This window comes from Crinia signifera, chromosome 6, assembly GCF_055691185.1.
Source record: "Crinia signifera chromosome 6, ASM5569118v1, whole genome shotgun sequence".
In the NCBI taxonomy this organism is placed as follows: Eukaryota; Metazoa; Chordata; class Amphibia; order Anura; family Myobatrachidae; genus Crinia; species Crinia signifera.
Window position 1 is genome coordinate 99,838,754 of NC_139222.1, and position 144,179 is coordinate 99,982,932.

Below are 144,179 nucleotides of genomic sequence, written 5' to 3' on the forward strand. Positions count from 1 at the left end.
CTAGTGAGGGGCCATGACCTGCTGTCCAGACGCAGCGAAATCCAAACCCTCTTGCGGGGGTCCCTGGCGAAGACCGCTGGGCAGTTAGATTCCACGCCCTCGCCAAGGAGTTCAGTCAATACTTACTGCCTGAGATTTTATGTGTAGGTCCTACATACTACCTGCCAAGCTTCAAGCACCACCAGCGCAGCCTGCCCCAGGACTGCTGCAAGAGGCGGATCCTCAACCTCCTTCAGCCATGACAGTTTGCACCAGCCGTGACAGTTCCAGCTTGTACACCAGCTCCTGTAGGGCACTCTCCCAGTGCTCCTACACTGGCCAGGAATTCTTCAACCAGTCGCAGTTCCTACACAAGTGCCGATGGTCCATCTCCAAGTTATTATTTCAGTTTACCCAAGTAGGTATCCATCATTTATTCAGTACTCCCAGATCCAACATGCAAAGTTATTCTGGCATTCTCGTACTCTGGCATTCTCGTCTCTAGTAAAATCCCAGTGTCCTCAGATCCAGATTTCCTGTGTCACAGGTATCCAGCACTGGTTCACTGCGATCACAACTGGGTCCCCAAAACCCCTATTGTGACACATTCATTATCGAGTCTCAGATACCATATAATTGACCAGGTTGACAGGCCAATTAGAGGCGGTGACCGATGTCTGGCTTTATTAAAGCGTGAGGCTGAATGGATCCACCCCATAGACATGATAGCGCCCAGAGGATTGAATTAATATTTATCCTTTGCGGCATTCTAAGTAAATTTTATAGTTATACTCCTCTTCATGTTCATTTGGAAAACCTGCTCCAGCAAAATGTAATTTATAGATGTTTGTATTTTGAATGTTTTGTAGTATCCTATTGCGATATCATTCACTTCATTTTTTAATTTTTCAATTTTTCTTTTTTTGTTCTTTTTCTGGTTTTTGTTGCACATTATTTTATGTTTTTTACATTATTTATATCACTGTGTTTTTAAAGTATCTATTGTATAAAAATAGTCATATTTACCTACAGGTTTAATAAAATGTGATCAGCTAGACAGGTGCTGGTGCAATGTAATCACGATTAGTTACATGTCAGTGACATCATCCCCGGCCGCCGAGCGGGGGGAGGCTCCTGAATGTCGCTTACACATGGGTGATGCTATTTAATGTTGGTTTGTTTTATGTCTTTTGTATCCTGATGAAAGTGCCAATTTAAGGACTGAAAGGTTGATATACTGACAGTGTACTGTCGTTTATGGTACAGTAAGGAGCCGAGTGCCATACCCGCCCGTCTTATGAAATGCTTACTTGCAAGCTGTAAGGGCCCGGTGAAGGTTGCATCATGCATTGGGAGTGCCGGTCCTCCATGGATTCCTATATATGTGTGGGTTTTTAGTAGTGGAGATATTGCAGATAGCAACCAATCAGATGTTATTTATCATTTCAGTGGTAGGTGGAACTAGTGTTACCTCCACCATAGCCCTACACAGTAATTCCAACAGAAAAACACCACCTATATCAATAGACGATGCAGCCACATCGGAATTCTACCTTCCTAAGGAAATGGTTCCATCATTATTCTCTTCCACCTGCAGCCCACCCCTCCTTGCACTCACATGAGATCCACCACCTCTTGTACTGCAGGTACGCAGATTTAACATGTGCAGATAGATTTAGATATGGGTGGCTTGTGGTCAATCTGAAATCTAAATGACCATTTATAGGCTGCATTTGCTCCCCTGCAACATGGTTTTTTACTTGTTACAAATATACTTGCTTTTTATGCTTTACTTGAAGCATTGTTCGCATTGGGATGATGCATATGATATTATAATTTTTACTATAACTAGAAAGTACTGTACAATGAATTATTCTCCATCTGTACTGCTCTAGTGCTCAACCTGTAACAGGTGTTCAATGTCCAGGCTTCTCCTGTGGCCGGAAATGAGATCTTTAGCACAGAGTATCGTAAAGTAACCATCTTTACCATCATTAGATGTTCTGGGCACTTATTTTAACTGAAAAACAGATGTTTTCCGTTAAAGCTCCGGAGGCATGGAATGTATTAGTTAAAGCCCTTGATTTTACTGATTGTTTATTAATAATTTCCACTGCCACCCCATTACCGAAATAAAACAGGACTGGCTTAATTAGTGACTTTTAACCTGTCTCCTGCATCTAGGTTATTGTAGAGCAGTGTCATACTCTGACTGACCAAAACATGCAATAAGTGAAATACAGATTAAAAAATAACTTCTAAGCACACCTTTCCCCTCCAAGATTATCCCATTTGCACACTTGCATTTTCATGTTAATATGTTTGTAGAGCACATCATTGCGACCGGGGCAGAGATATGCCAGCCAGATGTTATAGCATCCGAGTTCGGCGGATAGGTGGTCTGCCAGCAGATCTTGGACATTTTTTAAAGGGGCCATCATTTAATAGGCAAAACCATGGTTTGTAAATGATTGTCCTTTTAAAAAAATATATATTTTGGTTTGGTAGCCATGCAGGATGCTGGCCAAATTCGCTATTACATGTGACCCAACATGTATACTTGCAGAAGGCATCTAGATGTTTAATGGGTACACCCTTTATGCATCTCTAAAAGAAAATAAGCTGTATATCCAAGGGGAACAGTTTAATTACATGCCTCTGCAGTACAGCACTTGCTCTCAAATAAAGGGCTATAAATTCAAATAAAGTTTAACTACATGGATATATGTTTTTGATCTCCTATATAATACTGAATATTGTCCTGCCTCTATCATACAGTATGCAGTGAGTGGGCCGCCTCGGTGCACAGACCCTCCCCCTCACTAACCTCAATCCCTGCTTAGACAGTAAGGGCCAGTAAGGGCCATCAAGCTTCAAAAAGTGATACATTGGAGAGTGATAAACAGCCAGCCAATCAGCCCCATGTAACTGCAATGTTACAGGCTGGGTTTAAAAAATGACAGGTAGATTCTAATTAACTGTTGGGTACTTGTGGAGTATCACGGCTCCCATCATATGGCATCGTATGCCATATGTAGTGGTCGTAGGACGCGTACCGCCGGCCCTCGCGGGCTCGCTGCGCTCGCCACGCTTCGGGTTGACGTTGATAGTGGGGGTGGTGCACTATGAAAAATGGCATTTGGGGGCATTTCACAACTTTAATACACATTTCAATGCATTTTTATGCATTTCAGTGCAAAATCGGGTGCGATCGCATCGCATCGCATGCGATTTGATCGTATGCGATGCGATGCGATTTTTTAGCATACGATCAGCATACGATGAAGGTCGTGGGAGCCGTGATACTCCACAAGTACCAACTGTTGTTTATCACTTGCTAGTTTATCACTTTTTGAAGCTTGATACAGCTGGCCCTAGGGGAGTGTACCACATAGGAATGAGGAAAAAAAAAAGAATACTCTTGCAGCCCAATAGTACAGGTGGTGTGTTAGAGCAATATGGGTGAAGCATTCTAGTAATTATATTGTCTATATCCTAAGCCTTGGAGAGACATAACATGAATGGAAATAAAGACCAACCAACCAGCAACTAAATATAATTTTTCAAACAGTCTGTAACATGGCAGTTAGGAGTTGATTGGCTGGTACTTTATCTCCATCTATTTAATCTCTCTTCAAGGCTTGGTAAATAGATCTCAGTATCTTTATGTATAAATAAAGTATATTACCTCTTCCATGTTGTTGTTGTTGTTATTATTATTATTATTATATTGCTAAAGTTTTAATATTAGATGTATGGCAAAATTAGTGGTACAATCCTGGTGGTGAAGGGTAGCATTTAGAGGCTGAGAGATATCCCATCATGCCTTGCTTTAAAACATGTATAATGTTCTAGCTACAGAATGTGTTTATAACATCGGAAAGAAAAAAAAGATTCCTGCACAAGTTTCACACAGCTATCAATCAAGCATCGCCCACTCTAAAGGGTTGTTGACAGAGACCAGCCAATGGTAATGCACATATACACAAGGGAAACTGGGAAACAACAGAACGGTGAAACAAATTAAGCTTTAAAAAGCATTATAAAAATATGCTGCACATGTAATAGATATTTTAAGTATCAAATAGTGTTGAGATTACATGAAGGATAAAAAAGGATGGACTAGATGGGTCAAGTGGTTCTTATCTGCCGTGAATTTTTATTCTAAGCTTTCTTCAGTTACGGCAAGTAAAAAAAAAGATGTGCTATATAGCCAAAGCCATAGGTTTGTATTGAATAGTCATAGACAAATAAAGAAAAAAAAAAACTTACATAAATAAGGTATGTTTGCCATGAAAACACAAGCTCTCATATCTGTAAATTTCCCCTCAGGTGTCTCATGACTGACACTCAATGTTCGCGCCATCCTCATTTTTTAGAGTTATTTGCTTGAACTTTTTATGAAATGAACTAAATTAATGTGACAAGTGTCATTTTTGTTTATTTCATTTAACTAACTAAATATTATTATCCTACCAAAATAACCTTACAGCAAAAACCAGATTATTGTAAAATACATTGTATAGCCCATCCCTGCATTCAGTAGAAGTAAAGTGATCACATCTGCGGCGCATGAGCGAACAGGCAGCAGGGGGGGAGTGAACTTTTAGATCCCTCTCCTGAAATGTTTTGTGATTGTAGCCCATCAGCTACAACGGGCTAATGCCATCAAAATAAGGGTAAGCGATGGGGACTGCTGCTGTTTGAAATGGAGGGACTGCATATATGTATATAATATAAATATATACAATACTGGTTAAAGTCACAAATGTGTATACTTAAATGTAAATGACCACACAGCAATTTATTTAATTAAAAAGCTTTCTTCCTTTTGATAATATATGGTATGTAATTTTCATGTTTTTGATTGGTAGCTTACGGTATTAAAATGTACACTGACGTATGCAGGTTATATAACAAATGACTAAAGAGGTGGAGCATGTCAACATCATAGTATTCAAAATAAATGTTGTTTAATCGCATTGCATTTTACACAAGATTGTAAACAAAACGTCCGATGCTTAGGTCCGCTAGGATATCCAGTAATCATTTCCCTTGAATAAATATATGTAAATATAGGGCACTTTCCAAACCCATTACCAAACTGTCTCCAAATAAAAATGCAGTTGTTGATGGAAAAAAAAGGTAATTAGACATTTCACTTATTTCCTAAGTATTTTCTCTGAGAAGCATCTTGCTGCACAGCTGTATTTAATTTCTCTCTGATTAGCCTGACCTTTCACCCCTTAAGGAAGTTGTTTAGTGAAAAGAGGAAAAAATGGCTCTGTGCGGCCTAAGCATCATTTTATGGTGTCCCCCTCCCCCTGCATGGAGAGTGCAGCGGCCCATAAATATTTACGTACATTATTATGTTGGCTAATATAGTATTTAGAGCATGACAAGAAGACTAGTCCCATTTTCGCTGTATTTAAACGACTATCAATTTGTACCACATTCTTATGGCTTTCAAGGAGAAAACAACAGAATAGCAACAATTAAAAGTACAAGGCACATTTTTATCTAATTTTATTTAGCTAATGGCTGGCAAATACAAAGTAAATTTTGTTGTCAGAACACCTCTTTATTGTCATGCCCGGCAGTTGTGGATCTGCCAATGATGGCCGTTCAGGTACAGATGGGCTGGGTGGAGAAACGATAGCCAGCCAAATGTACTGTCTTCGCGTCAAGGAGTACCCCAGGAATGTTGGCTAGACTCCCTATCGGAGGCTCAGAGTCTAACTGGATAGTGGTGTTCACCAGGGATTCCCGCAAGGGAATTTGGGCTTTGCTGCGTCTACCCAGCAGGTCACGGCCCTCCGACGGAAGTCCCCCCTGGGGTCTCGGAGTGATGAGGATTGCTGGCGGCTGACGCTCGCCGACCTGGTCGGTAGCAGATAGCAGGTAGCGGACACAGAGTTTATGAGGAACGACTGAAACTCAGGAAGGCCCACTCGGCTTGAAATGAAGAACTGTATCTCAGGATGACCACTCGGCTTATAATGGAAGGTAACCGGACGGAGAAAGTCCGCAACTAGTGGACTAGGAGCAGGAGCAACCCGGTCCGGGTACGCCAGACTAAACGCACCCTTAAACAAAGTACTGGAGAAACTAGCAGGGACTCCTAGACATAGCACCTGCAAGAATAAATGGTACTTCTGCCCTTTATCCCCCAGAGCCACTGCTGATTGGCAGCCTGCCTCTCAAGGGAGGATACATATGCTGCCTGTACCCAGGAGTGCCCTAACCAAGATGGCGGTGCCCATACCAGGAGCCGGCGACCGAGATCACCTGACCCGACAGAGGGCAGCTGCAGCAGTCTACTGAGGAGGACTGCGCCGGAGGGAGCCAGCAGACCCCCGCCAGGAGAGGAGCATTCAGGCGGCCGTTATTTTGGATAGGTGTAAAATGACTATGGATGGAGTAACTTCCTATTTGTTGTATTTAATTAGAAACCTACCAAAATGAATCTGCCAACACTTTTTTTTTAAAAGGCAGCCATTTTAATTAGCTTTTTTGTCCTGACTGATAGGGCAAACTGGGCAGAGACCAGTGGCGTAACTACTGTAAGGCAGCCCCAGCTGCCGCTTGGGGGAGCAAGCCACAGTGGGGTCTATGTGGGCGCCAGCACCCGCTGGACGCACTGACATGCTGCTGCCTGCCACTGCCCACTGGCTGAGCATCGGAGGCGAGTCAGCCGCAGCGCGGGTGCGGCCATAGCAGAGACGACAAATCCCCCCACTGATTCAATTGACTGTACACAGAGCTGGCTATTGGATACTGTGTACAGGATGGGCAGGCAGATGGGCGTGCTGGGCCGGCCTGGGATGTGTCGGAGCCAAGGGAATCAGAAGTGTCTGCTGGTTTCTCTTTCTCTATCGTGCTTCATCTTCTCCGTTATGCGTGTGATGTCTTCACCTCACGCTGGGGAAACATGCTGGGGGGGCACAAACTTTTTGGCAGGGGGGAGCAAAATGTATAGTTACGCCACTGGCAGAGACAGTCATAATGCTGGACTTCTGTCCTAAACCTCCACAGACATGTGACACATTTAGTATCCGGGAGGGTAGTTCCACACACCAAGTGCACACTTGTGTATTCTGCTAGTGCAAGCGGGCATTTGAGCAAATTTGAGGTCTAATGAGTGCAGTCTGAAGGCTGTTCAATGGGGTGGAGAGAAGTATGTGTTTTAAAATGGATCCTTTGCAATTATTTCGACATTCCCACAGTTTAGTCATTTTTTCAATCATGTTTAAGGATAAATAAGCAATTTTTAGTCTTGATGACAGAAGTCCAGTAAATGTATTTTCTACTGCTGCTGTCTGTTCTGATCTCAGAGAGGCGCACATATATTAATTTGACAGATAGCTTTCCAGGTGTGAAACCTATACATTGAGGCTAAAGGCATATTTATGGATAAACATAGAGGTGAGTGAGATAACTTTAACTTTGAACACAAAAAATGTGTGTGAATTGTACCAGAAACTCTTACCTTCTTCATTTTGACAGGTGTATCTTGACTGACGCATTAGCCGACAATTTACAACTTTGAAATATGCTTTCATAAAAATGCAGTTGTTTGGTGGAAAATGTTTCTCACTTTAGTTTGTAGTAAAGAACATTCCATATAAAAGAAACTGAAAATGTAACTGCATATTTTGGTTGTCAATTACTTAGTTTTTACCCAAAAACATCTTTAGTTCTTTCATAAAAGTTTTGTTAATTCAGTAATAAATCCACAAACTTTTATCCCAAAATTCCAAATAACATTAATTGTAGGTGATCAGCATTTCTCTCTCTAACCAAAATTAATGACATTTTACATTTTTTATAGATACAGCAGTCGCCATTCCAAACCCCCTTGAACTAAACAGTTGTAGTAAAGAAAATAATGCTTTTGCTATATTCCTACAACATAAACAAATATGAATTGTGTTAACATCTGTATAATCACAGTATACAGGTAAAAGGATGAATATCAAGAATAAATACAAAGTTTCACAGCTGAGTGACCAACAGAATAGGATCATTGATTTGAATGTAATGCAGTGCAAATCTGGTGATCGCATGGGATAACGCAAGGCATAATTTTGCTTTTTAAATGACTTCTCCATTAAAAATACCTCCGAGTTCGGCCGGCATCCTGCATGGCCACTGGACTCACACCGCAATACATCCAGCCCAATGTGTTTTAAACAAGTGTCAAGATATAAAGATCACATGTGAACAAATTGCGAAATTAGAACTGATCAAGTGTCAGTCCCTCCAGATGCTCCCACCAGGAGGAAGCGGCAATATCATCCCAGTACCATAGATAAACTCATTCTAGGGCCACCCAACGCTGATCATATTTCAGTAAACAGTTACAGTACCTTTCGTATGCATACGTCTTTCATAATCTGCCACCTTATCCATTAGGTAAAATACTAATTATAAAGAAGTTAAATGGTGGATTAGTGGCTTTTACAACATGTATAGTGATCAAAACTTTAAGCAGCTGGCTTATATGTCCAATGTTTAATTGCAGTCGCACCATGGCTGTGTCAGCAAATCATAAGGTGTGTACACATGGTGCGATTGCCTTGCAATTTGATCCTGATTCAATTTTATTCCTCAGATGTCATCTGCCAGATTTCAATTTATAAATCCATTGGCATTCTTTAGTCAATAAAGCATTGTGCCTCTCCTAAGCAATGGTACATGGTCGATTGGCATAAATCAAAAATCTTTTATCCCATGTCGCATATCATTGAAGTGTCTTGCCACAAGGGGCGTATTTGCATCCACTCCTGTCAGTGCCTTTTTCATTGATGAGCGATGCATGTTGATCCGCACCTTTACCATCCTGATTGTTTTCCCCAAATAAATCTTATTGCAGGCACATAATATAACATAGACAACAAACTTTGACTTGTAATTTAACCAATGGCAAAGTGTAATGTGTTCCCCACTGCTCGAATGTTTTCCCAGTGATCATATTAGGACAGTTCACACAACCAGAACATTTATAGGTACTCTTTACCTAGAACGGCGCCCGCGATTAGAATCGCGGGCGTCGGGGGTAAAAAATCGCGGTCATCGCGGGCATCGCGGGTAAATCGCGGGTACATAAAAATCGTGTACCCGCGATCACCGCGATTTTTCCATAGGGAACAATGTTAAAAAGCCTGATTGACCGCGATTTTACTTTAAAATGCCTCAATGCCCGCGATTTTCACATAGGAATCAATGTTAAATGGGCTACAGAGCCCAAATAGTCACAATTAACCCTTAAATGTCACCCCAATTTTTGTACGCCACCCCACGATCCACGCCAACCCGAAGCGTGGCGAGCGCAGCGAGCCCGCGAGGGGCGGCGGTACGCGTCCTCCGACCTTTTCATGCCCTACTATCCACGTCGGCGTGGAGTTGAGAATAGAATAGTGTGGCGAGCGCAGCGAGCCACCGAGCCCGAAGCGTGGCGAGCGCAGCAAACCCCGCGAGGGGACGCGGATACCTTCACAGTTATACGCGTCCCCTCGCGGGCTTCACAGGTATCCGTGGCGAAAAGCGGACACCTGTGAAGCCCGCGAGGGGACGCGTTTACCTGTGAAGGTATCCGCGTCCCCTCGCGAGGCTCGCTGCGCTCGCCACGCTTCGGGCTCGGTGGCTCGCTGCGCTCGCCACACTATTCTATTCTCAACTACACGCCGACGTGGATAGTAGGGCATGAAAAGGTCGGAGGACGCGTACCGCTGCGCTCGCCACGCTTCGGGTTCGCGTGGATCGTGGGGTGGCGTACAAAAATTGGGGGGACATTTAAGGGTTAATTCTGCCTATTTGGGCTCTGTAGCCCATTTAACATTGATTCCTATGTGAAAATCGCGGGCATTGAGGCATTGAATGCAAAATCGCGGTCAATCTGGCTTTTTAACATTGTTCCCTATGGGAAAATCGCGGTGATCGCGGGCATCGCGTCGCGGCCGTTTATGTACTGCCAGCGATGTCGCGATCACCGCGATGGGCGCCGTTCTAGGTAAAGAGTACCCATTTATATATTGCAACTTTGTTTTTAACAAGGCATGTGCACCGGCCACTTTTAGTGTTTCGTGTTTCGGATCTGTATCTCTGGCCATGTATTGGATCTGGATCTATATTTTTTTAACATAAAAATCTTTTTTTTCTCCTATGCTATTATTAACCTCAAAAACATTAATTTCCACTCATTTCCAGTCTATCCTCAATACCTCACACCTAACAATGTTGTTTATAGGACAAAAAGGTTGCACCGAGGTAGCTGGATGACTATGCTAAGCGGCACAAATGGGTGGCACAAACACTTAGTAGCACCCCTGGACAGATACGGCACACTTAGCATCACCCCTGGACTGATATAGCACACTTGGTAGTACCCCATGAATAAATCGGCAAACTCACTTCAGGAATTATACGGCAAACTTGGCTCACCCCAGGAATTATACAGCACAGATGGAGGCACCCTTGACCTGATACAGCACACGTGGCGGCACACATGGAATTATACAGCACACATGGCGGCACTCCTGCAATTAAAAAAAAAAAGAAGAGAAAAACTTGTTTATTCTTAGCAGCACCCCATGAATTATATGGTACACTTGGCTCAACCCTGGAATTATACATCATACATGGCGGTACCCCTGGAATTATACAGCAAACATGGCGGAACCGCCAAATTGATATATTACACATAGGGCACCCCTGGAATTATACTGCACACATGCGACACTCCTGCAGTAAAAAAACAAAACCTTTTTATTCTTTTAATTTTAAAAAAGCACAGCTCCCCAGGACTGATATGGTAGACTTAACAGCACCCTATGAATTATATGGTAAACTTGGCTCACCCCTGGAATGATACATGACCATTGGCGTAACTATAGCACCGCAGCCCCGCGGTCGTGGGGGGGGCGCTGTGCATATGGGGGCACCGGGGGCGGGGGGCTGCGGTGCTATAGTAATCCCCCCGCCCCCCATCTCCCGCATGCTTACCTGTCCGCGCGTCCCGGCTCCCCTCCTGGCTTCAATTAATGCTATGGAGACGGACCACGATAAAATGGCCGCCCCATAAAGCAGACTGTTCTCTGAAACTGTCTGCAGTATGGGGGCGGCCATTTTATCGTGGTCCGTCTGCATAGAATTTATTGAAGCCAGGAGGGGAGCCGGGACGCGCAGACAGGTAAGCATGCGGCAATGGGGGGAGGGGGCACAGGGGGCCGGCCAGCCGGACGGGGAGGGGGGGGCGCCCCCCATTAATGGCGGGGGGGCTCCCCAAAAAAGCTACGCCGCTGTACATGACACATGGCTGCACCCATGGAATTATATAGCGCACATGGTGTCACCCATGGACTGATACGGTACACATGGAGATCCGCTGGAATTATACTGCACACATGCGAAACTCCTTCAGTAAAGAAAAACAAAAACCTTTTTTATTCTTTTATTTTAAAAAAGGCAGCTCCTCGTGACTGATATGGCAGACTTATCAGCACCCCATAAATTATACAGCACACTTGGCTCACCCCTGGACTGATACAGCATGTATGTATGTAGCAAGTATGATACGATACACTTAACAGCCCCTTTTTATTTAAAAATGGTGTGCAGCTCCCATAGACTGACACGGGACACTGGGCAGCACAGCTGGACTGATGCGGGGCAGCCCTGTAGTAAAAATATATATATTTTTAGTCCAATATAACAGCCCCCCTTAGTAGTGCCCCATAAAAGTAGCCTTAGTAATGCCCCCTTAGTAGTTGTACCTTCAGTAGTTCCCCTGTCACACGTAGCCGCGACGGAGCGCGGCGGGTACAGTACTCACCCGTCCGCGCCCGCCGCCGGCTAGCGTGTGCAGGCTCCGGTCTGCGGTGTGCGGGTAGCGGCAGCTCTGGGTAGGGATGGCAGCAGTAGTGGTGCCGGGAGGCCGGCGTCGCCATCTTGGTTGAGGGCAGGAGACAGATTGGCCCAGAGTGGAGGTTCCCTCCTCATCCTGTGCTGACAGCCAATGGCAGCCATCCCCTGGGGATATAGGGGATCTGCCTAGGCTGTTCAGTGTCAGTGCAATGAGTCTTTGGAGTCATTCACAACTCCTAGCTGATTCCCGGATCCTGGCTCTTTCTCTCCTGACTCTGGTGCCTTGCTCCCTGCATCTTGCTACAAGGAAGTTTTCTCCTGACACCAATGCTGCAAGTCCTACCTAGTGCTTGTTCCTGCTTGTGTCCCAGAATTACCCTGCACAGCTTTCCGCTGTCCTCCTTCATACAACTCATTCATTCCATCATCTTTCAGTCATCCGGATCCATTTCTTCTGTCATCAAATCAACCTCCTTCCGGATCCTCATCTATGTACTCTGGCTCACCAAGTATACGTTTCCAGATTTCCCTGCCCGTTATTAGTATTGTGCTGGACTCTATTTAATTTATTCCAACTGTCACTTAAAGAAGTATTTGAGTGAAGTTTATCATTTATGAAATCAGTTATTAAACCTGCACGTTTCAATCCTACTCCTCCTGGTCCGTCTCCGGTTCCTGTGCACCGCACGACTCCATCCAGCCCTTTAGCCGTGACAGTTTGCACTGACCCGATGGAATCGGGTGAAGCACAGGCCTCCATGACGGATGTTCTTCAAGGCATCATGGCTCGATTGGAACAAGTAGAGACTACCCAGCGTCAAGTGGCTCAATTTCTCCAGACCTTGTCATCACCTCAGGTGGCTCCCTCAGTTTCAGCAGCACCAACCTCCGGAGCTTCGGCCTCTGCTGCTCCCCCTGGGCCAGCTGCTCCTCACCATCTACACCTGTCAACCCCCAGTAAATATGACGGGTCCCCGAGGGGGTGTCGAGGATTCCTGAATCAATGTGACGTCCATTTTACCCTCCAGCCTTCCAATTTCCCCTCTCCCAAGACTCGGGTGGCTTACATCGTGTCCCTACTGGCGGGTCCAGCCCTGGAGTGGGTGTCCCCCCTTTGGGAGCGTGCGGATCCCATCCTCAATAACTATGAAGAGTTTGTGGCCTCCTTCCGTCGCATCTTCGACGAGCCTGGCAGAGTGTCCTCCGCAGCCACAGAGATCCTAAGGATTCGTCAGGGCAGTCGCCCAGTGGGACAATATGTCGTACAATTTCAAACCCTGGCTTCCGAACTCAGATGGAACGAAGAGGCTCTCGTTTCTGCCTTCTGGAACGGCCTAGCCGGGCGCATCAAGGACGAGTTAGCAACTCGCGATTCTCCTTCCACCCTGGCTGAACTCATTTCATTATGTAACAAAGTCGATCTGCGACTCCAAGAACGCCAACTTGAGAGGAATCGCTCTGATCGCCTTCGCCCTCGATTTCCTTCCAATGTCGCACCAGCCTCCAAACCAACCCCGCCTCCTGCGGTGTCAACAGATGAGCCCATGCAAATCAACCGCTCCCGTCTCTCTCTCGAAGAGAAGTCCCGAAGACGGCGAGAGAATCTATGCATGTACTGTGGCTCCTCAGCTCACTTATTGGCTTCCTGCCCGCTGCGGCCGGGAAACGACCGCTCCTAATCTCCCCGAGGGAGGTCCGATTAGGAGTCTTGCTTCCATCTCCCTCTTCTTCTGATTCCACCATTCCGGTTACCCTTGTGTGTCCCCAAGGGAGAAAAAGAGTTCAGGCCATATTGGACTCTGGAGCAGCGGGAAACTTCCTTTCTTCTTCTTTTGTCACCCAACATGCCCTGCCTGTGCAACCCCTGGATCACTCGCTGGTCCTCACTGCAGTGGATGGGAGTCGAATTCGTAGTGGACAAATCACCCATCAGACCACCCCGGTGACACTGCTCATAGGAGCTCTACATCAAGAGACCCTCGAATTCTTCATTCTTCCACAGTCCTCACACCAAATGGTCCTGGGCCTTCCCTGGCTCTCCAAACATAACCCACACATCGATTGGACCAATATGGAGGTCAAGGCCTGGGGAACAGATTGCCAGTCTACTTGCATTCCTCAGATCCTTCCGGTCTACCAGACCCATCCACAACGTGAGGGTAACTATCCTTCATCCTCTTCAGCTCCACCCTTGTCGATACCCGCACCATATCGTTCATTTACAGATGTATTCAGTAAAGGTGGTGCCGACACCCTGCCTCCTCACCGTCCTTGGGACTGCCCGATAGAGCTGGTGGCCGGGAAATTCCCTCCTCGTGGCCGCATCTATCCCCTGTCGCTACCTGAGACTGAGGCCATGTCCTCGTACATTCAAGAGAACTTAAACAAAGGTTTCATTCGACCATCTACTTCTCCGGCCGGGGCCGGGTTTTTCTTTGTGAAAAAGAAGGATGGCGGTCTTCGGCCATGTATCGACTATAGGGGCCTGAACGACATCACCATTAAAAACCGCTATCCCTTACCCCTTATCGCAGAACTATTCGACAAGATCAGAGGGGCAGCAATCTTTACTAAATTGGACCTGCGAGGGGCCTACAATTTGATCCGGATCCGTCCAGGTGACGAGTGGAAGACGGCTTTTAACACGCGCGACGGCCACTATGAATACCTGGTGATGCCCTTCGGCCTTTGTAACGCCCCCGCCGTCTTCCAACAGTTTGTAAATGATATCTTTCGGGACTTGCTGTACCACTCCATCGTAGTCTATCTAGACGATATACTCATCTTCTCTCCAAATCTTCAACTTCACAGACAGACAGTGTCCGAAGTCCTACGACGTCTTCGCCAAAATCAACTGTTCTGCAAGTTGGAGAAGTGCGTTTTTGAGGTCACGTCCATTCCATTCTTGGGTCACATTCTCTCCGCCACTGGGATAGAAATGGACCCAGAGAAGGTGAGAGCCATCCAAGACTGGGCAGCCCCCACAACACTCAAAGGAATTCAGAGATTCCTAGGGTTCTCAAACTATTACCGGCGATTTATCCGGAACTTCTCTACTATCGCTGCTCCCCTCACTGCTCTCACTTGCAAGGGAGCTGATCCAAGCCGATGGTCGCCAGAAGCATCCTCTGCCTTCCAGCAGTTAAAGAGAGCATTCATAACGGCACCAATCCTCCTCCAACCAGACCTCGACAGGCCCTTCATTCTCGAGGTGGACGCATCCTCGGAAGGGATCGGGGCCATCTTGTCACAAAAAGGTGAGGATCAAGAATTACACCCTTGTGCCTTCCTCTCCAAAAAATTCCTCCCGGCAGAGAAGAATTACCCCATCGGGGAACAGGAGTTGCTTGCAGTCAAAACTGCGTTAGAGGAGTGGCGATACCTTCTGGAGGGGGCACGGCATAAGATCACCGTGTATTCAGACCACAAAAATCTGTCCTTTCTTAAACAGGCTCAGTGCCTTACTGCCCGCCAAGCCCGTTGGGCCATGTTTTTTGAACGCTTTGACTTCCAAATTAAATTCCGACCTGGAACCACGAATACTAAGGCAGACGCTCTATCCCGCTCCTTTGAGACGACCTCTGACCTAGAGACACCTCCTCGTCCAATCCTCGATCCGCTGGTCTTCGCCCAAGTAACCGTACAGCCATCTCCTCCTCCAGGTAAAACGTTCGTTCCCCCCGAACTCCGCAAGAAAATATTGTCATGGGCACATTCTTCCCGCTTCGCAGGGCACGCAGGAGCACAAAAGACCTTGATGTTCCTGTCACGTTCTTATTGGTGGCCAACCATCCGCCACGACGTAACCAACTTCGTCGCTTCTTGTGTAAGATGTGCTCAGCATAAGGTGCCCAGAACAACTCCCGCTGGTCCTCTCCGCCCTCTAACCATTCCCACAGAACCATGGACCCATCTGTCAATGGACTTCATTTGCGAACTACCTCCCTCAAAAGGTCATACCGCAATCTGGGTAGTGGTCGACCGATTCTCGAAAATGGTCCATTTTTTCCCACTAAAAGGTCTCCCCTCTGCTCCAGTACTGGCTCAGCTATTTATCTCAACCATTTTTAAACTTCACGGACTGCCCAAAGAGATTGTATCCGACCGCGGAGTACAGTTCGTTGCAAAGTTCTGGAGAGCTCTCTGTGCCGCGGTACAGGTCAAACTCAAGTTTTCCACTGCCTTTCATCCCCAGACCAATGGCCAGACAGAACGGGTGAATCAAGACTTGGAGGCCTTTATCCGACTGTTTGTCTCGTCGTCCCAAGATGACTGGGTGGATCTTCTCCCGTGGGCAGAATATATGCATAACAACTCCTATCACTCTTCCTCCGGAACCACCCCCTTCTTTACAGTATTCGGCAAACATCCACGATCTCCGGATTTCTCAGAATTATCCTCTTCCGAAGTTCCTGCAGCAACCACTTCATTACAACGCTTTGCTAAAATCTGGTCGGATGTCCACACCGCTCTTCTTAAATCTTCCGCCCGATACAAGAGGATGGCAGACAGGAAAAGAAGGGCAGCGCCCAGATTGAAAGTCGGAGACCGGGTATGGCTGTCTACCCGCCATATACGCCTCCGTCTGCCCTCTATGAAGCTGGCTCCCCGGTTCATTGGGCCATACCCTATCATCCAAGTCATTAATCCTGTCGCTTATAGACTTCAACTTCCTCCTTCCCTAAGGATTTCGAATTCCTTCCATGTGTCCCTCCTCAAGCCTTTAAGGTTGAACTCTTATCAAAAGAAGATTCCCAAACCGCCCAAGATTAACTCCGAAAGTGGGTCTGAATTCGAGGTAAGACGCATTATAGACTCTCGTTGCCGCAATTCTCGTACCCAGTATCTGGTGGAATGGGTTGGGTTTGGTCCCGAAGAGAACTCTTGGGTGGATTCCATTGATTTGTACGCTCCAAAACTGGTAAAGCAATTTCTCCAGAGAAATCCGCACAAGGCCCATAGGCGCCCTGGGGTCACCCTGAAAAGGGGGGGTACTGTCACACGTAGCCGCGACGGAGCGCGGCGGGTACAGTACTCACCCGTCCGCGCCCGCCGCCGGCTAGCGTGTGCAGGCTCCGGTCTGCGGTGTGCGGGTAGCGGCAGCTCTGGGTAGGGATGGCAGCAGTAGTGGTGCCGGGAGGCCGGCGTCACCATCTTGGTTGAGGGCAGGAGACAGATTGGCCCAGAGTGGAGGTTCCCTCCTCATCCTGTGCTGACAGCCAATGGCAGCCATCCCCTGGGGATATAGGGGATCTGCCTAGGCTGTTCAGTGTCAGTGCAATGAGTCTTTGGAGTCATTCACAACTCCTAGCTGATTCCCGGATCCTGGCTCTTTCTCTCCTGACTCTGGTGCCTTGCTCCCTGCATCTTGCTACAAGGAAGTTTTCTCCTGACACCAATGCTGCAAGTCCTACCTAGTGCTTGTTCCTGCTTGTGTCCCAGAATTACCCTGCACAGCTTTCCGCTGTCCTCCTTCATACAACTCATTCATTCCATCATCTTTCAGTCATCCAGATCCATTTCTTCTGTCATCAAATCAACCTCCTTCCGGATCCTCATCTATGTACTCTGGCTCACCAAGTATACGTTTCCAGATTTCCCTGCCCGTTATTAGTATTGTGCTGGACTCTATTTAATTTATTCCAACTGTCACTTAAAGAAGTATTTGAGTGAAGTTTATCATTTATGAAATCAGTTATTAAACCTGCACGTTTCAATCCTACTCCTCCTGGTCCGTCTCCGGTTCCTGTGCACCGCACGACTCCATCCAGCCCTTTAGCCGTGACATCCCCCTTAGTTTAGTTTCCCTCACAGTAGTTCTCCCTTAGTAGTTGTACACATTTCCTCCACCAGTAGTCCCCCCTTAGTAGTTTTACCCTGGCCTTTACTAGTTTCCCACTCAGTAGTTCCCCCTTAGTAGATGTACCCTTTAGTTTCCCTGTCAGTATGCCCCCCTTAAGCAGCCCCCATTAAGTTAGGCAGCCTCTGTTAGTTCCCCCTTTAGTTTGTCCCCCCTTAGTATGTCCCCCATTAGTGTTATTTTGACCCCATAGCAGGCCCCTCTCTGCAAACAGCACGGTCTGAATTTCATATGCTGAATGAAGATGGCGCTGGAAGCCGGGACTTATATAGAGTCCCAGTCTCACGAGAATCTGACTGCAGGAAGATGGCGTTCAGCCTCATTTTCAACTCGATTATTGGCAGAAGGGAAGAGAACCACTCGAAATGCCTCAGATCAGGTAAGTTCTGGGGCATTCGGATCTCTAGGATCCGAATGACTCATCCCTATTTATAACATAAAAATGGCAAATGTTGGCATGCTCCCCCAAATTAGGATTGGTTTGTAAAATATGCCAATATTTATTGATGGATGAGTGTACAGTATTTGATGTTGGAAAACAAGGATCACCCTGGGTGATGAAGGCGCTTATAGGGTGGGCTGTTATGTAAAAAAGGAGTAAAGACCAATACAATCTTGCGCTAATTGAAAAGCAGCTTAGGGTCCACAGACAATGAAGAACCACTTCACATACAATACCAATCGATGTCTATAGATCCCAGAGCGCTTTTGATGAATGGTTTTCCTCTCAATTTAAGTATGTAAACCCAAAAAAGAAAGAAAGGAAACAAATAGTGTGATATTGTTACACTATATGAGACACATACAGAACATAGGGAGGTCAACTCGTACCAAAAGGATTTGTCTACTATATATGTAGACAATCACGCTTTGATAAAGTTGTCTTAGCACAACGAAACGCGTCAGGCATTTTAGCACCACTTGGACACTGGACTATTCTACACTATCCCCTTGAACCAGCTATTCCTCCTGTCCCCCCACGGACCACCCCATACCCTCTCCGGAACCCCCAGACTGGATTATAAATTTGGTTACCACCTGCTTAATCATTGGAGCCGATCCGAGAAGTGAGGTAATTTATTTCATCCTTTTGCCCACCAGTGGATCAAAGAACCAAGGCCTTCAGCAGGAACTATGGACACCCCAGTACCAGCCTAATCCGGATCACCCCTATTTGTCCCATTCCAATTGTGGGGATCACCATTATCCTTTGGGAGGAGAGCATACCTTTGGAACAAGCGGAACTCACTTAAGTATCCAATGTCCTTTCTAAGTGGTGTTTTCTGTTTCCCATTAAGGGCCATATAATATTGCAATATCATTTTTATCTACTATTTTATTAATTGTGTCATCATATATGTGTATAATTAAATTAACTTGTATTTTTATGTGATACCCATCTGATCATCATTTTTTAATTTTTAAAGCACTTTATTCATTGATTAATCAAATATTATCCTGAGTGCTCCACAAACCCTTTTTCTTACAGTATTTGGTGTTGTAGAAAAAGTCGTTGAGAAAATCATGCGTGATGAAGCAGTATCAGTGTCTTTTACTTTAAGTAAGGATTCACAATCTAACTTAAGATACCTTTTAAATAGCATCTTCCACTTCGCTCAGCTCATCAGAATCAGAATCAGAATCAGAATCAACTTTATTGGCCATGTGTGCTTGCGCACACTAGGAATTTTTTGTGGATTTTACAGTGCAGGATCAACCAGGGAGGGGAGGGGGGGGGACATTACATACATTAAATTCAGACATTATATGCAGGAAACACATGCCTGCCGAGCTGCACAGCGCCTAGGCAGCCAACAGCGGCGCCACTGGTCGTTGCAGCAGCCGGTAGGTAGCAATATAAGCAGGGACAGTACAATACCACACAGGGAACATATACCCGCCGAGCTGCACAGCGCCTAGGCAGCCATCAGCGGCGCCACTGGTCGTTGCGGCAGCCGGTAGGTAACAATATGAGCAGGGACAGTACAATATCACACAGGGAACATATACCCGCCGAGCTGCACAACACCTAGGCAGCCATCAGCGGCGCCACTGGTCGTTGCAGCAGCCGGGTAGGTAGCAGTATGAGCAGGGACAGTACAGTTATCACATAAGGAACAAATACCCGCCAAGCTGCACAGCGCCTAGGCAGCCATCAGCGGCGCCACTGGTCGTTGCAGCAGCCAGGTAGGTAGCAGTATGAGCAGGGACAGTACAGTTATCACATAAGGAACAAATACCCGCCAAGCTGCACAGCGCCTAGGCAGCCATCAGCGGCGCCACTGGTCGTTGCAGCAGCCAGGTAGGTAGCAGTATGAGCAGGGACAGTACAGTTATCACATAGGGTAACAAATACCCGCCAAGCTGCACAGCGCCTAGGCAGCCATCAGCGGCGCCACTGGTCGTTGCAGCAGCTAGGTAGGTAACAGTATGAGCAATACATTGCAGTTTAAGGCAGAGATAGCTTAGGCAGTACAGTTATCACATTGCAGTTAAGGCAGAGATAGCTTAGGCAGTACAGTTATCACACAGGGGACACAGGTTATATATGGTTGAGTGCACAGATCCTAGGCAGCCATTTGCGGCGCCATTTGCAGTGGTGGAGATGGTGGTGGGGGGGGGGAGGGGGGAGGGGAGAGTCACTGAGGCCAGGGGAGAGTCAGCGAGGCCTGTGGCTGGAGCCTGACCATTTCCAGTGAGTCCGGGGGCCTTTGTTGGGGGCCGCGGCTGAGCAGCAGGCCAGGGCGTGCCGCAAGCCAGGGGGTGAGACAGGGGGGCCAAGGCTGGGCCCGCAGTAGGCCAGAGAATGGGACAGGAAGCCAAGTCCAGGCCTGCAGGGAAGGGAGGCTACCGCTGGTGAGACTACCAGGGCAGGGGCCCACCTAGGTGAGGCAGCGGGCCAGGGGTGGTCCTTCAGGGAAGAGAGTGATCGGGGGTCCTCCTCACCGTCCTGACCTGCACCGGGCCTGCCAGGATACTCCCATCCATGTAGAGGGGGATCTGGAGATGATCTTCCTCCTTCAGTGGTCCCCCCCGGGCAGATGGCGATGCTGGAGGCTGCGGTGCCGGCCTCCACTGGCCGGGTGTCGCTGCGTCCTCCTCGCGGTTACAGTTTCAGTGCGGCCCAGCCTCTCCGGAAGCCTCTCCTCCATCGAGCGCCGCACTCTTTCTTCCACAGCGCCTCCCCAGCCGGCGAGCAGGCTGTGTCTGTGCCTGTGTTCGCAGGGCTGCTCCGACACGAGCAGCCGATGCCCGTGCCGCCGTGGGGGAGCTCCGTCGCGTCCGGTCCACAGCCGGTCCGCAGCTCTCCTCATCCCCGGCATTCGGGGAAATCCCCAGCGCACACCGTCACCCTCCTTTCTCCGTCCTCCCCACGCCACTCACTCATCTCCGGGGCCGGGGATGGGAGCCCCCGACCTAGGACGGACGGAGCTCACGTTGGTGCGACCATCCCCAGCCCCCACCGGACCGGATATCATAACCACAGTCTGCAAATGGTTTGACCCATCAATTGTAGAACACCTAATAAATGATTATTAGTTGAGAATATGGCAGCCCCCACTTCAACGGTCTTGGGTGAAAGCTTGTAGTCATCAGGAGTGTATTTTTATTGGTACTCTTGTTTTAGACATTAGTCACAAACATGATGTTAACTTTTACATCTAAATATATATTTGTAAAATGTTGACTGGGACATAGCTATACCAGACTATAATCTATTTAGAAAGGCAGAATGGGAAAAATTGGTGTAGGAATAGCAATGTATGTGAATAAATGCTACTTTAATACAACATATTGAAGAAAAAATTAGACGCTTTGGATGATTAGAGAAATAGGACAATTCCATAATTTGCACTGGGGTCATCTATAGAACACCAATACAGGGAGAGGAACTGGACAGGTACTTATTATAGGACATCACTAGAATGGCGTTTAAAGGATAGGACATCATTATGCAAGACTTTAATTTACTGTGGTAAGTTCCACTAGAAGTGGCGACTTCTAACTTCCTTGCTGATAGCATCCCTCTCAGGTGAGAGAGACCACTCACAAAGATGCTATTTTAGACTTGACACTCACAAATTGTGAAGGAACATCAGACATAATTGTGGGAAAGATCCTAGGATCCAATGATCATGAAGCAGTATGGTTTAGTGTAGAAAGGGCCCAGCCCATGCCAGACAAACCCAATAGTGTTTGATTTTTGGAAGGCAGACTTTACAGAGATGTGTAAGCGATTCATTGGCAGATTGGAGGAACATGGAAGGAGTGCAGGAGAGGTAGGAAAAAAATCAGTACTAAAAGCAACAGACCTTTTGTTATACAAGGGTTAAAAAAAACGACAGGAAAAGGAAGCAACTGTGGATTACAAAAGAAATAGTAACTAGTGTGTAAGCAAAAAAGATGGAATTTAGGAAATATAAGGAGACTCAAAACAATGAGAACAAAGAGGCATATTTGGCCAAAAGGAAGGAGGCTAAGGAGGTGATCAGGCGTGCAAAGGCACAAGCTGAGGAGATAATGGCCTAGTCTGTAGGTAAATGGGCAAACCTTTTTTTAAGTATATAAGTGAAAGAAAAAAAAAATGGAGGAATAAAAATTCTTAACACTGTATGCACTACAGTTACGTTGCAAAGACATTCATAAAAATAAGGTCGATTTTACAGTGGATAAAGTCTTAACAGTACTCTCAAAATGGAAAGAGAAAAAAATCACTGGAGCCAAATGGGATACAGTACATCACAAGGATACTAAAATAGCTTCAAGGGGTTTAGGTAAAAACCATTGAAAGAAATATTCAGCCAGTTGCACAACAGAGGACTGAAAAAGAACAAATTTAGCTGCACTGCACAAAAGTTAAGAAGAGGCAAACAACTACTGAATCACTATTAAAAGAAAGAGTTCTAGAAAATCTCAAATTTAGCAATTTACAGGATTCCAAACAGCATAGATTTACTGGGGGGGGGTCATACCAATTTTTTTTTACTTTAACTGGGTGACTAAAGTAATAGATCAAGGGAGGGGGTTCATGTACCTTTATATAGACTTTAGTAAGGATTTTTACATGGCACAACATAGCAAACTGCTAACTAAACTAGAAACCTGGTAATGGATTCTATGATGGTTGAATTAGATCTTGGTTGCAAGATAAGGAACAAAAACTTCTAGCGCATTCACAGGATGGAAAATTTAGCAGTGGAGTACCCCAGGGAGTGCTTTTTGAAATCTTTAAAAAGGACATTGCAAGTCGTATTGAAGAGAAAGATGCGTTTTTTTGCAGATGACACAAAAGTATGCAACAGGATAGCCGCACCAGGAAGAGTAAAATAAATTATTGATCATCTAGGTAATTCTAAAGAATGTGTAAGAATGGGTAAGAACGTGACAACAACACTTTATTGTAAAATGATGCCCTTGGGTATCAGAAAAGCAAAAGGTATCCGATACAGGTTGAGTATCCTTTATCCAAAATGTTCGGGACCGGAAGAATTTTGGATAACGGATTATTGCGTATTTCAGAATATTTTCATATTTGAATGAGGTATCTTGAGGTATCTTGCATTTATGTTGTATAAGCACATCAAACACATGAAATACACAGAAATATATTTTATTTGTGCATAAAACAAGGTTTCAAATCATGAAACAAAGTTTATGTACAATCTCAGATACTGAAATTCAATGCCAAGCAATCATTTTCTTTCACATATTTAGTGCCAGTTACATATCATATCCCCAGTTGTGCTGTTACAGATGTCCCCAGTAGTGCTGCTACAGATGTCCCCAGTAGTGCCAGTTACATATCATGTCCCCAGTAGTGCTGTTACAGATGTCCCCAGAAGTGCTGTTACAGATGTCCCCAGTAGGCTTTTAGCAAGAATTTTTTTTTTCACTTTCAGGAATGTATGGTTTTTGGAATAATTTGGATAACGGGTATTTGGATAAGGGATACTCAACCTGTAGTACCAATGGCACCATAATAACTACTTGGGACAGTGGTTTCCAAACTTTTTTAAAATCAAAGCGCCTCTAAGTACCATTTTTTTTTAACATGGAACCCTTATGTCAAAATTTTCATGAACAACCAACACAGGACACCCCTGAAAGTCTCCGAAGGTACCCCAGGGTGCCACGGCACACAGTTTAGGAAACACTGACTTAGGAGGAAAGGCATTTAGGAGTCACCAATTCAAAAGACCTGAAGGCAGGCAATGTAACAAAGCTATGTGGAAGTCAAGTCAGATTCTTAAGCCAGATACTCACTAGACAATACTATACTATGATTTGCTCAATTCTGTTGGATAGGAATGACAAATTGTTCAAATTGTCCAGTGCGTATACACTCTGTGCTTCCCGTGGTCATCAACAATGTCTTCTGGTTATTGCTGCTGCAAGGCTGAAAGAAGACATCGCTAAAGTTTGCCATACTGCCGAATGCACTCCTTGCATTTGCATTTCTTCTCAGTCACCCACGATGTCGCACTGGTTACACATAATTGAATATGTACACAGCTTTGGTTGTGTATAAAGTGGAATCTACAGCAAGAGAGAAAGAAGTAATAATGACATTGTATACTGTAGGTCAGGGGGGCCAAACAGTGGATCATGGACCTTCCGTCAGTAGATCGCGATAATTTTCTAAGTATTAAGCCCCCGTTGTCACAAAATTCCTTCTGAAACCTCTTCTGGCTTTAGTGTTCTCAGCAGTGCATCGCGTCAGTCTTGTGCCATTATAATGGCACAAGATGAGATGGACTTGATTAAGTCCATTTTACATAGAAAACAATGTGAAATGGGCCAATATGACCCATTTCACATTGTATATGGCCCCGTCATGGTTAAAAAGTTAACCAACCCCATTGTGAGCGTCACCCCACGATTGGCGCCAACCCGAAGCGTGGCGAGCGCAGCGAGCCCGGGAGGGGCGGCGGTGCGCGTCCTCCGACATTTTCATACCCCTACTATCCACGTCGGCGTGGAGTTGAGAATATAAAGTGCGGCAAGCACAGCGAGCCACCGAGCCCGAAGCGTGGCGAGCGGACGCGTATACCTGTGAAGCTATACGCGTCCGCTCGCCACACTTCATATTCTCAACTCCACGCCGACGTGGATAGAAGGGGTATGAAAAGGCCGGAGGACGCGTACCGCCGCCCCTCGCGGGCTCGCCACGCTTCGGGTTGGCGTCAATTGTGGGGTGGCGTTGAGGGTAAAATTGGGGGTCTGGGGACTACTTTACATTAAGTCCAATGTAAAATAGGGTCCCAGGGGCCCTATTCACATTTGATTCAATGTAAAAATCGGGTCGATCGCGTCGGTCGCATCACATGCGATTTGGACGCATCGCATGTGACCGACGCAATTTTTCCGACACTATCACCCCGATACAAATCGGTGTGGCTGTGCTAGGAAACAAGTACCAATGTAACTTTCTCTGCACGTTACATCTGCCCCATCTGTAGTTCACACGGTTTTGCCCATTTAGAGAATAAATTTGTCCTTTCGCAAAGAATGACTTATCTCATCTTTGTTTATATGATTTAGCATTGTCAGATTGTCGACTTTCAGGTGCGTACGCTTTTCTGTATGTATGTTTGCGTGGGTGAATCTCTCCAGCCTGGGCCTAGTCTATTGTTTTAAAAAGCTTGGTAATGATTGGGGTGCGATTTAAAAAAAATTGCACACCTTGAGTCCTGTTGGAGAAAGCGCGCTGTATAAATAAAACTTACTTACTATTACATTTGCGATTTTAATGCTTTCTATGAGAAAACATCTGGATGTGATTTTGAATGTGCCATTTTTTGGCCATGGCAAAATATCCAATTTTTACCACAATTCGCACACTACTTCATGTGCCAATTGTGATAAACATGCGATTTTGCCAATACGAAAAACTAAAAAGCAGCGCTTATCTCCTCCCAAATTATATAATGGTAAGCGATCTCATGTTAGCCACCAGCTTACTACATTTAAAATACAGTACATGAGTGCTCGCTTCTCCGTGATATTGCAGAGAAGCAGGACCTGATAATTACAAAATGTTTATTGTATTTTGATCTTCTCCTATGTACTAAGCCTTGGATTGGATGTAGATAAAGTACCAACTAACCATCTCCTAACTGTCACATTAAACGCTGTGTTTGAAGAATGACTGTTAAGAGCTGGTTGTTGATACTTTATACAGTATCTGTCCATTTTACCTATATCCAAAGCTATGTACTTATACCCTTTAGTTCTGGTCTGAAGTAAAAAAAATCTCGACAGTTCTAATACGTATATCTGAGCTGTAGAAGTGATGCCTACTCCTTCTAAATGAGTCAGGGTTTCTCATTGACAATGAATGGTTTCAATTTAGATGCTAGTTCTACAAATACACATCAGTTAGCCTTTAGGCCTATGGTGCACATTAAGTAGGACTGACTGGTTTCATATAGTCACAGCTGGAAGTCCATGGGATTATAACCATGAGTAAAAATGAACGACAAATTAAAAGCCTTGGTGTTCAATGAAGAAACAAATTGTCGTGTTGTGAGAAGATCCCAATACCAAATAATAATTAAACATTGTCTATATAACAGCCATAGAAGATGAGGCATGTTCCAAAGTTGCCTAAACATGTATGTATTGTTGACAAAACTAGAAGTGTGAACTTCTTCCCTATAATTGTCCCCATAACATAAGTAAAAAGAAAAAATTAATAGCTAAGAGTGAAAGAGTAAAGAAAATATTGTAAAAAAGACCGGTCTCGTGTTGCCTTCATCATAAGATTATTGTTCTACAAAAGATCAAATTCCATGGTGTACCTGTATGTCATTCTGTAAAGACTTAACATTCAATGCAAGGAAGGTATATTAAAGGTATAAGGAAGGTATATTAAAGACTGTCATTTATTGAGAAAATGGTTGATGACTTTGAGACGAGACCTCAATGAGGCAACACAAGGTTGAAGAAAATTGCATAGGTCAAAAGACTAAAGGTCAGAGAATTGATACTGGAAATTAAAGGCTATATTGGAGCTAAATTAAGTGATTTATGGACTTTGGGTAAGTGATAGTTAGTACGAATAGTGGGATGGGGGATTTATAATAATAGCCACTCCTCACTGGAGATGACCCCTTTGGCTTGTACTTGATCAAGAACGAACTTTAGTTCAATATAATAAGGTGATGGGTTTGTGCTGATTACATGATAAAAGGATCAATCATTTAATTGGTTAAAGGCTTCTTTCATGTAAACCACCCAACCTCCTCCATTATCAGCCTCCTTTACACTGATGTAAATGGTTCTTTTTTTCCCTTATTTTTTCAGAAAATGTATGATCTGGTGGTCCGTTTATGTGCTTTTACACACAGATTTCCAAAATCCTCAAAGGAAGCTGTGTAGTAGGATTCAATGTTTATACTTTTAGTCACAATTGGAAAAAAAAATATTTCTCTTTATTAATATCATACATCTTTTTTATGCTGATGACATCATTTCCCATGTTGAAGACATTCCAAAAGTTGGCTCTGGTGTAACTTTTTGGAAGAGAAATTCAATATATTAGTGTTTGTTGTACTTTAAAATAATAAAGGTCTGTACTTTAAAATAATAGTACTTTCTTATTTTAACCCAAATAAACATTTTTTTATTCATCATATTGACCTGTAATGTTTACCTTATATAGAAACTCTAAGGCAGTGGTGGCCAACCCGTGGCTCTTGAGCCTCATGCGGCTCTCCCCCTTGTAAAGTGAGGCTCCTGCTCCCACTGCTGCCCGCCGCCCACCGTCCGTCCCAGTCCCCCTGCTGCCGGTTCCCTGAATACCTTCTCCTTCTGAGGGGAGGAGAGCACGCATCACGCATCTCTCCTACCCCTTACTGTGCATCCTTGTGACTGGGCCGTCCGCCAATCAGAGCTCGGGGCCAGCAGCCAATCAGGAGCAGACCAGCGAGCTTTGATTGGTGGACAGCCCAGTCACAGGGAAGTGAGGGGGAAGGAGACGCGCAGTGTGCTGTGCTCTCCTCCCATCAGTGACATGACAGGAGGACTGCAGGGGGACACCAAACTGTTCTCTCCCCGCCCGGCAGCAGCAGCAACAACGGTGAGTGCTGCTTCTGGGAAATTTGCACTGTGGGGGCATAGCAGTTTGTGGCACTGTGGGGGCATACCAGCTTTCTGGCACCATAGGGGCATACCGGGCACCGTGTGGTGCATACCTGGCACCGTGGGGGGCATATGTGTATCTGGCACTATTGGGGGCATATGTATATATGGCACTGCACTATTGGAGGCATATTTGTATCACACCCACTCAAGGGGTCAAAATAAACTACGCCCCTTTTTTTGGCGCGTGCGCATGATGTCGGCTCTTTAGCTTGACTACCGATATTTTTCGGCTCTTTACCTCTGACCGGTTGGCCACCCCTGCTCTAAGGTATTACACAACATTTTTTATTTGAATTTATATAACATATGTAAGTGACGCAGGCATTTTTAGCGGATATTTTGCACGTCGCTCACAGCGATGTTGGCACTCAAAGGGTTAAAGACAGTATCTATTTGTTTAATTAGAACAGGATATAAGCTATTTTTTATCATAGTAAGTGGAATGCACTGAGATCGCTCCAAAACTTTCCCTCCTTACAGGGTATTCAGCGCTGACAATGGGGAATAAATATATCAGCTATTGCATATGATATTAGACTATCAATAGCAAAACTCAAGCAAACTCTTTAACTTGTTTGAGTATTCCAAATAGGATCACCCTCTTTGGCTTTGTTTTCATGTTTTCAAATAAATGTAGATTAATACACTGAAATGTTTCTTCAAGGCTGTTGCTATCATCCACTACGAATACAGTGGCTCAAGACTGATATTTAGGAATGATCTTACTCAGGCACCAAACTTATACAAATCAAATATGGGTAAGGCCATCAGAGCTCTCACCAAAGATCTGGGAGGTGGGATTGCCTCCTGCTTTCTTCGTAGAGCCAATATGAATTAAAAAGGTCTACTTTCCCTGTTTGGTATACCCCCTACTACTGTAAATCTTCCAATTATTCTTACCAGAGCAGATGCACAGTACACGGTCACTAGTTAGACAAGCATTAGGTCGGCAGTCATTAGGTCGACATGACCGAGGCTCGACATGGAGTTAGGTTGACAGGGTCATTAGGTCGACACAAGCAAAGGGTCAACATGGGGAAGGTCGACATGGGGTTTTTCTCTTTTTTATGAGCCGACATGAGCAGACAGGTGGTATTTCATGACCTACCATCGACTAGGGCATGGAGGGAGAATTAAATAGTGTGCCAAGCGAAGCTAGGCACCATGCCCGAAGCATGGTGAGCCATGCGAGGGGATGCAGTCCTACCATCCATTGTCCATTTCGACTGTGTCGACATTCAAGGGAAAAAGTTAAGAAAAAACCATGTTGAAGTATTGACTGTCTACCTTCCCCATGTCAACCTAATGACCCTGTAAACCTAACCTCATGTAGACCTTCAGTCATGTCGACCTTCATGCATGTTGACTTTCAGTAGTCGATCTAATGCTTGTCTGTCCAATGATCCATACCCAGATGCACAACAGATTCATTTTTGCTAATTTATTTGGACGGATGGTAGATCTGTTACCTCAGCGACCCTGGGGGTTATTCTGGTCCACTCCTTCTGGCAAATTCCTTCTTAGATGGACAAAACCATATGCAGGGGGGGGGGGGGGGGGCAGATGTAAAATGGGCAGTGAGATTTAGATTTGGGTGAGTTATTTTGATTCTGTGCAGGGAAAATACTGACTGCTTTATTTTTACACTGCAATATAGATCTCAGTTTGAAGTACAAACCCCACCCAAATCTAACTCTCTCTGCACAAGTTCCACCTGCAGTGCACATGGGGGTTTATTCTAGTTCATTCTTTCTGACAAAATCCTTCTTAGATGGACAAAACCATGTGCACTGCAGGGGGGCAGATGTAACATGTGCAGAGAGAATTAGATTTGGGTGAGTTTTTTTGTTTCTGTGCAGGGAAAATACTGACTGCTTTATTTTTACACTGCAATATAGATCTCAGTTTGAAGTACAAACCCCACCCAAATCTAACTCTCTCTGCACAAGTTCCACCTGCAGTGCACATGGTTTTGTCCATCTAAGAAGGAATTTGCCAGAAGGAGTGAATCAGAATAACCCCCCTGCTATATACATCCTGCATGCAGTCACCTGCACTACATGTTACCTGTTTCCTGATGTGCTATTATTGATTGTTACAAGTTCTACAGCTGCTATTACAGACCCACATGTGCTAGTGTGTTACAGACTAAATCATCTTGTACCCATAGCACTCACATGCTCTAGGTTATTTATGGTTTACCTGCCGTTCACTTGGGCTCACAAATATGCTATCTTCCTGTGAGCCATTATGGTGATTCTGAATGGGGAGAAGCATCACTCACTCTCCTAGTTTCATTCAGATTGCATACAAAATCATTATTTTGCTCCAGTTAAGAACCCCCAGCAGCCACCTGCAGTATATATGGAGAGGACTTCTTGTTAATGGACTGATTAGCTTTATCTGTTCATAAAGTTTAACTGGTACTACATTAAAAAAAAATAGCAAACTGGGCTGTTTGTTTATATTTATTCTCTGCCATACCTCACCTCATGCCGCTACTTATTATTTATATCTGTATTCAGCGCTGTGTTTATCTTTCCCTATGTAAACCATTACAGTCTCCTAGGGCAGTACAGAGCGAGGAAAGGACACATATGCTTAAAAAACTTGTTTTAGAGCATCTGACATACAGTATAGAGATATTGAGAAATTATTGGATTCATTTCCTATCCTACACTGCTACTAGCTAAGGGTAGGATGGGTTATTAAATAAAATACACATCTCAACTAGAAGACAATACATAGTGATATGACTTAGGATGACTTTTTTTATTCTCCGTCTTTCATTCTTATAAGCACTGTAGACCTATTGACTTTAAAACTCTGTGTACACGGTGCAGTCATTTGTGTCTTATGGGAGAGGGACAGTGACAGATGCCACAGTCACTTACCATCAACGCACCACAAATTGCCTCCAGTTATCTGCCGCTCTCTGAGAGCATCTTGTGATGCCCTGCAGTAAAATTAAGTGACAAGGACTTTGTCTATGTATAGTTTTGACATTGTATGTTCTCCTATTTTCTTTTTTTCTGATATAAAGAGGATTTATTGTATTTTTCATATATCTATGGATAAGAGCAGAGGATGAATTGATGAAAGGTGAGTTTTGAGATACTCCTGCTGCATTTCCGTTTACAGATACAGAGTGTAACAATATATTCTGTGAAACAAAACTTTTAATGCTGATTATGAATTAAATACTACACATTTCTATTTAAAAAAATAATCAGAAGCAAAATTCCAGTGTATAGAAAAAAAAAATATTGTAATTTGGGAGAATTGAATCCACCCATATTTGCCGCTACCGTGCAGTATCTTTCTCCAAGTGTCAGATTTTTTGCGTCTTCCATTCAATAAAAGAACCTCTGACAGTGATTTGGGTGCCTTTTTAAACAGGACGCCAGAGGATTGGGGTGTGTGGCTGTGACTGTGTCATTAATGGGCTGTGGAATGCAGCGCTGCTGTGACTTTGTCAGACTGAGGGCTGTAGGTTGCAGCACTGCTGTGACTGTCAGTGAAGTGCAGTACAGTGCAACACTGCGGTGACTATGTCAAATTGTCAATAAAGGGCTTTGAGCTGCATGAAAACCGGGCCATAGGATAACAGTGTTAACCTGCAGGCTGCAGGGGAACGCCCACCATTTTATAGGCGTCCCCATGAAAGTACTGGCCGTTCCCCTGGGAACACCGCTGTGGCGTTCCCTGCTTGGGACCGGCAGCTGATGTCACATGATGTCGGCGCCTGGCCGCTTTCTGCGGATAACGGCGGAAATAAAAGGAGTTTTCACTGACTTTTATTTCGAAAGGGGAGAGAAATTATTCCATGGTCGGCAACCATCGAATGTTTTCTCTTCCCTTAAGCCGCATACGAGGGAATCTGTTCTCAGACACCGAGGGGATGCAGGTTGCGCTGGTGGTGTGACCCCCCCCTACATTTACAAGAGTGTCAGTCCCTGGTGCTGAAGTTCTTGGCTTGTTAAACTGTGCATATTCTTTTTAATATCCAACATTAGGATGGGTGGTAATGGGAGAAAAGTTCCATCTTGCAACACTTTTCTTTTCATTTTGGGCTGTATTTTTCAGGGGCACTGTTGATGGTCTTTTTTGCAAATAATTTTTTTTATTGTTTTTTTTTTATTGGTTAACACATTACTAATACTATGGAAACATAATGTAACCTTGCGAGCAGGGCCCTCATACCTTTTGACTGTTTGGAAATACCCAGTTTGTTGTATCACTGTCTCCTTTTGTAAAGCACAACGGAAAATGCTGCGCTATATAAGAATATGTTAATAAATAAATACATACCGTAAACAGGCCCAAAATATATCATCTGCAATTAAAAACAATCCTGGTCCAAATCCAAAATCAAAACACATCAGGTTGGTTTTGCCAAAACTGGAAAACAATACCAAAAGACCAAAATACCAACATTGTCTGAAACACCTAAAAAGAGAGACTGTTTAATGTTGAGAAAAGGGGTGACATTTAATAGAGATCGATGTTGTGTTTTTTGCGAGTTTTATCGCAAAAACGGCCGTTATCGCATTTTTTCCTAATCGACTACTTAATGGGTTGCGATTTGCGGCACAAATCGCACTTTTTGCCGCTAATTCGCACTTTCTGAAGTGCCGATTTACAACATCGCATCCAGATGTTTTCCCATTGAAAAAGATACAAATCGCTAATTTAATGGCTGCCGCAATTGGGGAGGTGACATGGATCATTGAGCTGAGGTGGTTGAAATTTACCAAAACAAGTGGCGCCTACATACAGTATGCAATTCCCAATGCTTATCCCCCTCAAATTTCTCTATTTCCTGACAAATCCATGTCAAATAAGCACACACAACCCAAAGTCCCGTGTCTGCTAAAATGTCACTATTTGACACTACATAAAAGAACAGTGTGGGTAATCATTTGTAAAGAATGACAACAAGTTTGCTGGATGCAAATAATTTTTACTTGCTGAAACATTTAGGCATAGCCCATACCATATAAAAATTTCACATGAACATTCACTGCATGAGTGTTGGAAAAAAAACAGCACATGATACACATGTAAATGCACACAACATTAATCATTTTTGGCTAGCGCCCGGGTATTAGCACCCTTACCACTAGCGGCACCACCACCCCTAGTACGGATACTACGCCGTGGGGGAGTAGTGGGGGACCCACTCATGGGTGTGGAGGACACACTACTACTTTGCGTAGATGTGGTTTCGTGCTGACCTAACAAAATAGTTGCACTGAGGCTGAGTTGCGTTTGTAGGGACATCAACACAGTTGTTTGGTCATTAATAGCTTGGGTCTGTTTAACCATATTGGCATTTAGTGCTCTAAAATTAGTAGTTTTGCCCTGAATGGCTTGGCCAATTTCTGATAAGCGTGTGTCTAATGTGGAGACAAGACAAATTTGTGTCCCTACATTAGCACGCACACTTTGGGAAGTTCGTCTCATTTGCAGAGCTATGTTACGCACATACCCCTTAATGCTTTCTAGTTGGGTGGTCTGCACCTCCATAAAAGATATTTGTTTCCCCTTGAAAAGATGGATGGATTGCGCCAACTCCTCCGCACTAGTGGGAGTGTTGGTGGCTGCAATGATTGGCGGCTGCTGCCTATGTGACTGCGTATAGGGGGCCTCATTGACTGGGTGTGATTGGTTTTGTGCAGGTTCCAACGATGGCACCGTCTCTAGGATGATTTCACTCATGTCGTCCATATTTGTTTTATTATTTTTAGAAAGTATTTTTTTTTTAACACACTGGCTGGTGTATATTATAAATTGTATTATGTATGAACGTATGTATATTAATGATTAATAATTAAACACCTTCCAATTAGCGCTGATTTTGTGTTTTTGTTTTATTGCAAAGTAAAACTGTGGGGATTATTCAGACCTGATTGCTTCTCTTACCGATGCGATCAGATAACAGCCGCCCTGCCAGAGTGAAATCCTGACTTGTGCAAGGTTGCAAAAGGTTTGCAAAAATAATGCAGTTGTGCAAATAGCTGCAAAAAAAAATTGCAACTCACTCACCATCTAATTATGTTTCCAATGTGTGCAGTCTGTACATAACCCAGGACCTACTCGGTCAGTGCCATAGAAACAGGGTCATCGGGGCCAGAGCTGACTGTCACATGCCCTCTTTAAAAACGCCTGGGCACGCCTGCGTTTTTCCTGACACTCCCACAAAATAAGCTTTAACCACCCCCAAAAAGCTAAATTCCTGCCAGTCAACTTGCAAATGGAAACACTGGATTTTGTTCTCAGAATGGCCTTGCAGATGCCAACTACAATCTGTATGCAAGCGCGGTAGATCACAATTCTGTCGGCCTGCAAATTTGCAGCCCAGGGATCAAGTCTGAATAACCCCCTGTGTTTTATGAGGGATTAAACTCTTCATGATGATAAATAAAATGCATATTAGAAATCATGGGGGGGGGGGGGGGGATTTAATAGGATGAGAGATTCAGAAAGTGAGAGATTTGGTAAGAAATCTCCATTTTTTTTAAAGCGGCAATCATGTACACTGCAAAACCATTTTCATGTTGAATGTAAATGATTGCCGCTTTAAAAAAAAAACATGGAGATTTCTTACCAATTCTCTCACTTTCTGAATCTCTCATCCTATTACATTTCACCCAAGATTTCACAAATGTAATATCCGTCTTACTTTCAACCAAGGCCTATAACAAAGGTAAGCAGTGTAAGTTATAAAAGGCAGTTAAGTTAAGATTTAAGGGGAATGTAAAGTTGGACATTATGAATTGACCATTAAACTCACCCTCATACCTGTTCAGACTGCTAGCATAGGCACGCCGCTATGAATACGTTAAATATCACTCTTTTATGGTTGCCACGTCAATTCCTAGAGGAAATTGAGAAAGGAAGTCATTAGAAGAGAGCAAAGGGAACTGAAATTGGTGCATGCGAACCCCAGATGAGGGGGATAACTAAGTCATTTACTGTGTTCTGTTCTTGTCTGTTTTACGTTTCCTCTGTACCATAACTTGTTGACCTTGTATCCATGCACATAAGATAGGTCTCTACTTTCTCGTAAGGATTAGCAGAATGGCTTTTGGATTGCTTGTACTAATTGTGTTATATTTTTTCGTTAAGCTGCCCACTCCCATACCCCCTGCTCAGGAGGCAAGCCTCTCCCCACACATACTCCAAACATAAATAGAGTGGCAGAGGCGTGCTGATGATGACATATGCCACATGCATTTATAGAGATCCATTGTTCAAGCGTATGTCTCCTGTAACATAAGAGAACAGAATAAAGGGTTTTCCTCTTGCATTATTGCCTGCTGACTAAACACATCCGTATCCAATAGCACATTCACGGATTATCTGCTGCTGGAATTCTTGGAAAATACAAAAATTTGACTATGTCCAAGCTAAAACTATGTTTAGCTTAAATGATGGAGAAAATAAATAGACACTTTTGGAGGCACAAAATTACATATACTTGATGATTTTTTTTTCAATAACTTGTATTATTTTTCTTACATTTTATGTGGCTCCTTCTTTCTATATTTGATGCAAAATACTGTACAATTTAATTAATAAACTAGTTAAAAGCCCGTCTGCTCAGCGGCGTAACTAGTTTTTCTGCCCCCCCTGCCGACAATGCAGGAGGCGCCCCCCCCCCCCCCGGGTAAAAAAAAACACGGAGCGGAGGGGAGCCGGGTTACGGCGGGGGGGAGGGGGGGGGTTGTGTTTGTGTGTGTGTTTGTGTGTGTGACGTGTGTGTGTGTGTGTGTGTGTTACCTCTGGCCGCATCCGTCTGCGCCGGGTCCCGGCTCTCCCGTTTACTGCTGCTAATGAAAAAGTGACACTTGGAAAATGGCTGCCCCCATACTGCAGACGAAAAACTGTCTGCGGTATGGGGGCAGCCATTTTCCAAGTGTCACCTTTTTGTATTAGAAGCGCTGCGGCTGCAGCAGTAGCCGGGACTCGGGAGAGCTGGGACCCGGTACAAATAAAACCACCGGCGGCAGAAGGCAACCAGTGAGTAACAATAGTCCCGCAGCCCCCCCGGCGCCCACATACCCTCATCGCCTCCCCGCCACCGCGGGGGCTGCGGGACGATAGTTACGCCACTGCGTCTGCTCCTACCTCCAATCTGTCTTTAAACTCCCTCCCTCCATGTCCAGCAAGCTTGAAACAGTTAATTTTGCTTTTACTTTCTGGTATAGAGTAATTTGGTCTGTTGAGTGGCATCTAGTGGTCACTGGGGGTAGGTGAATTCACCATGCACGTTGACACAGGGGCGAATAAGCCCCAAAATGTTGGTTGATTTATTTTGAATATACACTTCTTTGAAAATCCTCTGAGTGCCATTGACTACTTCCTACCTACCGGTCTATTACAAGGAGGCAACGGGAAAATTTTATCGTGAAGGAGAGTGCCAGACCGCAATCAATCTCTGTCTCTCGTAATTTTGAATATTGCGCTTTTATATTTGTTGATATTGTTATTGTTTTATGTATCCTCTAAGTGGATGGAGATTTATCTCGTTGCAGAATTATCACAGTTCAGTCGCTCAGTCTATTTAATGTTTGTCTATGATTGGATGGCAGTGTCACAGACAGCCTGATTCATATTTGTAAGTAATGCAAAAAAAATACAAGTAACTTTGTGTCTAGGACAAACCTTGTTGCAATTGTAGGAGAGGAAATACATTTATATGTTTTCTGTGCAGGGAAAATACTAGCTGCTTTTGCATGCAGCCAAAAGTGTTAGCTTTATTTTTACACTATAATTTCAATTTCAGTTTGAACATGCCCCAATTACATATAACTCTCTCTGCACATGTTACTTCTGTGTCACCTGCAGTTCAACATAGTTTTGCCCAGTTGCTTGCCTTTTTCTATTTACTAGTGTAATCACACTTAATTTATATTTCTGCATCCCAGGTCCATGCACCAGGACCTGGCGCATGTGCACAAGCACAGGCTCGAATGCCTATACATAAACCCGCAGCTTCAATGGGCTGCATCTACTGCAGCACATAGAAGCTGGTTAGGGCTGACGACCAGACAGGGAGTGGCTTCCTACAGAAAGTCAGACATCTGCCTAATGCATCCTGATCTGGCAGTCTGGGATAGAAGAAACACCTCCCAATGGGACTGCTTGTTATGCAAGTGACTGGCAGGTAGGACTTCCAATAAAAAGTCACTGCCAGTCACAGTAAAGCCACTGAGCCAGTGATGTGACACAGACTACAACTGACTCACCTCAGCTCACTACAGTGGCAACTTTTACTGGGGAAGGGGGGGGGGGGGGGGGGGGAGAGCTACAGTCCTGGTTATTCCACATCTGGTTAGTCTGTTGTTGGACGGTGATGTCAGGGAATGAGCACAACACAATCACCCAGCCCACATAGGAGGTCAGTCTGTGATTGCATGGGAAGTGCAGTCATATGATGAAGTGTGTATTTAAATATTGATGTTATAGTGTGAACTCAGTCATGGAGTTTTGTAGTATGTTAATCTGAGTGTATGGTAATGACATAGAATAAGCTGAGTGTAGTCACACCGGCTGTGTAGCAGGTTAGTCTGTGATTACATGGTTAGTCACTGCATGTTTTAGTGAATTTGGTTCAGTTACACAGCCTATGTAACATGTTAGTCTGCAACTGGATATAATTGGGTTGGAAGGATGGGAGAAATAATTTGTCTTTATTGTGCTGTTTTAAATGATTTTGATTACATTTATTGAAAGTTTGTGATCTATGATGTTGCACTTATATCAGTTTGATATGATTCAGAGGCTGATTCAGACTACATGCAAGTTGGCTGCAAGTGCACAGAAATCAGTGTACACATTATATGCAACATTGCAAACATTGGGTTGTTCCTGCCCAATCCATCTACTTGTGAAAGAAGTCGCCATCACTATGAAAGCGTATTTGTGCATGAACCTGGTGAAGGAACAGAAAACACTTCATAGCTTACAATGCCACATCCACATTAATCCTACACATGAATGAACTTTTGCCACCTAGTTTTCTACATTCAGCTGCAAGCAGATATGTGACTGGGACGTGTATGACTCCAATCGCCCATAATTGCTCATGTCCACCGCCAGAGGCAGAACTCTGGGAGGCAATGGCGTCATCTGCCGCCGGGCTCCTGCTCCCAAGGGGGCACCTGTCCTCCCCTGTGAGTTTGAATAAGTTAATTGAAAGCCGTTGATATCACTTCTGTGGCTGTCTCCTCCTCCTAGCAGGATCATAAATGTCACACTCTCTTTAATATCCATTACATACATACATGCATACATATATTTATATAAGATGCTGTGTGTGTGTTGGGGGGGGCCGCCAATTTTTATCTAGCCTCTGGGCAACTGTGATGAACTTACGCCACTGTCCACCGCTGTATATATTTATTAACAGTTTCTTATATAGCGCAGCATATTACGTTACTGTAGTATTAGACAGAATACAGACTATAGACCAAAAATAAAAGATCTGTGGAAACATCAGTTCAATGTTGCATTTATACATTACTCCGTATAGTAGTGTAGCACCGTATGATAATGTAATAGGATAGTTCCAGGAGAACGAGCAGGATGTCATTGTAAGTTGTACCACGTGTTTTTTTACTTCAGATTCGGTCAGATGATGTGTCCATATACCAATAATAACCCCCAGGTAATGTAAACAGACAGGATAGAGTGTATCAGTTTTGTTTGTGATTCCCAAGTGAGCGCAGTATTTGTTCAGTTCTTCCTTCAAGTCACAAGTGTGTAACTGAGTTATGTGGTTTGTGTTAGCTGGAAACTTCAAATAATATAATTTCTGATAAATGTGAGGCCAGATGTCACTTCAAATGACACAATTCTAAGCAGCAAAAAAGGAGCAGCGCAGTGTAGTAGGGTCTGAGCACTAGAGCACCTCACTGTACATGCGCAGATCACCAGAAAATGGCCTGGGCACCATTTTTCCGCCCATTTCAGCAGCGCTCCTGCTGTCGCTGTTGGACTCTGAAGGGTACACATTAGAAAAATGGGTGCATCATGCACGGGTGCACAGGACTCAGGGTCCTATGTGTACCATGCACACTGCACCCATTCTAAATATGCCACTGGATGATTCCTTGATGGAAAGGAATAGCATCAGTGCTGCGTCTTTAAGTGCAACCGCAATCCTAAACTATGCTTCTGCTACTAGCTTAAAAGCCACCCAGAGTGTATGTCTCAGCGATGAGCGGTGAGTGCTGATGCGCACTCCCTCATCATCGCCGGCTGCCGCTCATCTGCTGGTATTATACACAGATTATGCACAAATGGCCCAAGTACCTTTGCATGATAGGGTCTACCTCTATAGCGCCCTGAGAGCGGTGGTGAAGCAAACACAAGTAGATAAATGTCTTACTGTCAGGACATCTCAGGAGCCCCCCGGGATGTTTACCGCTAGTCAAGTCAAAGGTATGGGGCTGGATCTCACCGTCCAAATGTTGCAGTGTGGAGGGAGGGTGCCAGGCAGGAAGGGAAGTGTACATTCATGCCAATCGGTAAGGATTTCCAGGTTTAGGAGTCTCCTTAAAGCATTTCTCTACAAAATATTTGTGGTGTATACCCTACACCCATGTGGTATAATTACCTCTTGTGACCTGTGTCAGCATCACACAAATCCCTGAAGAAAAGGCGGAGACTAGCTCTAGCTCGGTGCCAAAGTCTAATTGCAGCTTCTCCGCTCAATGAGGAGGGGGCCTTGTGCAGTGTCTCATGCATCCCAGTGCGATGACTCAACTTTTGGGTCTCTGGAATATGGCACTACATCTAAAACTATGCTTGGTGTCCAAATGTTTCCATGCCCTGATATCTGTCTGGCATTTGCTTTCCCTTGAGGCATTACAATTACAATTTCCCTCGGGCACGCTGGATGGAGCATGTACACAAGGCAACAGGACATTACAGCACCGGAACACTACAACTTCATTACTGTATGTCTGATGGGATGCGGTCATTCGTCAGACTGCATTTAGGTCTACAGTCATTAGGTCGACCCCACTAGGTCGACTGGCAGGAAGGTCGACCTGACTTAAGGTCGACATGGGCCAAGGTCGACATGACTTTAGGTTGAATTTGCATAAAGGTCGACATGAGGAAGGTCGACTGGTCATAAGGTCGACATGGGTTTTTCACTGTTTTTTGAGTCGACATGTGCCGACAGGCGGTATTTCATGCCCTACCATCCACTAGGGCGTGGTGGGAGAATAAAATAGTGTGCCGAGCGCAGCGAGGCACCGTGCCCGAAGCATTGCGAGCGAAGCGAGCGATGCGAGGGTCCGATTCTCATTGCCAACTGTGTCCATGTCGACTGTGTCGACATTCGGATAAAAAAACAGTGAAAAACCCATGTCGACCTTATGACCAGTCGACCTTCCTCATGTCGACCTTTATGCAAATTCGACCTTAAGTCATGTCGACCTTGGCCCATGTCGACCTTAAGTCAGGTCGACCTTCCTGCCAGTCGACCTAGTGGGGTCGACCTAATGACTGTAGACCTAAATGCAGTCTGACGAATGATCCCATTCCAGTCTGATAACCTTAGACTCTCACTGCCAGTATTAGAACACTGCAGTAACTTGATGAGAATATTATAATTTTGTATAAAACCAATTCAATTGCATTGCTTAGATTTTTGCCACACAAAGTCCATTAATACATCTGTGCTAATCTCCGGGCCCTGTCCCTTTAATACACACGGAAAGCATTTAATTATATATTTGAAGATTTCTTCGCTCTCAGGCATAAGCCTGCATCAGAAATGTCATAAAACATTTGCCCTATTGAGATTGTTTAGCAGACATAGTATAACTTTACCACAAGTTTTGTAGCTCCAAAAAAATATGCCCTAAGAGATAATGAGATGCAGAAAGCATAATATTGCACAATACAAAACTGCGATTCATTCACTCTTGCAAATGGCACTTAAAGAAAGACTCATAAAACTTTATATTTTGTATTGTATAAGTAATGTGTGTGTTTTTTGAATTTGAACATATTGGGCCGGATGTAATGAGAGCCGATTTTTGAGACTCTTCAAAAGTCACTCCAACTCGGACGGTAGAATGCCCAACAATTTCTGCAACTTGGCCAATGTAAGGGTGTGCTATTTTTACTTTCAATATGCAAATCAGAAGCGACTTCTGTCAAATTTTTAGAACAGGAAGTGTCCGATTTATTCGGACCAACTGGAATGCAACCTACTGTATATAGTAATTGCCAGGAAGTAATGGGGCAGACTAGTAAGCAAGTCTCACACAACACTGCTTTATAAAGTAAGACATTATTAGAGCTGGTTTGTTTTCTGTGTTATAACCAGCAATGGTTAAATTTAATAGATGTATTTAAAACATCATGTTCTGTACGTGTGCAGTTTTCTATGTACAGTATAAGCAGCAATGTCTCACTGGTCGCTGCCAGAAATAAAACAGCGTTTTCCTTGCAACCATGGGGCTTAATTAATATTCACAAAAAACTACTACTACTGGCTGTAGCATGCGGGGTGCAGCACAGGGCAAGGCCAGCATCAATTTAGGGTCCCACCCCGCATTGCAATCCAAAATTTTGCAATTGAATCACCAACATGCGAGTACATCACTATATTTATTAACAGTTTCTTATATAGCGCACACATATTCCACGGCGCTTTACAGAGAATATTTGAACATTCACATCAGTCCCTGCCCCAGTGGAGCTTACAATCTATATTCCCTACTACATGTACACCCACACACACTCAGACATTCTAGGGTTAATTTTTGTTAGGAGCGAAATAACCTACCCGTATATTTTTGGAATGTTGGAGGAAACCAGAGTACCCAGAGGATACTCACGCAAGTACGGGGAGAATATACAAACTCCACACAGTTAGGGCCATGGTGGGTATAGAACCCATGACCTCAGTGCTGTGAAGCAGTAATGCTAACCATTACACCACCATTTGTACTGCCCCAATATATATAGCGAAGTGCTCACATGATACTGGAAGCCCCTTGGCCCTGCAGCCACCACGTCCCTCCAAAATGGTCTGGGCACACCTGCTTTGTCTGGACCATACCCCGCAACGTGAAGTTGATGCTCCCCCAATGCTGAGTTGATGCCGCATTTCTGAAAAGACTGGGCAGCTGTTTATTGGCTGAAAGAATCCTCAGCCAATAAACAGCTGCCAGCTTCCCAGGAGATTTTTATATGCAATAAATCGCATGCATGCCAAATCGTAAATTAACACCCCAGGGTGCTGCCTGGGGGAGCCCAAGGGCAAACTGGTCTGACTTGCCCCTAGGACAAGTCGGACTAGTGTATGGGGGCCTTGAGAGAGGTAAGCTGCTTGTAGCACAAATGAAAGACAATTGGCCACTCAAAAAATGTAAGGGAAAGCATTTTGTACATATGAATTAATAAATCCTATTTACAGTGTTAGCTAAGCTACATGCCCGAGAGGTGAAGGTACCTGTATGCACTAAGCTTAAGACTGACATTTAATAACTGCCAGCACAACCTTGCTTCACAACCTTGTCGTGATCCACACAAGATCAGGACTTTAGGTATGAAATAGTAGCATACATTTAAGTGGGTTGTCATTGTAGTTACAGAAAATACACAATTATTGTGCAGTTGCTGACTGAAAATTATTTATCCAGATGCAATTGAATATTGAGGTAAAATACAGGCTTTGCAATATTGTAACACAATGTAACACAGTGGGTATTGAGTAGTTGAAAAAAACACACACTGGTAATGTTTTTGATTTTCTCTTTTTATGCAACAGTTGCAGTGGCTGCATTTTCTAAGCAGCTGGAAATTTGAAGGGATTGACGCAGATTTCTTAGCTAAATTCACAGTATTTACTAAAGGTGGTTTTGACCTTCTAAACAGAACACACCATTACATTGGTCCCTATTGGTTTCTAAACCATAATCTCGCTGTGTGTTCTCCAGCAGACAGTATTCATTACCTTAGTTCTCAATGTGAAATCTGGCAGTGATATACAAAGTATTAATACCAATTGTGCGCTGTGCTCTTACCTGAAACTCTCCCGGGTCTTCTTGCAAGACTCACAAAACCGATAATGAATGCAAATATTGTATTTGTTTTAATAATAAGTATATATTTTTAAATAATAAGTGTATGTGTAATATATATATATATATATATATATATATATATATATATATATATATATATATATATATATACGAAGGATGGCGGCCTGGCACTCTCCCAGTAACGTTCTTGGTACCCCGGTGCCCTTGAAGAACAAATTTGTAGGCTTGGAAAGAAATCATGGCACTCCAGGGAAGTTTTTTTCTAAGCATATAATGAAGAAAAACCACACCAACGTTTCGGAGCTTGCAGCTACTTTATCAAGGTGAAAACTTCCCTGGAGTGCCGTGATTTCTTTCCAAGCCTATATATATATATATATATATATATACACACACACACACACACACACACACACACACACACACATACATATAGTCAGGGCTTAAAATGATCCTGGAGAGGGATGGAACTAATTTCTCTTTACCACCTAATTAGCCCCCTCCTCTCCCCCATTAGGCAGAGCCAGGGCCAGTGGTGGGGTATTTGCCACCTACCTGCAAACTATAATGCTTTTCTGTTGGAACTACTGTGCAGGGCCAATGTGGAGGTAGAACTATTGTAATTCCACCTCACCATTACTCAGTAACCTCACACCGTTCCCTCTGACTTTAACCCCTGCATATAGTCATGTGTTTTGTTCACTGGTGTGTATTAAAGTCTGCATGTATTCATTTTCTTGTATCCCTGATGAAGGAATTATATCCGAAACTTTGGATCTTCAGTGAGTGCCTCTATATTCATTTACATTCAGTCTCTTAAGCGCTGCTGATTTTGGACTGTCTATGATAATATAGTTGGTGGTCACTTCATAGGTAAACGCAGAGGGGGTTTCTGGTTGCCTGGAAACCCCCTCCTTTTGACAAGTGGCTCAAATTATGACACCAATGGCAACGATATATAGTATGAATACTATAGCTTCTGCCACACGATAAGGTTCACGGGAAAGAGCGGAGCTGCTGCACATGCCCAGTAGTAGAAGCTTCTTCTGCAAAGTTTGCAGTGTGTGGACCAAAGTTTACTTTAGTGCCTAGGATCGCTACTAGGTTCTTCTAAGGCTCCCCCAGACTCCTGCACTTGCTCCAATGTTTTGCAAAGTGAGAGATTGTGGTCTGCATTTGGAAACCCCCTCTAGAAATCCTGCGTTTGACACTGCGACCAGAACTGTTCTATGAATAGTAGAGTGCCATTCCAAAAGCAGTTTTATAGCAGTTGGGGTGGACATGCAGTGCGCAGTGACTGTTTGGGTGGAAAAGAGTGAAAGATCCCAATCTGGTAAGATTACCAAATCAGAGCCTATGAGCTCTGGGGACACTAACACAAGCAGGATGAATGCTGATCACATTTGTTGCCAAGGGTGCCTGTAATAGTCACTGCTGTGACCGGTCCTGACAAGTGACTGCCAATGATTAATTCATGTCCCACTACCAGGCACAGAGTATATTCTCTACATTGGTGGTCAGGCTTCCCCCAGTGGGCCACATGCAATGAAGCCTGTAAGTTTATGAGTTGTAAAAATATACTGGGGAAAGTGGTGTCAATCATCCCCATCACTTTAAAAGTCTTTTACAGTATATATACTCCAGCTGCCAGCACATCAGCCCACAATAATTTACCCACTATACACACACAAAATTATATATATATATATATATATATATATATATACATGCAAATTAGCACAAACCATGTGATTCTCTCTTAAGCAAATAACAATTCACAAAAATATCTTCATCATTTAGATTCCACAAAACTAATGATCTGCTGAAGTACATGTGGCTTTTTTATACCGTCAGATCCATAGAATTTGTTCTGTATTACACATGTAATTTCATATAAAGAGCATGTATTAACTTGTTACCCAAACTATGAATATCTTGGACAGCAATGCTGTACGTAAGATGTAAAACCCTCTTTTCTTCTGACACCATTATATTCCATGAATATACTGTTTGCTGAAACTTAAGTAACACTTTTACTTGTCACCATATACTTAATACAGTTAAAAGAATATAATTATATGTTATTTGATAGCAGCCTGTATTTGCAGAGACCTTTAGAGCTGACCTTGTCGTTTGTGTTGTCAATACTGGCTAATATTGCATTCAGGAAACATTTGTATAGGTATTACTGACCTCTAGTGGTCAAATGGGATATTTCAGGCATTTTACAATCTGTGAAGCGCTTGAATGCTATTTTAATGTAATTGCTTAACTCTTTGCTGTGTTACTTGGTCAACCACTGATGGTCGGCAATGACTAGGTAGACACCTGAAAATAGTCAAAATACCATAGGTCAACATTTACAGAAGGTCAACACAAGCTTACAGGTCAACATGGTCAACACGAGGTTTTCACAATTTTTTGGTGTCTATGTCAACATGGACACCATATAACGTCCCCTCGAATAGAAAAGCTTGTAAACAAATAAAATTATCTAGATCAATACTCTATTCACTCTTTAATAATATAATTGATAACTCCATAATATAACTTTATTTATACTTTAATGAATTGTGTAAATCCCTATTGCACCTATGTGTAAATCCGTATTGCACCTATGTGTAAATCCCTATTGCACGCCCCCTTCTCCTTCCACCTGTCTACCACTCGCCCACCCTGTCTGCTGCCTATCCCAGCCTGGCACCCACTAAGCAGTCAGGAGGCCAATCCCAGGATCACGGGAATCCCAGGATTGACGATTTTTCAATTGAAAATGGATTGAAAAAGTGGCCCGGGACTGGCCTCCCTACATCAGCCCCACCTGCAGTGCACATGGTTTTGTCCATTAAAGAAGGAGTTTGCTTTTCCAAACTAACCTCAATCACCCCAGAAGGAGATGCAGGCTGCATTGAGTGTTCACCCTTTTTTACGCCCAGTGGCCCTGTGAACAGTCAGTCCTTATAGGGATCAGTGATCCATTTTCAAGAGTCTGTGTGCATTGCATAACCATTATTTGACGCCTGTTTCTTTAGAATGCAACTCAAGTGAATGGGCAACAGTGACTGATCACCTGTGTATATGCAACCAATGTCAGATATCTTTCTGTAGGGTTGTCTCAAAACACAAACATTCAACACTAAATTAAATGTTTGCTTATTATCTTAAGTAGTTTCCTATGGAGTTTCCATTTATGGAGACCAGGAAGTAATCTGTGCATCCTTGAATGATAGTTGGTCATGTTTTATTTCAGTCCATTTGCTGCCAAGTGTTTAAAGCAGCGATCAGGGTGGCTTGACCACTCTACCGCTGCCCACCCCTCCATTATCCGCCCCCACCCGCCGTGCGCCCCTCCATTATCCGCCACCACTGCTTCCATTTTCCTGAGGGGAGGAGAGCGCATTGCGCATCTCTCCTACCCCTCACTATGCATCCCTGTGACTGCGCCGTCCACCAATGAGAGCTCGCAGGGGAGCAGCCAATCAGGAGCCAGCCCGCGAGCTTTGATTGGTGGACGGTGCAGTTACAGGGATGCACAGTGAGGGGTAGGAGAGACGGGGCGTGATGTGCTCTTCTTTCCTGAAAAGGAAAGCAGCAGCACCGATCCCGGACACAGGACACCGGCAGTAGCACAACAGGGGGGATCGGATGACCGAACAGTTCTCTCCCTGGCAGCAGCAGCAGCAACAATGGTGAGTGTGCTGCTGCTGGGAAATACCTGGCACTGTGGGGGCATACTTGTTGGCACTGTGGGGGCATACTTGTGGCACTGTGGGGCATAATTATTGCTGGCACTGTGGGGGCATAATTATTGCTGACACTGTGGGGGCATACTTATTGCTGGCACTGTGGGGGCATTGCTGGCACTGTGGGGGCATACCCGGCACCATGGGGTTATACCTGGCACCATGGGGGTATTCCTGTTTCTGGCACAGTGGGGGCATACCTGGCACCGTGGAAGCATATGTGTATCTGGCACTATTTGGGCTTATGTATATCTGGCACTACACTATTGGGGGCATATGTGTATCACACCCCTATTTTCATTGGACACACCCTATGTGGCTACACCCAATTTTTGGCGTGCATCTACGGCGTTCGCACGCAGTTATGAATATGGCATAGTGTGTCAGGGGCATTACAGTGTGTGGCATAATGTGTAAAGGGCATTATTTCATTATTAGGCAGATTTTTTTTTATTTTTTTTATTTTAGTAGCTCTTCAGTTGGTTTATTTTGCCGCGACTAGCTCACACCCCAAAAAAGGTTGGAGACCACTGGTTTAAAGTAAGTGAATATGTCCAATCATTTCAGCTTAAACATGTATAGGATGCATGCATGGTGATAACAGGAAGCCTACCTCTGCAAAATCACATTTTCTGTACTCACAGTAATTGAACCCAACATACAGATAATATGCGACAAAAACAAACTTCTAAATCAAAATACATTCTGCAATGCAGTTCATCAGTATTTACTTTTTCTCATTACAATCCTTTGGTACTTGGTGTTTAAGTAAAGCACATTGTCTACATTTTCTTTATGCTAAATGTCACACATTACATCAATCTCTTAAAGATTGCAACTCCAATTTACTTGTGGGTTCAAAATATAAAAAAAAAAAACTTGTGGTGGTTTCAAGATTTCATTCTCTGAAGGTAAAAATACTTAATTAAAAAATACTTATGTCATGTAGGTGTAAAGTGTCAGCCAAAAATTCAGCAAATATTTTCAGAGTACATAGCAATGATTGCTACTCATGACAGGGACATACTAGGCTGGGTTATGGGGATAAGTCACATGAAAAATTCTAGACTGGAGAAAATTGCAAAGTAATGCAAGGGAAAGAACATATACTTTCCCAAGTGATCAGTCTTCGGAGATTGAACAGATAAAGGTATTATCTGCTTACGGTACCCTGTTGTGGCTTAATTTGCCCAGATGTAAAATAACATGATAAGGATTCCTCCTATGTCATAGCTCTCCAACGATGCAACCTGGAAACAGGTGACAAGTTCTCCAGCCAGTGCAAGCTATTAACAAATAGGCGAAGAAGGCACAACCTGTGGGCCCCATGTTTTTTTAGGGACCCTGTAACAATCTATCAAAACAATATTGATTTGATCTTGAAAAAAAAATCAATCAAGTTTTCTTACATTGTTTCAAAAAGAAAAAGAAAAATCAGATGAACTCAAAGAAACTAAAACTGTACATTAAAGACTCTTTAGGGAAAATACTGTAATAATGCAATATAATGTACACATCAACAACTTAACCTGTAGACAACAAATTCATATTACAGTTTCCAGATCATAGACTGTTGGTTGGTTATATGAAAAACATATTGGGCCTTATTTTGGTTCATTCTTTCTGACAAAATCCTTCTTAGATGGGCAAAACCATGTGCACTGCAGGGGGGCAGGTGTTACTTGTGCAGAGAGAATTAGATTTGGGTGGGGTTTTACTTCAAAGTGAGATCTATATTGCAGTGTAAAAATAAAGCAGTCAGTATTTTCCCTGCACAGAAACAAAATTACTCACCCAAATCTAATTCTCTCTGCACATGTTACATCTGCCCCCCCTGCAGTGCACATGGTTTTGTCCATCTAAGAAGGATTTTGTCAGAAAAAATGAACCAAAATAAGGCCCATTAAGAGATAGTTCATGAGGGGAGATAACTGGTGCTTGTGCCAGTTTATGCTCTGTTGGCATTATGTCTACCATGGGTCACCTGCCATCTTAGGTGTAAATTTACTAAAGGTTCTAAAAATTAAGAACTGATGTTGCCCATAGAAACCAATTAGAATCTGTCTTTCATTTCTATATTGCATCCTAGAAAGGGGGTTGCCTTTTTTAAGGAACAAGACCAATGGTAGAAAGCAACAAGCCTAGTGTTTTTTTTTATGTTTAGTGATCTACAACCCTTAGTGGTCCATTACCAAACTATTTTTTATTCCATATAACTGTTTGCTGGAAATGTTGCCACAAAATATATCACTGTTAATATTTGACAGTTATTATTATTCACAGATGCCCACATTCAGTTTGACCAATGAACATCAAAGTGCTAAAACAGCCTCTTCTGACATGTGAGCATACAAACGGCAGATGCCGAAAAACAATTGACTCAACTTCCCTACCCGGCGGAGACAATTAATACACAAAGTGGATGGCAGCAGATGTTGGGATGGATTGGCTGCATCTACCAAAGTTTCAGCATTGCAATAAAAATACTTATTAGAATATATATATATAATCCCAGAAAGATGGCGAGACTGTGGAAAAGTTTATCTTTTTTATATAAGCATAACAAGGGTGTAACAAGTAACTGATGTTTTGGGGACAAGCCCCATTTTTTTGTCACTTCTGCACCTTGAAAACGGGGCTTGTCCCTGAAACGTTGGTGCCGCCATCTTTTCTGGGAATATTACTTTGTATTGGAGGGCACCTCAGCAAATGTCGTTGTAAGGATTGAGTGCCGGTCCTCCCCCGCAGATATAGATTTATATATAAAAATAAAGTAATAGCCATTTGAGGTCATAGCATGGCCTTCTTGAGGTAGTAGAAATGTTTATAAGAGTTAGGTTAGCTTCTGCAATCTAGGTGTGACTTAGTGGAAAGTAGTTCCGGCCCCTCAAGTTGGAGTTGACGTGTGAAAAGGAGCCCTTCATCGCATGGTTGATTCCCCCCTGATACATGCAGAAAGACCTTTATCAAGTTGTCACTTTATCAGTTAATATAATAGTTATTTCATTATTAAGTGTATTATTACATTTCAAGGTTCCAAGTGCCATTATTATTATTATATAAGAACTGTTGGCAACATTTTACTGAGGTAATCTTTTTTGGATCCAGTATGCTTGACCAGCAAACGGGATGCCAGCAGTCAGAAGACCAATATCGGCATTCTGGTGAACAGAATCCCAACAGAGGCTGGGTAAGTATACTCCCCCTCTCCCCCTAACCCTCCCTATCTTCATCCTAACCCTAATTCTCTCTTCCCAGCCTAACCCTAATCCCTTGTTAGTGCCTAACTAAACCCATCTCCTCCGCAGCATAACCCTAACCTTCCCCCTCCAGCCTAATGTTACAACACCCCGGCATACTTACTGTCAAGAGGCCAGCTGGCAATGACCGCTCCACTGGCGTGGAGATTCTGGAACCAGTATTATGGCCACTGTTTCTATTCCAGCGCTGTTATTTTGACTGCCAGCATCCTGATCACCAGCATCGTAACTGCATCTCACCTATGCATACCATTGGGTCCCCATTGCAATGGGGACTGATAATGTGAGGCATATTTATCAATTATTACCAATTATTATTAACTTATCCCTCCAAAACCCCAGATTTCATGGGTGAACCCATTACAAATTAGTAAGATACAGAGATGCTGAGATACAGTTTTGACCACAGTTTAGTAAAAGAACACAATGTAATTTAGCTGGTTGATGTAGATATAAGCAAGGCAGGCTAACAATAACATTCTAGTTGTTCAAAAACCATATTTTTAGGGCAGGAAATGGTAAGGGGACAGCACGCTAGTACAATGGAACTTGTACACAGTATCTAGGGGCTAGTGTACATTTACTTAGAAAAAATTAGTGAAACACAGTCTCACGGCTACAGGGCAAATGATAAATTAGCAGGTAGTATTCTGCAACTAAAGTGTTATATGCCAGGGGGAAAAAGTCATCGAGCAATCATAGTCTTTCAGCCTCTATGTAGCATGCTAAAGGAAGACATTTTTATGTGCAGTGTAACATTAAATATAATTGCTATTGTTTCTGTAATCATATTTATTTAATCTGCACGTGATAATACTAAAAGTTACCAGTGGAGTAGTACAAAAACAATCAAAATAAAAACAACTTTATATACTGTAATTAATACGATAAAACCAATGTATCGTTATATCTAATTTTCAAATAAAAAAAAATATCTTGAGGCTTTCTCTTAGGTAGTTCATGACTAATGCTCCTAAATTTTGTTGTCACTGTTCATTTCTCAAAAGAAAGCTGCCAAAAACGGTCATTTAATTACTGATTTACTTTTTTTGGTTGTGACATTCTTTTTGTTACTTTTGTATGTTTTGAATTTTTGAGAAATATTTTCTGTGGTTATAAATAGATGAAACATTTCTTGAGATTTCAAGTTTCTACAAATACATGTGTTTTACAGACGCCAGGTACGTTAGTAACAAGCTGAAACATGAATTTGAAAGGGTTTTTTTTTCATTAAAATGTTTTTGTAACTAAATCTAGTTTCTAAAAATTACCAAAAATAAAATAACACTGTGAAAAAAAAATCGGTTTCTTTAAACAGCTTTTTGAAGTTGGTGTGGGTGGAAATGCTTGCACAAAATTAATTAGTATTCTAACAGTATCACCAAATATGTGTGCATATTAGAGGTATGGGTCATTTCTGGAATGTTTAGAGGCCCATCAGATACATATGTTTCAAGTCAATGTACAGGTATATCCCTTATCCGGATATCTTTTATCCAAATTATTCCAAAAACCAGTTTCCGGAATGTACTTTTTTTTCTGCTAAAAACAATACTGGAGACATCTGTAACTGGCGCTACTGGGGACATGAGATGTAACTGCCACTACTGGGGACATGTTATTTAACTGCCATTACTGGGGACATCTGTAACTGGCACTACTTGGGACAGGATATGTAACTAGCACTACTGGTGGCACTACTGGGAAGATATGTAACTAGCATTACTGGGGACATGATATATAACTGTCACTACTGGGAAGATGATATGTAAGTGGCATTACTGGGGACATGATATGTAACTGGCACTACTGGTGACATTTGTAACTGGCACTACTGGGGCTATGATATGTAACTGGCACTATTGGGGACATCTGTAACTGGCATTACTGGGGATATGATATGTAACTGGCACTAAATATGTGCAAGAAAATTATTGTTTAGCATTCAAATTCAGTGCCTGAGATAGTACACAAACTTTCTTTTATGTTTTGAAACCTTGTTTCATGCACAAATAAAATATATATGTATTTCATGTGTTTGATGTGTTTGTACAACATAAATGATTTTTGTGTTCACACGTGGGTCCCGTCCTCAAGATACCTCATTGAAATAAAAATATTCAGAAATTTTGAATAATCCATTATCCAAAATTCTTCTGATCCTGAGCATTTTGTATGAAAGATACTCAACCTATATTGTACTTTTCCTACAATCCCATATGTTAGTGCTTTTTTTAAATAAAGGATGGTGATAATAATCTATAAGATATATAAGGTCAAAGATGAATTAATTACATTATATAGCACTACAGTACAGCTCTAGGACTGTTAGCCTCTGGCTGCTATAGTTTGTGCATACCTGACATACAATGCTACAGATAAATTATGTTTGAGGGTTTAAAGTGGTGGCATCATCAAAGTATCACTTACAGTATGTAAACTTGTCTGCATCACTTGTAGTTTTGGCCTGTAATACAAAGACATTCCTGACAACAATCTCAATTTTAAAAGGAAAAACTCCTTTTACTAACAAACAACATATGCTCTGCAGTTCTGCCTTCTTAAACAGGCACTGTGTTTAGAATTGATGTAGTAAGGATCCACCGGAATTTCGGCCCTCATTAGGAGTAGAGTAGTGTTATGCTGCAGGGGTGGTTAAGGGAGTGGTTAGGGTTAGGCTCCCAGAGGGAATGATAGGGTTAGGCCGCGGGAGAGGTCGGTTAGGGTTAAATACTCTGCTGTCGGGGTTCTGACTGCCAGTATTTCGGTTCTAAACCATTTGGAACCTGGTGTCAGGTAATAGATACTTGGGGCCAAATTTGTTATGAATTCCTAACTCGGAATATTGGCTGCTAGGATCGGTCATCTACACGATCACAGCTCATGAAGCACCATACAATAGAAATCGACCACAGTAAGCTGTAGTTGACCCCGCCCCTGGCGTCTGACATCAGACACAGCCAGGAGGGGCAGAATAGTCATCAGCAAGCAACAAAGAGCTCCGAAAAAGAGGAAGAAGACTGTGGAGGCCTGAAGAATTCTGACAGGCGCAGAACAGAGAGGCCAGAAGATGGCAACATCAAGAAAGAGGATGCCTGGCACTGGCTGGAGGAAGACAAGAGGCCAGCAGCTGAAGACAGAAGCTGAGGACCGGAGAGGTTAACAGGAGGAATGCAAAAGAGCTAATGAAGCTCCCCTGTAGCCTCTCCCAATGGTCAGATAGGTCCTCAGTGAAGGAACCTGTCCCCTGCACCATCCCTAGGCCACTGGGGATTGGGCATTAGGTACATGGGACAAATTTAGGCTGGGCCAGAAGTCGGGCATAGGCCCATAGCCGTGTAAAGGCATTAAACCTGAGGACAGTAGGAGGCAAGCCACCCCCTCCCCCTTCTGCATATCTGCAGGTGACTTTGGACACTAAGCACGAGTCATCTAATCATGGTACTGTTAGGCAGGTAATAGGCCTGTGTCTGCAAGACAGGCCTGAGCACTACTTGGGTGTGCTAGGCCCATTATTGCATCCCCTGTACATGAATCAGAGTGTAGCCTTGATAGTGGGTCTGAGCATTAGAATTAATTGAGATTGGTGTGGGAAGGTCTGCTGTTCCCATTCCCCTGTAAATTAGGAGATTTCCTGGGTGCATTTGCTTTAGGGTGAACAGGTCTGCCACTTAAAGTAGTAGTGGAATTATCCTGGGGCTGATAACAGGATGGCCATTTCTAGCTGGGTAGACCGACAGGGACTACCCAGTGGAATAATTAGACTGAAGACAGAGAGTGGAAGTTTTCTTGAGGGGGACAATGTAATAGCAGATAATATTAATAATTATTTCTGCTCAGTATTCACTGCTGAAAGAGAGGGGAAGGGGCCACAGTTAAGTTGCAAGTATAGTCAGAAAACTGAGGGAGAGACAAGTACATTTACAGAGGAGAAAGTCCTCACAGAACTCTCAAAACTGAAAGTGGATAAATCAATGGGGCCAGATGGGATACATCCAAGGATACTAAAAGAGCTTAAAGGGGAGCTGGTAAAACCAATAACAAAATTATTCAACCAGTCACTAGCTACTGGAGTAATCCCAGAGGACTGGAAAACAGCGAATGTAGTCCCACTGCACAAAAGTGGAAGCAAGGAAGAGGTAAGCAACTATCGACCAGTGAGCCTTACATCAGTAGTAGGGAAATTGATGGAAACACTCTTAAAACAAAGAGTTGTAGAATATCTCAAAACCAGCAATTTACAGGATCCAAAACAGCATGGGTTTACAGGGGGAAGATCATGTCAAACAAATCTAATTGACTTTTTTGACTGGGTGACTAAAGTAATAGATCAAGGTGGGGCTGTAGATGTAGCTTATCTAGACTTTAGTAAAGCTTTTGAGACTGTCCCACATCGCAGACTGTTAAATAAACTTGAAAGCTTGGGATTGGATTCTAAGATAGTTGAATGGATAAGAGCGTGGATGCAGGACAGAAAACAGAGAGTTGTAGTAAACGGAGTACAGTCAAAAGAGGGAAAGGTTACAAGTGGAGTACCCCAGGGATCTGTACTTGGACCGGTGCTTTTTAATATCTTTATTGGTGATATTGCAAATGGAATTGAGGGTAAAATGTGCCTTTTTGCAGATGACAATAAGGTATGCAACAGGGTAGACACACCAGGAGGGGTAAAACAAATGATTGAGGATCTAGGCAGATTAGAAAAATGGTCAAGAGAATGGCAACTACAGTTTAATGCCAAAAAATGCAAAATCATGCACTTGGGTCTCAGAAATCCAAAGACTCAATATAGTATAAATGGCACTATAATGGAAACTACTGAGGAAGAGAGGGATCTAGGTGTCACTATTTCAGGGGATTTAAAAGCAGGTAGGCAATGTAACAAAGCAATGTAGAAGGCAAGTCAGATGCTTGGTTGCATAGGGAGAGGTATCAGCAGTAGAAAGAAAGAAGTAATAATGCCACTGTATAGGTCATTGGTACGACCTCACCTAGAGTATTGTGTTCAGTTCTGGAGGCCATATCTCCAGAAGGATATAAATACATTAGACACTGTACAAAGAAGAGCAACTAAAATGGTGCATGGCCTACATCACAAAACGTACCAGGAAAGACTAAAAGATCTTAATATGTATACTTTAGAGCAGAGAAGGGAAAGGGGGGACATGATAGAAACTTTCAAATATATCAAGGGCTTTAACAAGGTACAGGTGGGAGACATTCTTCACAGGAAGAGAAGCAACAGAACATGAGGACATGCACTGAAACTAGAGGGAGGAAGATTCAGGGGAAATGTGAGGAAGAATTTTTTCACAGAAAGAGTAGTAGATAAGTGGAATAGCCTCCAAACAGAGGTGGTAGACGCAAATACAGTAGTACAATTTAAACATGCTTGGGATAAGCATATTGATATCATTACAAAAAAATAAGGATCAAATATGGTTTGAGGTAACGTTTAAAAAAAGGGGCAGACTAGATGGGCCAAGTGGTTCTTATCTGCCCTCAAATTCTATGTTTCTATGTTTCTATGACTTAAAGGAACAGCACCATTTCCTATTCTTGTACTGTGGTGTTATGGTGGTTGATGTTTCCATGCAGGGCAAAGTTTGTTCAAAAATGTCAGAGTATGTGTCGCACTACACACACATTGTCAGTTATAGGGCTTTTTGTTACAGTTCATGTAGTTGTGTGTCACACTTAATTAACATTAGGCCCTGCTCAGTGGTGATGTCTTTGTCTCTTTTCAGGTACCAGTAAGTGGAGAAGCAGATGAAGTACAAGACTGGGGATGGTGCGAATCATCTTTGTTTGTTAGTCCCTTGGTTGTGTGTTTGCGTGTTCCTATCTATCCACCTTTCCTCTGGGCACTGGTGCAAGGTTGAGTTTTCACCTGGTGCGCAATTAGCAATTAGTGACAACCAATAAGGGTTCTGTGGCCAAGAGTGCATTTACTTTAGCACAAAGCTCCTATTTGGAGTCATGTTGTGGGAAAGTGGGTACATAAGTCTACTTTCGAGGAGGATGGTATTCACCTGATCTCCTTCCTCTCCTAGGTCATCTTGTCCAGGTCCAGGCAGGGTACCAGGACTTTATTTCACTGCCTGAAGGTGAGATGGTGGTGTGCCAGGTAAGAGGTCAAGCTACACCTGCACAGCAGCAAGCACTACACCGTACCACCCTCTCACATATAGTAGTAGTGACTATGAGATTAAGATAGAGAAGTTGCCTTTAATAACTTTAATTCAGTGACGTGCGGTGAGGTCATTGCCTGGGGAGGCACTGACCTCACCGCACGTCACTGTCAGGGACTGTTCAGCACCCCCCCGCCGGTACATGCGCGCCCCACCTGCCCTCCCTCCACCCGGCGAACTTACCTGTCCTCTTCTCGGCGGTGATGGCGGCCGGTCCTCTCCACGGCGGTGACGGCGGCCGGTCCTCTCCACGGCAGTGAGTGTCAACGGCAGTCCGTCTACCAGCAGGCACCGGACTCCCCGCTGCCCGCGCCCCGCGCTGCTGCATCCTCTCACGGGTCCTGCATGTGTGATTGGACAGCGGATCCAGCACTGGATCTGCTGGCCCAATCACATCTGGGGGCGTGCGTTTATACTGGTGACCCTGTCATTGCGGCACCAGTATAAGTGCCGCTTCCCCATTCATTTTCAATGGGCTTTTACAGCCTATTGCTGCACCCTGCCCCCCTGCCCACCCCTTCCCGCCCCACGCTGCCCGGAGTTTCAATGTAAACAGCGGGAGGCACCTCTCCCGCTGCCTCCCACCCTCACATGCAGCAGTGTAAGAGGGTGGGAGGCAGCCGGAGAGGGAGAAATGATGAAAATAATAAAAGAAGATATATAAATATCTTCTTTTTATAATTTTCATCATTATAACAGGGGAGGCTCTGCCTCCCCTGCCTCCCCTGACTGCACGTCCCTGCTTTAATTTTATAGGCTATAACATGATTTGTTAAATCTCCCTCCAAATTATAAATGTTTAAAGTCATTTTTGGCATTTACACTTCGACTTTAAAAGGATAGTAAAGCGTATTTTCATGCAATCATTAATTGCATTGTGTGAAAACTATGAGGGGCTTTTTCCCAAATCTCCAAATTTATAAAGTGATTTAGGCCCATTGCTTGCTGCCATCCAGTCCACACTTTGCTATGACTAGAAGCTTTATACAGTAGTACTGAGTTAGGTTCTGCACTGCGCCTAAGCCGCCCCAGGCTCTCACTCTGAAACGTTACCTATATTTTTAGCTATTTGTTCTTTCCTACTAATAAATCATATAAACTGTCAAAGGTAAACCTGAGGGGAAAAGTGATTTTTCTCTACAAAAAAACAAACAAACCTCAAACAGACAGCAGATTAAAAACGGGTTGCGACAAAGGACCCTTCACATGTAAACACTGACTAGTCATAAATCTTCTCAGACCAATATAGACATAGCTATAAGGTTTATGCCACCTTCTCTTATACTTCAGTGCAACATTCAATTAATTCAATGGGGTAAATTTACTGAGGTGGGATTTCTATTGAAGATCGGATGTTGGCCATAGCAACCAATCAGATTATATTTATTATCTTCTTGAAGGTGCTAAATAAATAAGACGTAGAATCTGACTGGTTGCTATGCGCAACATCCAATCTTAGTAAATATACCCCTATGCTTTTATATTTCTGTCATAAACAGTGCACACTTGTGATTGTTAAGATCATGGCTTAATACCTTGTCTTCAGTGACTCTCCTCTGCTAGCATGGAAGCTGCAGGCTGTGTATGCCTGACTGTGAATCCCCCTGGGTGAGTTCCCTATGTAATCAATCTGCAGCTGATAGGTAAATCCAGCATATGGAGCGCTCTGTTTATAGCAGGGGTGGGGAACCTTTTTTCTACCAAGGGCCAGTTGGATATTTATAAAATCCTTTGGGGGCCATATAAAAATTCTCAACGGTACTCTTTACTTAGAAGGGCGCCCACGATTTTGATCGTGGGCATCGTTAGTAAAAAATCTCGGGCATCTCGGGCATTGAATGCACTAAAAAATCGGGTGCGATCAGCCCGAGATTTCCCATAGGGAACAATGTTAAATGTCTCAATTGACCCAATTTTCCTGTTCAATGCCTCAATTGACCCGATTTTTCCATAGGAAACAATGTTAAATGGGCCACAGAGGCCAAATAGGCACCCTGAAGTGTATAATGGCCACCCGAATTGTTAACGCCACCCCACGATCAACGTCAACCCGATGCGTGGCGAGCGCAGCGAGCCCGCGAGGGGCGGCGGTACGCGTCCTACGACCTTTTCATACCCCCACTATCCACGTCGGCGTGGAGTTGAGAATAGAAAGTGTGGCGAGCGCAGCGAGGGTACGCGGACAGCTGTGAAGCCCGCGAGGGGACGCGGATACCTGTGAAGGTATCCGCGTCCCCTCGCGGGGCTCGCTGCGCTCGCCACGCTCGCCACACTTTCGGGCTCGGGCTCGGCCACACTTTCGGGCTCGGGCTCGGTGGCTCGCTGCGCTCGCCACACTTTCTATTCTCAACTCCACGCTCGCCACGCTCGCCACACTTTCGGGCTCGGCCACACTTTCGGGCTCGGGCTCGGTGGCTCGCTGCGCTCGCCACACTTTCTATTCTCAACTCCACGCCGACGTGGATAGTGGGGGTATGAAAAGGTCGTAGGACGCGTACCGCCGCCCCTCGCGGGCTCGCTGCGCTCGCCACGCTTCGGGTTGACGTTGATCGTGGGGTGGCGTTAACAATTCGGGTGGCCATTATTCACTTCAGGGTGCCTATTTGGCCTCTGTGGCCCATTTAACATTGTTTCCTATGGAAAAATTGGGTCAATTGAGGCATTGAACAGGAAAATCGGGTCAATTGAGACATTTAACATTGTTCCCTATGGGAAATCTCGGGCATCTCGTCTGTCGCATCGCACCTGATTTTTTAGTGCATTCAATGCCCGAGATGGCCGAGATGGGCGCCCTTCTAAGTAAAGAGTACCTTATCAACTTAAAAATTACAATATACACACGGGCAGCGGCATATACATGCGGGCATTATACACACAGGCAGCGGCATATACATGCGGGCATTATACACACGGACACATGGCAGTGGCATATACATGCAGGCATTATACACACAGGCAGCGGCATATACATGCGGGCATTATACACACAGGCAGCGGCATATACATGTGGGCATTATACACACGGGCAGCGGCATATACATGCGGGCATTATACAAACAGGCAGCGGCATATACATGCGGGCATTATACACACAGGCAGCGGCATATACATGTGGGCATTATACACACGGGCAGCGGCATATACATGTGGGCATTATACACATGTACACACGGCAGTGGCATATACATGCGGGCATTATACACATGGGCAGTGGCATATACCTGTGGGCATTATATACACGGGCAGCAACATATACATGTGGGCATTATACACACGGGCAGTGGCATATACATGTGGGCAGAGACACCAGGGCTGTCTAATTAATGTGCAGCAGTGTGAGGGTGATATGGATGACTGACAGATCCAGGGGTTGTCATTTATTCATAAAAAGTGACAGTGTGGAGAAAGTGACAGTGTCACCCCCAAACAGGTTTATGTGATTATGTCTGATTATGATAATCAGACATAATCACATAAACCTGTTTGGGGGTGAATCCAGGGGTAAATGACAACCCCTGGATCTGTCAGTCACAGCGACATTTACCTTTATTTTCAAAATACACTGATTTAGCTGCGGCAGCACAGTGTCATGTCTGCTGCTGCTGTGGCTGTTGGACTCTGATCTCCAATGCTCCCGCCCATGCAGTGCATGACGGGCGCATCCCAAACCTCACGAGTCCCCCTCCCTACCGCCTGCATCATGCCCGCCAATCACTGCGGGTGCATCACCTCCACAGCCCCTGTGATTGGCAGGCGCGTCTTCTGCAAGAACTCTCCTGCGGCAGCAGCCATCCCCGTTATCTGTGCGGGTGGGCAGCAGCCATGCACATTATCTGGGCGGGCGGCTAATTAAGCAGTAATATAGGCGGACGGCGGGCGGGCCGGACAAAGTGGGTGCGGGGGTTCCCCACCCCTGGTTTATAGCATGGTTGCCTACCTGACCCTCTCCTTCAGGGAGAAAATGCTCTTTTCCTTCACTTCCCTGGTAATGAAGGATTACCATCACCTGTGGTAAAACACCTTTCTTATCAATTACCTAGCTCCCCACAGATGATGGTAATCATACATTACCAGGGAAGCCCAGGAAAATAGCATTTTCTCCCTGAAGGAGAGGGTCAGGTAGGCAACCATGGTTTAAAGACACAGTCTTAAGGTGCATACACACTGTACAATTTTTTTGACCAATTTCGTTGAAAGACATTTCCCTTGATCCCAGTGTCCTGCACGAAAGATATTGACGAAAGACGAAAGATCTAGCTACAGTATAGGCTCTTTTTGAAAGGTATCCAAATTGAGCTGCATACACAATTGACAAACAATCTTGATGAACAACTGGCGGGTATGAGCATCATCATTCGTCTTTTGTCACAAGCGCAATGAAAGATATTTTGACCAATTTTGTTTAGAATGCCTGAAATGAACGAAATTGTTCAAAAAAATTCTACAGTGTGTATGCACCTTTATTGCTTACAGATCACATGACACTAGTGGCCAGTCTGCATGCAGTTCTCTTGCAGCCACTCCCCTGCCTGCCAAAACTCTGTGCTATAAAAGGAGGCCCATTTGCCCAGGACAGGTGCCTGAACAGCAGCACACTTTCAGTGGTGTGCAGTTCTATTAAGACCTCACTTGCTGCAGTTTTGCCTTTCCAAGTCCGGTACCCAGGCTGTTAACCTCCTCAGTCCAGTACCCAGCCTGGTTTACTCCTAAGTGCAGTAGCCTGGTATTCCTGTGAGACCGTCCGTTATACAGTGCACTACACTGTCACTTTAAAACAACTACTGACTCCACACAGTCTGTGACACCAACCATGACAGTAATAGCGATATAACAGTTGCAAAAGATGCGGCTGAAAACGTGTATTTGTCAAACTTATATTGTTCCATCATCTTCCATCATCAAATCTTGGGGCCCCCTTGCAAAATATATCCTAAAAGTTTTTTTTTTATTTTACCAACTAACAGTGAAAACTGTAATATGAATCTGATATCTATGGTTTATGTAATTTAAGTTGTTTTTGGGTACATTTCATTACTAAAGAAGTGTGATGATGGAACAATGTATCTAGAAAAAGATCCAAGATGGTGGCGCGAGCAGATCGCGAGGCCCAGCGTCTCCGGATATATGGCATAATGATATTATACCTGGTGGTCCAGGGGCTGTTTGGGGAGGTGGATGCCGCCCGAATCGTATATCTGCCCGGCGAATTGGTCCGCCTTGGGATGCGGAGCCTAGACGGCGGCTGGAGCGGCGCTATGGATGCGGCGGATGTTGTCAGAAGTGACCCGGCGGTTGCTATGGAGCCGGAGGTCACACATCCTGACTGGCCGGGTGGTGCAAGGAGGAGGCGGCGGGACAGGAAGCAGAGGAGGGGGAGGCGAGGGGGCCTGCGTGAGAGGCTGAGACGGTCACCTACTCGGCTCTCACTACCCACCATATACCTGGCCAATGTAAGATCCCTTTGTAACAAAATGGATGAACTACAACTAAACATCAGACACAGTAAGAGATTTTATGACTGTAATTTTACTATCCTTACAGAAACTTGGCTGAATGACAATATACCAGATGATGTTATTGAGCTACCTGGTCGCAGTGTTTTTAGAGCTGACAGAATATCTGCTGAGACCGGTAAATCTAGAGGAGTAGGGTTATGCATTTATATCAACAAGGCATGGTGCAAGGACTTTGTAGTAACAGATAGACATTGCTCAGCTGATCTGGAATTTCTCTTGATTAAATGCAGGCCCTTTTATCTACCCCGGGAGTTCACTTCCATTTTTGTTATAGCAGTTTATGTTCCCCCGGATGCTACGAGAAAAGTAGCTATGGAAGGTCTATATACGACCATTAATAGACATCTGACTGCTAATCCAAAAGCGGTTTTTATAGCGGCTGGGGATTTCAATCATACAAATCTAAAATCTGTTCTCCCAAAATTTTATCATGTTTCCTGTAAAACGAGAGGCGATAACACCCTGGATCATGTGTATACCAATATCCAAGAGGCATATGCAGTATCTGTTCTTCCTCATTTGGGGCAGTAGGATCACTTATCTTTATTCCTTTCTCCTAAATACATCTCACTAAGACAACGTGTGAAACCTATCATCAAAGACATTAAAGTCTGGCCGGCGGGGGCCGATGCATTATTGCAAGAGAAGTTTGGACTGACGAATTGGAGTCGGATTAGACCGCATGTTCTGAGTGATTCAGATGTAGTTGCTGATATTAATCTGAATGCTTCTTCTGTCCTGGATTATGTCAATGTTACCACTGACAGTGTCACCACCTGGAAACAGATCACTGTATACCCGAATGAGAAGCCGTGGATGATTGGGGAGGTTCGGCTTCTGCTTAGGGCCTGTAATATTGCCTTTAAAGAGGGTGATTCAGTGGCCTATAATACAGCTAGGGCAAATCTGAAGAAGGGTATTGTCAGGGCTAAACATTGCTATAGATTGAGGATTGAGGAGCATTTAGTAAAATCTGATCCGCGCCGTTTATGGCAGGGTATCCGTGGTATCTGTAATTACAAGGCGTGGAAAACTGGTTCAGTCCCTGATATGGATGTCCCATCATTAAATGAGTTGAACCACTTCTATGCTCGGTTTGATAGGGACAATGGTGGAAGGGTGACTAGACTGCCTTCCTCTGGCCAACCTCTTGTATTGACATCTGCTGAGGTCCTAGCTGGTCTTAATATAATCAATGTAAATAAGTCGGCTGGACCTGATGGCATACCGGAACGGGTGCTGAGGGCATGTGCTGCAGTTGGATGGGGTATTTGCGGATATTTTTAATCTGTCTTTATCTGCGTCAATAGTTCCAGAGTGCTTTAAAAGCACTATTATTGTTCCGGTGACAAAAAACTCCAGGCCGGCGAACTTGAATGATTATCGACCTGTGGTGCTCACACCGATAGTGATGAAGTGCTTTGAAAGGTTGGTGTTAGTACATCTGAAGGCTGGTCTTTCACCAGCTTTGGATCCATTTCAGTTTGCTTACTGTAGCAACAGAAGCATTGATGACGCAGTCTCCTTGCTGATGTATTCTGTACTCTCCCATCTGGACAATAGTAATACGTATGCCCGTCTGTTGTTCATTGACTTCAGTTCGGTGTTTAATACGGTGATACCATCTAGGTTAATCTCAAAACTTTTTGATTTGGGGATTGACAGCTCCTTATGTAATTGGATAGGGGATTTTTTGACTGATAGGCCTCAGGTGGTCAGAGCAGGGACAGTCAGTTCAGATTCAGTCATTTTGAATACTGGGGTACCTCAGGGTTGTGTATTAAGCATGTTTCTTTATTCAATTTTTACATCTGACTGCAAGCCAGTTTATAATTCCAATACCATTATTAAATTTGCCGATGACACAACATTAGTAGGCCTTATTGATAATAATGACGAAACGGCATACAGAGATGAAATTCAGCATTTGGCTGAGTGGTGTAGTGCCAATAATCTCTTTCTAAATGTAAACAAAACGAAGGAGATTGTAGTAGATTTTCGCAGGAGGAAATCTAGACCGGTTATGCCGGTACAAATTAATGGGAGGAATGTGGATCGTGTCTCTAGTTTTAAATTTCTGGGCACCCATAATTCAGAGGACCTAAGATGGTCCACTAACATCAACTGTTTGGTTAAAAAGGCCCATCAACGCCTTTTTTTCCTCAGGATGCTTAAAAGACAACAACTACCACTGCGCATACTAACACATTTTTATAGGTGTGCAGTGGAGAGCATCCTGACCAGTTGTATTTCTGTCTGGTATGGAAATTGTACTGTTGCAGAACGGAAGCAAATCCAGAGAGTAATTAAACTGGCTCAACGGGTAGTGGGGGCTTCTCTCCCTTCTGCTGATGACATTCAGAGGAAGCGGTGCTTGCGCAGGGCACATAACTTCGTAAAGGATGGAACTCATCCGGCTAATGGGTTGTTTGTCTTACTACCTTCGGGTAGATGTTATAGTTGTCTGAAGAGTAGGACAAGTAGGATGAGGAGTAGTTTTTTTCCTAGGGCGATTTTAGAATTAATTGCTGAATTGGGCTAGGGGAGGGTTTATGGGTGTTAGTTTTATTGTAAAGTCTGTGGATCATTTTGTATTTTATTAATGTCTGTATTTGGATGGATGCTAAACTGAATTTTGTCACCCTACCTGGGGTGATGACAATAAAGATGTATCTAATCTAATCTAAAGTAACATTTTCATTTATTTGAGTTGACTTTTTTTCTATTTTTGTGAAACTATTTAGGAAAGCTAGATTGTAATTTTATTTTAAGATCAAACCAATATTCGTTTGAACCATTGTCACTATTTGGTAATCCAGCACTCAGTACACCCTCCAAGAATTGTGTCTACATGAGAATCTCCAATTTCAGCGCTGTTACTAGTAATTTGAAGTGCATCTGAAATGCATATGACTTCAGTATGGGGCATGTGTAATGTATAGTGCTGGATTAAAATGGAATATTATATAATTTAACTGTAGCCAAATTATATAAAAATACAGAGAGCATCTCAGTGACTACAGTACTCTGCAATACAGACAGCATCCTAATGACTCCCATACAATACAGAGAGTACTGTATAATAACACACTGAGCACTATCATACAATATCTTCAATAAATCATAAATGAACAATAAAGCTTAGCATAGGCATGGGTAAAAGAAGCAGGCACACACAGGTAGAATGGCTGGTACGGATAGGAGCAGGGGCTGAAATGTGTGCTTGTCCACCTGTAACACTCATGCTGTCATTCTCTGCCCCCAACTGCCATCTAGGGAAGCAAGGATGGTGTAATGGTCAATTGGCTTCCAATAAAATTAACCCTAGAATGAATGTGCGTGCATGTGGTAGGGAAAATACTGTAGATTGTAAGCTCCACTGGGGCAGAGACTGATGTGAATGTTCAAATATTCTCTTTAAAAGCACTGCGGAATATATGTGGCTATATAAATAACTGGTAATAATCTGAGTCACCCACTGCCTCCTCAGTTTCCTACTGCCTCTTGCATTCACTTTCTGCCCTCACTGTCACTCTCTGCCTCCTGCTATCATTGTCTGCCTTCTGATGGCACTCTATAAGCTCCTTTGTTACCTACTGCTTCCCCAGTCACCCTCAGCCTCTTCCTGCCACCCTCTAATTACTCAGCTAGAATCTGCCTCTATCTGCCTTCCGGTCTCTCCTTGCCGCCCCCTGCTTCTACTTGCCACTCCCTTCCTCTCCCTGTCACCTTATGCCTTTCTAGTCAGCCACTGCCTCCCTCTACAGTATAACCATATGCTTCCCAATGCCTCCAAAGTAATCCAATTTACTCCCTTTCACTGTGAACTGTGAACCTCTGCTTTTTCCCTGTCATTCACTACCTCTCCCTGTCACTTTATTCCTCCCAAGTCACCCACTGCCTCCCCCCTATGACTCACTGCCACCCAATTCACCCAGTTTTCTTCCCTGCTTCCTACTGTCTCACTGTCACACTCTGCCTCTCCCTGCCACACTTTGTCCCCACCACCACAGCCTCTGCTTGTCTCCTACTGTCTCTTCTTATCACTCACTGTCTCTCCCATCACCCTCTACCTGCCCCTGTCAATCTTTGTATGCTACTATCTTCCAATTCACCCACTTCCTCCCTCATCACCTTTTGCCTCTCCAGTCACCCACTGTCTTCAAATTTACCCTCTGTCTCTCCCTGATATTCTGCCTCTCCCTGCCACCCACTGCCAACTCCTAAAACATTTTTGGCTCTCCCTGTCACCCTCTGCCTCTATCCATCACACATTGCCTCTCCTCATGGGGCTAAGGAGGGAAGGCCCAAAGCATATTTTTGTGCCTGGGCCCAATACGTGCATGTTCCAACACTGGACATGAGCTTGGTTTACAATACATTTTGTTGAAAAACATGGCACACTCTTATGAGTCTAGATAACATTTTGAACTTCATATTCATCTAATTTGAAGTGTCTTTGACAAGTTTCTGCCCTCTTATATTTTTCACTTCTGTCCTCAGCTTTCCTTTACCCCTTTACTTCTGAGCTTAAACTCCTCTTCCATTCTTTCCTCACTACTTTCTCTATCTCGCATACAGGACACTGTTGCTCACCCCTATTTCTATCTCTCGCTCTTCAGTCTCCATGTACCACCTGGTGGCTTGTACTTTTATTACCATATATACTCGAGTATAAGCCTACTTTTTCAGAACATTTTTTATGCTGAAAAAGCCCCCCTCGGCTTATACTCGAGTGAGGGTCCCGCTTGAGTCAATAAGTTTTTCCCCAGTTTTTTGTTGTAAAATTAGGTGCCTCGGCTTATATTCGGATCGACTTATACTCAAGTATATACGGTATCTCTTCAAGAAAGAGTTGTGCAAGTTCGATTTTTTTGTATCCCTGCCAGCAAGTAACACCAGCACTGAAGTTGTGAAGGGGATGGAGCTGGGGGGAACCAGGTGGACAGTAACATGTGCAGTCAGAGAGCTGCCTGTGCAACATGGCTTGCCCTGACATGCCTACCAGGTTCAGCTAACCCCAACTTTATCCAGCTCTGGCAGGGTGAAAACACACCAAATAAATTCAGATACACATCAAGTCTGGTAGTTTCAAGTATAGAAAAAATGTAACAAATTAACAAGAATCATATTCCATGCTGGATCAGGTGTTAAGCATCTCCTATATATTTGGCTACATCTGTCACTCAAAGTGGGTGTCTGTGTCTATAACGCTCTGTTCCTGGACTTTCCTCTTAATGTGTGATTGCCTTCATCTGTGCTGAACACCTTTCTGAGAAATTAACCTGTTTAAAACAGGTGATGGCAATCATACATTAAGGGGAAGTCTAGAAACAGAGCATTGTGTCCCTCCTGGAGAGGGTCATGTTGGGAGGTATGTGACAGAGAACCAGCCCAGTGAGCCCACAGACAGTGCCAGACACCCACTGCCTTCCCATGTTGCCCAGCACTGCTACTCCACAGCCACCAGGTGAGCGCCCCCCTCCCGCGATTTGCGGCAAAACCTCCCCCCCCCGCGCGCCCCCCCCCCCTCCCGCGATTCGCGGCAAAAACACCCGCTCCCCCGCGACCCCCCCTACCGCGATTCGCAGCAAAAACACCCCCCGCGACCCCCCCTCCCGCGATTCGCTGCAAAAAGAACCCCCCCACGACCCCTCCCGCAATTCGGGGCGGCACCCCCCCTGCGACCCCCCTCCCGCGATTCGCGGCACCCCCCCCCCCCGCAATTCGCAGCAGCCCCAGGATTAAATGGCACATGCAAAACACTGACATGGCTATGGTCGACAATGAAAAAGGTTGACATGAGTTTTTGAAGATTTATTTTTAATTTTTTTAATTTTTTCATATTCATTGTCATGTGTCGACATGGACACCAATGAAGTGGCACACTTATGTCAACATTTACATGTGTTGACCTTTCTGTGTTGATTTTTTTCTTGTGGCGATTCGCGTCACCCCCCCCCGCAACCCCCCCTCCCGCGATTCGCGGCAACCCCCGTGACCCCACACCTCCCGCAATTCGCGGCAACCCCCCACCAGAACCCCTGTGAACCCTGCGCCCTCCCGCGATTCGCGGCACTCACCCCCGCGACCCCCCCTCCCGCAATTCGCGGCACCCCCCCGTGATTCGCGGCAGCTCCAGAATTAAATTGCACATGGAAAACACTGACATGGCTATGGTCGACAATGAAAAAGGTTGACATGAGTTTTTGAAGTTTTTTTGTGTCGACATGGATACCAATGAAGTGCCACACTTATGTCAACATTTACATGTGTTGACCTTTCTGTGTTGATTTTTTCTTGTGGCGATTTGCGTCACACCCCCCCCCCCCCACCCCCCCCCCCCACAACCCCCACTCCCGCGATTCACGGCACACACACACACACCTCCCCCGCGATTCTCGGCACCCCACCCCGTGACCCCCCCTCCCGTGATTCACGGCACACCCCCGCGACCCCCCCTCCCATGATTCACCGCAACCCCCGCCCCGTAACCCCCCTCCCGCGATTCGCGGCACCCACCCCCGCGACCCCCCCTCCCGCAATTCGCGGCACCCCCCCCCGCGCGATTCGCGGCAGCTCCAGAATTAAATTGCACATGGAAAACACTGACATGGCTATGGTCGACAATGAAAAAGGTTGACATGAGTTTTTGAAGTTTTTTTTAATTTTTTGAATGTTTTCATATTCATTCTCATGTGTCGACATGGACACCAATGAAGTGCCACACTTATGTCAACATTTACATGTGTTGACCTTTCTGTGTTGATTTTTTCTTGTGGCGATTCGCGTCACACCCCCCCCCGGAACCCCCACTCCCGCGATTCACGGCACACACACACACCCCCCCGCGATTCTCGGCACCCCACCCCGTGACCCCCCCTCCCGTGATTCACGGCACACCCCCCGCGACCCCCCCTACCATGATTCGCCGCAACCCCCGCCCCCGTAACCCCCCTCCCGCGATTCTCTGCAATCCCTCCCCTCCCGCGATTCGCAGCATCCACCCCCCCACAACCCCCCCTCCTGCAATTCGCGGCACCCCCCGCGACCCCCCCTCCTGCAATTCGCGGCACCCTCCGCGACCCCCCCTCCCGCGATTCGCGGACACCTAAGTTGCAATACAGGGCATCTTTCATACTATTCTAACCATATTTCTCATATACAAACGTTCACAAATTAAGGGGGCGCAGCCCCTTACGACGGTGTGAAGAGCGCCCGTAGGGCGCGATGAATCACCTAGTAGTATAAATAATCAAGGAATTATGCAAAAAAATTATAAGTAGCTGATAAAGGGACAGATGTATCAAGCCTTAACAAGAGATAAAGAGGAGGGCGATAAAGAGTGATAACGGACCATCCAATCAGCTCCTAACTGCCATGTTACCATCTGTGCTTGAGAAATGACAGTTAAGAGTTGATTGGCTGGTCCTTTATCACTGTTTATCACCCTCCACGTTTTCTCTTGTTAAGGCTTAATATACATATGCCCCAAAAACTGCAGACATAAAAATGCATGGCCCACATGATTGATGAACCATCCCACTATCCCATCTGAGATTTGGTATACAATGCAGTAGGCACAAGGCATGCTGCATTTAAACAGAAATCTAGGCCTGGGACTAAGGAGGTGGATGCTTATGGTTTTTTGCACTGGACTCTAGTTCCAGTGTACCACTATAAATCAGTGAATGATTCCAGGCCTCTAGAGACCCTAAAACAAGTGTTATACCAAATGCATGTTCATAGATTAGAAAATATAAACTTTTGGTGTTTTTGCAATCCCCAAAAAAAGTACCAGGTCAGGAAGTCATCATTTCTAATCTAGACATTTCTGTAGAAATAAGATGTAAAACATCCTTTTTTTTCCTTAAGGCTTGCTGTACATTTCTCAATCCTTGCACTTTTGTGTATCTACATTGTTTATTTGTCAGTGATTTCAATTGAATATGCTCAAAGACTCAACATAATGTAAACCCGAAGTTGTTACATTTGGACCCTCATGGTGTAATGGTTAGCATTACTGCCTCACAGCGCTGAGGTCATGGGTTTGATTCCCACCATGGGTTTAACTGTGCGGAGTTTGTATATCCTCCCCGTACTTGCGTGGGTTTCCTCCGGGTACTCCGGTTTCCTCCTACAATCCAAATATATACTGGTAGGCTAATTGGCTCCCAACAAAATTAACCCTAGAATGTCTATGTGTGCGTGTACATGTGGTAGGGAATATAGATTGTAAGCTTCACTGGGACAGGGACTGATGTGAATGTTCAAATATTATCTGTAAAGTGCTGCGGAATATGTGTGCGCTATATAAGAAACTGATAATAAATAAATATAATAACTGCGGTCAGGGCTCTACTTTCCAGTCCCCCATTAAAGGTAGGTTAATTGGATACTTGTGTATTATCACGGCGCCCACAATTTCCATCATAGGGCATTGTACGACCAAAAATCGCGTCGCATCGCATGCGATGCGACACGATTCGACCCGATATTTAATTGTACAGGCACCCAGATGCCTGATTCCTATGTTAAATGCCCCCCCAGACCCGATTTTTGATTGTACACCCACCCTGATGGGTAAGGACTATGTTAAATGCCCCGTTTTTAAAGAAAAAGTGCTTCACAGCACGAAACGCGTAGAAGGCAGCTCCGTGGTCCCTCAAGCGTGCCTCACTCCTCTGGACTACAGCCGGAATAACATCTTTTCTGAAACGGCACCCGCCGCCAGAGTGACACCGCGCTGACGGGAGAAGAGGAGAAGACGTGCGGCAATTCCAACAGCCGCAGCAAGCTGATCTCTCACCCCGCAAGCACTCGGTGCCGGTACCAGAGGTAGGGAGAGTTAGTTACACGCAATCCACGGACATCCACATTGGCTCAAAGGAGCTGTAAGCATTCATATTTAACCTATTTTATTTTCAGGTGTTTTTCTTTCTTATTTCTCTATCCTTATTTATCTATCCTTCAATTAGCGCTCATCTCTCTAAACTTTATAAACGTAATTTTAAATTGAGCTGCTTCCTATATCTCCATAGTCCAGCGCAGTGAGCAAACATATTTTTAACATGGGAATAAGCCCAAATCGGGTTGCATTGCATGCCATTATAATGGCATGCGATGCGACGCGATATTAAAATTGTATACTCAGCCCGGGGAAAGGCTCAAATCGGGTACCATCGCATGCCATCGCATACCTTAATTAGTGGTATGCAATGCGATGCGATGGGCGCCGTGATAATGCACAAGTACCGTTAATTGTGTTCCTCTTTATTGCTGAATTATATTTAATTATTGATTACATGTGATATTGTAGGTACCTCCCGTTATGTTACTGTAGAATCTGTGTCACTATATGTTGTAGTACTTAGGTAGCTGCGGTCACGTACTACACCACACTTGTTGTACAGAGATCAAGTTAGTTTGTTGTAAGTGTCAGCTACCTGTACTGTTGCAGTTAGCTGGGCTTGCAAGGGTGGTACACTAAAGGCCCCCATACACTAGGGCGACTTGTCCTAAGGACAAGTCAGCCCCGATTTACCCTGAGCTTCCCCGGCAGCTCCCCGGGGGAGCTTGATAACATTTGGCACTTGATGTGCCATATTTTACATGTGATAAATCCGGGGAGCTGCAGGCGGGGGGGGGGGGGGGGGGGGGGGGGGGGGGAGCGGCAGGATGGGAGCGGGGACCGGCCGGGGGAGTGACAGGAGCAGGCTGGGGGCAGGGTCCGGTCCTGGGTACCTGTAGGTGCAGGCTGTAATCTGTATTGTGCACTGGGAGAGCCTCAGCCTCTTCAGATGTAGCGGTGCTGCAGCAGGCAGGGTCAGGAGCGGGGACCGCAGATGCAGAGAGACCGGGTGCGCGGCGCGAGAATAGAAAGAAATCCCATTCAAAGGACTGGGCGGCCGCTGATTGGCTGAGAACTCAGCTCACCGTGGGGACCGCAGAGCAGCGGGAGAATAGAAACCATCCTATTCAAAAGACTGGGCGGCCACTGATTGGCTGAGTTCTCAGCCAATCAGCGGCCGCCCAGTCCTTTGAATGGTATTTCTTTCTATTCTCGCGCCGCGCACCCGGTCTCTCTGCATCTGCGGTCCCCGCTCCTGACCCTGCCTGCCACAGCGCTGCTACATCTGAAGTGGCTGAGGCTCTCCCAGTGCACAATACAGATTACAGCCTGCACCTACAGGTACCCAGGACAGGACCCCGCCCCCAGCCTGCTCCTGTCACTCCCCCGGACGGCTGCACATGATTAATCTTATGTGCAGACCGTCCCACATCCGGATCTGATCCGATGTACACGGGACCGCGCATCGGATCAGATCGGATGTCATACACTACGCAATTTGCCCAGTTTCACCCGATTTCTCGGCCCAATCCTCCAGAATCGGGTGAAATCGGGGCCAAATCGCGTAGTGTATGGGGGCCTTAATACCTCCCATCTGTTCCAATATTTGTGGGACATTCCCCCTTTTGGGCACTGTCTGTCTGTCCGACAAGTTTGACTACAGTGTCCCATGGTAATGTGAAAGGTTGGGAGGTCCTCTCACACACGCCCCTGCTTAGCAAAGCAAGGGGTGAATTGATGCCATGTGCATGAGTGTGCCTAGCAGGTCCAGAGCACTGGGCATGAACGCATTGTGACAAAAAATGGGAGGTGTGGCTCAGGATGGCATGAAGGCCACTCACCTTTATGTGAGGCCATGCCTCCTTTTTGGGAAAAGGTCCTGATCTACACTGTCCAAGTAGGAAGATATGCACTACTTAACAGTTCATGAGATGGATGTTTCTAGGATTCTTGGTGAGTCATTTTTACTTCACTGTAGACTGAGCATGGTTGGATTATGGGCTGATGTACATAGACGTTACAGGCAACCATCTAACCCCTTTGTGAATTGGGAGAAGTGTGACGTTTAGCCCTGTTGTCCTGAGATATTGGGCGAGATGTACCAAGCCTGAAAAATGATAAAATGGAGAGTGATAAACCCCCAACCAATCAGCTCCTACCTGTACAGCTTGTGACATGGCAGTTATGAGCTGATTGGCTGGTGGTTTATCACTCTCCTTTTGATCACTTTTCAAGCTTAGTACATATTGCCCACTTTGCCGCTTCATCTTACAACACCTGGCTAAAAACAGAGCTAATAGTCATCATCACACTTGAATCTTTCAGTTGACATGACATGAGCGAAGTTCTGTAGGGTTAATAGATGACTTTTAAGAGATTACATTGGAAACCTAATAGCTAGGGTATGTTTAGAAGTGTATAGTGATTGGTTTATTACTTTAAAAATAAATGGTAAAAGTGAAATGAAGTTTGATATAAATGCATTATCCTTAAAACTTAGTACAATCTGCAAAGTGGTCAATAGGGAAATTTGTTCCAAGAGCAACCACATCTACAAATGGATATATAATATAATAAGTAAAATATATGTATAATATACTCTTGCTACAAATGGGTTTAAAATATCCTGTAATTAGAAAATTTGCATTTCACATTTCAGCGCTGCTCACTGGAGCTCACAATCTAATGAGGAGCAAATAATTGCCTGTGCGGGAAGAAAGCATGGCAAAGGCTCTTTTATTTGCATTCAAACAGCACAACAAAATAAATGAGCTAAAAATAAAAGGATTTTTGGGTGACATTTGGGAAATCCAGCTCATTGTTTTTATCAGGTTAGAAAATTCAGAACTTTGCCAAGCAACTGAAGCGTGCAATAATCCATGTGTATTATTTTATATGAAAAGAAGTGTTTTCACCAACTGGTGCATTGGCATTTTACACACTCTCCTAACGAGTTATGCAGATTTTAAGGCTTTTAAATAGCCAGTTAAATCCCCATTATATTTAAATTCTCACATTCTAGAAACGACATACTTGACCCTTGAGTATAATCGGAGTGGTATGTTGAAAGGCAAATCATTTACCTAACGCTCCCATGAGAACACAGAACCATTGAGGACAGGCAGTAGACGACGCGCCTTACCGATATGGGATGCTTTGCTTGTTCACAATTTTCATGGTAGAAATGATATTGGTAGATTATATTATTTTTTATTAGTATAATGTGACTGTAAAAATTGATCTTTTAAATATATGTTTAATTTGCTATTGGTGATCTCACATGTACAGTTACAGAATTATAGGCAAGATACTTTTTGAAAATAAAATGAAAATATACCCAGCACAAGGGTGGCAAACATTTATGTAGCTTAAACCAGGCATGTCCAAACTATGGCCCTCCAGCTGTTGTGAAACTACACATCCCAGCATGCCTTGCCATAGTTTTGCTATTAGGGAATGCTAAAACTATGGAAAGGCATGCTGGAATGTGTAGTTTCACAACAGCTGGAGTGCCACAGTTTGGAAATGCCAATCAGTCTACCATAACCTGTACTCAAAATCCGTGGCACAGAAGAGGTGGGTGGATACTAAGGGGGTTATTATGGTTCACTCGGAAAGGCACAATCACTCTCTAATGGACAAAACCATGTGCACTGCAGGTGGGGCTGATGTAACATGTGCAGAGAGTTAGATTTGGGTGGGGTTTGTACTTCAAACTGATAACTATATTGCAGTGTAAAAATAAAGCAGCCAGTATTTACCCTGCACAGAGACAATAAAACACCCAAATCTAACTCTCTCTGCACATGTTACATCAGCCCCACCTGCAGTGCATATGGTGTTGTCCATTAGAGAGTGATTGTGCCTTTGTGAGTGAATCTGAATAACCCCCTAACTACCTTTGCCTGGGTCAGTTGTTGTGCCTCCTGGATATAGCCACTCCCCCCTCCAGTACCCAAGCTCTCTACAGCCCTGCCCAACACACATCATAATAGTGGATACTGGAGTCTGATTCTATGAGTAACCATCTTTATAGCAAGAAATACCCCCCAATGTCAGCTTTAGAAAGGAAAAGGGTGAAGTGACAATAAACTGTCCTAAAGTTTTATTATATAATCTCATTTTAATATACTTAAAAATTTAAAAGAGCACTGCTTAAAACTGCATTTTTTTATTTAGGGGGGGTTGATATTTTATTATATTATGCTTATTATTTTATAGAACTGGTCCCACAAAATATTTATTTGTTATTTTTATTATTCTTTATCTGAAAACTTAATTCTAAACTGTCACAAATTGAGAAAACATGGCCATGCTGACCAGATGACCTAGTGATTCAAAAAAAGAATATTCTCACCTTTAGTCACCCAGATATCATATAGCAATTTAAGAAGCCATTAGCAATCTAATCCCATTTCTTAATTGTAACTGAGCCGTCCCCAAACAATTACAGTCAGACCCGTGTGAAAATGTGGAGAGATTAAAACGAGAGATACCAGTGGCATGTTAAGACATATTCAAATATATGTTCGTTCTTCTAGATCCTGTTCTTTGCTGTTCCAAAGAAATAATGATTTTCACATAACAGTCAAAAAAATGTTAAAGTCCAAGTAGGACATATTGTAGCAGAATTAATTGCAAATGTCAGTGGGAATCACCTTTGTTCTACACATTTCTTTGACATCTTGTTGCATGCTGCCCCCAGCTATTCCCAGCAGTACAGAGCGAGAAGACATTATTTTTTTTCAGGGCCAGTCACATCAAACAGCCCAGTAGGCCAAACAAGGGCCCATTACCTGGTTGTCATCAGCTTTCTCCTTTTGATCCATCCAGCTGACCACAAGTTACAAAAACTGAAACATGTCGGTCAAATAACAATACACAATACTTAATGGATGGAGGATCTAGCTGTTTCTTGTTATATTGTATGGTGAGAGTTCCACTATTTTTCTATTAGATTTTGCTTATAGAAGCAAAATCAAATTGAAATTGAGTGGGCATTGAATGGTTTTTCCACAATTGATGCAGATTCAATCCTGATGCGTGTTCACATTCAGTAGAAATCGAAAATAAATTAGTCTTGCCTGGCAAGACTATTAGATATATTCTATGCCGCTGGTCAAACGGTGGCAAGGGGGTTTATATGGCAAGGATGACTTTTTCTAGTGAGGAAAAGCCATCCTCACCATCCAGCCCCCTCGCCAGCCGCTTTCCGTATTCTAAGTTCCAGGGAAATCCTTGCTGTCAGAGGATGGCGAGGATTACCTTAAACTCCAAGCCCGCTGCATTTTGAAGCGAGCCTTGCAGTTCTGATGGCCACACTTGCTGTTTCCATCTCCACTCAGGATACAGGTGAGGTGGAAATAGCGAATGCAGGGGGCGAGTTAAATACTGACATCAAGCTATCGGTGCTTCTTGCTATATAGCTTGCCATCAGCCCCCCCCCCCCCCCCGCATTGAATATACCCCTATATAGTAGAAATCTAATTAAAATTGAGTCGAATGCCAGGTCAAATTGAATGGCATATAGAGCATTAGACTGTAATATGCCTTACAGAGTGGTCTTGCTAAAGCCTTGGCCTCTTGGACATGCAGAACCACCAGTATGACCTGTCCAGAGCCCCTGTTAAAGTTACTGTGTTGGCAGTTACAGCAACAAGTACATATTGTTCATATTGTTTTCAGGTGTCAGGAGGATCCCAGGATCATTTGGGAACTCTGCAGTTTGCATTACTTCTGCCTCTGTTACTATGCTACTGCAGTGTGTGTACATTATTCAACAGCAGATCTACAATATATGTAAGGTTTCAAATTATACCAAGAAAGATAATCCATGGTTGCTTCTTGGTCCACTAATACCCTTTTCACACAGCGCCATGGACCCGGGTATTTGCCAGGTTGCTGACGTGTCGACCCCGGTCGAGGTGCGGTGTGAAAATGCTTATAACCCGGGTCAACCAACCCGGCAGTTTGACTTGGATTAAAAGAAGGGTTGACCCCAGGTCATTCTCTGTATAAAGGGGCGAGCCAGGATTAATGTGAAAATATCAGACCGGGCCATACCCGGGATCAACATACCGGATCCAACCCATCATTGCGATCTGAACTGGGTATTAGTCAATGTTCAGTATCCCTTAACTGTATGCCCAGTTTCCAACATGTATATAAAGGCAATGGTACAGATTATTTAGTAAAATGGGAATTATGTTGAAAATGGGATGTAGCTATGGGCAGCAAATCAGATTATAAAGTGCAAAATAAATAAAAAGTAGTATTTGATTGGTTGCTATGGGCAATATCCTATCTTCGATAGAACTCCCATCTTAGTATAAGAAAAACCCTATGCATAAAGGCTTGATCTAAGGATGAAGGAGTGATTCATCCTCAAAAAAACATAATACACCCTATATTTACTGCATATCTCATATAATTATGTAGTGGATACATATGGATCACTGGCAGTTGGGATGCTGGAGTTCAGAATACCGTCCCGCATCCCAAAGGAGGTAATCCCGACCAGGGTCAGGTAAGTACACTTCGACGTGGTGTACTTTTTTTAGTTGACATTCAGGACAAAAAAGTAAAAAACTCCATGTCGACCTTTTTGACTTTCGACCTTCCCCATGTTGACCTAATGACCCTGACCACCTAACCCCATGTCGACCTTCAGTCATGTCGACCTAGTGGTGTCGACCTAATGCTTGTCCACCTAGTTGCTGTCTATCCAATGATCCATACCCGCTAGGTCGACACTATGAAGGTCAACATACATTAGGTTGACCACTGAAAGTTCACAGGGCTTAGGTTGAAACATGAAATAGGTCGACATGGCTAAGGTCGATAGGGTTGGAAGGTCATCGCAAGCATTAAGTCGACAATGGGAAGGTCGACAGTCAAAAGGTCACTATGAGTTGATCACTTTTCTGAGCCCTCTTATGGCAACAGGTGGTATTTCATTCTCTGCCATCCACTAGGGCGTGGAGTGACAATATAATAGTGTGCAACTTGCCTTGCATTTCTGGACAAAGAATGTGAAAAACTCATGCCGACATTTTGACTGACGACCTTCCGATTTTCGACCAAATGCATATGTCGACCTTCAGACCCTGATGACCTTGGCCATGTCGACCTATTTCATGTGTTTAGTGGTCAACCTTCATACAGTTGGCCCTATGACCCATACCCTGCAGACAATAGAAGGCAACCCACTACATAAATACAAAAAGAAATCAGTATATGAACAGTCATTTAATGAAATCTACAATTATATAATAATGTTTGCTGCGGATGTTCACCAAACTGACCGGACAGACCACACTGGGACTAGGGAATAGTTAGATAAGTGGGAAAGGTCAGGACTGGTGAGGGAGCTGGGTGGACATGAGTTTAGATTAGAGGAAAAAAGATTTTGTTCCTAAGAAGGAAACATTTTTTTACGGTCAGGGCAGCCAAACTATGGAACTTCCTCCTGGAGAGGTGGTGTCGGCTAACACAATAAATACGTTTAAAATAAGGTTGGACAAACATCTATTGGTTAAAAACATTCAGGGGTACAAACAGTAATCATAATCTGTCTTTAAAGATATCAGAATACAGTACACTATGTATAACAAGGGATGACGCTAATAGATCATACTCGCTAAAGGTTGAACTCGATGGACGCAAGTCTTTATTCAGCCTTAACTACTTTGTAACTATGTAACCTTCACTAGTGTAATTATCTATATTATTATAATTATTATAATTTTATTTATAAGGCGCCACAAGTGTTTCGCAGCGCCGTACAAAGGAACAATACAGGGAGACAAAGCTTGGCATAACATTGAATATATATATATATCTCTGTGTATGTATGGATAAATACAGTAGATAGGCAGATATAGGGCAAAATGTACTAAGCCATGAAAAGTGATAAAATGGAGAGTGATAAACAACCAACCACTCAGCTCCTACCTGTCATTTTTCAAACCCAGCGTGTGGCATGGCAGGTAGGATCTGTTTGGTGGTTTATCACTCTCCATTTTATCACTTTTCTAGCTTAGTACATCTCCCCCATAGTGCCCGCAATTTGCTGTACAGTTTCTAAAAACTATATAAACATTAAGTAGGTTGGCATCTAGGTTGTGTGCCACCTTACACAACAATGTGTATTAGGAGAGGACTTACTAAATGTCCATCACTAACCCACTGAGAATCATGTTGGGTCTCTCATCACATCACATATTTATGTCTCTCTTTTACATCTTATCAATCAGTCTAATTAGTCGTTTGCTGACAAGATCTAATAACCGTTTTAAAGTAATTTAAAAAAAGGTGGAGGGAACAATATGATTTGAATAAAGAGTGACCGGTCTTATTCTACACATCCATTATTACACTCCAGACTGAACGGCCACTTCCTGGTTAGGGAACAGCATGATCACCCCCATGGACCATCAGGGGGTAGTGCTCATGATGTCTCACTCTTAATTGCAATTCCCTGAAGGAGTGGGCTTTACCTATTGTTATGAAGAACTAGTTAATCAGTTCTAAATACCTCGAGTGTGTCATACAGTGAGGTCTCCTGGCTCTTTATTATTTATACACACGAGCGTGCAAATGTCTTTGGCCAAGGCTTATAGTTTATATGTTTACTTACAGTATATTGATTGCACTGTCTTAATTAATATCAACTTTAACTGCTCACTTATGATTATAAACAAGATTTTATGCTTCTTATGTACTATATTTATCATCATATTTGTAAACACAAACATATTTAATTTTCTGCACAGTCCCAAGAGTTTATTGATATGCTATTGTACATAATTTTGAGATAGTCTTTAATAAATCTTGTACGTATATTGATTTATTTTATTTAATAATATTTTAATATAAAATGTATTTTTAATAATTATATTTTTGTATCTTATTTTTTATTTGAATTTCCTTTTAAGGGCGGGATGTATTAATATACATCGCCGCCCTTCACCGGCTGTCCGCCGCGATGCCAGCGCATATGTACTAACATATGCAGCTGGCATCGCGGTGCGGTAACGGAGCCCCCCCACAATACCTGTACTGTGGCCTGCGGGGGGTCTCCGTCACCTCCCAGCCGGCTCCTGATGCCTACACGCCGGGGACAGCTAAGCAGGATGCCCCCGGTGCCTCCTCCTCCCCCCTGCAGCCGGAAGGACGTCCGGCTGCGTTGATAGGGGGGGGAAGGGCTTAACTTCCGGGGTCCAGGAGGTCCTGCAAGATGGTAAGTCCAAGGGAGGGGGAGAGGGGGGTCGGCGAGGCGGCGGGGTTGCGCGGCGGGCGGCGAAAAGAAGCCCATAGGCTTCTAAAGGGTATCGCCACCCAAAGGTGGCGATACCCTGCCCTGCGATAACGATGCGGCCGGGTAATAGTACATAGGAAAATGCGGTAAAACGGGGGTTTTAATGCATTTTCCCCATCAGCCCTTCGCCGGCTGTCCGCCGCAATGCCAGTGCATATGTACTAACATATGCGGCTGGCATCGCGGTGCGGTAACGGAGCCCCCCCGTGATACCTGTACTCTGGTCTGCGGGGGGTCTCCGTCACCTCCCAGCCAGCTCCTGATGCCTACACGCCGGGGACAGCTAAGCAGGCTGCCCCCGGCGCCTCCTCCTCCCCCCTGCAGCCGGAAGGACGTCCGGCTGCGTTGATAGGGGGAGGAAGGGCTTAACTTCCGGGGTCCAGGAGGTCCTGCAAGATGGTAAGTCCAAGGGAGGGGGAGAGGAGGGTCGTCGAGGCGGCGGGGTTGCGGCGGCGGGCGGCGAAAAGAAGCCCATAGGCTTCTATAGGGTATCGCCACCCAAAGGTGGCGATACCCTGCCCTGCGATAACGATGCGGCCGGGTAATAGTACATAGGAAAATGCGGTAAAACGGGGGTTTTACTGCATTTTCCCTTTAGTACATCCCGCCCTTAGAGTGTTAAAATCAATAATAATAACCATAACTTTTTTTAAATAAAGAAGAGATGTATATTTTCACCTAAATTGTGTGGCTAAATTTAAACTCTTCCTGAAGAAGGCTATACTCATAGAAAAATGTCCACGGTAGAGTAACGTATTTATTAGCTCGATACACAGAAACAGGTACAAATGTGACTAAAAAAAGTTCTGGGCAACCCATTGCCTGTAAATAAAGTAAAATATTTTAATGAGCAAATAAACACTAGTATTGGACACTGCATTAGTGGAAAAAAGTATTTTGACTTTGCAATCCATTCATTTACAGCCATAGTGCGCATGTGTGAGATGAAATGGCAACAGAAATAGCAAACAAATCTAATCATACTCCCATCATAATTGGATAGACAGGAAGTCAGCATGTGGGGGTGGTGACTTGCCGTTTTCTGGGAGTGTCAGAAAAAATACATGCATACCCAGGTGTTTTAAGGGAGAGTGTGTGATGTCAGCGCCGGCTCGATCAGCCTGTCTTTGTCGAAGATTTGTGGAAGGCCCAGACTTAGGGCCTTATTTTGGTTGGTGCGGTCCGTTCCGAATTCTTTCGGAGGGCGCTTTTTAGCCGTCTGCGCATGCGTAGGCAACGCTATGCGCATGTGCCACGCATGGTCTCCGTACTCGTTCTCAGTAATACCGTCCACAAATGTGCACTGCATTGACTCGTGAAATATGGGCGTAGGTACTTCGCTCGCCCACGCTGCGGACTCGGTGGCTTGCTACGCTTGCCACGCTATCTAAAATCAACTCCATGCCAACGTGGATAGTGGGGGTATGAACTATCCATGTTGGCATGGAGTTAAGTTACTTTATTTTAGATAGTTTGGCAAGCGTACCCAACCCAGAAGTAGCACGGCACCATGCTGGCACTGTGAAACTACACAAGAACCTGGGCGTAATATGGGCGTCATTCGGACCTACACAAGGGCGTGGTTTCAAAGTGGGAAAAACTGGGTGTAAATATGGGGGTACGCGAGGGAGTGCACTAACTCTGGTAGGCGTGCATTCGGACAGCACACCGACTGCAAACGAAGCAACACGCATGAAATATGCGGACTTCATAAGCAAGTTTCACTTTGCGGAGACCACTTGTTCATGTGCTAGGCATTCGGTTCGCCCAATTAGTACGCCCGCACCTGAAGCACTGTCAGCTAAACACAATACAATCCACTCCTCTACTCATTAGTCATTAATTACACTCTTTTCATTGCTTCAATTGGAAGCATTGCTGCCTAAATGGACCATTAGTAAATACACAAATATAAGCTGAAAATACCACTGCATGTTTGCTATTTTACCCACATTTATACTGCAAGCAAGGGTCAGAAATTGGTACCAATAATATAATTTTACATGTCACTTTTACATTCAGGAAAACATATGAATTTTCTAGCATGTAATTTTTATGAGGTAGCCTAATTGCATAAGTGTGTCATGTGTCTGATGTATGAGTTACAATTATAGTAGTAAGTTTTGCGTAAGTACACCGCATCGGTGCGTACGGGCAGCTTCCCGTGTGTTCTGACGCTGTAAGACCGTGCAGAATCTTTGTGTGGCCACCGCACATGCACGGTTTGGATGTTGTCCGAAAACACACCCTCTTCTTTGAGAGTGAGTCCGTCCGAATGCGGAGGACCTGTGGGTCAGCTCCGAAAGAATTCGGAACGGACCCCACCAACCAGAATAACCTCCTTAGTCACATTTGTACAGACTGGGAAAATCATTTGATAGTGAGTGAATTGCATATGGATGTGCGGCAGGATCCTGAATAGCGATATTTTCATAATTTACTCGCAGATTTACACCGGGCAGGAATTCACCTGCAAATTCTGCAAATTTGCATATGAGCTATAATGGTACCCACACATGGGGCCTTATTTTGGTTCACTCTTAGAGGCAAAATCCTTCTTAGATGGGTAAAACCATGTGCACTGCAGGTGGGGCAGATATAACATGTGCAGATAGAATTAGATTTGGGTGGGGTTTTTCTTCAAAGTGAGATATATATTGCAGTGTAGAAATAAAGCAGCCAGTATTTTCCCTGCACAGAAACAAAATACTCACCCAAATCTAATTCTCTCAGCACATGTTACATTTGCCCCCCTGCAGCGCACATGGTTTTACCCATCTAAGAAGGAATTTGCCTCTAAGAGTGAACCAAAATAAGGCCCATGGTGAGATGTGTGCTAGGTGCAATTTGGACTTCAGTGCTATTCTATTTGAACTTTATACACTGAGCTGTTTGAACTACAAAAGATTTGACCTACTACATAAGATTTAGACTAGACTACAATATGTAATTAAAATATGTAAAGCACATTCCCTACACAGGGGGCGATATGAACTAGAAACGATACAATGTAGTACAAAATGACCTGCCTGCACATACTATTTTGCCTTGTGATACAGACTAAACATGAGTACGCATAACATCACAAGGCAAAAGAAACACGTGCGATTTGATCTAAAAAGTTAAATTTGCATTCGAGAATCGCACCGTGTGTGGGCACCTTTAGGTCTGATATATATATATATATATACAGGAGGTTTTCGTTGCCGCACAGTATTTGTTGAAATAGTCAGTCAGATGCCAACATAGATAAATGAGTGCTGTGAATAGATGTTACTATATGTTGGCAGTCAGGGGCGTAACTAGAGCTTTTTGGGCCCCATAGCAAAATCTTGAAAGCCCCCCCCCCCCCCAATGAAAAAAATACATAGACCGCCAAATAAAAATAGAAAAAAATTTCTATACACAGGAGGCTCACCCCTTTTACCACCATAATGTGGTGCAGTACAAGTTTTCATCTGCTGAAGGGGACAGAGAGATGCTAGGCAATACAGAGGAGATAGATGAAAGGTGATAGGGTGGTGAAAGTGATATGCAGGGCAGTAGGGAGGTGACAGTGAGATGCAGTGCAGTAGGAAGGGGATAGTGAGACGCGGGGCAGTAGGGAGGTAACAGTGAGATGCAGGGTGGTAGGGAGGGGATAGAGTGACGCAGAGCAGTACGGGGGGATAGAGTGACGCATGGCAGTAGAGTGATGCAGGGTAGTAGGGAAGTGACAGTGAGATGCAGCACAGTAGGGAGGGGTAGTGTCACGCAGGGCAGTAGGGAGGGGATAGAGTGATGCAGGGCAGTAGGGAGGGGATAGAGTAATGTAGAGCAGTAGGGAGAGAATAGAGTGACGCATGGCAGTAGAGTGACGCAGGGTAGTAGGGAAGTGACAGTGAGATGCATCTGAGTGATACTGCCGGTATCTGTAAAGGCCCACACACACTGGGCAATTCTGAGCTGAATGCAGTTAACTTTTACAGTTTTAGCTGCTTTCAGCTCAAAAGCCGCCCAGTGTGTATGGTCCGCCGATGAGCGCTAATGTGCGCTCCCGCATCATCACCGCCCGCCGCCACTCATTCTGTACTTGTGTGGATTTCCATTCACAATCCAAAAATATACTGGTGGGTAAATTGGCTCCCAACAAGAATTGTGGTCTGGGCAAAGTGATAAAATCGAGTGTGATAAACCACCAATCGACTTCTTACTGTCATTTTTCAAACCCAGCCTGTAGCATGTACATGCCCTCATTGTTTCTTTGTTTAGGAAAAGCGTCCAGGCCATCAGGAATAAGGAGATTACTGCAGATGCTGCTCTGCTGACATGGCTTCTTCGGCCAGCAGTAATCCATTAAAATTGGTGTCATTGGGCCTAATTAAAACGTGTATGCACTTGCCGAAGCAGCTGCAAATTTTTAGACTACAGAACTGATAAACATCACAAGTAAAGCTGCCATCCAGAAAAGAATACAGACACAAACCAGAGCCATCATTATGTCCTTAGTAACTGCATGTGAGGCATCAACGCAATTCTGAGTGAGACTGTCACGCAGACTGGCAGTGGCAGAAACAACACTGATGTTTTATGCTTTGTTTCGCTATTTACACGAATGCAGCTGAAGGCAAATGCATACCCCGAAAACACCCATGATGCATACCTCACTCCCTTTTACCTCCAACAAACGGTCTCTTCCTGGTCAATCACTCTTGGCTTGAAGTCTCACTGGGAGTGGCATCGCAAATGTATCTTGGCAGCTGTGCAGTGCAGCATATGAGCAGTCTAGCAATAATCGTTCAGTTGAATGAACATCGGCATTGTGTACAAACATGAATTAGGCACACTGAGCCTTATTCTGGTTCACTCCTTCTGGCAAATTCCTAATTAGATGGACAGAACCATGTGCACTGCAGGGGGGCAGATGTAACCTATGCAGAGAGAATTAGATTTGGGTGAGTTATTTGGTTTCTATGCAGGGAAAATACTGACTGCTTTATTTTTACACTGCAATATATTTCCCACTTTGAAGGAAAATCCCACCCAAATCTAACTCTCTCTGCACAATTAACATCTACCCACCTGCAGTGCACATGGTTTTGTCCATCTAAGAAGGAATTTGCCAGAAGGAGTGAACCAGAATAAGGCCCACTGTCTCCACACATATTGGTGGCAGCCATTTTGTGAAATTTGTGATCTTCAGCTTTGAGATTGCAGCCTTTAAGTTGACTTATGATGGCTTAACCCCTTAGAGTGGTGGGTTTTTATGAGGCAGGACAAACCTATCAGGGCATTTGTCCTGCCCCAGAAAAACCCACCACAGAACTTAGGGGCAGCCCCTCCCCTATTGCCTACCCCTCCTCCCCCCTATTCTCACTGCCATCCAGTGCCGACAAACCACCCCAGATCACCGGGGTTCTTCTGCCGCTCCCCCCACAGCCCCAGTCACAGCAGTGACCAGGCAGCAGGCTCAGGCATGTTCGGGGCAGCTCGGAGGTACTCGGGCGGCCAAACTCCCGAGCAGCCCCAAACTTTTCTGAGCGGGGCCTGCCACTGGCACCTGCTGATCACTGCTGTGAATGGTGGTGGGTGCAGCGGCAGGGGAGCCCCGGCGTACGATTGTTGGGGTGGGGAATCGGGACTGGCCGGGGAGGGGGAAGTGACAAGTGGGGAGGGTGGGTTTTTTTTAACTTAAATTTATATGATAACTATATCAATGGTATAAAGAAACAGAAATGATTCCCGCACCAGTCTTTTGTTAAAAGTGGTTCGACTTTCTTCTCCAATATTAATATTTACAGGGAGTAATGTCCCACAATTGCCACAAAGTAATGTCCCTCAAACAGACACTGGAGGTGCTACCTACTACTTGATTATAGACACATGACATGAACAAGAAATAGTAAGTATAATGTAGGTGCACTGAAAGTCTGACAATAACTCATAAAATGTAACTTTTAATAATTTTCAATAAAAATCGGTGAAATATTAAAATATAGTAGAAAGAAATAAAGAACAGAAATTAGATTTAAAATAAAAATGACCACAGCTCAACTTTGTCCTGTATTTGAGGTTTAGATTGTCCCTGTATGTTCTCTTAAGTATTCTATTCAGACACTCTCTCTCTGATTAATGTATCAGAAAGAGTTGTAACTTTTTCTATTTTTGTTACAATAATATAAGTGATTGTATCCTTTTATTCAAGATTATTATCACTTAGGCTGAATAGTTGTCCACTCGTCCCACTGAATTGGTACAATTACATGCACAATATAATTTAAGTCAGTTATATAGTTATAACAAACAGTAACTGAACTGGCAGATAGCTGGTTAATGTTTTATGGGTGCTCCCATTTATTTCAGTTTTTACAGTTTCTTTCACCATTTGTTATATACAGTCCCTTGTTGTTAATAACTACCTATGTAGCTGCATGGGTGCTGTTAGTATTGCAGTAAGTTATATTATACTACTGGTAGCCGCTTGCTGTTTGCCTTCTAAATTATGGCCACTACAGCAAGTACCGCTCTGCTAGTCCGGCAATATCACTGCTGCTAGCCTGGTTCTGTAGTTAATGTCTTAGGGGCAGCCCCTCCCCTATTGCCTACCCCTCCTCCCCCCTGTTCTCACTGCCATCCAGTGCTGACTAACCACCCCGGATCACTGGGGTTCTCGTGCCACTGCCCCCACAGCCCCATTCACAGCAGTGACCAGGCAGCAGGCTCAGGCATGTTCGGGGCAAACGTTTCTGATCGGGGCCTGCCACTGGCGCCTGCTGCTCACTGCTGTGAATGGTGGTGGGTGCAGCGGCAGGGGAGCCCCGGCGTACGATCATCGGGGTGGGGAATCGGGACTGGCCGGGGAAGGGGAAGTGGCAGGTGGGGAGGGTGGGTTTTTTTTTTATTTAAATTTGCATAATAACTATATCAATGGTATGCCTGAAAATTTTCCGGGAGAATTTTCCTGCAGTGCAGCTCAGAATTTCCGGGCATACCACCAAAGTGGTTAAAGTCATTGATTACAGATTGACCTTGGTCTGATTGACCTGCAGTACGGCAAACCAGATGATGTGATAATCAATGTTGACAATTTATTGTTACAAAATGGCAAATCTTCCCGATATCAGTGTAACGTCTACCCAGAATAAGTAAAAAGCTGAATGCCCTACCAATCATCACTTTTGGAAAATACCTTTTATTATAAATTAAGCTTTTCTCTTCCTAATATATTGCACATTACAGTTTAGTTTATAAGTTAGGAGCTATTGGGGTTGTCATTAATTTACTTGCCACATAAATGCTTTTTATTTGTACTGTATGAGATTGTATGTACTGTAATGGCAAGTAATTGTTATCACTTGATTACAGGTACGTCATAACCTGGGCATAAATCATCTGGGCGATCTGCCTGATACATAAGCATGCAGTGTACAGCCAATCCCAAAATATCAGTCTGTATGACATGCCTAATTGTCCAGCATGTCCAATGCCCCCCCCCCCCCCCCCCCCACCACCACCACCACACACACACCTGCTTCCCTCTGGGGGGGATTACCATGCTCCTGAGGGGGGGCTGCCGCACGGCGATTGGCTAGCTGGGGAGGGGGCACTAGATCGCCGCTGATGACCGGGGGATGGGGAAGGGGGGGTGCCGCACGGCAATTGGCTAGCTGGGGGTGAGCAATAGATTGCCGCTGATGACCGGGGGGGGGGGGGGGGCGTTTCACTCACTCACCTGCTCCCTGCTCCGTGACCCTGCACCCTGATGGGATGAGTTTCGGTCCTTGGCAGCTTCTGATTTCTATGGCACCTGGCGGGTCAGTACCGCCCTCCAGTGGCCAGCGCCCTAGGCAAATGCCTAAAGCTGCCTAGTGGTGGTGCCGGCCCTGGGGACCACGCATCTCTGGGGGACATACACACGGAGCTATCCAAACTGATTGCTTAGAAACGGGGCTGTAAGTGTCCAGTGTGCATGGCCCATTACAATACATTTTTTGTGTAATACTTACACATGTAAGCCAACGTTTCGGGGCATGAAGGTTGAGAGTATATTTGAAGTTCCACCTGCATAGCCCAAAACGCTGGCTTCGAGTGCCGCTGCTTGTTATTGAAGTAAATTGGTAAGACATTGGTTCCAGAGGCACCGTACTAACACACACATAGTTCGGGGAGAGTGCCGATCCAATGTATAACATATGTATCTCAAAATGAGTGTTCACAGTAGGCATGGCATGGGCATATTGTGAAGTGGGCACTTGGTGTATTTCCTATCTTGTCCCAATATTTTAACCACTAATATATTTTTATTTACTTACTTTTTCCCTATTTTAATCTTACTCTTAATCTTACTGACACTTCCACCACACCATAAGGGTGGTAGGTAGGAAGGAAATTTCTGTTTATTTAATAGCTGACACTTTTATATGTTTCATTTAATCACTCTATAAATCATAAAAAAAAATTGCAGCACTTGTTCCAGAAAATGTTGATTTCTCTACATGTTGCTATATTAATGATTTTAAAGCCTTTGTCTTGCAGATCATTTCAGGATCAGCTTGCCTAGAAAATCCAAGCAAAGTCTATTATCTTTCCTCGTACACATTAAAAACAAACATTGGAAAGTCAACCTCCTTGTGTGGTCTGCTTGTAAACACATAAACATTATTTTCCATTGCGCCAATTTCAATGATTGTGTAAGATTCTGTGCCACACGTGGGGAACTGTACATAACATCTTTAACTCTTTCATGATACTGGAAAATGTATTGCGATCTTACAAAATTATTGAAAACCTTTAGTAGTATTGTTAGCTAAATGTAATGTGTAAATGTTTGTGATGTCTTCTTGGTCAACCAAGCAAATAGATATTTTCGTGGGCTTGCTGAACACACACATAACATAAAATGTATCTGTTTACGCCAACATGTGGAATGTATTCCTACCATGTTTCTTCAAACTCTATATGCATATGTCTTTTATCATATTTACAACCTTTTTGAGACTACAGGTTGAGTATGTCACACTCGGCCGCGGCGGCAGAGCATTGCGCCGCGTCTCCTACTCACCGAGATGGGCGCTGACGTCATGGCTCATCCGCCGGGTCTCCCTGCAGGTCCCCGCTGCCCCCGCTGGTCCTGGGATTGGTGGCTGTTCCCCGGGGGTCCGGCGATCCCCGTGGCCGACTCCCGGGATAGGCACCGCCATCTAGGATGTGGCATCTCTGCCATCAAGGGGCAGGGCTTGATATAACCTCTGTTGGAGGTTGGGCCCTGTGACATCATAACCTGCAGGGGATATAAGGCAGGTCTGCCTGTCATTCTGAGCTGATGCTTCTGCTGACTTGGGTCAGTGTTCAGCTGATCCTCTGCTCCCTCTGACTACTAGTGGTATACGGCTCTCCAGCAAGCCTGTGTCCTGTGTATCCATATATTCTGCCGAGTGTGCCTTCCTACGTTCCATTATATTTGCCGAGTGTGCCTTCCTAAGTTCCGTTATATTTGCCGAGTGTGCCTTCCTAAGTTCCGTTATATTTGCCGAGTGTGCCTTCCTGAGTTCCGTTATACTGCCGAGAGTGCCTTCCTGAGTTCCGTTATATTTGAGTTCCGTGGTGTTCAAGTGCCAGCAGGCTACCATCCTTTCCCTACAAGTAATGATATCATCCGGCTTCAACCAGCGCTTTAGCTCCCCTAGGAGGCTCCTGTTAGAGGGCCGCGACCTGCTGGGTGGACGCAGCGGAGTCCAAATCCCCTTGCGGGGATCCCTGGTGAAAACCACCACCCAGTTAGACTCCGCGCCTCTGATTGGGAGTTTCGCTAAACTCCAAGGGGACTTCTCGCATGCAAAGACAGTACATCAGGCCGGCAATCCTTTCTCCACCAATCCAGTCGCCACCCTGAGTGGATCCACAACAATCCGTTGTGACAGAGTATCCCTTATCCAAAATGCTGGGACCAGGAGAATTTTGGATAACGGATTCGGAATATTTTATTATTTCAATTATGTATATTGAAGTATCTTGCATTTATGCTGTATAAACACATCAACCACATGAAATACACACAAATATATTTTATTTGTTAAAAAAACAAGGTTTAAAAACATGAAACAAAATTTGTGTCCTATCTCAGGCACTGACTTTGAATCAGGGTTCCCTACCTTTAAAAACCATTTCAGGGAGAAAAGTCAAAGCCAGGGGGCGGGCCTTGCGTCACCAGGGGTAGGCTTTGTGACACAAGGGGGTGCTGGCAGCACCATCGCCGTTATCTAACGCATGCGCAGCAGCTGCGGGAGAAAAGGGTCCTCTTCCGGGAATCCGTGAGATGTCCCAGGATTCAGAGAGAGTCAGCATTTATAAAGAAATAATATGTATTTATAAACTACCAATAATTTTAGGTCATATGCCTGAAACAAGTACAATAAATGGTCTATATGAACTTGAGAACTGACAATCTACATGCAGCAAAGAGTCAAGAAAAACAAGGCGTGGACTAGAACCGTACCCCACTCCCTAACCCCCCCCCCCTCCCCTTGGAAGTGCCAAACCCTAAACCCCCCTTTTCACAGCCTAGCCCTAACCTTCCCCTATCCATGTGTGTGTATAACTACCAATAAAGCAGCCCTGGTGGCTGAGGTTCTGCACAGCATCCAGTGGGGCAGAACCGCTGAAATGAGGAGAGAGGTGGCCAGTAAAGACATAAAACATGAACCAGCCAATGTACAAATGTCATAGGCAGCCATAACTCTTCTTTGCCATTCCCCTTACCTAAGCCTTTTCTTGCGTACCCCGTCAGCACGGTGGCCACCCGCGGCTTCCCCCTATCATGCAGCCGCCCGGCAGCGGTCTCTCCCCGTGCTGCACTCTGCTTGTCTGCCTGGTCCCCGCACCAGCCAGCGACAGCAGCAGCTGCAGTATATAGCCGCAGCGGGGATCGGGCGACGGTGTATGGGGACAGGTGCAGATCGCGCAAGGGAAGCAGTGAGCACCAGCAGCTGCGGGAGAAAGGGGCCCTCTTCCGGGAGTCCGTGATATGTCCCAGGATTCCGGGAGTCTCACGGACATTCCGGGAGAGTCGTCAACCATGCTTTGAACGCCAAGCAATCATTATCTTGCACATATAATGTCATTTATATAACATGTCCTCAATAGTGCTGTTACAGATGTCCCCAGTAAGTTTTTTTCTTCATTTTCTGGAATGTATGGTTTTTGGAATAATTTGGATAACGGATATTCGGATAAGGGATACTCAACCTGTATTCTACACTCGGATCACTGTGAATTTATATTTAGTTTGCAGTCAATGATTTGCAGGTATTTTTGGCAGCGATGGAGGTTTTAGCATTTTGGGCCAATTTATTAACAAACAAGTTACCAGCCCATCAAAATGACAGAAAAGCATAATCCTAATATCAGGGCTGGCAGCAGTGCATAGCCAAACTTGAATACCTTTGTTGGGCACTATATAGTGTCAGCTGGAATTCCCTTCATAGAGGTGAGGAACAGTGTTAGCCTTTTATAATATCGGATATTTGCCGGGTACCGGCATATATTGTGGATACCATGAAAGTAACAAGGAGGGGCTGCAATAACTAATGAACTAATCATACTTACCATTACATGTTGATAAGCTTATATCTGGTCCCATCCAATCAGATGTTGGTCAAAAATCATCCTAGCAAATGTGAATTCATGTGATCCTACCATCCCACCAATATCCTACTGCATGTTTGTGTGGCTCAAAATCTTATTTGCCCTGCCATTCAGGCTTGTTCATTGGCTACTAATGAAAGCAATCTTACCAGTTATAGGTACACTGATAATATTTGTTATTATGATTTGGTTATGTATATTTTACAGATAATACTTTACACCAGTTGTTCTCAAACTGGGTACTGGGTACCAAAAATGGTGTGCCATGGGATATTTTCAAGGATGACATGGGTTTATGGTCCAGGGTCAAATCAAATAATTTATGGTCAATGTAATAGGCAAACTAGTGCAGCTCTGTTTGGCTTGCAAGGCCAAGGAAACTCAAATTGCCCATGGTTGATAGGGTCAAATCACCCCCCATGTAGCCCTATTAAGACTTAAAAAAAAATCATTAAAAAAGCATCTTATAAGTAGGCCAGTCCCTGAAGATTTTACCTAAGCCCAGCAGACCTCTCGGCAGCACTGAACACAGGGTCCCTACTGCACAAGCATAGCACCAGCCTGCACATTACCAGACATGGGTATTTTGTAGAGATGTGCGGAGGCCACTTTTTCAGGTTTTGGTTTTGGTTTTGGATCTGGATCTCCCTTTGTGTTTTGGATCTGGATTGGTTTTGGCAAAACCACCCTTGTGGGTTTTGGTTTTGGATCTAAATCTAAAAATGGCTAAAATAACAGAATTTGGGCCTGTTTTTGCCCCTAAAGTATTATTAACCTCAATAACATTAGTTTCCACTCATTTCTAGTCAATTTTGATCACTTCACAGCTTACAAAATTGTTTTCATTTACTGTAGTTGGGCCAAAAGGGTATACAGAGGTAGCTGGATGACTAAGCTAAGCGACAGCAGTCGGCATCACATACATGTGGACCTTACACTTCCAACCTGGCAGAGCGGCACTGCAGGGGCAGACAGGGTGGCAGTTTAATAAACTATCCCAAAAAAAGAGAAATGCTCCAAAGAGCAAATACAAAGAGGTATCGGCCTTGTCATGACTGGTGGTAGCAGCTTCAGCACTTCTATCAGGTTGCTGATCTCCCACTATTTCCTCCTCCATCATCCTCCAAAAATGTGTTTTTATTTTATTTATTACTTTTATTTATTTTTCTTACTTTACACTGGACACAGCCTGTCACACTGGACACAGCCCCTTGGACACTGGACACTGCCCCTGGACACAGCCCTTGGACACTGCCCCTGGACACTGGACACAGCCCGTCACCCTGGACACAGCCCCTGGACAATGGACACAGCCTCTGGACACAGCTCCTGTACACTGGACACAGCCGTCACACTGGACACAGCCCCTGGACAATGGACACAGCCTCTGGACACAGCTCCTGTACACTGGACACAGCCTTCACACTGGACACAGCCTCTGGATACCGCCCCTGGACACAGCTCCTGTACACTGGACACAGCCTTCACACTGGACACTGCCCCTGGACACAGCCTGTCACCCTGGACACAGCCCCTGGACAATGGACACAGCCCGTTACCCTGGACACAGCCCCTGGACACAGCCCCTGGACAATGGACACAGCCTCTGGACACCGCCCCGGGACACAGCTCCTGTACACTGGACACAGCCGTCACACTGGACACAGCCCCTGGACACTGGACACAGCTCCTGTACACAGCTCCTGTATACTGGACACAACCCCTGTACACTGGACACAACCCCTGGACACAGCCCCTGTACACTGGACACAGCCCCTGTCACACTGGACACTGGATATATGTAGTCACACTGGACAATGGATATATGTCACACTGGATATATGTCATCACACTGGACAATGGATATATGTCACGCTGGACACAGGATATATGCCGTCACACAATGGTTACATGTAACACTGGACACAGGATATATGTCGTCACACTGGACAATGGATATATGTCACACTGGACACAGGATATATGTCGTCACACTGGACAATGGATATATGTCACGCTGGACACTGGATATATGCCGTCACACAATGGTTAGATGTCACACTGGACACTGGATATATGTCGTCACACTGGACACAGGATATATGTCGTCACACTGGACAATGGATATATCTGTCACACTGGACACTGGATATATGTCCTCACACTGGACACAGGATATATGTCGTCACACTGGACACAGGATATATGTCGTGACTCGTGACACTGGACAATGGATATAGGCCGTCACACTGGACACAGACCCTTGTATTACTGCAGCCCCTGTACACAGTGTACTACTCAGCAGCACTACAGCACCTGCGTGTGAGCACTGCAGCACTGAGTTAGTTAAATCACACAACACAGGGCTCAGGGCTAAATAAATCACAACACAGGGCTTAGGGCTAAATAAATCACAACAGGGCACGGGCCACAGGACAGCCCCTGGACAGTGGACACTGCAGCCCCTGCGTGTGAGCACTGCAGCACAAAGGGCGGGATTCTCTAAAATCCACAGCCCAGTATCGCCGGCCACCGCATTTCTAATGACCGCATATTCTCTAAAATATGCGGTCATTAACGCAAGAGCTTTCCCTTGCGATGCTGTGCCGTTGCTGGACTTCCGGGTCTATGACCCGGGAGTCCTTCTACGCATGCGCAGACTGACGCGCCAGCCGCAGGGCATGCTGGGAGGGATCTGTGACGGATCCCTCACACACCGCTGCGGTAAGAAGCCCATAGGCTTCTGCAGGGAACCGCCAGCTTTTGCTGGCGATTCCCTCCGCAGCGGTGACACTGCGGAGGGACATTAGAGAATACAGAAATGTGGTAAAAACCCCGATAACGGGGTTTTTACCGCATTTCTGTAATAGAGAATCTCGCCCCTAGTTAGTTAAATCACACTACAGGGCTCAGGCCTATAAACAGTCACTGACTCTCACTCAATACAAATCTACAACACAGTGCACGGAGCACAGGGCAGGTCATGGAGCACAGCACAGCATGGCACGGAGCACAGCACAGGGCACACGGAGCTTCCCAACCACCCTCTTCCCCAAGATTGGAGTGAGGATGGCCGGGCGCGTGTGCGTCTTTTATAAGATCCCGCTCCCGCGAGAATCCGACAGCGCGATGATGACGTTTTGCCTCATTTTCGGTCCGGAATTGAGGCGGGAACTCCCGAGCCGCCTTGGATCCTGACCCGGATCCCGAGGTTAGGATCTGCCGGATCTCGGGATCCGGACCCGCTCATCTCTAGTATTTTGCATATGATTTCCTATTGTGCAGGGACCTGAATAAGATCCAATGTTTGTACATACTATATGTAATATTTATGTATATTAGATTATGAAAATTATTCAACTCAAAGCTTAGCTACAAAGAGCCCTCCTTATTCATTTCTGGATTTTCAAAAGTTTCTTCCACATCTTAATTACTTTACCCCAATTTCACGTTCCTTTACCCTACAGCATCCTAGTGTACTGTGGACCTTATTCTGGTTCACTAACAGTGTTGCGAATTTCTCAGCGCAGCGTTTGATTTTAACGCCCCCCTCAATTGCCATGTTCCCCGCAAGGCTGGAAATGGATGTGGTTGTTTTGCATAAACGTCCATTGGCAGTCTTGGGTGCGGCGACCAAAACATTCAATGGTCACTGACCATCAAATGATTTGGAGTGTACACGCAAAACTAAGGCACTCTCAGGTGCCTTAGTTTTTCCGTGAGCCCTGTAGTGAACAGGGTGGGCAGCTGACATTCGGTGATATCAGCTGCCTGCCCCCGGCAGCCATGCCGTTGCCGAATTTCCATGGGAACACCAAGCATTTTCATGGGAACACCCATGAAATACTGGGCGCTCCCATGTGCACGTCTATCCGCCGCCTCCCCACGCCCCCCCCCCCCCCCCCCCCTACCATGCAAACGGGAAGGCAAACTTACAGTTTGCTGTGTCAGTTCACACCCAGCACATGCACACACGCAGTAATGCGCATTAAGAAAACATCGGTGCGAACATGCAGGGGACCGAGCAAATTAGAATAAGGTCCTGTAGCTCTTCTTTGCAGCAGTGAGCTTGGCTTAGCTGGCTGGCCTGTGCCATGGTTAGCATGGAGGAGCCATTATCACCTTAATCTAGCTCCTGGGCAATGTCTCTTGGCACGCACTTTATAAAAAAAAACTTGGTTGCACTTTTTTTTTTTTATTCATTTGAGACAAAGATAGAGCGTAATGTACACAGCCTTAATACATTCTGTTATATACTAGTGCAACATCTCCAGGTTACCCATGCAGACATTCTGTGCATTAATGGACCATCTCCCTTTCTTTCATGTTTCTCACTGAACACTTATTAGCCAGAGGGGTAAAAAGCGTCCGGACTCAGTCACCAAGTGTAAAACAGTTTTTCTTCCATAAGGTGGATTAGTGTCATGTTTTCTATAGGGAAGTGTCACATTAAACTACTGAGAGCCAACGCTCCTTTCACGAAAATCACTGGCTATCATCACATGGGAACAAAGGATGGGAGATCACTGTAGCCAGGAGGCGTGTGAGAGGGCAAGATATGGCCGCATAGACTCTCTGTTTCTGGAATCATGACATCAACTTGCTCCAAGGTGAAAATGGAGACTCTGGAATTCGCTGTAATGGGTGAAAACAATTTTCACTGCTTGGCCTAAGATGGAACATTTCTTTCAGATACAAATGTATGAATAGCAGACATTTACCAAAGACATGGAGAATGTAGCTTTCCTCTTTGTTTTACCTTGAATAAAAAGCATTTCTCAACAGAAACAGTGATCATGTAAAGTGAAATATGGCATCATTTGTAAGGCTAGAAACAAAAGCATTCTAGTCTGTCAGATTAAAAAGAATACATTTTTTTTACATACAAAACTTCTAAAACCCTATAGTAGTTGTTCCCAAACTCAGTCCTCATGTTTTCCAACTATCCCAGCAGGTGTACAGGTGTACTCATTACACAATGACACATTTTAAAAAGGAAATTATTTAATTCTGTGAGGAGACATGGAAAATGTAGGGTGTGGTATGGGGTTCCGACAGTCGGGATCCCGACAGTCATTAGCCCAACATCGGGATCCCGACTACCCGGACTCAGACAGCATGGCGAGCACAAAAAAAACCATTGCGGGCTCGTTGCGCTCGCCATGCTGCGGGCATTCTATTCTCCCTCTATGGGGGTCGTGGACCCCCACGAGGGAAAATAGCAGGTGGCCGTCGGGCACCCGGCTGTCGGCGTTTTGAAAGTCGGGATCCCGACGTCGGGTAAATGACTGTCGGGATCCCAACTGTCGGGTATGCGTCCAGCACCCGAAAATGTACGCTGTTGGGGATCCCTGAAGACTGAGCTCAGGAACCACTATAGTCACATAACAATAGTAATACAAACACAATAAAAACAATCCCACATAAAAAAAATATAATACAGAGTAGAAATTCATAGGGGGGTATTCAATTACGTGTCGGATTTGAAAAATCTGCGCTTTTTGCCGTATTTAAGTCAAATTTACATTCAACCTATTCAATTAAAGTGCTGTCAAAATATCCGTTACGGTTGAAAAACATGTGGGTTAGCGCCAGTCCACGTATATTTGATGAAACTGCGGCTGATTTTGTCTATTTTTTTAGTCCTTTTTCGCCAATGCAGTTTCGGCTTAAAAAAAGAGTGATACTACATTTATTTAGCACTATTTATTTTCACTAATATTATACTTGCTAGTACTACACTTTTTAACCTCTAGCTCCTGCTTCTTTCTTATTAACACACTTATAGCTTAGTTTTTCACTTGTGTGCTGCCCTGGGGTGACTGGCTTATGCTGGCCTTTTTGGGGTTCCGCGCCCCAAATTCATACTTAGTATTAGGGACCCACCAGAAATGAGGTCACCGTGAAGCTGGTTGGTGGGCAAATATTTCTTGGCCAATGAATATACCAAGAACCTCTATTATTGATTGTTTTTGATTAATAATATGGAGTGTGCATGTTTTTCTTTGCAGAACTACAAGTCCCAGCATGATAGCACTTCATGTAAATCAGGTGTGCATTCTAAGACACCCCCCCCCCCCCACATAAACTTTCCAGCTGTGGTAACTGGTGATCCTCGTTATCATAGCTCTGCTCAAAAGGCCCCTATACACTAGTGAATTTTGATCCGATTTGAACAGACTCTAAATCGGATCAAATCTCATGTATTTTACATCTCGTCCAACCTGATGCGTGGTCCCATGTGCATCGGATCGATTCAGATGATTTGATAGATCAGGAGATTTGATAGATCTTATGTGCAGCCAGGAGCCGGGGCAGGGGAGGGCAAACCGAGGCGGCAGCCAGGGGTGAATAGAGGCAGCGGGGGGGGGGGGGCATACAGATGTGGTGGCCGGGGGGGGGGGGGGGGGGGGGCGAACAGAGGTGGTGACTGGGGGATGCTGCGAGCCAGCCAGGGGACCTGAGAAAGTTGGAAAGTTGGGCAGTGGGCGCACTTAAAAAAAAAAAAACCATACAAATGAATGAGCAGCCAGTGATTGAGGAAGTATCTAGATGCAAATGTTTGTTATCTACCCTCTCCTAACCTATACCCCTTGAAACCTAGAAAATAATTTACTTTACTATTACTTTACTATCAAAAAAGTCTCTTAAATACCCGTGAGCCTATGGGTGTGGATCAGTTCATCACCAGCAAGTTGTTAGACAGTGATTAGGTCACCACCATTAGTTGACATGCATTTAGGTAGACATGTGTCTAGGTAGACATGCAGGAAGGTCGACATGAGTCTAGGTCGACAGTGTCATAAGGTCGACATGGGTTAGGTCGACAGTTAAAATCGACCCCCCTGATGAATTATGGGAGAGTGTAAGCACTGCTAAAAGTCCTTAATCTATAGATCGCAGTAATCAAGTGAGGCAACAAGGAATCAGAAGCGGCTTTGGGTACCTTGGGCCCTGGTCACATAGGGCTTTGAAAGTCAATAAGCCAATCTTGAAGACTATTCACCAACTATTAGGTGGTGGGAGTAGAGGATGGGTGTTATGTGACTGGAACAGGTTAGTTAAGAGCCTGGTAGCTGTGTTTTTAACCAGCTGTAAGAGGTGCAGATCTTTTGTTGGGAGATCAAGATAGAGGGCATTGTCGTAATCTAATTGAGATGGTACAAATGCATATATGACTTTGATCAGGTCTACAGAGGGAATTAGGGGCCCATTTACCATGATCACATTTACAATGCGATATATGATGTTTAAGTGTCGAGTGTCCATTAAATATATAAAACACACATACATAAACTGGGGTCCTATAGAGCCCATACATTTAGGGATATACTTATCACCAATCAAGTTTGTAATCAGCGGCGGCTCCTACCTTATTGTAAGAGGTGGCCTTCCACTGGCCACAATACCGGCCTCGGTACTGCACATGCGCAAATCACAAGTTCTATGGGCTGCTTCGGCTGCAGCCCATAGATGCCAAAGAGGCAGCCCGAGGGATGGAACATCTTCCAATGGGACTGCGTCGGGTGACTGGCAGGTCGGACTTCCACTAGGAAGTCACAGTGAAGCCAGTATAGTCTCACGGACTACATCTGGCTTCACTACAGATTTTACTTGGGGAGGCTTCAGTCCTGCATCCCATAGGTAAAAACCGCCACTGTTTGTAATGCAGTTGTGACCAGTGGAGTAGCAACCGCTCTGGCAAACTCCTCAGGGGCTTGGAGGCACCGGTGGCTTATGGGTTGATGATTCTTGGTAACAATGCCAGGCACCTGTTCGTTGTTTGGGCCAAAGATTTGGGGGATTCCATCCATGGTCCCGCCTTTGTCCGTCACTGCCACTGGGGTCCCTTTGTGCCTGCCAGCAATGAAAATGTACCTCCCAAAATGGCTGCTGACTCATCTAGAATCCATAATATTTGTATTCTATGAGGTGGTCTCCATTTTCGGAGGAAACACTTTCATAGGTGGCAGGCATGTTGCAACCCCAGCGGCAGGAGGCAATCCCCTGAAATAAGCATGTATGGGAGGGTGACAAAGGTGTGCTACTAGTTGTGGGGTGTTCCACTAGCATGGTCCCAGGACAGGGTTTTAAAAAAAATGATATTGCTGCAATAGGTGGACAGCAAAGTAATAGCTACCGCCGTCACTTTACTTTCACGACTTCAGCATACAGGCTAATAAGGGCTATTGCTTGGTAAATCTGACAATTTATCAGCCCCCCCCCCACCAATAAAATTACTTTTCTTATTATATATAATTTTTATAAATATGCCCTTTAGGAATGAAATACAGATGAACTCAGGAAATACCATCAGCATTGCTGGCTTGGATTACTTGCTGCACAAAGCAGCATTAAATATGTAATATACTGAGAAGACACTGGACAGCTACTATACAGTAATAAAGAACTTTGAAATCGCATCCACGGCAGTCATATAAATCAGCATGTGAAACTCTATAGCGATTGTATCTAATGTATGACTCTGAAAACCCTGCTACAGGCTACATCTATCACAGATGGTTATTAGCTAAATACCTACAGCTTAAAGCTAAAACCTTTTAAGAGCTGCTCTAGTCTTTGAAGGAGAGAATGCAAGTGAGCTCTAGTACTTGAATATCTGATTGGATAAAGACTCCAGGAACTTTGACACTGATTCAGACCTGTTCGCTAGGCTGTGTATACTTGCAGCCTATCGAACAGGTCAGCACCGCCACCCCGCCAAAGGCCCGCCTCCTGGCTGCCGACATCCCCTCAATAGCATCCAAGGGTATGTGTACGAGAACATATCCCCTCTGATGCGACCGAAGGGAAGAGCAATCATTTGATTTTAGCTGACCATTGAATGATTATTTTCCCCTTCGGTAATAAAAGTCAATCTGAACTGACTTGTATTGCCACCGGAGATGGCCAAAAAGGGGACGGGAGCTAACATCATGTGATGTCAGCCGCATGCCCCAAGCAGCCATCGACATGCCTGCATTCCCAGGAAAACGCCCAATGTTTTCATGAGTCCGCACAAAAAATAAAAGTAGGGCGCCAGAGTAATCAGGGTGCTGACAGTGTCTTCTTCAATACTGTCAGCACCCTGATTACTATGGCGCCTTACTGTGGGCTGCTGCTCGCGGTAATGGGGACAGCCGCCACCAGCCAGGCAAAATTGAAAGCAGTGACAGTGGGGCAAAGAGTGGTGGGCTGCCCGGATGTATTCGGACCAGGTCCGCGGCTATTTGAAATCTTGCACCTGCTCGCAAGCCAATCGGAGATTGATGTCCGCAGCCAATCAGGAGCCATCACTGCCGCACCTGATTGTATGCCAGATTGGCTCCGTTTGGCTTGCAACCCACCTTGGCAACGAGCATGAAACCACCTTGACAACAAACATGAAACCCCATTGGTATCAAGCATGAAGCCCCTGGAATTAGGCAAGAACCCCCCAGCAATGAGCATGTGGGTAAGCAGCACTTATGCGGCATAATGTGTAACGGGCATCACGGATTGTGGCATAAAGTGTAATGGGCATCAGGATGTAATGACCATTATGGTGTGTGGCACAATGTGCAATGGTGCAGTGTGTTTAAGGGGCTCTAGCTGGCGCAGTGTATCTAAGGGGCTCTAGATGGCGCAGTGTGTTTTATGGGCTCCAGTACGCACTGTCCCTATTTTTAGGTATCAATAGATAGTACACCCACATTGTAGCTTCACCAACAATATCCACAGTAAGGGGCACTATAATCTATGTTTGCTTCCCAAACAATTTAGGGTTGGGCCACAGCGAGTGATTGTAAATGCTGGTCCCTTGGTTTTGTGTCCTTGGCTGTGGCACCACTGCCGCAGATATTCTTTACTCTGTTCCTAAGTCAAGCATCCAGAAACCCCTGTAGAAAATCCTTAATTTTTCCCTGCAAGCAATTACTAAATCCCTCCACCCATATTGCTGTGAGTACCCGAAAGTAACCTGTTTTTTCTTTGTACCCTACAGCTCGAAAAGTGATAAAAACTACCAGCCAATCAGCTCATATCTATCATGTCACAAGCTGGGTTCCAAAAATGGCAGTTAAGAGCTGATTGGTTGGTGTTTTATCACTCTCCATTTTATCACTTTTTAAGGCTTAGTACATCTCTCCCTAGAAGAGATGGAGTAACTCTCACATAAATAAACCCATAAAACACCACCTCGTCTATGAGAGAGGCACTAGGTCAGAGTACCCACGCAATAAACGCTTTAGTAATTGGTAAATTCATGTAACTACAGGGAGTCCGAAACAAAGCTCAGAAGTAATTATTTCTTATATAGATGGCTCTAAACCTGTCACTTTTTTTTACAGCTGTATGTAATATCATAAGTGTTTAAATATGACATATTGATGAACTCCAGTCCATTTCAGTTGTATTAAGCAATTACTTTTTTGTTTTGTTGTGGTGATTACAACTGTCATTGTCTTAATTTAAGTTACCAAATTAATGTGCTATATCAAAGGAACTCATAATAACAGCTACAGGCAATTCTGAATATTTTTTTTTTTTTAAAAGGTTACTGAATGAGTCATTATAAAGAGTTATCTTGTAAAGGTAAGATTAACCAACCCTTGGATTAAGCTAAAAGGTGCAGTACATTGTTTCCTGGGTGACCAAGTGGTAAGATGCGTTCCAATGCATAGGCTAAACTTTCCTCTTTCTGCAGAGAGGGGTTGTTGGAAAATGTATCTAATTAAGCCAGTTATCTCCAAACTTTTTCTTTAATCACAGCACCCAAAAGAATGAGAATCTTTTACATGTTACCCTTAGGCAGGGCCGCCGACAGGGGGGTGCTGTGGGTACAGCTGTCCTGGGCCCCGGCCTCTGGAGGGGCCCGGGCAGCTGCCCACAGTGACACCTCCCAGCCCCGCACACTGCCTCCCCCACGCGGCGGTCCCCCAGCCAGGCATACACGATACACAGTGCATCCTGCAGAGCGCCGATCCTAGAACACAGAGGGGCTCGGTCAGTCCCGGGCCCCAAAATTACTAGTGGCGGCCCTGCCCTTAGGCCAGAATATTCTTATTGTAAAGTTCAGAAAATCCTATTCAGTTAAGTGAATTGTATTAATATGTAATCTCTGGGTTCAGTTGTGTGGTGAAAGATACAATTCGCTTCTATTTGTCCACATATTTTATGATGTGAAGCCACAAGCTGTTAGGAGCTGCACGGGCAGCGCCTCCGCTCGCCCGGCAATCTCCTCTAATGCCGTCCCGGCGGTTGCCGGGTTACCTCGACGCCGTCGCGTCACCAGCCGGGAGCTTCCGGCGGACGCTGACGGACGTCAGGCTGCCTGCGTACAACCCCTTCCTCCCCTGCCGCAGCGGTTGCCAAGGCGACGGGGGACGCCTGGCGGCCGCAGGGAGGAAGGGGTGTACATGACGCCGCACGCAGCGTCAGGGTAGCGCTTGGTGCGCTATTTAAACTGAATGGCCGGGACACTCAGACGCCGGCTATAGCTCTTGATCTGGTGTCCAGAGTGTTCCCGGTTCCAGGCTCCACTCAGCATTTGGCTCCTGTTTCCAGTGACCTGTTCCTGACTGCCCCCAGGATCATTGTCTGTTTCTGCCTGCTGATCCCTCTGTTGTCAGATAAGTTGGGAGATTCCCACTCTTTGTCTCCTTACTTATCAAGTTCTTTGTGTCAGCATACTGTGTATTGTTACACCCGTCAGCAGTACTTATTGTGTCAGCATATTGTGTATTGTTACACCCGTCAGCAGTACTTATTGTGTCAGCATACTGTGTATTGTTACACCCGTCAGCAGTACGTATTGTGTCAGCATACTGTGTATTGTTACACCTGTTAGCATTATCTTATTGGGTATACCTTGTGTATTGTTACACCTGTCAGTTTGGCTACTGTGTATTGTCTTACCCGTTGCCAGCAGCATTGGCATAGCGGGTTTCAGCTTAGAGTGCTATCCGCTGGCACCCTCCTCCGTAGGGCAGGGTAGTTCTCGCCTCTTGGTTGTTTAGGTAACTTTCCCCTTGTTTACCTCTGGCCTTGGCGGCTGCGTTGTCACTAGTAAGACCAGGTGGCATCGGGGTGGGAGCCTGACTAACGGGCTCCCACGAACGCGGCTATTATTGGTGAAGGTTAGCTTAGCACGCATCCGCCAACTCCAAGAGGTGACAACGGAGTTAGGGTTGGCGAGATCTCCCGTGTCCCTAACATTATAGCCGGCCACATACTTCACCCAGCTTTCAGTCACCTGTCATGGATCCGGCCCAGCAGGCTGTTAGTCACGCTTTGGCGGGGCAGATGCATACCCTGACACAAGAGCTCCAGAAATTGACCCTCCGGGTGAACTCACAAGAGGAACGGGTGCAAGGGGTCTTATCCTCATCCAGAAACCCCGAACCCAAGTTGAGTCTCCCGGACCGGTTTTCCGGGGAGCGTTCCCAGTTTTTTAACTTTAGAGAGTCATGTAAGCTTTACTTAAAACTCCGCTCGGCCTCCTCCGGCTTGGAATCCCAGCGTGTGGGAATGGTTATCTCCCTGTTACAGGGGGACCCACAGACCTGGGCTTTCGGCCTTCCCGCAGGGTCCGAGGCCCTTACCTCTGTGAATGCTTTTTTTTCTGCCTTGGGGTTGCTTTACGACGACCCGGACCGTGCTGCCTCAGCCGAAGCCAACCTGAGGGCACTACGGCAGGGTCAGAGTAATGCAGAGGCTTATTGTACCCAATTTAGGAGGTGGGCCATTGATTCTGGTCGGAATGACCCAGCACTCCGCAGCCAGTTTCGCATTGGTCTATCTGAAACGTTAAAAGATGCATTGGTTCACTACCCTACCCCGACCTCCCTTGATGAAATCATGGAATTAGCCATCAAGGTAGATCGGAGGTTCCGGGAACGCCAGAGGGAGAGGGACTCCGGGATATTTCCCTCATCTTCCCTGGGGGAAACCTCGGAGGTTGCTTGTGACGAACCCATGCAGATTGGGGCTACACGTTTATCAGCCGCAGAAAAAAATCGCAGGAGGCTGAAGGGTCTCTGTCTGTATTGTGGAGGTCAGGGTCACCGTGCAGTTGTCTGCCCGTTGAAGGCGGGAAAAGACAGGGCCTAAGTGTGGTTGGGGAAACTCACTTGGGCCTATCTTGTTTTTCTCCCCTAGACTCGATAATTATTCAGGTTTCTGTCACCTGTAATAACTGCACTGTCGATACCACTGCCTTTGTTGATTGCGGTGCAGCCGGCAATTTTATTGACAGGGGTCTGGTTCGTTCGTTGGGGCTCGAACCCATTCCCTTGGTCAATTCCTTGTCGGTTTGTGGCCTTGATGGTCAGCCACTCTCCAACGGCAGTGTTACCGCATGCACCCCTTCTCTTCAGCTTTCGGTGGGGGCTCTTCATTCTGAAGAGATTTCCTTCTTTTTGTTTCACTGTCCTCTCACGCCACTCGTCCTGGGGTTACCATGGCTTAGGAAGCACAATCCCAGTATTGATTGGGCCACAGGAGAAATCATACGTTGGGGCTCTTCCTGTTCTGACCATTGTCTCTCTCTTCCTCTTCGTCCTGTTCTTCCCGTTTTTTCTTCCATACCCTTACCCTACAGAGACTTTGCCGATGTGTTTTCCAAGAAGGAAGCAGATACGTTGCCCCCTCACCGTCCCTTTGATTGTGCCATAGACTTAGTCCCCAATGCCAGATTGCCCAAAGGACGCCTATATGCCCTCTCAGCACCTGAATCCCAGGCCATGGATTCATACATTAATGAGAGTCTTGAAAAGGGATTCATTCATCCTTCTAAGTCTCCCGTAGGCGCGGGGTTTTTTTTTGTTGAAAAAAAAGATGGATCTTTACGCCCCTGTATAGACTATAGGGCCTTGAACAAGATTACCGTAAAAAATTCCTATCCGTTACCACTCATCTCTGTTTTATTCGACCAGATCCGGGAGGCGATGGTTTTTTCCAAGATCGATCTTAGAGGAGCATATAACCTCATCAGGATTAGAAAAGGAGATGAGTGGAAGACGGCCTTTAACACGCATTCAGGCCACTACGAGTATCTTGTGATGCCGTTTGGCTTGGCCAATGCTCCTGCAGTCTTTCAGGATTTTATCAATGAGGTTCTCCGGCCTTACCTGGGGGTTTTTGCTGTGGTTTACTTAGACGACATTTTGATTTTTTCCAAGTCACTTCCTGAACATCGGCAACACGTCCGCCTGATCCTTCAGAAGTTGCGTGAGAATCAACTATACGCCAAACTCGAAAAATGCGAGTTCGAAATTTCTCAAGTCTCATTTCTGGGTTATGTCATCTCTCCCAAGGGCTTTTCCATGGACCCCAGCAAGGTTCAGGCCATCATGTCTTGGGCTCGTCCAACCAACCTTAAGGCTATCCAAAGATTTTTAGGATTCTCAAATTATTATCGGAGATTCATCTGTTCTTTTTCTGACATTGTTGCCCCCATTGTGGAGTTGACTCGCAAAGGAGCCAATCCGGAAGTTTGGTCTCCACAGGCCATCGAATCCTTTCATAAATTAAAGAAAGCCTTCTGCTCGGCTCCCGTCTTACATCACCCGGATCCCAGAATTCCTTTTCTTGTGGAGGTTGACGCCTCGGATGTAGGGGCTGGAGCTGTCCTTTCTCAGAAGGACATTCATGATCAGAAGATTCATCCTTGCGCCTTCTTCTCCCGCAAGTTCTCCACAGCCGAAAGGAACTATGATGTCGGGAATCGTGAATTGTTGGCCATTAAGTGGGCGTTCGAGGAGTGGCGTCATTGGCTTGAAGGAGCCAAACACATCATCACTGTGATCACTGACCACAAAAACTTAGCTTACATCGAGTCGGCTAAACGACTAAACCCACGACAAGCCCGGTGGGCATTGTTCTTTACCAGGTTTCAGTTCATCATTACATTCAGACCCGGCCCCAAAAATGTCAAAGCTGATGCGTTATCTCGTAGTTTCCAGACTTGTCAGAGTGCTGAACTGGAGGATGCACCCATTGTCCCGTCTTCTGTCATTTTTGTGGGTCTGACTCAGGACTTGGCCTCCCGTGTCCTGGCTTCCCAGCCTTCAGCCCCTCAGGGGACTCCACATAATCGCCTGTTTGTTCCGAAACATGTTAGAGAATTGGTCCTCAAGGACTTTCATTCCAGTAGGGTCGCGGGACACCCTGGCGTTACCAAGAACCTTGAGCACTTGTCCAGAGCGGTTTGGTGGCCCACCATAAAACAAGATGTTACTCTTTTTATCTCTTCTTGTCCTGTCTGTGCTCGACATAAGTCTTCCAGATCATCACCAGTGGGTACACTCCTGCCATTGTCCATTCCAGAAAGACCATAGTCCCATATTTCTATGGACTTCATTGTCGACCTTCCTTCTTCTACTCGTTTTACCACCATTTGGGTCGCGGTCGACCGCTTTAGCAAAATGGCACATTTTATACCCTTGCGTAAACTTCCCACTGCTAAAGAATTGGCACAGCTCTTCATCTCTCATATTTTCAGACTCCATGGCCTTCCCTTGGATATAGTTTCGGACAGGGGGTCTCAGTTTGTGGCCAGGTTCTGGAGAAGTTTTTGTTCTGGGTTAGGAATACAGGTCAGTCTTTCTTCCGGGTATCACCCACAGTCCAACGGACAGACCGAAAGGGTCAATCAGGCCCTGGAGCAATATTTACTCTGCTTTGTCTCCAAATGTCAGAGCAATTGGGCTGAGCTGGTACCTTTGGCTGAGTTTGCTTATAACAACTCTTATCATGTGGCCTCCAAGAGCTCGCCTTTTCTGTGTAATTTCGGGTTCCATCCCAAATGCAACTCCTTCTTTGTTCCGAGGGATTCCTCTCGGTCGCCCTTTTCCACGGTGTCCCTCCTTAGGAAGTCATGGCAAAAGGTTCATTTAGCTCTGAGACAGTCTTCTGCACGTTCTAAAAATTTTTTTGACAAGCATAGGAGACCATGTTTATTCCGAGTGGGGCAAAAGGTGTGGTTGTCAACTCGCCACATCAAGCTTCGCCAGAGATGCCCAAAACTAGGACCCAGGTTCATCGGTCCATTTGTGATCACGGCTCAGGTCAACCCGGTGGCATTTAGGTTGCAGCTTCCCAGGGCACTGCGAATCAATAATGTCTTTCATTGTTCCCTTCTTAAACCAGCCTCGATGGCTCCCCAATCTGGGCCTGCTCTGAACCGTAAACCAGTCCTCGTTCAAGGGCACAAAGAATTCATAGTAGAACAGATATTAGATTCCAAGGTCGTTCGGGGTCAACTTAAATTTTTGGTCCATTGGAAAGGGTTCGGAGAAGAGGAGTGGTCTTGGGTACCTGAGCGATTTTTACATGCACCCAGGCTCAAAGCAGAGTTCTTTAAGACCTTCCCGTTCAAACCTGGGTCTAAGGGTTCGGTGACCCCTCCTCAAGGGGGGGTACTGTTAGGAGCTGCACGGGCAGCGCCTCCGCTCGCCCGGCAGTCTCCTCTAATGCCGTCCCGGCGGTTGCCGGGTTACCTCGACGCCGTCGCGTCACCAGCCGGGAGCTTCCGGCGGACGCTGACGGACGTCAGGCTGCCTGCGTACAACCCCTTCCTCCCCTGCTGCAGGGGTTGCCAAGGCGACGGGGGACGCCTGGCGGCCGCAGGGAGGAAGGGGTGTACATGACGCCGCACGCAGCATCAGGGTAGCGCTTGGCGCGCTATTTAAACTGAATGGCCGGGACACTCAGACGCCGGCTATAGCTCTTGATCTGGTGTCCAGAGTGTTCCCGGTTCCAGGCTCCACTCAGCATTTGGCTCCTGTTTCCAGTGACCTGTTCCTGACTGCCCCCAGGATCCTTGTCTGTTTCTGCCTGCTGATCCCTCTGTTGTCAGATAAGTTGGGAGATTCCCACTCTTTGTCTCCTTACTTATCAAGTTCTTTGTGTCATCATACTGTGTATTGTTACACCCGTCAGCAGTACTTATTGTGTCAGCATATTGTGTATTGTTACACCCGTCAGCAGTACTTATTGTGTCAGCATACTGTGTATTGTTACACCCGTCAGCAGTACGTATTGTGTCATCATACTGTGTATTGTTACACCTGTTAGCATTATCTTATTGGGTATACCTTGTGTATTGTTACACCTGTCAGTTTGGCTACTGTGTATTGTCTTACCCGTTGCCAGCAACATTGGCATAGCGGGATCCAGCTTAGAGTGCTATCCGCTGGCACCCTCCTCCGTAGGGCAGGGTAGTTCTCGCCTCTCGGTTGTTTAGGTAGCTTTCCCCTTGTTTACCTCTGGCCTCGGCGGCTGCGTTGTCACTAGTAAGACCAGGTGGCATCGGGGTGGGAGCCTGACTAACGGGCTCCCACGAACGCGGCTATTATTGGTGAAGGTTAGCTTAGCACGCATCCGCCAACTCCAAGAGGTGACAACGGAGTTAGGGTTGGCGAGATCTCCCGTGTCCCTAACACAAGCATAGTTTTTCCTGTTACATTGACCTTAAATAATTTGAATTGGTCCTGGACCAACAATTCAAGGCACCACTGGAAGTTTCATGAGGCAGCCCAGGGTGCCACAACCAGGGTCGCCATCAGGGCGGGTCTAGGGGTACTTGAGTCCCGGGCCCGGAAAGAAATAGGGCCCGTGTGGCAAATACCGAGCTGCCAGATAGGCAGGCGAACAGCACTGGCGCAGCTGTTGCACATTCCAAAAGCGCAAGGAAGGTGGCGAGGAAGGTACATGGAGGAGGGAAGAATGATCCTCTGCTCTGCCCTTGACCAAGGAGTGAGAGCTGCCGGGTAACTGGTGGCATGAGCGCCCGGTGCCTTGAAAGGAAGGGAGCCCACGATGGGACATGCTGGATGCTGGAGCCAGGGATTTGGATGACTTTATTAGCCAGGTGAGCCAAGGAGAGACGGGCCCAGTATGCCTATACATTAAAATGGCCCTATCTCATTGAAGCCTGGAACATCTTGAATATCCATCTTCAGCTTCCATCCTAAAATATAAATTATTTCTACCTGGGTATTGTAAACCCCTGCTGGCAAGGGCATTACTACTATATGTGCACGGTCTGTAGCTGCAATGGGGCCACTTTTCTTGTGTAAGTTACATATGCTACTGTATACACATTTAACCGTTATTGGTTGGTATGTAGTGTCCCTTACAAACTTTTGCTGTCAGCCTACAAATACCTTGTTAAGCCACTGCCTGGTGACACTGCATTATTCCGCTAGGTCAATACAAATAGTGTGTTTTACTCAAATTAATATCAACTTTTCATTTTAAAAAGAAAAATGGGGAGATGTGTAGAGCCAGAATAAAAATAAGGTACTTGTGTATTATCACGGCGCCCCTGATTTCCATCGCAGGGCATTGTACGATGAAAAATCCTGATGCGATTCGACGCGGTTTTACCCGATTTCTAATTGTACAGGCACCCAGATGCCTTATTGCCATGTTAAATGCCCCCCAGACCCGATTTTTTATTGTATACCCACCCTCATGGGTCATGAGTATGTGAAATGCCCCCCCATTGTTAACGCCACCCCACTATGAACGGCAACCCGAAGCATGGCGAGCGCAGCGAGCCCACGAGGGGCGGTGGTACGCGTCCTCTGACCTTTTCATACCCCCACTATCCACGTTGGCATGAAGTTGATTCTATAAAGTGTGACGAGCGCAGCGAGCCACCGAGCCCGAAGCGTGGACCCCGCGAGGGAACGCGTATACCTGTTAAGTAATGCGTGTCCCCTCGCGGGGCTCGCTGCGCTAGCCACGCTTCGGGCTCGGTGGCTCGCTGCGCTTGTCACACTTTATAACTCCACACCGACGTGGATAGTGGGGGTATGAAAAGGTCGGAGGACGTGTACCGCCACCCCTCGCGGGCTCGCTGCGCTCGCCACACTTCGGGTTCACGTTGATAGTGGGGGACCGTTAACAATGTGGGGGCATTTTACATATTTATTACCGGTACTTGTGTAGTTTCACGGCGCCAGCTCGCCCACGCTGCGGGCTCGGTGGCTCGCTACGCTCGCCACGCTATTTAAAATCAACTCCATGCCAACATGGATAGTGGAGGCATGAACTATCCATGTTGGCATGGAGTTAAGTTACTTTATTTGACATATTTAGTGGCGAGCGTACACCCGGAAGTAGCACGGCGCCATGCTGGCACCGTGAAACTATACAAGTACCTTATTACCCATCAGGGTGGGTATACAATTAAAAATCGGGTCTGGGGGTGCCATTTAACATGGGACTCAATGGGAAATCGTGTTGCATCGCATCGCATGCCAATGTGATACACAAGTACCAAAAAAAATTTTTTTTCTTCAGAACTAGAGACTTCTCTTGTTTATGACAATTGGCTGCTATTGTCAATAACATGATGTTAATAATAGGATACAGCAAATTATAAAGATATATAGGTAAATCTCCTAAAATAATTTTCCTGTATTAAGTGGAACTAATTATCTTGCCTCTAATCTACCACACCTTACCTGTTAAAAAGAAGACACCTATTAAAAATGGTTAAAGCTTTTTTTTTGTAATCCTTTTTTACATTTTCTATCTAATTAGGAGAATAAAATGTGTATTTATGTTCACTATTAATAACTTTTTCACAGAATAAGTTTTATTTGATGTTTTGAATACACTGAACTCATCAGAAGTTGTGGTCATGTGCTCACTCTCTACAGGGTCAGACATGATGAGTCGAAATAGTGGCGTAACAATACCACCGCAACCCAAGCAGGCTGTCTGGCTGAATTGGCTCATCAAAAATGGTCACCACCTTGGAGGAGACTTATGCTAGAGGTAATACTGGACCTTTAGTACCTGTAAGGTAAGCAGGGCATGCACAGCATTACCCATAAGGGACAGATTCTGGGAATGATTGCTCATCTGCAAGCATTTAATCCCTGGCAAAGAGCATGTAACCTCTGCCAATTATTATGTAACCCCTGGCAACAAGCATGTAACCCTTGGCAATGAGCATGCATTGTTAGAGTATTTTAGTTCTCATTGCATACGGCTGTGGCCAGATAAGCTGTGGCCATAGTTTAACTGTGGGCATAAATTGAAGTGGGCTGTTATTAAAGTGGGAAAAAGGAATCATAACTACAGCGTTACACCGAAGTGAAACTGAAGGTGACCACTCTATCAAAACTCAGAAAACTATAGACCAACTTTAACAAATGTGAGTCCACTCCTCACCATTCACCTCATTATACAACCAACTCATGTTTAAATGTTGTTTGTAATGCTATCATTTGTTTGACATGGTAATCCACTGGGTTAGAAAGGTTGGTGTTTGCATCGACAAACACTGTATCACATTTCTACTTTCATCTCAAATAATTGCTTTACTATTGACCAGGGAATTACATTGGTATTATTACCTGCAATTCTGCTGCTCTAGCTCTCATTCTGCCACCACTCCTCTTTTCCATTCTCAAACCCTATTTACCTTATCCACACTACTGTATGTCCTGCCTAACAACACCCCCCAACACTCCTTTTCTACCTAATCCTTTACTTTGCCCCCTGGTACCACCTCTAGTCTTCTTTCCTAGTCTCCTACATCTCCTCTCCCCCTCTCCTCTGTCCCACATCCTCCCCTTTGTTACCCTTCCCCTCCTCTCCTGTTACCCCACTTGCACTCACGGGTCCTCTATACCACCACTCAGCCTTGCTCCCTCATTCATCCCAGTTTCCCTTCCTAGCCCAGGAGTCAGCACAATCACTACACCCTCTACATTTCTGCCTTCTAAATTAATATCACCTCAACGCTATATCAATCCTGATAATCTCATTCACATCCAACCACTAACTCATACCCCCTATCCTGTGCCCTCTGGAATGCCAGATCTGTTTGCAACAAATTGGTTCCCACTCATGACCTTTGCATTTCCAACTCCCAGCATCTCCTAGACATTGCTAAAACCTGGATAACCTACTCTGACACTACTTCTCCTGCTGCTCTCTCTGCTGGGGGCCTCACATTCTCACACACCTTGACCTGGAGGTCACCATGGTGGTGGTGTTGGGGCCCTTTTACCCTCTAGCTACGCCTATCAACTCATTCCTCCAGAACCATCCCTTACATTCTCTACATTTGAGGTCCATGCTATATGCCTCTACTAACCTGCCAATCTTTGAGTTGCTGTCATTTACCGTCCCCCTGGCATGCCCTCCAAATTCCTCAACAACTTTGCTTCCTGGCTTCCTCTCTTCTGACATTCCCTCTATTATCTTAGGTGATTTCAACATCCCTATTGATAACCCCTCAAAATCACCTGCCTCTAAACTCCATAATCTCACATCTTCACTTCCCAGTGGACCACATCACCCTCCCAATGGGAACTCATTGGATCTGGTTTTCTCTCATCGTTGTGATATTTCTGATTTCTGCAACTCCCCTTTTCCCCTCTCTGACCACCACCTGCTCTCCTTTACCTTATTTCTCTCTGCTTCCCCATCTCTACCTCCTAAGCCTACCATCACCAAATGTAACATTTAGGCTATTGACACCTCATCCTTGTCCTTCCTATTTGACTCACTTCTTCTTGACTTCCAGTGGGGCCGGGGATAGTCGCATACAGGACAGCTCCGATGTTCCATCCATGAAGCTCCCATCCCCGGCCCATGGAGAAGGCGCGGGTGGCGTGGGTGGCAGGGGGAGCGGCAGGGGGACGGGGGAGATGGAAAGCGTGGAGGAGCGCTGTGTTCCCCTGGCGCTGGTTCCCCCGGCGCTGGTCACAGCGTCCCCCGGCTGGAGAGTATGGAGGGGGAGATGGACAGCGCCCACAGCCACGGTACCCAGGATGATGACCAGTGATGCGATACCACCGGCATGAGGACCCACTGCTGGTCCCTCATGCCAGCAGGACCCCCGGCCACCACACCGCCAAAGCAGAGAGGGAATCCTGGCCCCAGTGGAGGATCCAGGTCTACAGAGGAGGATCCTGGCCTACAGTGGATGATCCCAGCCCAGCACTGCAGCGGAGACTCCAGGCAAGCAGGCCCTGGCTAAAAGCCCTAAGATGGACTGGGAAGCCCATCCGGCCCCTCAGATCTCTGGGTGATCTCAGCTGCCCGGGAGAAGATATAGCTCCAGAAATTGGGCCAGAGAGGGCCTAACTTCAGCCACAGGCCTCACTGACTCTCCCAGGCCCCTGGCCTCACTGACTCTCTGCCCCCCAGCCTCATTGAGTCTCTCTCTCCCCCCCCCCCCTGGCCGCTGCCTGTGGAGGATGGCCTGTTGAGGTCTTCAAGATGGCGCCAAAAATGGATGCCTAGGAACTGTGCACTCAGCAATATGTATCCTGTGTCTCCTGTGTGATAACTGTACTGTCCCTGCTACAACTGTGCTGTCTTTGCTCATAGTGTTACCTACCTTGCTGCTGCAATGACCAGTGGCGCTGCAGATGGCTGCCTAGGCGCTGTGCAGCTTGGCGGGTATTTGTTCCCTGTGTGATAAGTGTACTGTCTCTGCTTGTATTATTCCCTACCTGGCTGGTGCAACTATCAGTGGCGCCGCTGATGGCTGCCTAGGCGCTGTGCAGCTCGGCGGGTATGTATTCCCAGGGTGATAACTGTACTGTCCCTGCTTATATTGCTACCTACCTGGCTGCTGCAATGACCAGTGGCGCCGCTGATGGCTGCCTAGGCGCTGTGCAGCTCGGCGGGCATGTGATCTCAGAAAGTAATGTCTTAATGCTCTCAATGTAATGTGTATAATGTCTCAATGGAATGTATGTAATGCCCCCCCCCCCCCCCATTTCATCCCTGCTTGATGCTGCACTGTAATCCACAAAATATTCCTAGTTTACGCAAGCATACATGGCCAAAAAGTTGATTCTATTCTCTCTCCTATTCTCTCTCTCTCTCTCATGCCCTGAACAAGCCACTTACCTATACAATTCATCCCTTACCTCTGCACTTGACAATTGTCACCCCACCAACCACAATTCACCCTCGCAAATCAAGACCTCAACTATGGCATACCAAATGCACCAGATATCTTAAAAAATGCTCACGCACTGCTGAGCGACAAAGGAGGAAATCACGACTTCAAACTTATGCTCTCATCCTTTGGTGCTGCCCTTTCCCTCGCTAAAGCATCTTACTTCAAAATTGTCATCTCCTCCCAGTCTTCCAACCACCGACACCTTTTTGCCACTGTCAACTCCCTCCTCTGCCCACCACCACCTCCTCTCCCTTCCTCACTGTCTGCTCTTGACTTTGCCACTTATTTCGCATCCAACATTTACTCCATACGTCAAGACATTTTATCCCACCAGATCGCCAGCAACCAGCCACCTCCTATCCCTTACCACCCCTCCCCTTCCCTCTCACCAACTCTAACATCTTTCTCCCATGTATCGTGTGAGGAAGTTATGGCTCATCCATTCCTCCCCCACCCCCACCTCCCCACTCGATCCTATCCCCTCCCACTTCCACTGTTACCTCTCTCCTTCTGCCTGTTCCCATCTTGCACACCTTCTCAATCTCTCCCTCTCGTCAGGCACTGTCCCCTCTGCCTTCAAGCATTCTATTGTCTCCCCTATTCTTAAAAAAATCTACCCTTGATCCTAACATCGTCTCCAACTACCGACCCATTTCTCTCCTCCATTTTACCTCCAAACTTCTTGAGCATATTGTCTACAACCGCCTCACTGACTTTCTTTCCTCCCACTCTCTGCTTGACCCATTCCAATCTGGCTTCCATTCTCTCCACTCCACTGAAACTGCCCTCACAAAATTCTGCATTTGACACTGTGGACCACCCTCTCCTTCTCCGAATCCTTCACTCCCTTGGTCTGCGTGATACTGCTCTCTCCTGGCTGTTCTCCTACCTCTCTGATCATTCATTCTCTGTATCCTCTCATAACACTACCTCCCCTCCACTTCCACTAACTGTTAGTGTCCCACATGGTTCTGTTCTTGGTCCTCTCCTTTTCTCTCTCTATACATCCTCATTAGGTGAGCTCGTTAGTTCTTTTGACTTCCAATATCATCTCTATGCTGATGATACTTAAATCTACCTTTCATCCCCTGACCTTTCCCCCGCTTTCCTCACTCTCCAATATCCAACTGTCTCTCTGCTTTCTCTTCCTGGATGTCCCAGTGCTTTCTCAAACTTAACATGTTCAAGACTGAGATGATCATCTTCCCACCCTCATCTTCCCATCTTCCCATCATCTTCCCATCCTCCTACAATCTCATTATCTATTGATGGCACGACTATCACCTCTAGCTCCCAAGTAAGCTGTCGGAGTAATCATTGACTCCTCTCTCTCCTTCAAACCACATATTCAGCACCTCTCACAAACCTGCCATTTTCATCTTAAAATTATTTCCAGAATTAGACCTTTTCTCACTCAGGATGCCACTAGGACCATTATCCATTGACTGATCATATCCAGGCTGGACTACTGCAATCTCCTCCTAACTGGCATCCCTGACAAATGCCTGTCTCCACTCCAATGTATGCTGCAGTCCAGCTCATCTTCCTCACGAAATGCACTACCTCCACCTCCCCTCTTCTACAAGCCCTTCACTGGCTTCCCTTTCAGAATTCAATTCAAACTTCTTACACTCGCTTACAAAGCCGTCACCCACTCCCATTTACATCTCTGACCTTATATCCATTTACACTCCCACATGTCCCCTTCGCTCGGCTTAAGGTGCCTATACACGCTCTGATGCGGGCATCCATTTCGTACTTAAATGGCAGGTATCGCATTGCATGCCTTGTGCATGCCTCGTGCATGCAATGCGATGCGATGAAAAGCATGTACAAAAAGTATGTGCAGCACATACTTTTTGTACTGTACGATGCGATCCCGCGGGAGCGTGCATCTCAAAACGGACACTGCCGCATCGGAGCGTGTATGGGCACCTTTACAACCGTCGGCTCTCCTGCCGACTTATTACCTCCTCCCACTCCTACCTCCAAGATTTTTCACGTGCTGCTCCCTTACACTGGAATTCTGTACCTCTCCCTCAGATTCTCCACTTCTATACAGATCGTCAAACGGGCTCTTAAGACCCACTTCTTCACCAAACTCAGCAAACTGTCCTTCTAACCTTCTGTACCTCGCCCTATCTACCCCTCCGGTGTCACCCTTGTCTGTCTGCCCCCCCTCTTTAGAATGTAAGCTCTCACGAACAGGGACCTCTTACCTCATGTGCTTATCCTTTCTTACTTCAGGAGTCTTTGACTGCACCAAAGCATGCTGTTTGCTGTCACCTGGTTACTTATGTTGCAGCAATTGGCTGATGTTCCTATAATCATTTAACCTGTATTTGTCCTGTATTGTCTTCAACTGTAAGTCACTGTTTTCTAGTTTGATTATGTGTACTCTGTAACTGGGCGCTGCAGAACCCTTGTGGCGCCATATAAATAAAGGATAATAATAATAACCCCTTGCAACAAGTATGTAATCCCTGACAATGAGCATAGAAGTGGAAAAATTATAATGTATGTATGTATGTATGTATGTATGTATGTATGTATGTATGTATGGGGGGGGGTTATGGTATTTTAGATCTACAATGTCTAGATCAACAGTTATAAGGTCGAGCACTATAGGTTGACAGTCAAAAGGTCAAAAGGTCAACAGACACAAAAAAAGTCGACAGGGTCAAAAGGTCGATATGGAAAAGGTTGACATGAATTTTTCATATTTTTGGGTGTTTATGTCGACATAGGTCAGTATGGACACCGTCCTAAGTGTACGGCGTCCCTCGCATGGTGCCTTGTTGCGCTCGGTACACTATTATATTCTCCCTCCACACCATAGTAGTTATGTGAAATGCATAAAACAGACATTTCTTTTCAATTTTCCATTAAATTTATGAAGAAAATGAATTAATTTGAGTCTACTGAATACAGTCTGAACAACATTTTCACCTCTCTGTACCAACTGTTAATACATTTAACAAATACAGATGGTAAGCATTTATGGTTTTCCAGCTTTTGAAGAGAGGGGGAAAAAGGGTTTATACTGTACAATCCACCTTCCCCCATTCATTAAGATTCTTCACCTTGGACCTCCACAGTTTGCTCTAAACAGCAAGATTCTATGACTAGTGACCTCTGCTGGATCATTGCAGTAGTGCTGTGTCTGAGATGAAGAATCTGCTAAACTAAGGGTTCCCAAAGTTTTTCAATCAAGGCACCCCGTTGCATCAGAAATGTTTTCTTGGCACCCCTAAGCTAAAGGTTTCTTATTGAGAAAGTCAGAAACAAATATTAAGTTAAATAAATTTTGTTAATAGCTCATCCTTAGGATCAGTTATGTGGTAATGGACAGGATTCACTTCTGTTTGTCCACAATTTTACTATTATAATGGACATAAATAACTTGAATGGTCCTGGACCACCAACCCAGGGCACCCCTACTAGTCTCTCAAGACCCTAACCCCAGAGTGCCACGGCACACAGTTTGGAACCACTGTGCTAAACACATACAAATTCCATCCAGTTGCCGTAATCTATGTCTACAGTTGCCTTATCCAGCTGTTAATTTATGCAAACCAGCTTTTGCAACTGCTACCTAGAGGCCAGTATATCTCCACCCTCTGAAGGAGATCCTGGCCTCTTCCCTGCCGTGTAACAGAGGCTGTAACCGCCTTCTCCCTCCCCTCAAACGGAATCATACAGTACTGTCAATGGCCGACAGTCTGATACCATTTTCTGTTCATCGTCATGGGACCCATTAACGTACGTGCTGAGCAGGTCCTGCACATGTGCAAAGTGCTGACAATAAACATTTTGCTGTGGACGATGCGACTCCAACCACATCTAAATGACTCCCATGGTTATTACATTTTCTAACAGAAATATCTCTAGCGAAAGATAGAGCATAGAAAATAGATAATAAAGACAGGGAAACATTATTAGGTTAATATTTCCCTGCAATATTTCAGACTTTCAGATCAATGTCATTTACGTTCATGTGTTTGATTCAGGCAAATATCAGCTACAAACCTTTTCATCATTGTGTACAATTAGAATGTTTGCATTCCTTAAGGAAGACACATTTTCGCCACCAGGGAGGTTAAGGGAGAATATGGACAACTGCTCATAGTATTGCACAATGCAGTGCTTGCAGACATGACTAGATGTGTAGCTGGCAGGCATGTTTCACATCAAGGAGCCCATCACTGAGAGCCATGTAATCATTAATTTCTAGTGTCTTGTGTTGATGGAGGCTCCAGCAGTGCAGGTGGTGGAGATCCTCCGGCCAATCTGATGCTGACACTGAAATACTTGTGTTCAGCGACCCAGGCATAAAGGGTAGCAGAGCTTCTGTGGATCTAGTTGTAAGGGGATGGCTATTATGGATGCAGTATGGATGGTGTAATGGTTAGCATTACTGCCTCACAACACTGAGGACATGGGTTTGATTCCCACCATGGCCCTAACTGTGCGGAGTTTGTATACCCTGCAGGTGCACAGGTGCATTCATTACATATTTTAAAAGAGTAACAGTTGGAGCTAATTATTTCACTTTTGATTTTGTGAGGAGACCTGCACTCTGTGGGGTCCTGTAATATATTATTAATATTAAACATTCTTAAATGATTTTGTCGCCCCAAATTGAGACAAAGAAATTCAAGAAGTAACACTTAATTGCATGTGAAAAATAGTAGCATACGAACTCAATAGAACTTTAGGTACTTGTTTCCTAGCACGGCGCCCGTCGTAGGTGATTGCATACCTTAAGTTAAGGTTATGCGATGGACGCGACCGACGCGATTTCAGGGATATTTTTAGCCTTTTCCCCGACAATTAAAAAAGCACCAAGTCGGAAGCGTGGTGAGCGTAGCAAGGGGACGCGTAATACTTGTGAAGTTATGCGCATCCCCTCGCCACGCTTCGGGCTCGGTGGCTCGCTGCGCTCGCCACACTACATAATATCAACTCCACGCCGACGTGGATAGTGGGGGTATGAAAAGGTCGGAGGACGTGTACCGACGCCCCTCGCGGGCTCGCTGCGCTCGCCACGCTTCGGGTTGGCGTTGATCGTGGGGTGGCGTTAACAATGGAGGGGCATTTGACCCATCAGGGTAGGGAAACAATAAAAATTGGGGTCTGGGGGCCATTTAACATTGGGGCCAATGTAAGATCGGGTCTCAGGGACCATTTTACATTGATTCCAATGAATCGCGTCGATCGCATCGCATGCGATTTGGTTGCATGCAATGCGATCAATGCAATTTCGGGGGGTCCCGATGGATACAATCTTTATCGCTGGCGCCGTGCTAGGAAACAAGTACCGAACTTTATGTCCCCGCCCTTTATTTTCAGTTAGAGAAATAACATAGAAACCAAAAATAAAATTTTTATAAACTTTATTGTGGTATTACATTTTTTTCCTTGGAACTATTGGTATTATTTTCCCTCCCAGAAAAAAAAATAAAAAAATTCTAATCAATTTCCAAACTTTCTATTCAAATGCTGAAATATTTGTAAAGTATATTTTTGCCTCAAGATATAGCAGATATTAGAGATATTTCTGAAGATAATAATCAGGCTTTTTATCCCCCCCCCCCCTCCTCTCCAGTATTCCGCATCTGACATTGAAACATCTAATTAAATATTATCTACTTTGCTAAAACACTTCTCCCTGTATTATTTTCTGGTTAACGTTTCATAAAAAAACTGTTGCAGTGACATGAATCAACAAGGGGGGGGGAGCCAAGTTGAAAATAGAAACTGTTTCTCATAGCCAGAGGTGATATAGAATTCTCAATTCCCACTGGTGTTTATCTGAACCGTTCCTTATTATATATCACCCCTCTAGTGAAATATGACAAAACACCCTCTCCCAGAAAGCACAGGATATTCATACTATCTAAATAAATGTCAAACTTTATCAAATAACCTGTAAAAGCTGTTTTATTTCTTCTCATCTTCATTTAAATGAGATATTTCTTGTGTGACAGTGGAAAAAAATGACAATATTTAACGCTAATGTGTTGGGCTGTTGTTTAAGTAATTAGTGGAGAGGATGGATAGCACTTGCAAGAATTAATTGAATATTGCATCCTGTGGTGGTAGTACAGGATAAGTGTCAGGGCTTCGCTATATTAATAATGATAACAAAGGTAATTACCGCATCATTATTACATGACAGCTTTCACGTGGATTATTTCTTCAGTTCTAGCAGGAGTATAAACAACTCGTTTCAAAATGTGGAAATGTAATTTTTTTTTCCTGGTTTCAGAAATATGACAGATTCAAGAATGCTGTGAAACAAATTCTGCATACTAAAGTGCATGTTTTTTGGAGTTTGTGCATTTTATTGGCTTGCAGGGTCCCCTAGAAAATCAGAACTATAAAGTGTGAATCTTTAAAGTATTTGATTTAATACTACAAAGAATTGTGGCATGAATGTCGACATGACTAAAGGTCAACATGGGTTAAGTCGACAGGTCATTAGGTCGACACAAGCATTAGGTTGACATGAGGAAAGTCGACAGTCAAAAGATCTACATGGGGGTTTTCACTTTTTTTTTTTTAGCTGACATGTGCCGACAGGCGGCATTTCATGCCCAACAATCCACTAGGACGTGGTGGGAGAATAAAATAGTGTACTGAGCTTAGCGAGGCACCGTGCCCGAAGCACTGCGAGCGAAGCAGTGCTACGTTTCATTTTACATGTCGACTGTGTTGAAATTCGGGACAAAAAAAGTGCAAAACCCCCATGTCGTCCTTTTTACTGTCAACCTTCCCCATGTCAACCTAATGCTTGTGTCGACCTAATGACCTGTTGACCTATCTCATGTCAACCTTCAGTTATTTTGACCTTCAGTCATGTCGACCTTCATGCATGTCGACCTAATGCTTGTCGACCTAGTTACTGTCTATCCAATGATCCCATTCCCTTTCTTTTTACCAGCAGCAGCACTTTAGGAGAGGGGAAGGCCGGGTACAGCCTCCTCTGTTCGGGCCCCTTCCTCTCTTCCAATCGCAGCACCCCAGCGTGCATCGCAGTGGCGTCTGAGTACTAGAGCACTTATCCTCTACTGCTTGCACAAACCTCTGAAAAAATGGGGCAGCGGCCTTTTTTGGGTGAATCTGGCAGTGCTGCTGCCTTCACTGTGGGAATCTGGGCAGGTAAGTTTTAAAAATGGGTGCAATGTGTGTGGTGTGGGCCACAATTCTAGCCAGGCAGCATTCTTTACTTGCAGGGGGTGCAACTTTATCACCTTGAAACGCGTCGGTGAATCCAGCAGTGACCTTGTGACACTAACTCAGCTATCCAGTCACCCTTTTTGTACCTTAGTATCCGGACCAGCCTCCATACTTCATTTGCAGGTTTTCCTAGGGGACGACCCGGTTGAGAACCCCTTTCTATCTCCAAGGGAGTGTGCCATATACCCTCCAGGCTAAATAAGTAAAGGAGGTTGAATTCTACATCAAGCGACAGGACAAACATTGCTCATTGCTCCCAAGGATATCGAAATACATATGAAGCATCATAGGAACGGACACCCATAAACTACAGGTCGGATGACCAAACGGTGACTATACAATTCCCTATAAGAATATCCAAGCTACAGTCACTTTATACAGTACATTTGTTAAACATTTTAGTGTTACATGTCTAAGTCATTGATTTTATATATCTACTTTTTATTAAATATTATGTTTTTAATATAATAATTGTGGCATCACATCGTTATACTACTACTGAGCGCAGTCACACCACCCACCCCATTTTTTTGTTACTATTGTACGGGAGTGACAACCCCGTCCATTGTACTGCAGCTTGGTACAGCGGTCTCACATCTGGCGCCCCATTGGATACTTGTTATCTTCTCCACCTGCATCTGTACTGTGATACCATACACAAGGTCATAGAGTGCCCAGTAACACAATTTCCCAACACACTGTACATAAGACAGAGAGCAATACACCAATATGGAAGAAATCTGTCTGTTTTCAGTCATCCCAAAGTCATGTTTAAACAGAAACCCTTCAGCTTGTATTACAGTTGATAGGTTATGCAATGGGCAGGGTCTGAAGGTCATCTTTTAAAGTTATCTGCCCCAACACAACTCTCTGAGGACTCTCTGCTCTGTCACACAAACTGCCCTCCTTGGCTTTTGCTCTTCATCTGATCTGACGGACAAGGTCCCTCAGTTCTCATATGAGTTAAAATAAAACCACATGTTGCAGAATGGAGCAGCCAGGCTGGATGTAGAGGTATGATAATTCCTCCCATTCTGCCTTGGCCTGAGAATGTTTAGTTGGCTAAAGCTGGACACTTGTCTGGTCTGTGTCAGAGGCTTTGCTTCGTTCCCAGTGGAGGGGAATGTCAATGCCTTAATAAAACAGCGTGTCATTGCAAAGGCAGCCAAGATTAGCTAAACAGTGGGGATATTCGATTTTCAAAGAGCAACTGTGTGGTAACCTTTAGGAACCATTTACCCATATGTTTCAGTCTGCCTTAAGTTGCACCCGATCAAGCAAAGGTAACCAATTGTCCCGCAAGTGCAGATGTGATGTCATTAAACTGTTCACTAGTCATGCAGAACTCACCGTGTATTTCTTCAACACAGGTTGGTGCAAATAAAGTTAACGCAGCATGTTGGGTACACACTTTGGCAGTGCTTGTGGGTTGTGGGCCCAGGTGCAAAAATATAATTGAGGTCCCCGTCTTCCACTAGAACTCAAGTTCACAATATGCAAAATGGCAGTGGATGATAGGGAGAGGAAGAGGGTGACAATGTAAGGCAGAAGGAGGCAGAGTGAGACAGGGAGAAAGAGTGGGCGACAGCTACAAGCACAATGTCCTGCGGGGTGCATATAACAGGGGCATGTACCTTGGTTTAGACAAGAACACAGTGACCCCTGCTCTGTCTTTGACAGGCCCACACCCCTCAGTTTGGCACTCATACTGGGTATGGGTCATTGGGTCGACCCACCAAAAGATGACATGCATTAGGTCAACCACAAAATGTCGACATGGCTTAGGTCGGCACCTCAAATAGGTCGACAGTCAAAAGGTTGACATGGGTTTTTCACTTTTTTTGTCCTGAATGTCCACATTGTCGACATAGACACCCTATCGATGCACGAGTCCCCTGAAATTGCTAAGCTCGACAGGGTTGGTAGGTCAACACACGCATTAGGTCGACAATGACAAGGTCGACATGAGTTTTTCACATTTTTTGATGCATGCCGACAGGCAGTATATCATGCCCTACCATCCACTAGGACATGGAGAGAGAATAGACTAGTGTGCCGAACGCATTGTCGACCTAATGTCTGCGTCAACATTCCAACCCTGTCAACCTTAGCCATGTTGACCTATTTCAGGTGTCGACCTAAGGCCCGTCACAGCTGTCGAAATATTACCACCCAGGATCGCATTGTAAAATGAGATCCTATCAGCAGGATGTAGCATCCAAAATGCGCAGTGACAAAGCTCCGAAAGGAGCCCGTCTATGAGATAAGCTGAGCCGGGCGCCGGGGGTCTGCGCATGCACTGTCAGCGCTGACCCCCCCCTCACTGACTGCACTGCCCCGGCAGCAGTGAAGTGTAGCCCATAGGCTACAATGGGCTATCGCCATCTAGAATAGTGGTGGCCCATGGATGCGAAGCGCTGCTGCCCGATGTTGATACATTGAGCAGCTTTGCATCCCCCATAGAAACCTATGGGGGAGGTGGCCAGCGGCGGTACAGGAGGGATCGCAGCACGGAACAGAGATTCCTGCTGCGCTCCCTCCTACATACATTTGTGTGATACATAATATTTGCGGCTAACATATGCACTTAGTAAAGCAAAGGACTACTCTTGCGATAAGAGCTGTCCTTTTAGATGTGTCGCCGTACCCGGATATCCGGGGCTGAGACCCAGGAGTCCCTCTGCGCATGAACAAAGTGATGGAGCTGGCTGTGGGGCATGCTGGGAGATTATCCATCATGGATCACTCACACATCGCTACGGAGAGAAGCCCATAGGCTTCTACAGGCTATCACCAGCAAAAGCTGGCAATTCCCTCCATAGCGCTGCCCCGGTCTGCGGGCATTAGAGCATCTCCCCCATTAACTTTAAAATATCGCTTTCACACAGAGAACTTTACATACTCTAATTGTGTAATATTCAGAGAGGTGAGTTATAACCAAATTGTACTGTACCTACCTCTCACACTCCTGTTTACAATACTGTAGCATCCCAACTCATCTTCATGACAGTGAGCATGCCTTGGCTGACAGACATGATGGTAATCTGCCTGCAGGATATCTCAGCATTCCATTGTTTGCTACACCTGCTGCCTGGATATGCCACAGAGGTGAATGTATGTACTCACGCAGTGACCATGGTATTATACCCCTGCCCGGATGACTTCAACTAAATATTAATATATATATATATATATATATATACACACATACAGAGTACCACAACACTCGCCATCCCTGCGAATGGGGTGCAAACAGCACTCGCCATTCCCAGGTTGGGGTGAAAGTGGCCTGTGACCACATGCTCTAATACATACAAATACAGGGACTCAACACTCTCCATAATGAACTAACTCACCTTAGTATACAATTAATCAAATAAATAATGGGGTTTTAGTTCATGAATTGATCAATGCATTTAAGCTTGCAGCCCATCGCCAAGGGACCCCATTTCACTGCAAGTCCTACACTAGCATTTGTTTCTCAAGAGCCTGCCAACTGCTGACACATCATAGCTAAAGTCGACATGTGCTTTTTCCTGGTTTAAAGCTCACCTGCCAAGTGCCTTATGGCTTTTAAAGATGAGGCAGTCACCTAACACAACACCTGACTTAGAATTAAAGGGGCAGCTGTAACAGGTTACAGATAAATTAGCTCATCTGGGGTGAAAGAGAAAGCTATGATCACAGTAACAAAGGTTAATAAAAATTAACCCACATATATACACACATACAGAGTACCACAACACTCGCCATCCCTGCGAATGGGGTGCAAACAGCACTCGCCATTCCCAGGTTGGGGTGAAAGTGGCCTGTGACCACATGCTCTAATACATACAAATACAGGGACTCAACACTCTCCATAATGAACTAACTCACCTTAGTATACAATTAATCAAATAAATAATGGGGTTTTAGTTCATGAATTGATCAATGCATTTAAGCTTGCAGCCCATCGCCAAGGGACCCCATTTCACTGCAAGTCCTACACTAGCATTTGTTTCTCAAGAGCCTGCCAACTGCTGACACATCATAGCTAAAGTCGACATGTGCTTTTTCCTGGTTTAAAGCTCACCTGCCAAGTGCCTTATGGCTTTTAAAGATGAGGCAGTCACCTAACACAACACCTGACTTAGAATTAAAGGGGCAGCTGTAACAGGTTACAGATAAATTAGCTCATCTGGGGTGAAAGAGAAAGCTATGATCACAGTAACAAAGGTTAATAAAAATTAACCCACATATATACACACATACAGAGTACCACAACACTCGCCATCCCTGCGAATGGGGTGCAAACAGCACTCGCCATTCCCAGGTTGGGGTGAAAGTGGCCTGTGACCACATGCTCTAATACATACAAATACAGGGACTCAACACTCTCCATAATGAACTAACTCACCTTAGTATACAATTAATCAAATAAATAATGGGGTTTTAGTTCATGAATTGATCAATGCATTTAAGCTTGCAGCCCATCGTCAATTCATGAACTAAAACCCCATTATTTATTTGATTAATTGTATACTAAGGTGAGTTAGTTCATTATGGAGAGTGTTGAGTCCCTGTATTTGTATGTATTAGAGCATGTGGTCACAGGCCACTTTCACCCCAACCTGGGAATGGCGAGTGCTGTTTGCACCCCATTCGCAGGGATGGCGAGTGTTGTGGTACTCTGTATGTGTGTATATATGTGGGTTAATTTTTATTAACCTTTGTTACTGTGATCATAGCTTTCTCTTTCACCCCAGATGAGCTAATTTATCTGTAACCTGTTACAGCTGCCCCTTTAATTCTAAGTCAGGTGTTGTGTTAGGTGACTGCCTCATCTTTAAAAGCCATAAGGCACTTGGCAGGTGAGCTTTAAACCAGGAAAAAGCACATGTCGACTTTAGCTATGATGTGTCAGCAGTTGGCAGGCTCTTGAGAAACAAATGCTAGTGTAGGACTTGCAGTGAAATGGGGTCCCTTGGCGATGGGCTGCAAGCTTAAATGCATTGATCAATTCATGAACTAAAACCCCATTATTTATTTGATTAATTGTATACTAAGGTGAGTTAGTTCATTATGGAGAGTGTTGAGTCCCTGTATTTGTATGTATTAGAGCATGTGGTCACAGGCCACTTTCACCCCAACCTGGGAATGGCGAGTGCTGTTTGCACCCCATTCGCAGGGATGGCGAGTGTTGTGGTACTCTGTATGTGTGTATATATGTGGGTTAATTTTTATTAACCTTTGTTACTGTGATCATAGCTTTCTCTTTCACCCCAGATGAGCTAATTTATCTGTAACCTGTTACAGCTGCCCCTTTAATTCTAAGTCAGGTGTTGTGTTAGGTGACTGCCTCATCTTTAAAAGCCATAAGGCACTTGGCAGGTGAGCTTTAAACCAGGAAAAAGCACATGTCGACTTTAGCTATGATGTGTCAGCAGTTGGCAGGCTCTTGAGAAACAAATGCTAGTGTAGGACTTGCAGTGAAATGGGGTCCCTTGGCGATGGGCTGCAAGCTTAAATGCATTGATCAATTCATGAACTAAAACCCCATTATTTATTTGATTAATTGTATACTAAGGTGAGTTAGTTCATTATGGAGAGTGTTGAGTCCCTGTATTTGTATGTATTAGAGCATGTGGTCACAGGCCACTTTCACCCCAACCTGGGAATGGCGAGTGCTGTTTGCACCCCATTCGCAGGGATGGCGAGTGTTGTGGTACTCTGTATGTGTGTATATATGTGGGTTAATTTTTATTAACCTTTGTTACTGTGATCATAGCTTTCTCTTTCACCCCAGATGAGCTAATTTATCTGTAACCTGTTACAGCTGCCCCTTTAATTCTAAGTCAGGTGTTGTGTTAGGTGACTGCCTCATCTTTAAAAGCCATAAGGCACTTGGCAGGTGAGCTTTAAACCAGGAAAAAGCACATGTCGACTTTAGCTATGATGTGTCAGCAGTTGGCAGGCTCTTGAGAAACAAATGCTAGTGTAGGACTTGCAGTGAAATGGGGTCCCTTGGCGATGGGCTGCAAGCTTAAATGCATTGATCAATTCATGAACTAAAACCCCATTATTTATTTGATTAATTGTATACTAAGGTGAGTTAGTTCATTATGGAGAGTGTTGAGTCCCTGTATTTGTATATATATATATATATATATATATATATATATATATATATTATGGGTGGAGATTCATTTTAAGAAATGCTCCTTGATAGCACACATAAGTAAATATTTTTATACAGAAAAATGGTATGCGTGCCACACAAATAATACTTACGTAAGTGCAAAGAACCAAAGCTTAGTAAGCAACAAGTACAAATTAATGGTCAAACACCCCTCCCTTTTTATTTTTTTTAAACATGCAGTGATTGAGTAGAATGTTATTCTGTTTATATTCTGTCATCTGCTGACATTCCTGAGAGGATCTGGATATTCTTTTGTTGACTTTCTCTTGTCATGGTTCTATTTTGCTTCATTGGGAATAATATGGAGTAAGTGTTAGAACTGTGAAGACTGTGGAGTATTTAATATACAGCTGCTGCCAATAGAACAAACAGGGAGAAATGCTGAGAATTGGTTTCAAACTAACCTAGGTTTACTCATACTGTATGTAACTAGTTACACTACTCAGGGGTGACGGAGTTCTACAGATGCAGTTGCACTTGTCCTTACAGAATAAAGCTGCTCCAACTTTCTTCAGTCAATTCGGTGTCTTTCTTGTGACTCATGCATCGAAGACAATGAAAAAATTCCTTTGTCATATTTGTTGCTTTGGGCACTTTTTGAGGTCATTTCAGATTTTGAGCTCCCTTTTGATTTACAGAATTTTGACACATTTAGCAACTCTATCTGTCTCTATCAACAACTGCCAGTGACAGGAACTATGTTCTTCTGAAGCATCTTTGATGTCACATTATCGTCACTCGATATGTTTGGCATGATGGGATTGCTGCAGTGCTTTACTTAAATATTTCAAAGTATCAGATTCTGACATTTTTGTATTTTCTTTATTATTTAACACATATGAAACCCCTGCAAACTACATAATGAAGTAATGGCCATTGTTAGTCTCTTCTAAGGCAGCAAATACATCTGAAAAGGGACTTTGCAAGACTTATCTCATGACCCAGACCATTTTCTTTTCTAACTTTTAAGTGACCATCTAGGCTTGCTCTGCAGACTGTTTCCAATGAACTCCTGCGTTGTATTCACACACCCTACCATTCTGCTCCATTTGCGGCAGTTCTGTACACCTCTTTACTGCCAGCGACCTCTGGTCTTGGTATTTCACAGCGTCTGGATTCTCTGCCTTGCTTAATAGCCGCAGGCCTGCTACAACCAAGCCAGATTTCCCTCCAGTACACAGACATGGGCACAGCCATCTTGGACTCTGTCACTGTCACATGACCTTCCACAGCCAACCAAGTGAAACCAATTCTGACTTCATTTTGATACAACCTATCAACTGGCAAGAAGCACTATAAGTATGTTGAATCTGTACTAGCAAGTGCTATGGTGTCTACACCTTAGTAGTATCCTTGGACCTGCTCCTGTGATATCCAGTATTTCAGACCAGTGCTTTATTTCTCAATAGCACAGCCTGGTTCACTGCAGGTATACCTGTGTATTCTCCATTGGTCCAAGCTGATCTCCATAGCCTTCCTATTGCTTCTAAGCTATTTTGGATAGTGAGCTCCTACTCATAATCATTTCACTATCAAATCATCATTAATGCACCATCAGTTCCAACTTCTCTCCAGAAAGACTCTCTATAGCTTTCTGCTATTTCCAGTGGGTTACCAAGTCACTTTCATCTCACCATCACCGCACTATTGGTTGCAAACAATCTCCAGAAACTTTCTATAGCTTCCAGCTGTTTCCAGTGGGTTCCTAAGTCACTATCGCCTCACCTTCGACTCACCATCGATGCAGTATCGGTTCCAAGTGATCTCAAGAGTCTCTCACTAGCGTTCATTACTAGTGTTCATCTTATCATCCAATATTCCATTGATGTCCAACAGTGGAGAGTCCAAGTGCCGCCTTCCAGTATCTTCAGTTTTCTGCATTCCTGGTTCTTTGGTTTCTGCCTACTCCAGTATCCATAGCCATGCCTTCGGGACCCATATTGAGAGGTCTGCCAAATGATGAGGGCAAAGCTGATAAGGAATCCCAACTTTCTTCATAACCCAGCTCTTGTGATTGAACCCCTAACCACCCAAGTTCAACCCTCAGGCATGACATCTTTTGCCAATAACCATGGCCAACGGTGAGGGGACTCTTACTGAATTGTTCACGAAAGTCACGTTATACTGTATGTTGACATTTTAATTATGTGTTTAACCCTACGATTCTTACAGGTTGCCATGAGAAATCTGAAATGAAATCTTTATGTAACATGGAGGATCTTCTATTGAGTAGTTATATTAGAAAGCAGTGCACTACTGATATGTCTCCTGTCTACTCCTTTACTAGGACTCAGGGAAGTCTGACCTCCAACCTGATGCACTGTGACTGCAGCCATCTTGTAGATCCTTACTGTGTAAGACTGTAGTAGTGAGAAATGACTGGAGACAGATTGAATTCTCCTGTTTAGCATGTCAGACCCCACTGATTACCTGACTATGGGCCAGATGCATTAAGCTTTTAAAGTGATAAAATGGGGAGTGATAAACAGGCAGCCAATCAGCTCCTACCTGCCATGTCACAGACTGTGAAAATGTCAGGTATGAGCTGATTGGTTGGTATTTTTTATCACTCTCCATTTTATCACTTTTGAAGCTTAGTGCATCTGGCACTAAAGCGGTTGCAGCATCCCATGTCACTACCTGTAAGCAGCATACACTCACCAGTTGGTGAACTGTTTAGAAAATCACTTTGTATGTATACAACAGTAAGTGTTCTGACTCAATAACCAGGCTGTAAATGTAAGGGCCTTTAAGACAGTTCATCTGTGTATGTCTATAGTGAACCAGTACTTACACCAGGAGACTTTGTCAGACAGTGTCAACTCAACTGAAGAGGCATGTGTGAAGAATCCAGATGAGGGTTTATTTCAAGCTGATATTCTTGTAATAATGCACAAAAACAGTAGATGAAAAGATAATAATTTGCCAGAGCTCAACAGGAATCAACTGAAGGTTAAGATGGCAGACATACAATGAGATAGAGATGGGAAGAAGGCAGGGCTAATGACATCAGAGCCCTACAGGAACAAGGAAGGACAATTTTCACAAGAATGCAAAGCTTTGCAATAATAACATGACAGTAACAGAACAGCATATGAAGACACATACTTCGTGGGACATAACACTCCCCGTCTGAAATCTTTAGATTTCACGATAATTCAAACATAATAAAGTCATTTGGTGAAGTGCAGAATTGATCTTGAGACCTGTAAACAAAGAGAACCTGCAACAATAACAGATAATTATAAGAAAACATTTAGTCTAAATCTTGTGACTAAAGTCCCAAGTGTCAAACCCATCTTCAGACTGGGGAAGTCGCAACTTGCAAACACTTCCACCAACCCACACTGTAATCCAAATAATTAGGTGTCGATGGTATGATAGCTGGAAGTTTGTAGTAAATTTCTTCCTATGATTAGCTGAATCTAGTAGCCAAGTTCGTCTTTATGTGACATCTTCCTTTGGGAGAAGAAGCACTAATTCACTAATTGGACGGAAGAAAACTCGGACAGAACCTCCTTTGGTCACTTTGACTTCCACTTTACGAGTCTTTCCATCGTCGCTTGGGATAACCTTGGTGATAAGTCCCATTGGCCAGTCATTGCGATGAGCCTCTTTGTCCTTTAAGAGAACGAGGTCACCGATCTGGAGGTTGGGTTTTGACATCTGCCATTTATGACGACTTTGAAGCATGTGTAGATACTCTGTCTTCCAGGGATACCAAAACACATTGGACAGGTGTTGAACCTGTTTCCACTGGCGCCTGTAGATGTCATTGTGGTCTAAGATTTCAGAAGGAATTAAAGCAGCTCCAGTCTTATTGGATTTCGCTATACGACCGTCCACTCTTAGCAATTTGTGACAATCCATTCCTGGGTTCAGTTCAAAGAGTGCACTGTTCTCGGATAGGGTGGCTCCCTTTGTGATCTTATCAATTTCTTGACAGTATACTTCTTGTTGTACACGCTGAATGAGAAACTCCTCTGCATGTTCAGGGTCTGCAACTGTTTGTTGTAGATTGTTTGGTAGTTTCACTCTTGGCAGGCGGAAGGGTAAAGGTGTAACCCAGCTGTTGGAATCATCTTGAGTGAAATCTTTGTCCATTATCTTGAGAAATTCTTTATCTTCTCTTGCATATGCTAACTTGTTATCCTCACTTGTTGAATTGAAAACTGTCAATCCAAGATTGTCATCCCAAGTCTGGACTATGTTGGTATTATTGTGATGGTCATGCTGTAATTTACTGCTACCCAGCTTCTCTTTCGCCCAGTAATGATGTGGGCATGGCTGAAAGTGAGTGCTGCGACCATTTGGCAAGAGGTTTGTCTTAAATGAGGAAATCTTGGTAGGCGTCTTCATCTTGTCCATACAGACATTGCCTATGATAACCCAACCTAGATCAAGGCGTTGGGCAAACGGAGCATTATTTGGTCCATTTATATGTTGACGCACCTTATGTACTTGGAGAATGTCTCTACCGAGCAGAAGTAAGATCTTTGCATTCTCGTCAAGGTTCGGTATTTCATTGGATATAGGCCTTAGGTGAATGTGATGAAGAGCGACCTCTGGTGTGGGAATCTCTTCTCTGTTGGATGGTATCTGGTTACACTCGACAAGTGTGGGTAAGGGTATCTCAAGATTGTCCTTGAGAGATGCTACAACCAGTCCACTGGCTCTTCTTCCAGATTCCTCCGTAATTCCACTACAGGTACCCAAAGTGTAAGGATAAATATCTCCTTCTAATTTTAACAGATCAAAGAGTTCTGGACTTGCGAGTGACTGATTGCTCTGGTCATCCAAGATGGTGTAAACCTTTAGAGTCTTCTCTGGCTGTCCCTTGGGGTATACATTGACTAGACATATCTTTGCACAAGACTTGTCACAAAGACCTTCCCCACAAACTTTAGTGCATGAAGAAGATATAGTAGCGGGACCTGCCGTTTGATCTGTAATCTCCCCGCCATGCCTTGGCATAGGAGGGAGATGTGCAGGTGGTGTAGGATTCAGTTGAGATGGGTGAAGTGCCTGCACGTGGTCCTCACAGTCACATTCTGTGCATTTAATAGCAGTTTTACAGTCCTTAGCAAAATGTTCAGTGGAAGCACAACATCTGTAACATACCCCAAACTTCTTTAGAAGTTCCATGCGTTCCTGGAGTGGTTTCTTTCTGAAACCAATGCATTTCTTGAGGGGGTGTGGTTTCTTATGTATGGGACACAGACGATTAGGGTTTTCGATCACTTCACCTTGGTTGCTCTTGTCAGGAGCTGATGTTGGTGTGGAAAGGATTTCTGTCTTATTCACTGACACTGACGCCCTGTGGTTCTTGTAGTTAGAACGTGGGCTATCATACTTGGGGGAAAGCGAACCAGAATGATTTGGCTCACTATAGAAGAAGCTTGGGTCATTCTTGGATTCTGCAATGTTCTTGACAAACTCACAGAAGTAGGAAAATGGGGGAAAGGAGACTTGATTTTCCCTTTTGTATCTTGACCCAAGTGTAGTCCACCTTTCTTGAATACCGTATGGCAGCTTGGAAACTATTGGGTTTACCCCATGAGCTGTGTCCAGGTAACTGAGGCCAGGTAAGTGAGTATCAGCCTTGGCCAGCAGGAGTTCAAAGAGTAGGTCACTGAGCTCTTGAAATTTCTCATTGTCCTTGCCGGATATTTTTGGGAAATTCTGCAGCCGTTTGAACAAAGCATTCTCTATGGCTTCAGGACTTCCAAAGCTCCTTTCTAGCCTTTCCCAGGCAGCAATGAGGCCCGCCGCAGGATTAGCGATGTGGACGGATCTGAGTCGTTTGACACGTTCTGTGGACTGTGGGCCAAGCCATGTGACCAGCAGATCTAGTTCTTCAGCAGCAGTAATGCCAAGGTCACTAATTGCGGTCCTGAAGGCACATTTCCAACCTCTGTAGTTCTCAGGCTGATCATCAAACTTAGGGCCTTATTTTGGTTCATTCTTTCTGACAAAATCCTTCTTAGATGGGCAAAACCATGTGCACTGCAGGTGGGGCAGATGTAACATGTGCGGAGAGAATTAGATTTGGGTGGGGTTTTACTTCAAAGTGAGATCTATATTGCAGTGTAAAAATAAAGCAGTCAGTATTTACCCTGCACAGAAACAAAATAACTCACCCAAATCTAATTCTCTCTGCACATTTTATATCTGCCCCCCTGCAGTGCACATGGTTTTGTCCATCTAAGAAGGATTTTGTCAGAAAGAATGAACCAAAATAAGGCCCTTAGTGAGGCCAGTCTTAATAAGTTCACGGCGAACCATGTATCTTGCGAAGTCTGACATGTCTGTTTTCTCTGACTTTGGGCAAGAAAATGCTGGCTGCTGCATTTGGTTGTTCGTATTGTTTATAGTGTTCTGGGTAAGAGACATAGGGAGATATGGGGGTGCATAGGCATTCAGCCTAGGAGCTGGTTTAACGTCCATAGGTCTCGCTGCATATGAAACTGTGTGGTTACCAGGGATCTGGTGACTTACTGGCATATTGGTTTGCGACCATACATTTCTATATGGAGCTTCTTGAGGCATTGGACCTTGGTGCACTGTGGTGTGTGTATTGTACTGACCTTGGACATGGTTTGTTGAAAAATGATCTGAGTCCCTTTGTTGTGCCCTGTTAGGAATGTTTTCAGCAATCAGGGGTTCACTGTTCTGGCTTAGGACGTAATCTCTTGTGCGCTTAAGAGGATCCTCTGCATCCACTTCACTTAAATTGATGCTGTCTCTTTCACTTACACTGGCAGCTTGTTCTAAAATCTTTAAACGTGCCATTGCTGTAGCATGTTCACATTGTTTCTCCAGAGCTTCTATTTCTGCCTTTTCCCGCGCTGCTCTGGCTTCCATTTCAGCCTTTTCCCGTGCTGCTCTGGCTTCCATTTCAGCCTTTTCATGTGCTGCTCTGGCTTCCATTTCAGCCTTTTCATGTGCTGCTTTAGCTTGCATTTCTGCCTTTCTTTTTGCAAAGTCGGCTTGTATTTTAGCAGTTTCTACTTCGGCACGTGCCTTTACAAGTTGTTCACTTAGCATGGAATATTTTGAACTTCGTGACTTAGATGATCGCTTTGAATGCCTGGTGGACACAGAAATGCGTGATGATGTTTCCAATAATTGTGCGATTCTGGCTGCTGTCTTACACTTAACTTCACATACTAAACTGTCTCGATCCAAATTGAGATGATTGAAGCCTTGCAATTCTTTTAATGCATCGTGAGTATTAAGCGTTTTCAAAACATGAACATATTCTTGACATTTCACTGTGTAAAGTTCATATACTGAACAAAGCTGACCTAGGGCTCCCTCTAGTGGTGAGACATCACAATCATACTGAGAGATGGTGGACATGTGACTTTGTAGTTTTTGCCAAAAGTTTAGGATATGGGCAGAAAGTTCATGTTTCCTACCTTCAAGATTCTCTTTAACCTTCCATGTAGGCTTAACAGGGCGTTTAGACTGTAAGTTGAGATCCATAACTTCTTCTGATTGTAGATAGTGTTCATCTTGAACAGGCTGCACAGTGTTCCCTTCAGCCATGATAGCACACAGGTAGAATTTAGCTCAGGGTTGCCGACCCTCCCGGAATTCCCGGAAGTCTCCCGAAAATCGGGTCCCCCTCCCGGTCCCCCGGAAGGGTGGGCAACCCTCCCGGAATCTGGGGGACTCCCCTGAGCCCCCCGAATCGCGGCATGTAAATGCCGCAATCCGCGGGTCTCAGAGGAGGGGGCGGAGCTAAAATGGCACAATCGCGTCATTTTAGCCCGCCCCTTCCATGGATAGCAGTCATTTCTACTATTTCCCGTCATGGGGGCGGGGCTTAATGACGTCACCGTCAAGCCCCGCCCCGATACAGCCCCCACACATACTCCGATGTGAGGGCATTTGCTAAGCGACTTTGCAAAACTAAGCAAAATCGCTTAGAAAATGCCTTAATATCGGCATGTGTGTAGGCCGTATATGTCTATAGTGAACCAGTACTTACACCAGGAGACTTTGTCAGACAGTGTCAACTCAACTGAAGAGGCATGTGTGAAGAATCCAGATGAGGGTTTATTTCAAGCTGATATTCTTGTAATAATGCACAAAAACAGTAGATGAAAAGATAATAATTTGCCAGAGCTCAACAGGAATCAACTGAAGGTTAAGATGGCAGACATACAATGAGATAGAGATGGGAAGAAGGCAGGGCTAATGACATCAGAGCCCTACAGGAACAAGGAAGGACAATTTTCACAAGAATGCAAAGCTTTGCAATAATAACATGACAGTAACAGAACAGCATATGAAGACACATACTTCGTGGGACATGACAGTAAGTATGGCTGTACTTGTAAAACTTCAATAAACCAACACTACTGACTAAGTAACTTGACTGTTCATAGTTTGAGTCATCTGTTGGTGTGTGCCTATACAGTAGCGGATTTGGGGGGGGGGGGGCACCAAGGCATGAGGGGGAGATGGAACAGACCATTACTTATTCCCCATTCCAGTGTCTCCCACCCTGCCAGATCAGTATATCCCTGTCTTCCCTCCCCAACCGGCACAATGCTGTTCAGCCAACCAGTTCAGTGACTCCCCAGCACAGTGTCTCCCTTCTTCCCACTCCCACTAGCCCACATAACTGTCTAACTGCCCCTCAGTAAGAACCTCCTCAGATAATCTGTGATAGTTTCCCCCTTATTGAGCCTAGTGAAGCCCCCACCATCTCTCTGCTCCTTTCCTATTTATCCCAGTGCCCCCATATATATCACCCACGGCCTCTCCCTGTCACCCTGTGCCTATCTGTCCCCTACTGCATCTACCTGTCACCATCTGCCTCTCCGTGTCACCCTCTACTTGGCATTACCCACTGTCTCTCTTCGTCATCATTTACATCAACCACTGCCTCCCCCTGCCACCCATTCCTTATTGCAAGGCCACTCCCATTTTTCCAGCACATGCAAAATAACTCCTATCTCTTTAACCCTGCCATCAGGTGCGTATACAGAGGGGGGCGAATGGGGCGGTAGCCCCCCCTAGGGTCCTCGCACCTTATGCTGGCTTCCGTCCCCGACAGCAAGCAGCAGCAAGGTGTGCAGCAGCTTCGCTCCATCCTTCGTGCTGTCCGGTGTACTGCAAGCAGTGGTGATGATCGGGGAACCCGGAAGTGGATGCTGTCTGCTGCACTGTGCTCCTGCTCTGCCTCTAGCGTGCTGCGACCTCCGAGCCGTGTGCCACCCAGTACTGCTGATTACACGTCCCCACCGCTACACGGGGCTCTTCCCTCCCGTGGTTGCTGGCTGGCTGCGGGTGTGCGAGGTGTGCGAGGTGTGCAGGAGTGCGGCGCAATGCTGGGTGTGTGTGTTGCCCGGTGCTTGTGTCGATGCTATATGTTGTATGTACAGTGGGGGTACAGGGCACTGTGCACCGCACACACCTGGTGCCTCTCAGTCTCTGCTGGGAAAGGACAGAGCAGTGTATAGAGAAGTACCAGGAATGTGCTCGCACACGGCCAGTCCCTGGTTAATTTCTGCCTATGCTGTGTATGATAGTAGGAGATTGCCGCATGTACTTATTATACACAGTTACCCACAGAAGTTTTTTAAAAAATATGTTGGAATGTTAAACTTTGTATACATTATAGCCACAGCCAGTATACATATAAGCAGGTAGTTATATCCAGTATACATACACCTATTACTTGTTACTATGCAGTCATACATTTATTTTTGTGATGGAGGAGTCGGGAATGAGAAGGGGAGGAGTCAGGAATGGAGAGGGGAGGGTCAATAACACACACACACACACACACACACACACCCCCTAGAAAAATATTCTAGATCTGCCCCTGCCTGCCATGGTGCCCCCCCCCCCCCCCCCCCCTTTCATTTTTTTTTTATGGTTCCACCCCTGTCCCTATATTACTCTGCAAAAACCAAGACAAACATCATTACCAACAGAACACACATGTACAGCTGTATGCTTATTAGGGCATTTAGTTTAGGCAAAGTCAGTTTGCATATTATATTTTCTATGTAACTCCAGCACAATTGTGAAAGACTTCTAGAGCCCTAGTGGGAACTTCTGCCTATAACAGACACTCACCATTCCCTGTGTTAGATGTACACACTACACCAGTACATACTGTAGTATGCTGCCAGGTCTTATACAGTACCTATGGCAATAGAGGCTTACACAATTAGACAGAGACCGCAGGTTTGGATACAATATAAATTGGGCAAGACCAAAAGCAAGAGGTTAGAGTCAGTACTGGTTAAGGATCTTAGGCCCTTATTCTGGTTCACAATACAATAGCCAATCTGTGATATTGCAAATGTGTGATACATTTAGACACACAATGCAAATCACAGATAGGACAAAATCAGGCGTGCAATAACCCGCGGTTAGGGACACTCAATAAAAGGCACCACAGGAAAATTAATTCAATTGAATTAAAATTTATAACCATATTGCTGCTCCTAAGAGTGATTCTGTATCACTCAACTTTAAAGCACAAGTATTTCTTAATAAGAAAAGGATCACAATTGGGTACTCTTTACCTAGAACGGCGCCAGCGATTGAAATCGCGGTCGTCGGGGGTAAAAATCGCGGTCATCGCGGGCATCGCGGGTAAATCGGGATGGCCGCGATGCCCGCGATGACCGCGATCACCGCGATTTTCCCATAGGGAACAATGTTAAAACGGCAGATTGACCGCGATTTTACTGTTAAATGCCTCAATGGACCCGATTTGGGTCCAAATAGGCCAAATTAACCCTTAAATGTCCCCCCAAATTTTTAACGCCACCCCACGATCCACGCCAACCCGAAGCGTGGCGAGCGCAGCGAGCCCGCGAGGGGCGGCGGTACGCGTCCTCCGACCTTTTCATGCCCTACTATCCACTAGGGCGTGGTGTGAGAATATAATAGTGTGGCGAGCGCAGCGAGCCACCGAGCCCGAAGCGTGGCGAGCGCAGCGAGCCCCGCGAGGGGACGCGGATACCTTCACAGGTAGACGCGTCCCCTCGCGGGCTTCACAGGTGTCCGCCTCGCGGGTACATTTATGGCCGGCCGCGACCGACACGATTTCCATGTTTAACATTGGTTTCAATGGGAAATCGCGGGCATCGCGTCGGTCGCGTCGCGGCCATACATAAATGTACCCGCGATGCCCGCGACGGGCGCCCTTCTAGGTAAAGAGTACCCACAATTGTCATAAAAATCAATACATTTATTAATACAATAATAAAATATAAAAAAACTATACATTTCTGAATAGAAATAGAAGGTGATCACAATGACATCCGTGGGACACTTATGCAAATTCATACATTATTAATTCCAACAGTAGTTACATCCATAAATTACAATACTATTAATATGCACATATATGGGGATTGGAATTTCCAATTGCATATGAGTAAGCTCAGATTTGGAAAAACATGGATATACAGAGTCCCAGTATAATAATAAGCAGCCAGCAGTACCAGGTGGTTGATGTTATTATCAGTACTTCAAAACAAATGGGAGTTGATGTTGATGTCAACACCATGTTGACAGAAATTTTATCCAAGTAAATGTCACGGCACCAAATAATTGCTGGAGTAGAATATGTGGTCACCAATTGTTGAAACCCTCTGTCTCTGGAGGGAAGTTTCCAATCTCCAGGGGTTATAGGGGACCACACTGCGGCAGTTTTATAGGTTCTTACCCCACTGTCAAGCTCCAGGACCTGAAGCGTCCACACACCTTGTGAGCGCTGTGTGTGGAGGGGCATCTGAAGAAATTGCACAGGTGCAAGGACCGCTTTCAATCAGCCTCCAGATGGCAGCACCGTTGTCGCTTATACACACTCGAGCTGGGAGCAGAGAAATAGCCGCACAAATATGGCGTGACCCTGGGTGGCAGGTGAACTGGCTGTAAGGTTATCCAACGTATGCGCAAAGTGTCCCACAATCGTCAAATGGATCACCGGAGGTCTTGATGCGTTTCTCCGGTATAAACCGGTTTCCTCTTCCATACGTTGTGTTTGTGTGGCTATTTCTCCGCTCCCAGCTCGAGTGTGTCAGACCCCTGGGATCTATTGCACACTTATATTTCTAATATATTTCTCTAGGATCTCCACGTCCCACCAGGTCCTCATTTCTTTTATAAGTAAATGTTCAACCTCACCATAAATATCCTCATCTTCCTCATAAATATTAACATTGGTAGTTTCCTCTGTCATAGTATCAGAAAAAATATTTACATGTTGAGATCTTTTTTCTCTCAAATCAGCAAACCTAGACATGATTAGAATCTGCAGCTACTGTTATACAATTGGAAAACAACAAACAACATGGTACACCTTCCCTGCAGGTTACAGAGATCTTTGGAAAAGACTCATTTTTATTCGCTGCTATATTATCTGGATGCGCTGATACTCATCCCAACCATTGGACTAGATAATTCATTAGAGCACACGCAGGGAAGGCTCTGGAGCGAAATTTTAAACCCACTGGGTTTTTCACACATATTTTTTATATACATCACCAACACTTAATTAGCGTTACCGGCTTCCAAGTATATAATGGTGTTCGGAGCCAAAGTCATTCCAAATTAGGACTCCATTTGGAGGAAGTACATCCCTAATTCATAGTTTTTTGAATACCAGCCACTATTCAGAGACATAAAGTTGTTCCCCTGATGAAGTCTGTATAGATGAAACGCATAGGGACGTTTCTTTACATCGCTGTTTATTCCTGGTACAACTTTCTGAAAAATAAAGATATCAAAAGAGTTTCTTCGGTTGCTTCACTGAACATTGGACCACCATATTTATGGACATTATTTATTAAATAGAGGCACCATTATGTATGTATATATATATATATATATATATATATATATATATATATATATATATATATACAAACACTTTATGGCCGATTATTCAGAATGACAAAGATCTGAGATGCCTTAAAAGAACTAAAATCCAATCTTGTTATAAAAGAGGCAAAAATATCAGAGATTGGGTTATCAGATCAGATGTCACTGAGCATGTCAATAGATCAAAAGGCATTAATATCAAGCCTAATGGTTGCCACAAATGCTCTGGCTGCACGACTTACAGCCATATGATAGCTGGAAAAGTGTTCCATCATCCACACATTGGCACAAAATATACAATAAGATATCCTTTGACATGTAGTACTTTGTATGTTATCTATATGATCAAGTGCCCGTGCGGCATGACCTATGTGGGTAAAACCATTCTACCCTTTAAAGAACGGATGGCACTCCACAGGTCGGCTATAAGAGCTGCCCTAAGTGGCAAGGGTAATGACCAACCTGTGGCTAAACATTTTCTTAAATAACATCATTCTATATCCAGTCTAAAGCATATGATCATAGATCATGTTCCTGATGACCACAGGGGTGGTGACAGGGGAAAGAAACTGTTATGTCTAGAATCCAAGTGGATACATATCCGAGACACAGTGCGTCCGAGGGGGCTTAATGAGCAACTGAACCTGAGTATGTTTTTATGAACACCAGGTTTTGATTGCTCATACAGCTAAGAGAAAGTGGTTAGATAGTGGTATGTTGTAGATGTGTCCCTACATTCCGATTATTGTAAATATGTATTATAGTGTTATTTTTTTGTTTGTTGATCACAGGTGTATGTATTGTATGCAGCAGAACCCGGCTGGACAAGTCTGGTAACCATGACGACGCGTCACACTCCGGGAGCAGGTGGGAGTGTCTGAAGCCCCACGCTTCCTGTGGAGGGCGGAAGTCAGGGACCTGGACGGATCGAGAGCGGGAGATGCTACTGGTATAAAGGTATGTGTTGTACATTGTTTATTTGATTCTGTACTGCCTGACGATGGGCTTAATAAAAAAAGCCCGAAACGTTGCAAATATGCACCTCTGAGTAGCCTTGAAATTCTTTTGGAAGGAGTGAGTGCCGGTGCTCGACTGTATATGACATTATTCTCTCCGGGCACCACCAGGCTGCAGCAGAGAGCAAGTGCCGACTACTCGCTACATATATATATATATAGGGTATATATACAGAGGGGGGCGATAAATAAAGAACTTTTTACCGTGAACGGATTCAACGTTTCATTCGGGTAGGGGACAATAAATTGTTGTTATAATTATTACCAGTGTCTTACGCAGTAAGAAATTTGTACTGAAGTGACTAGGTGGTACTAAACTCAGCGCTCTCCGATAAACCCCCTTTTTTGTACCTTTTGCCAGACTCCCACTAACAGGGGAGTCTTATCGGAGTAGCAGCTAATATTTATACTCTTTAGCGCAAGACGAGGTCCATATTGTGTTTATATATATATATATATATATATATATACACACACACACACAGTCAATCAATGAAAGGATGTCATCCCTTCAAAAGACTGAAGACGAGCCATTTTGGTACCTTTCGGAATGGTATATTGATACCGAAACGGCCCGTTAGGGCATAGGTGTGGAACCTACAAATGTTGCTGTCTTCAGCTATTGCCTAAAATATTTGATTTCTAGATGTGGCTTTCCACATACCGATGGGTGACACCATCCAAAAGAATCCTATGGGCTTCTCTTCAGGGATGCCTCCCGGCACCCTGAGGAGCCACCATGAAACACTGCGGATGGGCAGTAGGACTCCTAGGTCTTAAACCTGGAAGTCCTTCTACTGCAAAGGATAGCTCTTATCAGTTGAGATGTCCTTTTAGCATTACTAGGTACTGGTGTTAGTAATGTCAGTCTGTACTTGATAAGAGGAGGGATGTAGCGCATCGCATTGCAATGCTTGGTACATCCCACCCAATAGCTGTACAGTTTAATTTCTTATGATAATGACCACACTAGCCTGGACTTCCGCACATGGTCGCAGTGCCTGCCATGCAGCCAATTGCTGCTGATTGGACAGCCCCACAGCATCACCCACCACTTTTATGCAGGCATTAGCAGCCAATGGGGAAATGTAAAAGAAGCAGCTTCTACCATGTTTATTTACACATGGAGGCTGCAGAGACGACCAGTCACTAGGAAAATGTAAAGCCGCAATGTTGCTCTGGTCCGATCATCAATGGCCCAGTATATTAATAGGGAAGTTCCCAGAGGCAGAATCAGGATGTGCACCATTAGGCTGATTTGTTCAGAATTAAGTGCCATTTGTAATGGACCCGCACTCCTATGGCTAAAACAGTAAAGTGCCCTATTCGCATGTATCACTGGTAATATGTAATTTGTTCACATTCTTATTGTAGCATGTTCACAGGCACAAATCAAGGCTTAATGTAGATAATTAATGTCATTAAAAATGCTACATCTAATCATTATTATATAAATATCTACAGCATGGCTTGGTCTCACAAGTGAGAGAAAAAGGTTTCAGACTTGCCCAATAATATCAGTATGATGAAGGGGACAATAAGGAGAGTTGTCAGGCCATGAAAGCTGAAGCCTGGTAATTTTTGCTGAGGTCAGACAGGTCTTGGAGGAAAGTGTCCAGCTCAACAAGATAAAGCAGTTAGACAAGTCTCTGCAAACACTCTCTATCTACACGGACATGGCCTGGGATTCCTCACATTTCTCTGCCTCATCCTCACTTGCAGTGCTAAGTGGAAATCACGCACCTGGATTTCGTCCTTGAAAGGCAGCACAGTGTCATTTTGTCAGGTCAGCTTAGACAGTGTGGTATAATTATTCCATCAAATATCAGAAATATAGTGTTATTGTGGGATACAGTATAGTGTGTAGGCTTCACTAGTGATAAAGGGCCTAATTCAGTGCAGATTAGCAAAAATTGTTAATTGGAGATTTTTGGCAATCGAAGCCCTGAACCTGCAGTGGCATTGGAAAAAAATGTGACTGTATTACCAGGGACAACGGGGGGGGGGGGGGGGAATTGAAGCAGCAACGCTGTGTTGCGGAGACACAGATGCTGCAACCCAAATATGGCTGCCAAAAAAACGGCTTTGCAGCTGGGCTGTGCAACCAGGGGGGCTGCTCTTAATATGCAAGCTCTTCATTTTATAGCGAAGTGCTCTCATGATAACAATGTGACTGCAAAATATTGTGGATGCATTGTCGGGAGGGACCAGTATGTGCTGAGGCCTTGCCCTATGCTGAACGTTGTCGATACTGGCATCACCGCTGGGTCCATGTCGAACTGCGAAAACAATTTTTAATCTGTACTAAGTATAAGTCTATTGAACACAAATATATATAACTTTTTAATTTTTCATTTTAATAGATACCATATATACTTAAGTATAGGCCGAGTTTTTCAGCACATTTTTTGTGCTGAAAAATACCCCCTCGGCTTTTACTCGAGTGAGGGTCACATTGTAGGGACACGGGGCGAAGGGAGGACTGAGCTGTCACTGCCGGAATTGCGGGGCAGGGGTGTAGGACAC